The sequence below is a fragment of the Schistocerca gregaria genome, chromosome 5 (assembly GCF_023897955.1).
Source record: "Schistocerca gregaria isolate iqSchGreg1 chromosome 5, iqSchGreg1.2, whole genome shotgun sequence".
Lineage (NCBI taxonomy): Eukaryota > Metazoa > Arthropoda > Insecta > Orthoptera > Acrididae > Schistocerca > Schistocerca gregaria.
In genome coordinates this window covers 498,230,990-498,375,168 of record NC_064924.1, presented here as the reverse complement: position 1 = coordinate 498,375,168, position 144,179 = coordinate 498,230,990, and the positions used below count along the sequence as shown (strand labels likewise).

General features: G+C 42.6%; 1 protein-coding gene across 1 annotated transcript; it reads right to left on the bottom strand.

Annotated features, from left to right (window-relative positions):
• Window positions 1-60,836: 60,836 nt before the first annotated feature.
• Window positions 60,837-125,722, bottom strand: LOC126272340 (uncharacterized). The gene is made up of 2 exons (XM_049975133.1): window positions 125,287-125,722; window positions 60,837-62,170 (listed from the first exon to the last, which is right to left on the bottom strand). Exons 1-2 carry the CDS (start codon window positions 125,701-125,703, stop codon window positions 62,153-62,155), a joined length of 435 nt encoding a protein of 144 aa, XP_049831090.1. The 5' UTR covers window positions 125,704-125,722; the 3' UTR covers window positions 60,837-62,152.
• Window positions 125,723-144,179: the final 18,457 nt, after the last annotated feature.

Sequence of the window (144,179 nt, the reverse complement as noted above, 5' to 3'; positions counted from 1 at the left end):
TGATATTCATCATGCATCGTAGCATTGTAAACGCGATGAACGATTTCTTTGATAAGTAACTACGAAGATTTAGGAGAGCTATGTTTAACAAAAAACTGAAAATGAGAAGTGCATAATTGGTGCATCGTCTAGTGACATTACTACACTATCTAACGTCAAGGCGTTAACTGGATTAAATGGTCACGACGTGCCTGTCCAGAAAACAACACGACAAGTGGAAGAAATTCGGTTGGAATTTCAGGGAATGGAATGTTCTCGAAATGTGACAGACACACTTGCCTGGAATATCCAAGGATTGACACCAGCTACGTACCGTCCGAGGTTCTGCAACCAAGCTTCCACGGAATATTGGAAACGAGTTGCATATGGACCAATTACTCGACGGGTCACGTCCGATGTGTAATAAACAATGCTTTTTGTCACAATGAACTGCATCACAAGGACTATAATGGAAATAGGAAATGGACATGCTTATGTATCAATTACGTTGTTATACTGCGATCAAAAAAAACTTTACCACGACGACACTAACCTGTGAAACATTATTGTGCAGCAGATGAATACAAACTCTAATAAGGACACGATGTGTATAGGTCAACGCAGCTGAAAAAAAAGACATTTTCCTTTTGAAGCATTTTAATGCAATATATTTTCTTTTATTTTATTATTTATTTACTTTACACAGTCTGTCCGTTTGTCTGACTCTTCTCTGTCTGTGTCTCTGCCAGTCTGCCCGTCTGTTCTCTGTCTGTGCTCTGCCAGTCTGTCTGTGTGTCCGTTCCTCTCTATGCCCATGTCTCAGCCAGTCTGTTTGTATGTCTGTCTGTCTGCCTCTCTTCCTGTGTCTCTGCCAATCTGTCTGTCCGTCTGTCTGTCCGTCTCGCTGTCTGTGTCTCTGCCAGTCTGTCTGTCTGCCTGTCTGTGTCTCTGTGTCTCGACCAGTCTGTCTACCTGTCTGTCTGTCTGTCCTTCTGCATGTGTCTCTGCGAGTCTGTCTGTCTGTCTGTCTGAGTCTCTGAGAATCTGTCTGCCAGCCACTCTGTCTGAGTCTATGCATGTCTGTCTGCCCGTTCTATGTTCTTGTCTCTGCCATCCTGTCTGTCTGTCTGTCTTTCTGTTCTCTGTCTGTGTCTCTGCCAGTCTGTCTGTTAGTCCCTCTCTCAGTATGTGTCTCTGCCACTCTGTCTGTCTGTCTGCCTGCCTGTCTGTCTGTGTCTCTGCCAGTCTGTCCATCTGTCTGTCAGTCTGTCTCTCTGTCTGTGTCTCTGCCAGTCTGCTGTTTGTCTGTCTCTATAAGTCTGTCTGTATGCCTGTCTGACTCTCTGTCTGTGTCTCTATCAGTCTGTCTGTCTGTCTCTTTGGCTGTGTCCCTGCCAGTCTGTCTCTCTGCCAGTCTGCCTCTCTGTGTCTCTTTCTGCTTCTTTTCCAGTCTCTCTTTGTCTCTGCCAGACTGTCTGTCTGCCTGCCTTTCTGTCTCTGCCAATCTGTCTGTTTGTCTTGTGTCTCTTCTAGTCTGTCTGTCTGCCTCTCTTTCTCTGCCAGTCTGCCAGTCTGCCAGTCTGCCAGTCTGCCTGTCTGACTCTCTGTCTCTGCCAGTCTGTCTCTTTGTCTGTCTCTCTGTCTGTGTCCCTGCCAGTCTGCCTGTCTGTCTCTCTGTCTCTGACAGTTTGTCTGTCTGCCTGTCTGTCTCTCTGTCTCTACCATTCAGTCAGTCTGTCTGTCTCTGCGAGTCTGTCTGCCTATCTGTCTGTCTCTGCCAGTCATCTGTCGGTCTATCTGTCTCTGCCAGTCTGTCTGTCTGTGTGCCTGTCCATCTGTATCTCTGTCTATGCTAGTCTGCCTGTCTGCCTGTCTGTGTCTCTGTCTCTGCCAATCTACCTGTCTGTCTGTCTGTGTCTCTGTCTCTGCCAGTCTGTCTGTCTGCCTGTCTTTTTCTCTGTCAGTACCATTCAGTCAGTCTCTTTTTCTGTCTCAGCCAGTATATCTGTCTGTCTGTGTGTGTCTCTGTCTCTGCCAGTCTGTCTGTCTGTCTTGTCCCTGTCAGTCTGTCTGTCTGTCTGCCTCTCTGTCTCTTCCAGTCTATCTGTCTGTCTCTCTTTCTCTGCCAATCTGCCTGTCTGTCTCTCTATCTCTGCCAGTCTGGCTGTTTGTCACTCTGTCTCTGCCAGTCTGACTGCCTTTTTGTCTCTGTCTTTCTGTCTCTCTGTCTCTCCACATCTCCTAAACCACCAGACCAATTCAGTCAAAGTTGGTACAAATATTCCTTTCTTTTTTTGTAATGTTTTTATGGTGCAAAACTGCTACAGTCATTAGCGCCCGGTCTGTGACTTAGGAAAAGGTAAAAAAAGCAAAACTGGAAACCAGCAGCAATGGGACCGAGTCTCAAAAAAGTGGGGAAATTATAAACAGAAGAAAAGCTTAAAAACAACTATAGAAGAGGGTTGTTTTTCCCCAATAAGAACTTCAAATTTGTGGCGTCGTCTCACTGACACTAATAAACTCGAGAACGCGATCGGCTGTGCGTGTGTCATCTGCTAAAATCGAAGATAGATCAGGCGACAGCTGTAGATGGGCGCGTAACGGAGTAAAATAGTGACACTCAAGTGAAAGGTGTCTCACAGTCCACAGGATCGCCACTTAAAGATTTCGATGGCTGAAAAGACAATGAATATAAAGGCTCATTTGCATGCCGTGCGTGAATTTCCTCAGAAACGCGAAATCTTAATTAAATAATTAATCTCTGACAAATAAATAAAGCCTATGGCACAGAGCTGCAGCGCTATGTCGTTGAAAAAACAAAATACAATTACGACACTCTTATGTTTCATTAAGAAGAAATAGGTCTTGTACAATAGCTGGTGCGGGAAGCACGTATATTTTATTAACGGGCACACCGCCATATTTGATGTTATATAAGAACACTGTGAGTTGCAATCTCACTGGGCACTCGAGTCTATGAAGACTCTATATTTATGAAAGTAAGTTGAATTATTTAACTGTAGGCTTATTCGTTCAATATATCTGTTTTAACTAACTATGTAAACTTTTTTACGTCTAGTAGAGAGTCACCTCTGTACGACGTATAGAAATGGCTGGCAAATTATTCTAATATTGAGATTTAGAGTCCGCACCTACCGCAGCAGTCTTTGGAAACGATTTAAATACAAAGTCCGATTGCATTTACCAAAAAGCCGTTGTCAAGTGTCTGATTTAATTAAACGTCCACGTTCTAAATAAGCAAATATTAAATACAAGCAATCACTATCATACATATACAATAATTAATATTTTATTTTTTATTTATTTATTTTATAAGTGCCCTATCCGGAGTCTAGTTAAAATTACCTCCTCCCAACGACGAGTTCGGGATCAAGAGGTCCAAGCGCAGGGAAGAACTGTCACGTCCCGCTATTTATTATTGGGAAGTGTAGACCAATGTGCATGCCATAAAAGAATACCACGATGACATAACACACTCTGTAGATCGCCGAAGGGAACCATGCTAACAGCAGGCTGAAGAAGAGAGACTACAGCCTTGGCCGCTATATCGGACGCCTCGTTTCCGCTGATTTCAATATGTCCTGGGATCCAGAGGAACGCCACAAAGACGCTCGCCAAGTGGAGAAGTGAAGGCAGTCCTGAATCCGGTGTACTAGAAGCTGGACAGGGTAGAGAGCTTGGAGACTGAGGGGGAAGCTGAGCGAATCTGAGCAAAAAATATACTGTATCCGCTGATGGCGACGGATGTATTGGACACCCTGGAGAACAGCATAAAGCTCTGCAGTATAACCGAACACTGGTCAGGAAGCCGAAATCGATTAGGGGTGACGCCAACAATATAGGCACTCCCAACACCAAATAATGTTTTGGAGCCATCAGTGTAAATAAATGTGGCATCCTTCATTTGTGGGCATAGAGCAGCAAATGCCCGACGATAAACAAGGCAAGGGGTATCATCCTTGGGAAACTGACAAAGGTCACGGAGCAGCAGGTCCGGGGCTGGAGCCAAGACGGTACTGTACCCCAAGTCGTCAAGAAAGTCTTAGGAAAGTGAAAGGAAAGAGAACGTAGCAGTTGACGGAAGCGGACTCCAGGTGGTAACAGAGATCAAGGGCGGCCTGCAACCCTAAATCCAAGGAGGCGTCGAAAAAAATGTCATGGGCCGGATTAGCAGGCATGGAAGACAGATGGCTAGCATAATGACTCAGAAGGACAGCTCGCCGATTGGACAGCGGAGGTTCAGAAGTCGCTTTCCACAGGGCTGGTGTAAAAAGCTCCAGAAGCTAATCGTAATCCACGTTGGTGGACAGAGTCGAGAAGCCGAAGAATAGACGGCCTAGCAGAGGAGTAAACTATGCTTCCATAGTCCAATTTCGAGCGTACTAAGGCGCAACAGAGGCGGAGAAGGAACACTCGGTCCGCTCCCCAGGAGGTACCATTCAGGACACGGAGGGTATTGAGGGGTCGCAGACAGCGAGCCGAATGATAGGAAATGTGACAATTTTCTGTCAAACATAAGACCCAAGAATTTAGCGACATCCGCGAACGGAAGGTTGACAGGGCCTAGATGTAAGGAAGGCGGGATAAACTCCGTACGACGCCAAAAATTAACACAAACGGTCTTACTGGGAGAAAAACGGAAGCCGGTTGCGATGCTGCAAGAGTGGAGGCGATCGAGGCATCCTTGAAGACGTCGTTCAAGAAGGCTGGTCTGCTGAGAGCTGTAGTAGATCGCAAAATCTTCCACGAAGACGGAGTCCGAGACATCGGGAAGGATACAGTCCATAATTGGATTTACGCAATGACAAGCAGCACACCACTTAACACCGAGCCCTGGGGTACCCCGTTTTCTTGGGACAAAGTAGTGTTCACCCGCACTTTGAATGTGCGCTGTGCCATAAATTCAGGAAGAAAAAGGAGCAGCCGACCTCGAAAGCCCCAAGAGAACAGTGTGTGGAGGATGTCTGTCCTCCAATAGGTATCGCATGCTCTCTCCAGATCAAAAAATATTGCTCTGTTTGGCGTTTCATGAGAAAATTGTTCATGATGTAAGTGGAGAGAGCAACAAGATGGTCAACTGCAGAACGATGCTTTCGGAAACCGCATTGGGCAGGTGTTAAAAGACTTCGGGACTCCAGCCACCAAGCTAAACGGCAATTCACCATACGCCCCAAAACCTTACAGACGTTACTCGTGAGAGAAATGGGGCGATAGCAAGAGGGAAGATGTTTTTCCTTTCCAGGTTTCGGAACAGGAACGACGATAGCTTCCCATCATCTTCTGGGAAAAGTACCGTCGGTCCAAATTCGATTGTAAAGGTGAAGGAGGTAGCGCAGACTATGGTATGATAAATGCAGCAACATTTGGATGTGGATACCATCCGGTCCTCGGCGGAAGAGCGAGAAAAAGAGAGAGCTTGTTGGAATTCCCGTAAGGAGAAAACAGTATTATAGCTTTCTCGATTTTGAGAGGAGAAAGCCGGGAGAAAAGGTGGGGGGTAATTTGAAGAGCTCGAAAACTCAGCAACGTGTTGACCCAATGAGTTAGAAATTGCGACGGGGTCCTTAGTATCATGCGCGACAGTGAGCCCAGAGACCGGGGAGAAACCAGGCGTGCCAGATAACCGTCGAATACGACTCCAAACTTCCGAGGAGGGAGTGAATGTGTTCAATGAGCTATTAAAGAAGTCCCAGTTGCCTAATTGCTATCGCGGATAACGCAACGGCATCGCACACGGAACTGCTTATAGCGGATACACATGGGCAAAGTGGGATGGTGCCGGAAAACGCGAAGAGCACGTAGCCGCTCACGTATTACGTCGCGACATGCCTCGTTCCACCAAGGAACTGGGCGTGGGGGGGGGGGGGGGGGGGGGGCGCCTGGGCAATTCGGAGGTGCGAGGTATTGAACGTTCCACAGCTGTAAGAATAACTTCTGTAATATGAGTGACCTCATTGTCGACGCTAGGAAAGGTACGGTCATCGAATGTTGCTAGAGAAGAAAAAAGAGTCCAATCGGCTTGGTCAAACTTCCGGTGAAAATGAGAGAAATTTGTCGCGGAGACAGACAAAAATGTTGGGTCCCCAGTGTTGAGGCAAACAAGATCCGCTTGGTGGAAGACGTCTATGAAAACCGAGCCTCGTGGACAAGAACGCGGAGATCCCCAAAGCGGGTGGTGGGCATTGAAGTCCCCAATCAGCAAATAGGGTGGGGGGTGGAAGCTGACCAAGAAAATGAAGGAGATCAGCTCTTGTCATTGGTGTGGACGATGGACTGTATACAGTACAAAGAGAGAAGGTTTCCAGAAAGTGAAAGACGAACAGCAACACCTTGGAAGGAACTGTTTAAGGGGATTGGGTGATAATGGACAGTACCATGAAAAAGAATTATGGGTTCTCCATGTGCTGGAGTGCCATCAACAGAGGGGAGATCAAATCGGATTGACTGAAAATGAGGGAAAACAAAGCGATCGTGGGGACGCAGCTTTGTTTCGGTGAAGACAGAAGATGACTGACGAGTAGGATCGTAAGAGGATCGACAATTCATCCCGATTGGTTCGAACGCCGCGGATATTCCAATGGATAATGGACATAGGGTGGACAGAAAATGGAACAATATGACCAAGGTTACTCTCAACTCAACGACTGCTCAGAGACGGCGGTCGACAGCGTGGATTGGCATTCAGCCAAAGGCAGAAGATCCTGAGCCATTGGTTGTTCGGGAGCAGCTCCTTCCACCAGCGATCGGCCGGTTGAGCGGCCATCAGCAGTGCGCCTTGGCGACACATAGGACGGCCGAGGGCAGTTACCGCCAGCTAGTGCTGTATAGGAGACACGCCGTGGCGGTGAAAGAGAGAAACTGGGTTTATTATTAGCCTTCTTGGAAACAGGACGTTGATATGAGGGAGGAATCGATGGTTGTGAAGACGGGGTGCATAAAAAATCTTCGTGAGTAGGCCCTTTTTGGGAAGACCGGGTGTCTGATTTTGGGGCTCGTGATTTAGCAGAACACGATGAAGGGCGAGCCATAGAGTGAGCAGGTGGTAGTCGGGAGGTTGAACGGGTGATCTTTGCGCTGACCGATCTGACGACTGTGGCACTAATGGTGAGATCATAAGTCTTCGTGGCTGCCTCCTTTGTAGGCTGAGGAGAGGCAAGGACAGTGCTGTATTTACCTGCATGAGGCACAGTGGGCTTTCGACTGGCGAATAATTTTCGAGCAGCAAAGGTCGACACCTTTTCTTTCACTCTGATTTCCTGAATGAGCCGTTCGTCTTTGAAAATGGGGAAATCTCTAGAGGAAGCAGCGTGGTCACTCATACAGTTGATGCAATGATGGTATGGAGGTGGACAAGCACCCTCATGGGCATCCTTGCCACATGTAACGCATTTGGGCGGATTGGAACATGACTGGCAGGTATGGTTGAATCGCTGACATCGATAGGAACGCGTAGGGTTTGGGATGTAAGGGCGAACGGGAATTATCTCATAGCCCGCTTTTATGTTCGATGGAAGTTGAACTTTGTCAAATGTCAGGAAGACAGTACAGGTTGGAACGATGCTCTTGTCAACCCTTTTCGTGACTCGATGAACAGCCGTTACACCGTGGTCAGGCAGGTAATTTTGAATTTCCTCATCGGACAATCCGTCGAGGGAGCGTGTATAAACGACCCCACGTGATGAATTTAAAGTGCGGTGCGCTTCCACCTGGCCAGGGAAGGTGTGTAGCAGTGAAGTATGTAGCAATTTTTTTGCCTGGAGGGCACTGACTGTTTCTAACAACAAGGTGCCATTTCGTAATCGGGAACAAGACTTTACAGGACCTGCAATTGGATAGCACCTTTCTGAAACATGAAAGGGTTGACTGTGGAGAAGTCTTGACCTTCGTCCGATAGGGAAACAACAAGGAACTGTGGCACTGATGGAAGAATTGTCCGTGGCTGAGATTCATTTAACTTTCGCTTGTGAGCAGACATAGTAGATGATGAGGAAACCATTGCGGAAGTATCTCTGATGATTACCGGCTTCTCCGATGGCGCGCTCCTTCCTTGTGAGGGCAGTCCTGCCTTACGTGATTGTTCACACCTCAGGTCACACCTCCCCTAGAAACGGACTGAGGGACCAATCGGCACTTTCGGACGGTATCAGCTCGGGTTATCACCTCCTCCCTGGGCCTGGCCGTTACTAGGGGCTACGTGCGTGTCCTACTTGTCTACCCGGGGCAGGGAAACGTGTTACCCCTTCACCTTCTACGTGTGGGAATACGCACAGGGAGGAAAAAGGAGAAAGGGAGGAACAAAGAAAAAGAACAGAAAGAAGAGAGGTCTCAAACGCCGCAGCAGAGAAGAGGGTAAGGACTAGAGGAAAAGAGGACAAAGAAAGGACAGAGACTTGCCAGCAGAGAAAGCGAAGAAGAGAGACTGTTTGACAGTATCAAGCGCCCGTCTCCGGACGTAGGCACGAAACATACCCTCAGATGCGGAGAAAGGGAAGGGATGAGGCGGAGGGGAGGGGGGGGGGGCGGGAAGATGGGGGATGGGGAAGGATGTGGAAAAGGAAGGTATGCAGCCTGGAAAGGAAAGAGGGTTACACTTGCTCGGGGTTCTGTGCCCGCTAAGCACGTATCTACGAAAGAGTTGTGGCCCCCTGGGGGGATATTCCTTACTGTCAGGTAACAACTCGTGTAGTGGTTAAACCACATATCTATTATAGTTCAGGAGATATAATGTCAAACAATGAAATACGTGAAACTGCCGCATCGTCCATGACGTTTAAATTTATAACTGCCTTGCTACTGTTTCTATTCGCAATAGATTTTTCAGACAGTATCCGCATATGCCATTGAATGTACCTACAGAGTTATATCACTGTACGAGACAAATTAGGAAGTATGGCGGCCTAAACACTGAGAAGAGTTAAAAACTGCAACATCGTGCTTGGCATTTAAGTTTATTACTTTCGTGCTACAATCCTATTTACAATAGATTTCTTAGACCTTACCCACATATCCCGTTAAATACACTTACAAAATTTTACCTTGTTACCAGGCATAGTTCAGAAGGTGTGACGTCATAAACACTGAGATGCTTGAAAAAATGGAGCATCACACATGACGTTTTAATACATTTATTCTTTACTGCTAAGAGATACCTAGACTCGATTAACTGCAAGGAAATCATAACACCAGGAAGCGCTTTTGACATCATTCAATTGCAAAGGGCAAACGGTTGTAGGCAGAAGCAGAGCTATGAAGAAGCGTTGCCATAGAGACGTTCACAACATCACCTTGTAGATACAAGAAGCAGCTGCTCCCAAGGTACATAAACTGTACATTTCTAATAGAAAATTAGCAAAATAAATACCTGAGTAACGTTTGGATTATCAGCTGGTAATACATAAAGTAACTGGATGCCCCATCTGCAAGAATGAAAGATTATTTTCATAGAATCTTGTGTGTAGAGTGTGCCTACTGAATCCCAACTACAATTTACGGAACAACATTTTCAGCACAACAGGTGAAACTATAAAACAATGCGCAATGCAAGGGACGATCAAAAAAGTTTCTGTTCGAAAGCCATGCGGTCCAGAAACGGTCCGCCAATCACGAAAAATTGCCACGAGCACTGAGGCAATCATCCCGCCGACGCAGTAGGTTGGACATATCAATATGGTGAAACACTGTACCCTGCTACAAGAAGAAGTCCGTAACTTCCTACAGCTCATCTTCGTCTGACAAGGAATTGTATACCCTTCAAGGTCCTTTTAAAGGGATCGAAAGCGTTGTAATTGCATAGCGAGAGGTCAGGACTGTAAGGCTGGTACTCGAAAGGGTCCCAATTCAGTTGGCGTGACTCCTGCTTTGCGATATTTACGATATGGGGATGTCCGCCATCGTTAAGCAGCACGGATTTTGCCGCACCATTTGACAAAGGGTTTTTTACAGAAATACTGCCCCATGCAAATTCTTCATTCTCCGATTACTATCACCGGCGTTTGTGCTTCGGCAGCCAAGAAAAGAATAATAATACATTGGTCCTATTGGGACACATCTGCTGCCGTAGTTCGCGTTGCAGCATTTATGGCACGCACGTTAGACGCACACGAATGGCACAGTAATCCCTTGTCTACGCGTTGCTGCTTAGATAACCGAACGGGAGTCGCTCTACTTTGCATGTAAGCTGCAGCAACGCCTTCAAACGGAAGTGCCCTACTCCTCACAATTGGCAAGTTATATAGGCCGACTGATGCTTTCACACAATTCGGCGGTGCAAGAAGTTCTGGGACAGCCGGTCTCGCGCTACAAGAAAACCACAGCCAGAGCTCGCCACAACTGTAAATATCGGCGCGCTTAGGAGCAGATGGGGGTTCAAGCCTCTGTGAATGATGAGCATTCGGCTCAATGTGTGGTCGAAATTTCATTGAGCCATGTTATTTGGCAGTGGTACATTACACAAAAGTTACTTTCGACCTTATTTAGTGCACACAAATGTACAAAAATGCAATAAATGAAGCACTCGAACTGAAATACCGAATTCTGAAACATGAAACTGTCAGAAAGTGCAAAATGGCTAAGCAGGAATAGTTAGAGGACAAGCTGCAGAATCAGGCATAGCTCGGATAAAGGTAGATGCCATTTACGGGAAACTGAAAGAGATGTTTTGAGAAAAGGCAAGAAATTTACACTGAAGAGCGAAGGAAACTGGTACACCTGCCTAATATCGTGTAGGACCCCCTCGAGCACGCATAAGTGCAGCAACAGGACGGGGCATGGACTCTACTAGTGTCTGAAGCGGTGCTGGAAGGAACTGACACAGTGAATCCTGCAGAGCTGTCCAAAAACCCGTAACAATACGAGCGGTGGAGATCTCTTCTGAACAGCACGTTGCTATGCATCCCATATATGCTCAATAATGTTCACGTCTGGGGAATGTGATGGCGAGAGGAAGTGTTTAAACTCAGAAGAGTCTTTCTAAAGCCATCCAGCAGAAATTCCGGGAGTGTGGGGTGTCGAATTGTTATGCTGGAATTTCCGAAGCCCGTCGGAATGCACAATGGATGCAGGTGATCAGATAATATCCTTACGTACGTGTCACCTTTCGGAGTCGTATCTAGACGTATCAGGGGTCCCATATCACTTCAACTACACAAACCCTGCACTATTACGGGGGCTCCACTTGCTTGAACAGTCCCCTGCTGATATGCAGGTCCACGGATTCATGAGGCTGTCTCCGTACCTGTACACGTCCATCCGCTCGATACATTTCAAACGAGACACGTCCGTCCAGGCAACATTTTTCCAGTCAACAGTACGATGTCGATCCTGAGGGGCGCAGGTGAGGCTCAAAATGGCTCTGAGGACTTTGGGACTTAACATGTGAGGTCATCAGTCCCCTAGAACTTGGAACTACTTAAACCTAACCAACCTAAGGACATCACACACATCCATGCCCGAGGCAGGGTTCGAACCTGCGTCCGTAGCAGTCGCGCGGAGCCAGACTGAAGCAGGTAACGCGTAAACCTTTGTGTCGTGCAGTCATTAAGGAGATTGCTGCACGACGTTCCGTTGTTAACTTCACGGAGAAGAATTTGTACGACGCGACGCTGTCGGTATTAAGTAAGGGTTTGAATTTTGTACCTACACTTAGAACACCACCATTCATAAGTTTTGTGTGTGGTGTTGAAGCCGTACGACGCCTTCCTCTGGAAACTGCAGATGAAGTAAGGAGGGAAACTTGCCGTGCCCTTCTGAAAGCTCCTCTCCAACACAGTAACATAACCTCCGCAGAAAGGGCTGCACTGCGAAATCTCCGAGAAGATCCGGACGTTGTAGTACTGAAGGCCGATAAAGGCAATTTAACTGTACTGTTACCTCGCAGTTTGTATGTGGATAAGATGTATGGTCTACTAAGTGATTCTGCCCACAGGAAGATTGACACCGATCCTACAGGACGTGTGCAACGGAAGACATCTACACTCCTGAATTCCTCGTTGCCTCCAGAGACGATCAAGCGCTTAAGAGCGCATGGTTGCGTACCTCAGAGACTGTATGGCCTTCCGAAGGTACATAAAGACGCACTGCCCTTACGGCCAATAGTGAGCAATATTGGGGCACCCACTTACGATTTAGCCAAACATCTTGTATCCTTGCTGCGGCCATTTGTGGGCAAATGTCCACATCACACGCGAAACTCGACCGATTGTATCAACAGACTGGGGGCTCTCCGCCTAAGTACTTCTGATCTTTTAGTTAGTTTTAACGTGGTCTCTCTTTTTACAAGGGTACCCCTCGTAATCTCCTTGGCACTGATGGGCAATAAGTTTCAGGTGGGAATCACTGCTTTGTTTCACCACGATCTCTCCTCAACATATTTTATGTTCAACCAAGAATAATTTGAACAGATTGACGGCATCACCATGGGTAGCCCCTTGTCGCCCTTGGTGGCCAATCTTCTTATGGAGGATTTTGAAGAGAGTGCACTTGAATCAGCAGCATTCAAACCAGCTGTTTTTTGGAGGTACGTGGATGACACTTTCGTAGTGTGGCCTCATGGAGAGGAAAAATTTTTAGACCACCTCAGCTCCATTCATGAGAGCATTGGGTTTACCATGGAATTAGAGAAAAGTTGTTGCCTCCCTTTCTCGGATGTACTAGTTAGACGGAAAAGTGATGGCTCTCTGGGGCATTCAGTTTATCCAAAACCCGCACATACTGATTTGTATTTAAATTCGTCCAGCTGCGATTACCCATCTCCAACAATGAGTGTACTTAAAACACCTGTACACAGAGCTCATGTGGTGTCAGATGCAGATAGTTTGCCTGAAGAGCTTCCCCACCTGAAAAGGGTTTTCAAAGAGAATGGATATTCTGCCCGGCAAATTAGCAAGGCACTTGCAATTAAGCCAAAAAACAGGGAGTGGGAAAAGAAGAGAACACGCCTACTAAATCTTTAGCTTTTCTTCCCTTTGTTGCCAACATTTCCTTCAAAATTCCAAGATTGCTCCAAGGTTTCGAAGGGAAAGTGATTTTCCGTCCACCATCAAAGATTTCCGACCATCTGGTATCACTGAAAGACGATCTGGTATTGCGGAAGGCGGGAATTTATAAAATACGAGGGTCGGTCAAAAAGTAATGCCTCCCATTTTTTTCTACTTAAAAAAATTAAGTTAAGTGAAAAATTTGAATTTGGCGCCATTCCTCAAACCTTCTTCTGCAATCCACTGCAGTAGTAACTTTCTGTGTCAACAGGTGGCAGCACAGCAGAAGTTTGTAAGATGCCCGACATCGATGTTCGTTTGAGACAGCGTTGTGTGATTGAATTCTTGAATGCAGAAGGTGAAACGCCCATATGCATTCATGAAAGACTGAAGAAGGTGTATGGTGTTGTGACAGTGGATGTCAGCACTGTTAGACGATGGGTTCGTCGTTGTAAGGAAGCTGAAGGGCAAACACCGTTGACTGACGAAAAGCGGAGCGGCAGGCCGGTGAGTGCAGTGACTCCACAAAACATTCAGCAAGTTGATGACATCATTCGTGGTGACCGTCGGGTGACTGCAGATGAAGTGTGTCGCATTATTTCTCTTAGTAAAGGCAGTGTGATCACGATTATTAAACAATTGTGGTACTGAAAAGTTTGTGCACGGTGGGTTCCAAGAATGTTAACCGATCAGAATAAAGAGGCAAGGAAAACAATAGCCTCCCAAAACTTTCAGCGCTTCCGTTTGGAGGGAGATGAGTTTCTGAAAAAAATTGTGACTGGGGACGAAACTTGGGTGCATTTTTTTGAACCCGAATCAAAGAGGCAGTCAATGGAGTGGCGTCACACAAGCTCGCCGAGGAAGAAAAAATTCAAAACTGTGCGATCGGCAGGGAAAGTTATGGCAACAGTTTTCTGGGATACAGAGGGTGTGATTCTGGTTGATTTTTTGGAGCAGGGATGCACAATAAATTCTGTTCAATACGTCACAACCCTCAAAAATCTTAAAGCACGTCTTCAGCGAGTTCGCCCAACAAAATCAATGGCAGATGTTCTTCTTTTGCATTGACAATGCAAGACCACACACCAGTCGTCACACCTCTGACGAGATTGTCAAAATTGGATGGGAAGTTTTGCCTCATCCCCCATACAGCCCTGACCTGGCACCATCAGACTTCCATCTGTTCGGGCCACTAAAAGAAGCTCATCGTGGGATTCATTTTGAAGTAGAGGAGGCCGTCAAAACATCCGTGCGTCAATGGCTTAGGAAGCAGAGCTGTGATTTTTACCGTGCTGGGATACATGCCCTTGTTCAAAGATGGACCAAAACTGTAGAGATGGGCGGAGATTACATTGAAAAATGACAAAATGATCCTCAATGTTGTGGTTTTCAACCTATGTAATTGCATTTAAATTTCCTGACAATTAAACGTAGAAAAAAACATAGGAGGCATTACTTTTTGACTGACCCTCGTACCTTGTCAGTGTGGCATGTCTTATGTAGGACAAACATTGCAAAGAGTTGAAGAACGTTGCACTGAACATCAACGCTGTACTCGCCTTTTGCAACCTAGCAAGTCTGCAATTGCTGAGCATTGCATTTCCACTGGACACTCAATGGAGTATGACAAGACAACAATTTTGGCCACAGCAACATCCTTTTGGGACTCAGTCAGAAAAGAATCAGTGGAAATTCGCATGATAGACAATCTTATTAACCGTGACAATGGCTACCAGCTAGATAATGCGTGGAACCCAGTCATTTCTAAGATCTGCTCCAGACGAAGACGTCAGAGTACTCCGATGGTCGCGGCGATTGACAACGCCGAAGACACCTGAGTTCTGCGGTTCCACCAGCGAGGGCGCTGCTGAACTTCACAAAATATATTTTGATAACTTTTTCACGAGCTACCGTTTGATGAAAGAGGTCTCATAAATGGGAATAAGGGTAGCTGGAGCTGCCAATATGAACCGAATGAATAACTGTGTACCATAATCTGAGAACAGCATGAAGAGGAAACGAAGAGGAGCGTATGACTATAGATTTGACAAGAACATGGAGATGCAGCAATGTGGAAGGATAAAAATTGTGTAAAACTCTTGTCAAACCATGAAACACTGCATCCAGTAAGCCAAGTAAAGAGATGGAACAAAGCTGAGAACAAGTAAGTGCAGGTTCCGCAGCCAAGAATGATTTCCGAATATAACCACCATATGGGAAGTGTGAAAAAACTGGACTAGAATGTGCAGAAATATCGTGTGAGAATTCGACGTAAGAAATGGTACTTCCAGTTGTTCACCAATGCATGAGATGTAGCGTTGGCCAATGACCACGTCATCTACAGCCTCTGGAATGAAGATATTTCACTGCTTCAGTTCAGGAGAATTGTGGCAAGGGCATAGCTTGTTCAATCATCTCCTGCTCCTGGTCCTGGTCCTGAAAGGGCAGAATGTCCACCATACCCAAAATAATCCCTTTCACGTGTGCCACTGAACTCTGGACTTCTTGAAACAGACATGTGATTGTCTGCACAACACTGGGGAAACAAACAAAATGTGCAATTTGCAAGAAAAATGTGAGGAAACAGTGTTCTGTGTGCAATTTGGGACTCCATATTGATTGTTTTGTTGAAAGAAAATATAAAAAGAGAGTGGCATGTGCCATGACTCCCATTAGGGGATCGATTAAAATAAATCATTTATTTCAAGGTTATTGCATTTTTGTCAATATTTTTTTCCTCGTCTCTATGTCAATCACGGAACACAGAAATAAATGTAGATCGAAGAAAAAAAATTGGTATCTAATTGGTTAACTGTGCAGACGAGAAAGAGTAGAACTAGAAGGAACAATGTAAAAAAATATTATAGGTTTAATACGAAAGAAATTAACTGTAAATGCAAAGAATTTGAATAAGCATGAACTAATCGCAAGATAAGTCGACTCACTATGGACTTTGAGTGTATGTAGAGCTCTTTAATGAAGACAGGGCAAAGTATACTGACGTAAAGTACAAAAGGAAGAACAAACGAATGGTAGGAATACATTGAAAAGTAGTATGAAAATCTGTGGTATGAAGAACTGTCATGAAACGTACCGTAAGGGGAGGATTAAGCTGATGTCGAACTAAGAGTACTTAATATAGGTTCGTAGGACTTCCAACCCAGTGTCAATATGAATAAAACAATTTTGGGTCTTACATCATGTCACTGTAAAACGCTAAAACAACTATACAATCGACTTCCAGTCATACTGAAGAGGACCGTAAACACGGTCAAAATGTCTTTTGTATTGTTATTTTAGTTTTTTTATAATAAAGCGGACTTAAACCCATAATAATTTTCTTCGGTATTTGACAAAGAACTGAATAATAGCACCTGAAGCAGTGATCCAGCATGAAAAATAGTCCTTTGATTACGATGTTGTGTTATAAAGCTATGAAACGCGACATTACTACCACATTTATAAAATACAGTTCACGTTATTTTCTGACCAAGAAATCCTCGTAATAAAACAATTGTACCTAATATAATCTTCTGTTTACTCCCACAACAGACTACAGCTGTCTACTCATCCCTACCGCCGCCCCACACCGAACCCGGGGTTATCTCTTCTCTCTCTCTCTCTCTCTCTCTCTCTCTCTATTCCCTCATTCTGTGTGTGTGTGGAAGGAATTGTTTGGTGTCGGAAAACAGAGCCCGGGAGAAAGGGAAGGTTAATAACCAAAGGCGTTAGTGGAATAATGTTCATTTCTATTCTTAAAGTAGTAGATCACACAGCTTACACTGCCCGGTCAAAAAGTGCCGAGATTGATTTTATTCCTGGCTTATATGCGACGTCATCGCAGGAAATACGATGGCAGTTTGAATTAACAGTTGTAAACAGTAGGTGTGAGTTCGATCAATCAGCTGTAAGCAGACAGTATTGAGTTGTGGACGTGCGGGCAAAGTGTGTCGGCGTTGTTGTGTGACAAATCACATCATCCCTCTAAATCAAATGTTCAAGGTATTTCCCATAACGGTGTCAAGAAAAGAACACTGTGTGTAAAATTTGTGCCGTATACCTTGACGCGCGAACAAAAACAATGTGTAGACGTTATGGCGTAAAAAAATCATTGTTGAATGTCATATTAACCTCCTCTCTGTTACCGCAGATGATGTATCACTTGATCCGATTTGTTCTGAGGCTACAGTACAAGGGAGGTGTCTAGTTGCTTTCACCGCCCTGAATGAAATTCGTAGAGTTGTGTTAAGTTTCCCGAACCAACCGTCTTCTGAAGATGGACCCTGCACATAAAACAGCACTTAGGTCGTAGGCCTGTTGACGTTGAGGCTATAGTGATATCTCAGTGAGGAACTGAAGTTATGTAAATAACTGGTTCGTTCATTATTTAGAGTTACTTGTATTTATTTTAATAGAAAATGAGAAACTGCAAGTTACGAATTTTGTACACTATCTATTCAACAAGTCGTGCGTTTATGAACTCTTCTCGGGCGATCAGCCGAACAGTGGCGTCGTCTTGTCGCACCGTATCGATAGTTTCATACTCATCATCCTCAAGCCAGATGTCAGGATGCTCACTAACTTTCATCTGATATTTTCCCCTTTTTGGGGATGTGTGTTGAGGAGTTTGTAGCCTACTGGTTTTTACTCTACGTCTCTCCGTGTGCGTGTGATTTTATTTTTCTATGATTTTTAAATGCCTGTGTAACGTGATGAATGTTCTGTGTATGTCTGGTACTTACCTGAGGTTGGCGAGGTGATTGATTTTAGGGGGAAGGGAATGGGATTACGAATTGGAGATAGGAATTTTCCTTTTCACTTAGTCGTCTCATATAGTCATAGGGCATTTATGCTTATCGCGGGACATGTCATACCCACCTAGGGAGCGTATGAGGCCATTTACAGATCTGAAAGAGCTCTCATTGAAGGCCCTTCAGAAGGGGAATTTCAGCAGCGGTGTGCAGATCATCTGTGGGGAATCCCTGAGATAATGCCCTCCTCAAGTTGCGGTTCTGCGGTCTCTGAAGTTTTCCAGATGCTGATTCGCATCATATCCCCAGACAGGACATGCGTACTCCATTACGCGACGTATAAGTGCCTGGTAGACATTTATTCCTACAGAGCAGGGAAGGGAATGGAACTGGTTGTGTTAAGGATTGGGTATAGGACGGACAATCTGGCACAGACCTTCCTGTAGACCTCGTCTATGTGGGGCTTGCATGTTAGGCGAGAGTATAAGGTTACGTCGAGATACTTTGCGTTTCCGTGTCAGGGGTACTGGGTTCTATTTAGGTGAATGTGGAGCGGGGGCGTTGAGCAGGTCCGCGCCTTCCGAGCCTCCCGGTGATCGGCACAGCCTGCGTTTTCTCAGAGTTGATGGTGATGCTCCAGCGACGGGCTCAAGTTTCAATGCCATGTAAAAACCTTTGTAGCCTACGGAAGACCAGGACCATGTACGCATTTCGTGTGTAGAAGGCTGTGTTGTCTGTATATTGTGCGGTGTGCACTGGGACGGCCCGTTGGTGTGTCTGCAGTGTACAAACTGTGCAATACGGGTCCCAATCCGAACACGGATACACCTTTTGGCGGAGGTGGCAGCTTCTACTTTAAAAGAGAAAGTTCTATCCGTGAGATAGCTTTTAATTTGGTTAACTATGCTCCCAGAGAACCCTTGTAAGGTGTAACTTATAGTGTAACCCTCTTTGCTACACTGAGTCAAAGGCTTTGGCTAGTAGCACATTCCGCAGTAGCCTCTGTGGTTGAAGACCTCTGCGGCTAATTCAACCTCTCTCATGATCTATTGCGCGGCAGAGTGGTCCTGCCGGAATCCGGATTGGAAGTCTGGCTCAAGTAACTCTCTGGTAATATCTTCCTGTATGGTTATTAGCATTAGGCACTCGTAGATCTTGCTGAGTGTTGGCAACATGCTAATCACCCTGTAGTACTGCGGAATAGTGTGTTTATCCCTGGTTTGTGTGTCGCGACCACTTCAGTGTGTTTCCAGCAAGCTAGGAACTCACGGGAACGAGTGATCTCGTTGACGTTCGAAAGGTGTGTGATCGCCGAGGGTGGGAGAATTTTAACTTACTGGTTGGCGATGCTGTCACACCCTGGCGCCTTTTTTCAAAAATGGCTCGGAGCACTATGGGACTTACTTCTGAGGTAATCAGTCCCAGATAACGTAGAACGACTTAAACCTAAGTAACCTAAGGACATCACATACATCCATGCCCGAGGCAGGATTGGAACCTGCGAACGTAGCGATCCCGCGGTTCCAGACTGTAGCTCCTAGAACCGCTCGGCCACCCCGGCCGCGCCTTTTTTTGTCGGTAGGGACCTAATTAGTTTTGCCACGTCTTCAGGTGCGAAAAGTGGGACTTCGTCTTCTGGGTCTACGTCAGCATTGAGGAAGACATCCAGCTGACGATGAACAACATCTTCATGCTCATCATCTTCGGGTTCTGCCGCCTGGAATTTCTTCTCGAAAGCATCAGCGAGGGCGTTGGCCTGGCATGGCTATAGACAATCCCCGATCGCCGTGCAGGGGTAGCATCCAAGAGCGTCTTTTGGTGAATTGTCTGGTACGTTGCCAGAGTGTGTAATCGTCTATTTTAGGGCTGAGAGGTGGTTTTGCCATTTCTGGTTTCTATGCTCATTGAGAGCTGCCTTGAGCTGTCTCTGTAGACGATTGAGCAGTCTCCTGATCTCTGGTGATCTTCCACTCCTTTGCTACTGTACGTTTGTGAAGCATTTGAGGTAACAAGTTTTTCTGGAGTTGTATATCTGGAGAGAGACGTGGGGGGGGGGGGGGGGGGGTGGCCTCTTCCACTACCTGCAAGATCGTCCCTGTTAGGTCTTGTAGCGTAGCGATATCCGAGGTCATAGTTTCTCGGTATAGCTCCCAGTCTGTGCGTTTGTAGGACGCCTGGTACCGCGGTAGAGCTACCCATTCTCCCACGTCGACCTCAGAGATGACAGGATTGTGGTCGGAATCCATTCTATTAACCGTCCTCAGAGCCACGAACCCTGTGATCCACCTAATGAGAGCTATATCTAATACGTGGAGCCTATCAAAAGGCTAAAAACCCCTCAACACACTTCCCCAAAGAGGGTAAAATATCAGATATGAGAGAGACAGACAGACAGAGAGAGAGAGAGAGAGAGAGAGAGAGAGAGAGAGAGAGAGAGAGAGAGAGAGACCCTCCCGACACCTCGCTTGAGGATGATGGGTACGAAACTCATCGAAACTTTTTGACGACACCAGCATTCGGCTTTTCACCCGAGAAGGTTTCATCAATGGGCAACGGCGAGAGAACCAGCAATCGCAATTATCTCACCTCTACAGGGAGGATACCCAGCGCAGCTACAAGATGTTGCAGAAACTGCGAATCGAGAAAAGGAAGTTGCTCAGCATGTTGTCCCTCTTGCTAAGGCGTCGGGATAAGGAGGTGATGCCGCAGTTTCCTATCTTACAGCATCCCATCAACACAGCCAAGACAAGACGCACATTACGACGGGCCAGTTCAGTATTGGTACGTGAGCACACCCGCATTACTAGCATGTGACTCGGCAAGAACGCGAGGAATTTGCTCTCTCACTACTCATATCTGGCTTCCTTTCTGCCAGCGCATACCTAGGAGTGGCTAGATGTGAACTTACGCAATCCGGGAGCTCCACAAGACGAAAACCAACAAGAAACAATGCGTCACGTTTCTCCGACTTCAAGGAGCTCGGCAATTGGAAGACAAATCCAACAGTGCTATGATCGTCATCAACCTGACTGAGAGATAACTAGGTGAACCAACAATCTCCGCGCTGTCGAAAGAACTGAAGTTTGCTCCAGTTCCTAGAACGTTACCAAAACGTGACATCATCAGCAACGTCGAGCAAGCCATTTGTGGCCCCCGCTGAAGAAGTGAGGAGGGAGACTTGAAGAATACTCGACAAAGAACAACATTTCGGCAACAGAGTGCAAGGCGCTGCTGGCCCTCCGTGACAACAAAGATAAAGTGGTCTTAGCAGTAGATAAAGGCAATGCACCTGTACTATTGACGACAGCAGATCACTGGCAAAAGGTCGAGACTTTGATGCAAGGCCCTGCATACAAACGAATGAGGAAAGACGCTGCTACTGCAGTCACACGTAACACCGTGGATCTTCTCAGCAGCTCGGGACTAGACAGGAACACCATCAGAAGGCTTTACCCGAAGACACCGGAGTCTCCACGACCATATGGCCTCCCGAAGATCCATAAGGAGAATGTTCCACTACATTCGATACTAAACACCATAAATTCACCAACGTACGGGATAGCCAGACACTTAGCACAACTAATAAAACCACTTGTAGGTCACTGCCCACACCACATCAAGAACTCGACAGAATTAGTTAAGGTTCTCCAAGAGCTGTGCCCAGAGAAGAAGGACGTAGTAGTCAGCTTTGATGCTACGTCCCTTTTCAGTCGCGTGCCGCTGGACGATTCCTTAGCGATTCGCGAGGGACATTTCGATGTGGACGCAATCAGACTTTTCCGTCATGTGCTAACAACCACCTATTTCAAATGTGGGAAATTCAATGATAAAATAGAAGGGGTTGCCACGGGCTCCCCCATAGTCCCGGGTATTGCCAACCTTTTAAATCTTTTAGTGGGGCACTTTCAACATGTAGCACTGGATATCCCCCGCCGAAAACCAAACGCGTTCTGTGGATACGTTGACGACACTGTGGCCACATGGCGAGGAAAACCTACAGGAGTTTCTACGTCATCTCAGTGGCATACATGGAAATATAAAGTTCACCATGGAAGTAGAAGATGGTTCAAATGATTCAAATGACTCTGAGCACTATGTGACTTAAATTCTGAGGTCATCAGTCGCCTAGAACTTAGAAATAATTAAACCTAACTAACGTAAGGACATCACATACATCCATGCCCGAGGCAGGATTGGAACCTGCGACTGTTGCGGTCGCCCGGCTCCAGACTGTACCGCCTAGAACCGCACGGCCACTCCGGCCGGCGAAGTAGAAGAGAACGGATGCCTACCCTACATTTTAATCAAGAGGAATGCGGACGGTACGTTGGGACACTGGGTCTACAGGAAAAAAGACACACACGAGCCTTTATCTTAATGCTCGGAGCTATCGCCATCCAGCACAAAGCAATTCGACACTAAACACGTTGGTACATAGAGCCAGGTCCATCTGCGACAGAGGAACTTTGCTAGAGGTGTTGCAGCATCTGCAGGGAACGTTCCGAAAACACAGCTACAGCGATACGCAGATAAGACGTGCGTTACCCAGACATAAGAAGCGGGAGGACAAGCCAGAAGAGACGAAACAAGTAGTACTGTGTTCCTGCTCTGTGTTGACCTGCAAACAGCCAAAGTCGCAAGAATACTGAAAAAACACTGTATATGAGCCCTCCTCCACGCAACGCGGAACTAAATGACATACCTAGCTCGACCAAAGAACCTTTAGCATTACAGAAGCTGGGCATCTACGTTATCGATTGCGAATGTGGAAGGTGGCTCATCGGACAAACACAACGGTGTACATCACAACGCTGTACGGAGCACATCAGAAACGTGCGCTTAGGACAAAAAAGCAAGTCCTCGGTATCAGACATAGTGTTAACGAGGGGCACATTTTCAACTTTGAATACGCGAAGAATATATGGAGTGCCAACAGATTATGGGACTCGGTCTTTCAGGAGCCAGTGGAAATACGTCTCCACAACAATCTGGACAACTGGTTCAAATAGTTCAGATGGCTCTGAGCACTATGGGACTTAACAGCTGAGGTCATCAGTCCACTAGAACTTAGAACTACTTAAACCTAACTAAGCTAAGGACATCACACACATCCATGCCCGAGGCCAAACTCGAACCTGCGACTGATATTTAACGAAGATTTGTAGTCTTTCGTTACTGCAGTGGTTGATATTACCAAAGTAATTCAGAGTACAGGCAACAACAAATCATATACCATTGCACACAACCACATTACTTAAATGCAGGCACCCTACAATGTAGGATATAAAATATAATATTTCATGTGATCGAGCACCCTCGTGGGATCCAACAATTCCGCCCAGAAGCGGACGGCCGCCCACTCAGCTGTTTCCAACACAAGCTCGGCGTGGACCCCCAAACGAGAGCAGCAACGGTCACGAATAGGCGCGAAAAATCCCAGAACTAGTGGGTATCTACAACAGACTGACATCTGCCTTAAATAACTAGAAATACAATAATTCATTACTGCACATCATCTGTAGAATTAATCAACCTGTTAATGAAGATCAGCTAAGCAGTACAAATGTATCATCTTACGGGCGTAAGGCCAATTATACATTAAGCCGCGAGCGAACTAAATACACTGTCAGCCTGCACGCGTCGGCAAAGGGGGCGGAAAATACACAACAGCACAAGCAGGACGCAACCCAGGACCCCGCACCGCTACCAAAAGAAACATCAGAAGTCCCGATAAACGAAATCAAATGCAAATAACTAGAGTGCAGGCTAACGGTGTATCATTCTGCCAGATATATGCCAAAACTGGTGTGAGATCAAGGTTGTTCTGGCAGTCCCTGTCACAACGGAGCCGTTCCACCACAAGAACAAGGTGGTGTAATGCTTCAGGTGTCAGGGACTGGATCACATAGCTGCCCCTTGCCAGATGCCCGAGCGCTGCAGAAAATGCGCCGAATCCCATGACAGCAATGAAACACACGGACCCACAGATAAGGTGCGCGCTGTGTGGGGAAAACCACATGGCAGGATACCTAGGCTGTGAAGTCCACATCAAACAGACACGGAAGGTAAAGGTGCGAAGGCCTCCCTCCATACGAAAACAAAACACCACCACGCCATCAAACTACACAGAAAGACAAAACAGAACAACACACACAGACAAAACTTGGCTAAACTCAAGGCAACATACGCAGAAGTGGTTTCTCCGCCAAAACGCCACGGTAACGTCGAGAAATCGACGCAAGCCCAGTCACCACAACACCAGACACACATGCAAGAACGACACCGGGAGAAACACGACCAGGTCCACCAAGACTGAGGACGTTCTAGGGAACCCCACACAGAATCCACCCCCTCGGATCAGTTGCTAGGTATTATGGTCCAGAAAATGAACTTCTTCATGGAAATGATGAAGGAAGTTAGGGATCCACAGAGGCAGAACACTCAGATCCTCGTTGCCCTTCAGGCAGCAGTCCAGCAGTCGCTCCCCTCTGGGACTTCCTCAGTAGTTTTAAAGCCCCAACATGGATAGACGACCAAATAACCATGGCCTGACAGTGTGCGTCCTTAACGCAGATGGCATTGTTAATCAAGTGGTCGAGTTCAGAGAACTCATCAAGGAGTTCTCCATCGAAAGATGTATGATGGAGGAAACCCATCTAAAACCGGGAATAAAAGCTAAAGTTCCCAACCACATTACCTACCGAAAAGACGGACCAACCCTAGGCAAAGGAGTGGCCGTATACATAAAATAAGGGATCCCTCACCACTAGCTACCAATAAAATCGAAGCACTGGCGGTGGAAGTAACCATTGCCACCAGAGCCCTAACAATTGTTTGCAATCTACCGACCCCCGTAAGACGAGATAAACGAAGAGAGAGACATAGCTGCTTTAGGGCAAATCGAATGCGAACTCCTAATAGAAGGCGACTTCGATGCTAAACACCCCGACTGGAACCCTAGAGTAACCTCCAGAGCAGACGCCAAACTGCAACAAATAGCGCGTGACCACCACTTCGAAACATGGTGTCTTGTCGAGTCCACACATTTCCCAAAAAATGCAGACAGGCGTGACGCGTTAGAAATAGCCCTCAGTAGAAGGATCACGACGTTTGTGGCCTCAAGGACAATCAACAGAATGTCCTCTGAACACAAACCAATAATTTTAGAGGTCGATGGGGGAGAATGGGTACCACTCCCACAGTACCAGACGTCTTACAAACGTACGGACTGGGAGAGATATCGAGAAACTGTCGCCTCTGATATCGCTCGCGCTCCGCCACCTACTGCCGAAACAGTAAAACAAGCGCTACAAGACTCAACAGGTATTATCTTACAGGCGGCGGAAGATGCCACTCTCCCACAAATGAAAAGCCCGCCCCGCAAATACAACTCTCGGAACATTTACTAGCCAAATCTGACACAAGAACGGAGTGGCACAAGAGTGGAAGTTCACTAGAAATCAGGCCACCAGGAGGCTGCTCAATCGTCTACAGAGAGAGTTGATGGTAGCGCTCAATAAGCACGGAAACAAGCAATGGCAAAACCACCTCACAGTTCTTAAAGTAGACGATCACACACTTTGGCAAGCAACCAAGCAATATTCCAAAAGACACGCCCGGATGCCGCCACTGCACGGTGAGCGGGGTCTGGCCTACAGCCATTCTGAAAAGGCCAACGCCGTCGTCGACTCCTTCAAGAAGCTGTTTCAAGTGGCAGAAACCCAGGATGATGAACATGAAGAGGTAGTCCGTCGTCAGTTGGCTGTCTTCCTTAATGCTGCATATGACCCAGAGGACGAACCCCCTTTTTTCGCCCCCAAAGACGTGACAAAAGTAATTAGGACCGTCTCTACAAAAAAGGAATCAGGACACAACAGTGTCACCAACCAGCTAGTTAAAAACTTTCCAACCTCGGCTATCGAACACCTCGCGAACGTCTTCAATGAGAATACTCGCACCCGCGAGTTCCCACCTTACAGGAAACATACGTAAATGGTCGCGCTGCACAAACCAGGAAAAGACCCTTTATTCCCCCAGCACTACAGGCCAATTAGCCTGTTGCCAACTATCAGCAATATCTATGAGGGCCTCCTGCTAATACGAGATCACATCACCAACGAGCGACTTGTGCCGGACATCCAATTCGGATTCTGACAGAAGCACTCTTCCCCACAACAGATCATGAGACTGGTGGAAGCAGGGCTTCAACCACAGAGGCTACTATGGGATAGTGCTACTTGATGTAGCTAAAACCTTCGACTCAGTATGGCATAAAGGGTTACTATACACCTTATACACACAGAGTCAAGATAATCCGAAGCTATCTCACGAACAGAACATTCTCTGTCAAAGTAGACCAGCCACCTCCACCAAAAGATTTATTCCTGCTGGGGTGCCACAGGGCTCTGTTCTGGACACCCCCACAGCCCTCCTGGTGCCCACTGCACAGTATGCTGACGACACAGCCTTTTACACTCGTAATGCGAATAAGGACCTGGTCATACGTAGGCTACAAAGGGTTTTAGATGACACAGAAGCATGGGCCCGTCGCTGACGCATCACCATCAGCCCTGAAATGACACAGGCTCTGCTAATCACCCAGAGGCTCTGGAGATGCGGACCCCCTTAGCGCCCCCCCCCCCCCTCTTTCACTTACATGAATTGAGACTCCCCTGGCGCACATCCACCAAGTATCTCAGCTCAACCTTGAGACAAACGTGGAAGCCCCACATAGACGAAGTCCATGGGAAGGTCTGTGCCGGAATGTCTATTCTATACCCAATCCTCAACACAACCAGTTCCCTGTCCTGCTCGATAGGGATGAATGTCCAATTGGACTCATACGTCCAATAATGGCATATGCGTGTCGTGCATGTGGGTACGCGTGAAGCAGCACCTGGACAAGCTCTGGAGGCTGCCGAACCGCGCCCTCAGGAGGACTCTGCATTTGCCGCATGGGTTTCCAGCAGACGGCTGGCACGCCGCAGCTGAAATACCATCCTCAAAGAAAGATTCCTAGATCTGCCAAGGGCTTTCTATGAGAGCACTTCCAGATGTGGAAATAGTCTCGTCCAGTCCCTTGGTCAGTATGACATGTCTCGCGATAGGCACAAACGCCGTAGGACGATCTTCGACGTCTAAGTTGTAGACAAAAATCCAAAAATCTCTGAGTCCTAATACCAATCCTTCGTCATTAAAATACCAACATATCACCAACCTCAGGTAAGCCACAACCAGAACACCATGACAGTACACAGACAGCCAAAACTATCCAAGACAATCACACACACTCACACACACACACACACACACACACACACACACACACACACACTAACAAGCATACAATGTGGAGTAAAAGCCAACAGGCTACGAAATCCTCCATACATTTCCCCAAGGAGGGGAAAGTAAACGGTGAGAGAGAGGGCATTCCAACACCTCGCTTGAGGACGATGGGCACGAAACTCATCGAAACGTTGCGACAACACGAGGCCACCACTTGGCTGATCACCCGAGAACAGTTCTTCAATAAAATGTGCCATGAAAGCCTGCAAACGCAAATTGTATTTTGCTAATAAAACCGTAAACTTTCTGTCTTAACATAAGTAACTGATTACTCTTTACTCATTAAACTGATCTATACGTAACGTGTCTGTGGAAAACTGAAATATGATCGACCACAGCAGCCAACGGTTCTATGCCCCACGGTTGCTGTTCCAATTTGATTAGGCAGCACGAACCACTTCCATCAGGTGCGCAGTTTAAGCGGCTCCAAAAATAACCGAAGAGCTTCTTCTGCTTTTTCACTTAGCTTTTGTTTTTGGTTTTATTTGTTGTTACGAAATTCGAAGTATATGGGGGATAGCTTGTTGTGTAGAGATACCTATAGTTGAATGTCAAGGAAATTTCATGCATAGTTAATAAAATATTAGTGACAGAAAGTTATCGTTTTGGCAAGTAGCGTTCTAACGCAGCAACGAATCACAGTGAAAGACTACAATATAGGCTGTCTTTCCCACAGGAAGAGTACCACCTTGTACTGCTGCCTCATACCACTTTTTTCTCGTCTGACAGGTATATTGCTGATATTCTCGCTGTTCTGAGGAAAGAATCTTGAAGGTTTAGCTGAGGCAAGAAGCACCAGACATTCCCTTCATTCTGAGATTTTCGAAAATTATAATACCGTCCAAGACAACGCTCAGTTTGGAAATAGATGACCTTCATCAATTTCGATTAGAGTTAAAAGTAAGTATTTCCCAATAGCTGTGATATTTCATGAATCTAATATCTGTGTATTAAATTTTTAAATATAAATTTGTTTATATTTGTTCGTTTCAATATTACAAGAAAATTTTCAATAGTGCTTTGTTATCACGTATGAGTAATTGTTATATTAATGATTTTGTAATAAGGAAAACCTACATGTTACTCTCAATAAGAATCTATAACCTTACACCCTGAATTACTAAAAGTTGCATAAATCTCTCAATAGTAATCACACCTCAGTATTCGAATATCATAAATCGGTTAATATAAGTTGCGCTGTTTGAATTATTCTGTTGTCATAAGTTGTTTGCTGTCTTCCGTTAACCTACTATTTCATTTACTTATTTGTAGTTTCTCGTAGAAACGTGCTTCAGCAATTCATTAGATGTTATGGAAACCTATTAGACAAGACGTTTAAAAAGAATTATACTCCAATCGGCGCTCTACCGTTCTTTGAGCTTATATATATATATATATATATATATATATATATATATATATATATATATATATTAAAAAAAAGAGAAACACTTGCTTTATTCACATATCTTTACATACATACCCCAACTTTCATTTCATATTTAATTTTCTGCGTCATATGGACGTTCGCTTTATAGAGTAAATATATACAAAAACGAAACTAATATCTTTATACACATTTCAGATGGAGATGAAGACGAAGTACCACCTTGCACTCACTCAGATACGGGAAACAGACACAGATAACTTATTACAGTAACACATAGGCGTGATTCTGTTGACTGATGTGTGATCTTGGTTCAATAGCTGTCAATCCATGCTCCCGTCTCCAACGTCAGCATACATGACCGGTACAAAGCTACACATGTCACAAAGCCTGACGCTACTTGACTGAAATTCTTTTCTGGAAAGTGTCACCGCGGTTGACGATAACAGATGTTCTTAGTAGGAATCTACCATCAAACAACAGACTGTAGAAATTCACTTAAGGAGTCAGCGTTTTGACGACATAACCGACACTGAAGCCAATGTGAGGAGCGAGTTCAACAACATTCGAAAGACGGACATTTTCACACGGTTGCGTGAACGTTCTATGTCTTGTAATCAATTGGATGTGATGAGGGGTGGGGGGTGGAGGGGGTGGGGGGGAGGAGGGGCCTGAAGAACAATTGAAACATTAAAACCACCCTTGTGATTTTTCTCCATTTTTATTAATCCACTTCCGAAGTATTTTTGACTGTCTGGGTATGTCACATGCAGCAGTAGATTTACCATTATTTAGATTCCTGAAATCCCTCCGTTTCGTTTGCTGTGTTATTCAGTGGTTAGATATTTAACTAATTTGTAAATGGAAATGATAATCTTATTTCATTACATTGAGTAATTACTAAATAATTTTTCTCCCGGCTAAAGATTTCATCAAGTTGCTAAAGAACTCCAAGTTAACGTCGTGTTAAAATGTTGTCTGTAACTTGTGTAAGTGTCACTAAATCACAGTTCATACAACAGATTCCTTACAACTATTGCTTAAGATGGAAGCAGTTATCTTCAGCAAAATGATCATTAAAACCACCGAATATCAGCCGCGCACAACACTGACGTATGTTACCTGAAACAATATTCTTCGCAACTCGCGCGTAATTAATTTCGGCACCATACATCAGCTAGAAAAATTTCTTATAAGGATCGTTCTATGAGCACTGTTTTTAAAGAACCAATCTGATTCGAATAATTTTTATTAAAATGAGTTCGGGACCACCGGTGCATATTTATTTTCACACATTTGTATTACCTTCGGCATTTATTCTGCAGAGTTGCGTAATTTAAATTTGAATTTGCCGCTGAGATAATTTTTAAGATGGCGGCAGACAATTGATAGAGACTTTCTATTGTTAGAGCAAAGAAGTATATATTTAAAATGCTTATTAAAATCTATAAAATCTACTTTCGTATTGTGCACTATTTAGACTTCATCAAGCAAACATTTGGTTTGCTTATAAGGTAAACACAATCAAAAACGCGATACAAATCGCTATCATCAATGGCTGCGCTGCTTGCAGCGGAAAGAAATAGTTAACACAGATAATGCTTACTGAGAGAGGAATTAAAGTTACAAATAATTATTCACTCATATTTATAATAATAATGAACTGTATTTTCAAGTAATAATTAACAAATAATTACAGTTTCTTAACAGACCTCAGTTCGATATGCGTCCGCAACCTACAAAAGCCAACCAACAAAAGGTAAAATAAACGAAGATAAACGCAGATCATAAAAGGTATTTACAATTATCATTATCTTTGTATGGTACACATGGATATGTCCACTTACATCATAGAATATTATATAAATAATTAATATCTATCATAGTTTTTATTCGTTTTCACTGTTTTTTCATACGTCGAATGGATAATATTTATAACTGTTAGAGGTATCATCCTCTCTCGTCGCACTGTAGCTAAAATATATCTCATGGATGTTACACCTCCCAGGCACCTTACTGCAGGAATACGCGGTAGACGGCATATCCGATTGTGTGAAACTCAGCTAGCGCTGCCGCATTTCCCATTTATTGGCGCTGCGTTGCAGCCGTATCTGCGATTGAGAGTAATTTGCTGTCTGCTTTCCGGCACTGCGGTCAGAGGGATGCCGGCCGCAGCGACAGAGCGGGATGTCAGAGCCACAGAGGGACGCTGCCGGCCGGCGTCTGTTTGAAACAACAGCGATTGCAGGGCGGTGGCGAGGCTTGCTGGGGGCAGGTAATTAGCTGCGACGCGCGGTCTCGCGGAAGCGGCGGCTGACCGCTGCCGCCGGCGCCTACCTACCTACCTACCTGACCTACCCACAGGGCTGCGCGCCTGGCTGGTTAGATACAGCGCAACACCAACAAACAGGAGCAGCCGAACTCAGCCCAAGGCGAGCCGCGCCACGCAACACTGGCTCCTTGCTCGCCTACGGTTGTCGCTCAGCGAAACGAGTACACCCCAGCGGAGGCACTATTGTTCTACTGTCGTAGCTTGGGAGCCAAGGACAGTAGCGTTCGTGGATAATGAAAGACCGAGAAGGACGCAGGCGACAGTAAAAACATTTATTGAAACTTCCTGGCAGATTAAAACTGTGTGCCGGACCGAGACTCGAACTCGAGACCTTTGCCTTTCGCGGGCAAGTGCTCTACCCACTGAGCTACCCAAGCACGACTCACGCCTCGTCCTCACGGATTTACTTCTGCCAGTACCTCGTCTCCTACCTCCCAAACTTAACAGAAGCTCTCCTGCGAAACTTGCAGAACTAGCACTCCTGAAAGTGGGTAGAGCACTTGCCCACGAAAGACAAAGGTCCCGAGTTCGAGTCTCGGTTCGACACACAGTTTTAATCTGCCAGGAAGTTTCATATCAGCGCACACTCCGCTGCAGAGTGAAAATCTCATTCTGGAAACACATTTATGACTTTCATTACTTCGGCAAATAATTTGGATTACACACCCGAACTCTGTCTGTCACTTTGAGGACTAGTATTGTGAAGCCCCTCTCGCTCTTAAAGAGAAAGAGAAATTATGCCAGGAGGTGCTTGCAGTAAGTAATATAATTTTTTTCCTCCCTTGAACAAGCGCGAATTTTGTTGCGGGATGTCATGGGATATTCCCTCTCAGCCCCTACGCACTTTTTCATGAAATTTCGTTTGGTAGTTGCGCTATATGTACCCTTCAAAGCGTCGTCTGCAACGGAGGTGCATTCCAGCAGAGAGCTGTTATTCAGTTTCTTTCGGCGGATAACCAGAGCATCATAGATATACAGAGACGCTTATGATTGAAATGCCGAACACGGACATTTGTCCTATACTTTCTACAAGTAATGTTACCCGTATGAATCATGATGAATGTAATAAGAATTTATATAGGAGGGACTATGTACTGTGATCAACACAGGTCCGATCTGATCCGATGACGATTAGCGTAGAGGATCAACCTAATTAATGTCCATCTTTACGTGATCCTTGTAAATATGTTTTGACATAAGCTACAAAATGTAATCAAATAACAAGGTCGCTAAGTATGTTATAACAAAACGAAACTGATGTAACTGTTGATTTAAGTGTAAAACCACCGACAGTGAATTTGACAGTGAAATATTTTTAAGTAAAAACTGGCTAAAGAAGGTGAGATAGACACGTGATAAACTGTGGATTTTCGTAAATAAACAATACCATAGCTTTCCAAATGGTTTTATGGGCGCTCATAAAGTGAAATGGTAGTTGCGACGGTAAAAGACGTTGATTTCAGTTCACAACTTAAAACCGAATAAAATGCCAGACCTGAAAGTTCATAAAACCACAGTGACTTGTTGGGGGCGAGGCGTCTGATGTCCTCGCAACAACGTCGGGTCTCCCGCACGCCGGCCCGTTCTACGTTGGAAGGTGCGGACACTCTCATCCGAGGTGATCGACGGATCACAATCTAACACCTGGCTGATTAACTGGACGTCTCTATTGGTAGTTGTGACACACTCGTACGCCAGGTAGAGCACTCCAAGGCGTTCGCCCTCGGGACTACTTGCAGCTAACAGGAGAACATAAAGAACAATGAGGGCCCACTTGTGCGGAATTACTTACGCGTTACGAAGCTGAGCGTGATAATTTTTGTTGAAGATCGTCACAGGTGATGAGCCATGGGTTCATGATTTCCAACGGGATACGAAATGACGATCTAAGGAGTGACGCCAAACTACCTATGCTCCGAAGAAAAAGTTCGAAGATGCACTCTCCCCTGTAAAATCGTGGCGATGCTGCTGTGGAGCTCTGAAAGTGTTATTCCTTTTGATATACTGACTAATGCTGCAGCGATCAACTCGGCAGTTTGTTGTGCAACAGTAAATTGAAGAAACGACTTCAGCGTTTTCATCGCCACAAAAGTGCAAACTAACATCTCATTCTCCATGACAACGCAAGACTTTACACAAGTCCGCCCACCCGAGAGAGAGGAGCTAGCAAAACTTCATCGGACAGTTCTTTCTCATTCACCCGACAGACTGGATCTCTCCCCATTCAGATTCCATCTCTTTGGCCCAATGAATGAAGCACTCCGCGGGAAGCAGTACGTGGATAATGCTTATTGCTACAACAAAGGTGTTGGCTTAGACGTCGACCAGTAGAGTGGTATCATGGTATCATGCGGGCATACAGGCCCTCCGGCATGTTGGGGTAAGCTGTCGCATTGAACGGAGATGAACTTGAGAAATAGGATTTTGTAGTTGAAAGAGTGAGGAAAAATATATTGTATTAGAATCCAGAGTACAACCAACCAGCTCTCAGAAAAAAATTGATGTCTTACTTATTGAATGCCCCTCGTTTTAGTTACTTATCTAGATGCGTCTCCCAATCAGTCACGCTAATTAAATCGCGCTGATTAAATCGTGCGCCAACGGAGTTACTAAACGCTAATTTTCCTCCCATCAGCGGATTACTGAGCGTGGGGATTCACACAGTTTCCTCAACTATGCACAGGCATGACGAGCTGTGAAATGAAATTTGAGGATACGATAAAATCTTGAGCGTAGTAGCACAAGTTAATTTCGTTAAAAACATAGCCAGATAATTCAGTAAAGGTTACTTCAGATGCAAAGACAAAAATGGTGAACACTAAACAGGATAAAATTAAGTTGACCAGTGGTTGGAAAAGTTCAGGAAGGGAAGTGCATAGTGGTAGCTTCAGATTTATAACATAATAAATTATTAACTGTATTTTTAATTGACTTAAATCCCCTACTCGACAACAGTGATTGCATGCATGCTTGGAATATAAGTAAAGATGCTGTGCTATTGCGCCAGCCCCAGTGACTGTTATTACATTCATCTCATCGTATACCACTCATGATGCTCGTAAATCTCACCATCGTTGGAGTGTGAATGCGCTGGCTGCGAAAGAAGCCAATGGCTCGCTAAGCACCTTTACGTGGATTCTTTTTACAGTGGCTAATATATATTTGAATTATTCGGCAATTTAAACACGCCGCGTAAAGCTTTTATGAAATGGTGGCAGATAAATGAACATTAGTGTATCACAGAATCGATCTCTTCCTATTACATGAAAATAACTGACTGAATTCGATTTGAAAGAAACATTATTCATCATTAAATAATTGTCCTCATCATTTTCGGTCTGAAATAAACTATAACTCTTGCCAATAAAATCATATATATATATATATATATATATATATATATATATATATATATATATATATATATATATATATATTACCGTTAATAGCGGCGTTGCAGTTCGTCCATAGCGAAGCAAAGATGGAATACAGAGGATCGCGATACGTAATATTCTTACAGAAAATTTGAGATAAAGTTGAATAACATTATTCTTTAGTTGTTGTCACCAATAATACAATAGGTAGTTTACATAATAGGAATAATACTAGAACTTGTCATAGACGGAAGATTAAAGTACATCTCGCTAGCATCATGGCTACTCGAACAAGAAGAAAGAATGCAGCAAAAATAATCAGTGATAATAATAACTGTTCTTACAATTAAAAGATATCATTGTTTTCAGCCTATTTTCTGTGGCTTGTGAAGATACTGGTGCACCATCTCTGGACTAGAAAAACCAAACTGTTTCTCTGACATTACACTTCTCTCTCACGATATAAACATTAAAAATAATAATGAAAAAATCTTTTTATCGACTATAAAATAGGAGGGTGGATGCTTATTGCCCCCTGGCCTGTTAAAAAAAAAATTTGTGTCAACATTTATTTTAACAGTCCACAACAGCCACGACATGTACTGGTTTTAGTCATGATTAGCATTTTTCAGGTGTCTGATAGTCTCATTATAAGTAGACTCATAATACTGTCGATGATGTTATTAACATACATTGTATCTATAAGTATAACAATGAATATTTTTGTAATAGTCAGGTTTACTTCGGTAGTTAAACATGCCTCGGAAATAGCGGTGGAGACCTCCCAGATTACTTCCCCCCCCCCCTTCCCCCCCTTCCCATTCGGGTTCCCTGGAAACGGAGAATTGGGAATAAAACCGTCCAATGGGTTTCAAGACACCCATAACTACTTATTTTCTGAGTCTAGCATAGAATTTTGTGATATTAACAAACATTTCTTGACAATAAGTTAATATTACGATTATACGGGTATTTATTTTAAAAATTGCTGTCACTAGTTTATAGGAACTTATTTCTATAACAATATTTTAAAAGTTTTTCATTGACATAAGTCATTAAAATCGTCGGTCGTCTTGCCGATGATGAGAAGGTCTTCCACCGTATTGAGTCTCGAAAACGTCGGCAGGTGGGGCTGCATCGAAGTGTGGAGCAGCTGCTGGACGAGATGCTGCACTGGAACAGATCAGGATTGCCGCCTCCTACTTCCCGCTCGTTCAGGAAGGGTTCACGCAAGTCGAAAACTAATGTTAAATTACATGTCATATATCGGTAGTGCTCTCCAAAAGAACGGTTAGATTTGGGTTAGCTTTCACATGCAAAGATTCACTCGATATACATCTTAATATATGTCCTGGAATCATAACACTGTCCTCTCATTTCAGTGTAGTGATCCGCTATTTATTTATAATATTTTCTAAACAACACAGCACCGGTTAGTCTTTGTGGCGTCCGTCGTGATAATTTGTTTTAATTAGCACTGTTTATAAACATTCCCGTTTGCCGCTACTGATCCAGCGAGGTAGCACACAGTTTTGGTGCGCCACAGCAGGTATTGTCAGATTCAGAAATGTCTTACTCACATAGCATAGATGCGGCTGCCCTACAAAAGGTCTGGCATTTTATTCGGTTTTAAGTTGTGAACTGAAATCAACGTCTTTTACCGTCGCAACAACCATTTCACTTTATGAGCGCCCATAAAACCATTTGGAAAGCTATGGTATTGTTTATTTACGAAAATCCATAGTTTATCACGTGTCTATTTCACCTACTTTAGCCAGTTTTTACTTAAAAATATTTCACTGTCAAATTCACTGTCGGTGGTTTTACACTTAAATCAACAGTTACATCAGTTTCGTTTTGTTATAACATACTTAGCGACCTTGTTATTTGATTACATTTTGTAGCTTATGTCAAAACATATTTACAAGGATCACGTAAAGATGGACATTAATTAGGTTGATCCTCTACGCTAATCGTCATCGGATCAGATCGGACCTGTGTTGATCACAGTACATAGTCCCTTCTATATAAATTCTTATTACATTCATCATGATTCATACAGGTAACATTACTTGTAGAAAGTATAGGACAGATGTCCGTGTTCGGCATTTCAATCATAACTGAGTTCGGTATACTTTAGTAAGAAACTCTCTTAAGTGAACCTGTACCCAAATGGTACACAAAATCTTACTCGAGCTGAGCCAAAGTCAATAATTTAGAAAATATGCGGACTCACGCCCAACTTATGCTCAACACGTGTATGCGTTCAAAAGTTATCTATTCATTGAATTATTCATTTAAAGACGCAGGATAATACGTGAATATTTATATTACGTACAAAGAGTAGAAAACAAACAAGGTGCAATTTTTTCCTAATCTAGTATAAATAATAAAATTCAGTATATAAAATATTGAAATTGTATAGACATCCACTAATCTTAGGATGCGATTCACATATATCTGGCCTGACTGTCACTAGTTTCTGTAAATTAATTTTCTGCATTTTCTGGTCGTGAAGTGACCTAATTTACAATTTTAAAAATAACAATAAACAAATAAATTTATGAAATGCAATAAGTATATCACTTATAACTACTATATACAATACTTATACAAGTGTACCAAGACTCGCAGTCAAATGTTATTTACATCACTTCTTTAATTATTACCATTTAGTGAATATATTTCTAAGTTTCTGTGGCAATACAATCCATTTATTTTGTCAGTGTTAACTTCTACTAGTAAGTAACATCCCTCATGTGGGGTAGAATGAATTTTGTAGGGACCTGTATACAGCAGTTGCCAGATAATCTTCTCCTAGTAAGACCGATAACGAAAGATTCTCTACTAAAAGGAATGTGCACGCTATGGCTCCAATTTCCGTTTGAATCTCGACTTGAGTGTGCAACTTGATTTTGTGGGCATTCTGTCCGAGTGTACCAACAACTTTGCAGTTTGAAACGGGAAAAACCGGTAATTTTCTAATCCGCGAGCCCCGTTTATAGAACTGCATATTCATAACTGACACACTCGCCCCGGTATCAAGAAGTATAGTGGTGGTCACACCGCTTATAATTGCAGTTATCCGTGCTTGAATTATTTCTTTCTTCTGTTTGTCCCAAATCGTGGACTCTTCATACAATTCTTCACAAATTTTCCTACCATTCTGATATCTAATCATATGCATATTGTTCGATCTATTGCCTTCATTTCCATCCTCAGTCACCTGTCGAAGGCATACAGGAACCGATTTTAGTTTGACGGTTTGAGATTATTCGGTTTCTGCTCAGGTGGCATTTCTACTACCCCTGCATTTTGCTAGTAGTTAGTGAGAGATGTGTTACTGATTGATTCCACCGTTGTGGATAATGATTATCCTGCATGGGTATAGATTGAGAAAGGTTTATGCTCTGACAGCAGCAAATAATGGTAGAAGTTAAACTAGTTACTTATAGCATAGATTTTGTTATTAACCAAGTTACCTTTACGTGAATACTTTTTGCAATGGCAAATATGTATGTCTGAATTATTCGTCAATTCAAGCTCGCCGCGTAAAGCTTTCATGAAATGGCGGCAGATAAATGCACTTCGGTGTATCACAGAGTCGATCTGTTCCCATTAGATGAATATAACTGAATTCGATTTGAAAAACATCTTTAATCAGCATTAAATAATTGTTCTCAGCATTTTCAGTCTGAAATAAAACTATAACTGCTGCCAATAAAATCATATAAACATGTTACTGCTAATGGCGACGGTGCAGTTCGTCCGCAGCGAAGCAAAGATGCAATGCAGAAGATCAAGAATAGTAATATTCTTACATAAAATATGAGATAAACTCCAATAACGTTATTATCTATTTTTCTCCAATAATTTACTATAGGTAGTTTACATAATAGTAATAATACCAGACCTTACCATAGGCGGCAGATTAAACTGCGTCTTGCTAGCTTCGTGGCTGGTTCAAATGGTTCAAATGGCTCTGACACTATAGGACCTAACATCTTAGGTCATCAGTCCCCTAGAACTTAGAACTACTTAAACCTAGTTAACCTAAGGACATCACACACTTCCATGCCCGAGGCAGGATTCAAACCTGCGACCGTAGCAGTCCCGCGGTTCCGGACTGCAGCGTCTAGAATTGCACGGCCACTGCAGCTGGCCTAGCTTCGTGGCTACTCAAACAAGAAGAAAGCATGCAGCAAAAATCAGTGATAATAATTCTTCTTATAATTAAAAGATATCATCGTATTCAGTCTATTTTCTCTGACTTGTGAAGATATTGTTACACCGTCTCTTCACTATCTAAACCTAACAGTTCCTCTGATAACACACTTGTCTCTGACAATATCACATATTTAAAAAAAATAATAAAAATGTTTTTATCGATTATAAAATACGAGCTTGAATGCTATAATGCCCGGTGTGCACTGCTGTTCCATCACCCTCGGACGAGTTCTAACCCATAAATGTACTGGCGAAGTCTCCACCTGGAACGTTGTGTCCCTGCTTCTTGCGGAGCACAAAGTGGCTACCGAGTGTAAGATACAAAGTGACTCTGCTGCAAACAGAGGCCGAAGTGTCCCCTCTGCAAGCAGAGCTTGAAGTTGCTATAATCCAGATATCTTATATTTCGCGACTTTTGCATTCTGTGTTCAAGAGTGGGAACACAAAAAGAGGAAAAAGGTAAAGAAAGGGAAAGAAGTGTTGACATAGATGATGAACAGTCAGCGTGTGACCGTCATTGCAAGGGACTTCCTGTGTCTTTTAGAAAGCTTTCGAGGTCGGTGTATCCCCTATAAAGTTTGTCTTGACAATGGCTCAAAAACTGGCCATGTTATTTACTAAATCCTCTTTGTGGGATCCTGCCCATCTAGTTTCGTGTAGGGTGCCTAGGAAGTTGTTTTCTCGGATAGGTAGACAACATACAAGCAAATAATATTACTGGATTTTATTACAGTAATTTAAATGGGAATACTTAACTTGGGTATGTACAAGGTGGTGTCGCAAGCAATTGGCGATATTGAAATAATTAGTGACCTTCGAAATATACATTTTCCATGGAATGTAGCCACCAAAGTTCGTATGTCACTGCTATCGTTAAAATTACTACTCGTTTTCTAGTGCGCTTCTTCTAATGCGCCCACGGCTATGGGGGGCGTAGCTTTTATTCTCTTCGTGTAAATGCCTCTCCTTTCTTGCTGTGTCCTAGGCAGAGTTCTATTGGCTGACGTCGTCTCACAGGTTTCTCTGCTGTGTCGTTGAGGCCAATGTGCTGGCGCTTTATGTTACGCCAGAACACTCTTCACACCAGGAAACGTTTCGAAGCTGTTCTGAGCAGGAGGATGTCGCAAGGTGGCTTGGCTCACAAAGTCTGTCCAGGAAGCCGACAGAGCACAATGGACGACTATCTGTTGTTACTTTGTGGCTGACAAAACCCGCAGAATTCGTCTTAGCTCATACGTAGTACATGCAACAAAATGTCTACAAGTGTCTAAATGGAAGAAAAAGAAAGAAATCAACTACGCAGTCACTACTGTTGTAATGCAGTTGAAACCAAACATGTCCTTCTGCAGTCTGCCCGATTTCGACGGAATTCAACTTGAGATGCTCTTGCTTTGCTTATGAAATTGACTCTAATTTGCATTCAAAAATGTGGCTCATTTGATTAATTACTCATCGCTGGAATCAAAAGAGGCAAGGTAATCTGCTTTGACACTTTACAATATTATTTACAATTTTTCAGCATTGTAAGAAAATTCTTTAGTTTGTCTATGTATTGATTACCTGTAGTTATGAGGCGTCGGATGGTTAAGCTGTTTGTAGCAATAAAAGTAATCTTTAACTTCTAACAACGGGCAGTGACTAGTTGTCGCTATTTGTGTCCCTTGCGTGTCGGGGATGATATTTGAATCTGTGCCAGTTGTTCGGCAACATTCTCGAGATGCAGACGTGATGTGGCGTGTGTTTTGATGCAACCCATCACTAGCGCTGCTTTTGCACTAGAAGAGAAATTCAATGTCAAAAAATTAGTTATGTGTCATGTTGTATCAGATTTTTCCTAACAGAAATGTAGCATTACTGGTTATTGAGGAAGGAACATTTCCAAAAATAAATAACAAAATTTTGCAAGCTGTCATTAATTGATGTCAATTAAACTCTTTTTTGACTCTTTCGTAATAAGTTATCGAAGGAACACATATAATTGGGCGACTGGAGAAACATAGGTGGAGGAGGGTAAAGGACAACTGTGACTAAAATATGTTACACGACAGAGATTATGCATGAAATCTTCAGAGAGGTGCTCCGATCACCGACATCGTGAATGATTGTGTGGATTAATGTTTGTGATGGCACAGCACGCTGTTATGCATTACATTATCGTATCGACTGAGAAAGGGAGAAGTGGGAGATCAACTTACATGAACTATAAACACTTTTATTATTTTTTCAGCTTTGTGTCTATTTGTGTGTGAAATAGTAGTCTCAAATATGGCTGACAGGTATGTTAACAGTGACGTAATTGCTAAATGGTGATTACAGTGAAGCAAGTGGAACAGGTATATGTACTCGGACACCTACTAAAAGACATTAAGATGTAGTGTGACCACACTTCTCCTTTATGGCGCCTGGGACGCTTTCCATAAGGTGTCTGAGTGGAAAAATCGCAGCCCCTTCTTCTTCAAGAGCCGAAACAGGAGGTGGTGATAATGGACGCTGTGGTATCGGACGAAATCGATGTTTCAGCTCGTGCTAAAGATGTTCCAAATAGCACAGATCGAGGCTTTGAGCCAGCTAGACCATTTTAGGAATTTTATGGTCTACAACCATGTTGATTTATGACAGGGTACATCATCACGCTCATTAAAAAAAAAAAAAAATGTTCTCCGAGCTGTCCCTCTACTGAATGCAGTACATGATATTGCAGAATATATTCATATACATTCACATTTAGCTTTTTCTGATGCCCAATAAGGGGACTACATCCCAAGTGCCAAAACACATACAGAACCACCCCCCCCCCCTCTGTATTTCACCGTTGGTACTACACACCCCTTCCTGCCCTATGTTCGAGTCCTCCCTCGGGCATGGGTGCACACACACACACACACACACACACACACACACACACACAGACACACACACACACACACACACACACACACACACATACACGCACTACCATGGTGGCAGGTAATGTTCTCCAGGTTTTCACCAAAGTCAAACTCTTCTGTAGTATTGCCACAAAGTGAAGTGTTATTCATCAACCAAAACCACTCGATTCCGGCATTCCAACGTCCAGTGAAGTCGATCTTCAATCGTAATCAAGTGTTGTTTACAACAGACTACAGAAATATGTGACTTATGAGAATATGCTGGACCACTGTGCCCCATTCCTTTTAATTCCCTAAGCATAGTCATTATGCTAGCTGGACCGCTGGCGGCAGTTTGGAATTCATGATGATTCCTTCGGCTTATTCCATGCAGTGTTATTTTTTTGCAGAAACCCTCCTCAATGATCTTGAGCACTGCCTGATCTTCTTTTAGCTGTGGCTGCCCGTTACCGTTTTCACCTTACAGTCACGTCACAAACAGCCGAAGTAGACACCTTTTGAAGCTACCCATGAAATGTCGCTGATGTATTCGTTACTCAGGTAACAACCGATAACTAGCTCACAATGGAGATCTCTGCAGACTCCCGACTGACCCATTTGCTGTTACTGCTCCTGTGCAGACAACACAATACTCCCCGCCTCCTTTTATACTAGCAGGTCCACCTGTCGTGATATCTAGTGGTCAATTCCACATTATATAGTGATGTCTGGATACTTTGGTCAAGCAGAAAATATTAATGGTAACCAGCAGCTTTTTGCTGATACCTACAACCAATTACTGGCCGAAAAATGCTACACTAATTATGTCATCTGTTCATGAAATTTAAAAGTGTTTCTAAGCTTGACCGCTCGCTTAAGAAATGATTATGGACGGCAAGGGCACGGTGACGGAAGTGTCAAGAGCTAATTACCTACAAAAGAAATATTTTTGTGAAATTGTAACATATTCTGTAAGTGTCCTTTTGTTTTTCTCTCTTTTTTCCTTAAAAGAGAATTTGGTACTATGGTAACCCTTGTATAAAATCAACTTTTCATTAACAATGTTTAAATCAGCATACCTATGTGCTGAGCGGAGTTATTAATACATTTGTCTTAATTTCATATAAAAGTTTTCAGCTAAAACAAAAGACAAAATTAAGACAATCTAGCATGTTCTAAAGTAAATTGGCTTTAGTGGTTCTTTCAATATCAACATAAATTTAGGTAATTTTAACTGATCAGATAAGACTTCGAGAGCATTATTTCCAGATGACTTTCAAAAGTTTCGGTAGCTTGTATTATACCTATCGGGAAGTACAACTGTTACACAGTGAAAATTTTACCATACGAAACACATGAACCAAATTGGTGGATCAACAGGTTTCCATACAAAGGAGCAAAATGGCGCCGCGCTGCTTGGCTCCTTACACGTTCGTCCAGCTGTTAATGGAAGCCAGCTTAAATACAGACAAGGAATCAAGCAACACTCCGCTTACGTAGACATAGAAGAAACCAAGTTACTAGAATGGCGATCATAGCTCACAGTAAATGCTGCGGAAGTGCCGAAGCGAAACAAACAACAAAAAGTTTTACCAGTGTTATGTAAAACTGAGACTACAACGGACTGATGCAGACCACTAATTCAGAAAATGCCTACTGGAGGTACTGCCATAAAACAGTGAAGAAAAGCTAACAACTAGCTGCTTGCCAGCCATCAAATGTATACACTTTTTCACTGGGTAGGCGGACTAGCATGGAAGAAATAAATCTTAGAATATGGCCAGCTGCATTAAAAGAACAATTGGGTCTGAAAACCGCTACAAGAATTTTCCAGAGACAGATGCTCATCAGTTTCAGTTATGGTGGCACACTCTTTGGAGCCACCATGTCTGAGCACTCACGTAACGTACAGCACACTTAGGAGCGACTTGGACCGAGAACTTTCATTTAATCGTCCAAGCAACAGTTCGTCGCACATCAAGGACATGGCGCTGTTAACCACACGTTGCTGTACGGCCATGCTTCCATCTATCAACTGGCAACGTGGTATCCTAAACGGGGAGCACGTGCACAAGAAAACACTTTAGCAGACTGAAGCGCCCCCTCTCCAAGGTGCAACAGTATTGTGGTCGACTAATACTAGTGCAAAGCATGTTCTGGCACCTGGGAGTGAAGGCGCTTTAGTTAGCTAGTGTGTTTACTTGTGTACGCGAGGTCTAGGGGAACATGCTCTGCCAAGTATTAGTCGACCACAATATTCTTGTACCTGGGAGTGAGGGCGCTTTAGTCGGCTAGTGTGTTTACTTGTGCACGTGAAGTCTAGCAGAACATGCTCTGCTTATTTTGTGATATTAGGCATTGATACCACCCCACGGGTTTCACAGTTGGCAACAGAATTGCAAGTTTCCCTCGGACGCTTATGGGTCGCGCAGTAATCTAACGGACCTAATGGTGTGCACCTGCTGAGCCACATCCCCACATTAAAGGACGGCCAGATGCAGCCACAGGTCCACTCACATTTGGAGCGAGTTCGCTACGTGAGGCTATGTAGACGCCACTTAATCGTTCATGCTTAGTGCAGAGCTCATAATCCTAATTTACAGATAGCTGGACTCTGTTTCTGGCTGCTTTATTTATACTGAGTCTTCTTAGGCTCGGAGATATACAAGTTAAATAATTTTTCTGCTTTCTATGTTAACTTGTTTGCTAACTATTTATGTTCCTGTCCAGCTTTCCTATGACAATAGTTCCCACACAGAAGTTCTAAATACCCGAAAAAATGCCCATGAAGCTAATTGTACCTCCACAATGATTCCGAGAGACGAGAAAATTGACATTGTTTTTGTTAACAGTACTGTCAGCGTGTGATTCCGATAACGGAGGAGGGCGTCAAAGGACAATAATAACACGGTTGGATCGTACACTTTTACTGCCACACCCTCCGCTGCCCACATGGAGACCAGGGAAACATACATCTAGCAATGTTATCAAGTATCTCTTATTGGCGCCAGAATCGAGTAACAGCACAGCTCACTGTAGATGTTCAGAAATAAAAAACTGTGCATGTCACACAAGCTAGAAAAAAAGACGTGGTAACCTATGACTATAAAATGGTTGAGTCACAACCGGTATCAGTGAACAAATTCAAATAGGAGGCTGTAAAGTTTGTATGGATATGAATCGGAACGCTCATGTCGGCTCAATAGTGTGTGTGCGACTTCGATTCATTCGTATTATAGTGAGAAAAAGTATCAGTCTTAAAAGAAGATTGCTTAAAAAACACTTTCGCGACCGATACTAGAATAATACTCAAGTTTGTGGAACCATAACTAAATGCTACTATCAGAGAATACTGAACGAATAAAAGAAGGGGACGCTGTCTGGTCACATACTTGTTTTACCTATGGAAGAGCGTTACGAAGATACTGAGAAACCTAAAGTGGCAGAAGCGTAATAACAGACGCCAACTGTTCAGAGAAAGCGAACTTAGAAATTTCAGAGAACCAGGATTGAGTGATGAATCTAGGTATATACTTTACTACAGTTCACTTTGTACCGCTGCCAGATGGACCGTGAAAAGAAGATTAGTTTCTTTACAGCACCCGTAGGGGAATTCAATCAACGGATGGATGCCAAAACAAACGGTACGGCGTAAAGTATCATTTGCCATTCACTTCGCTTTCGTTTTCAGACAGTAGACGCAGGTATATAACGAGTGTTCAAGTAGAAAGGTTCGACACATCGTAACAACCAAACCGATTGAAATTTGCATATGTCGCTCTGGGGTAACATAGTGAGATATCTAGGAAATCGAATGTAGTGTCGTCACCTCCCCCTAAAAGATTCAAAAAACTGTGCCGTAAGCATGCTCACCGTCTTTTTCGATGTCCGAGTTTCGATACTCATCGCATTGCTCGAGAAAACCATTAACAGTGACGTGAACTGTGACACACTCTGTAGATAACGTAAGTCCATATAGAACAAACTGCGTTTGCTGACACAAAGGTAGTGATTGAGCTCCACGACAAAGCGCGGCCACATTGTTGGGCCCTTTAAAACAACATCTCAAAGCGAAGCGCTTCAGTTCGGACGCGAACTGAAGATACAGTGGAGGACTGATTCCCATCACAGCCACAGGAATTCTGAGAATAGGGAATAGTTCTCTTCGAGTGAAATACACTCCTGGAAATGGGAAAAAGAACACATTGACACCGGTGTGTCACACCCACCATAGTTGCTCCAGACACTGCGAGGGGGCTGTACAAGCAATGATCACACGCATGGCACAACGGACACACCAGCAACCGCGGTGTTGGCCGTCGAATGGCGCTAGCTGCGCAGCATTTGTGCACCGCCGCCGTCAGTGTCAGCCAGTTTGCCGTGGCATACGGAGCTCCATCGCAGTCTTTAACACTGGTAGCATGCCGCCACAGCGTGGACGTGAACCGTATGTGCAGTTGACGGACTTTGAGCGAGGGCGTATAGTGGGCATGCGGGAGGCCGGGTGGACGTACCGCCGAATTGCTCAACACGTGGGGCGTGAGGTCTCCACAGTACATCGATGTTGTCGCCAGTGGTCGCCGGAAGGTGCACGTGCCCGTCGACCTGGGACCGGACCGCAGCAATGAGAGTCGCTTCTGCCTTGGTGCCAATGATGGTCGTATGCGTGTTTGGCGCCGTGCAGGTGAGCGCCACAATCAGGACTGCATACGACCGAGGCACACAGGGCCAACACCCGGCATCATGGTGTGGGGAGCGATCTCCTACACTGGCCGTACACCTCTGGTGATCGTCGAGGGGACACTGAATAGTGCACGGTACATCCAAACCGTCATCGAACCCACGTGGTCTGCACGTCCAGTACGAACGCTGGTCCAACTGAGGCACCAGGTGGAAATGGCATGGCAAGCCGTTCCACAGGACTACATCCAGCATCTCTACGATCGTCTCCATGGGAGAATAGCAGCCTGCATTGCTGCGAAAGGTGGATATACACTGTACTAGTGCCGACATTGTGCATGCTCTGTTGCCTGTGTCTATGTGCCTGTGGTTCTGTCAGTGTGATCATGTGATGTATCTGACCCCAGGAATGTGTCAATAAAGTTTCCCCTTCCTGGGACAATGAATCCACGATGTTCTTATTTCGATTTCCAGGAGTGTAGTTATGCTCAGGCTGCCGGTGATTACCTTTTAATACAGACTCTAGTTGATACCAGAGTGTTGTTTCGTATCTTTTATTTTGAACGCCATTATAAAGTAGTTCTCCCAAACTGGGTGTCACTAAATTGATTAAAATATCCCTTTGTTTCGACTCCATTATTGTGAAATTTTCAAACGATAGTTTCGACTTTCCATAACGTACGCTCTGGTGGTCTGAACATAGTAGCGCCAAAAAACGCCTATTTGTGATCTGACTGGTTTTATGTGAACCATTACGATTTTCTCTCTTGTACCGACGTTTTCATCTCAGAGTAGCACGTGTACTCAATGTGCTCGGTTAGTTGTACGATGCGTTCTACGCTCTGCCTTCAAAAAAAAAAAAGGGTTCAAATGGCTCTGAGCATTATGGGACTCATCTGCTGAGGTCATAAGTGCCCTAGAACGGCCTCAGGCATGGATGTGTGTGATGTCCTTACTTTAGTTAGGTTTAAGTAGTTCTAAGCCTAGGGCACTGATGACCTCAGATGTTAAGTTCCACAAAGCTTAGATCCATTTGAACCAAATCATATGACTGTGCCTCTGTTATATAGAGCAGAGCAGAGCTGCCTCTCTAGTGCCTTTACCTTTCCTAAAGCCAAACCAAACGTCATGTAACATACAATCAATTTTCTCTTCCATCTTCTGGGTGTTACTTTTGTTACTGCCTCTCTAGTGCCTTTACCTTTCCTAAAGACAAACCAAACGTCATGTAACATACTATCAATTTTCTCTTCCATCTTCTGGGTGTTACTTTTGTCATGTGTTACGTCGAATTTAGTGTTGTAGTTATTGAATTTATCATGCTTTTTGATTAGGGTAACTCATCAAAAAGGACGTAGTTGCAATAGAGCAGAGCAGAGCTGCCTCTCTAGTGCCTTTACCTTTCTTAAAGCCAAACCAAACGTCATCTAACATACTGTCAATTTTCTCTTCCATCTTCTGGGTGTTACTTTTGTCATGTGTTACGTCGAATTTAGTGTGGTAGTTATCGAATTTATCATGCTTTTTGATTAGGGTAACTCGTCAAAAAGGACGTAGTTGCAATAGACTTCATACAAAGATGGAATCACACAAAGGTGAAGACGTAAGAGGATGGTTTGCCTTCATTCACAGTCCAGTAATTCGTTACGCACGTTACTGGTACGCCCTGCCACTGTTACACTAGGCACATTGGTATACTTGTCATGTTTGTCTGTCAAAATCCAACGTTGCTACTACCGTATAATTTGAGGAATCCTTCGACTGTGACAATAGTACCTCAATTATTATGGATTACGGTGCATAAGGACTTGGAAACCATTTTACAGCCAAAACAGCGTAGTGATGGAAACAAAGTGAAGGAATATTTTCATCCATTCAATAGCAACCATTGTGACAGAATGTTACATTCAGGCAATGTTTGGTGCCAGTCGAATCTGTTGCAAATAATGTCAAAAATGAATCTTCCTGGCAGATTAAAACTATGTGCCCGACCGAGACTCGAACTCGGGACCTTTGCCTTTCGCGGGCAAGTGCTCTACCATCTGAGCTACCGAAGCACGACTCACGACCGGTACTCAGAGATTTACTTCTGCCAGTATCCGTCTCCTACCTTCCAAACTTTACAGAAGCTCTCCTGCGAACCTTGCAGAACTAGCACTCCTGAAAGAAAGGATACTGCGGAGACATGGCTTAGCCACAGCCTGGGGGATGTTTCCAGAATGAGAATTTCACTCTGCAGCGGAGTGTGCGCTGATATGAAACTTCCTGGCAGATTAAAACTGTGTGCCCGACCGAGACTCGAACTCGGGACCTTTGCCTTTCGCGGGCAAGTGCTCTACCAACTGAGCTACCGAAGCACGACTCACGTCCGGTACTCACAGCTTTACTTCTGCCAGTATCCGTCTCCTACCTTCCAAACTTTACAGAAGCTCTTCTGCGAAACTTGCAGAACTAGCACTCCTGAAAGAAAGGATACTGCGGAGACATGGCTTAGCCACAGCCTGGGGGATGTTTCCAGAATGAGAATTTCACTCTGCAGCGGAGTGTGCGCTGGCAGATTAAAACTGTGTGCCCGACCGAGACTCGAACTCGGGACCTTTGCCTTTCGCGGGCAAGGCAAAGGTCCCGAGTTCGAGTCTCGGTCGGGCACACAGTTTTAATCTGCCAGGAAGTTTCATATCAGCGCACATTCCGCTGCAGAGTGAAAATCTCATTCTGGAATGTCAAAAATGACGAAAGGATCGTATAGTTAGCGGTATCCGAATGTTAGATTCGATTCAATATCTGGTTGCCGATACCAATACCTGAAACTGTATCGATAGAGATTGTTTTTCTTTGTTCGAAAGAAAAAACTGTTTCGTTTTACAATGTCAATTTCCATTTTCCACCTCTTCCATTCCACGGTGTTCTATTTTGTATAAAGTTTTGAGGCAGTTAGTGTTCTGTCCTGCTCCCGTCGCTATAGGGGCCTCCTTTCTTCACCGCCTTTCTTATGTTATGTCTCCGAGAAGTTATGAAGAGATACAATGAAAAATTGATAAGAGTAACCACTGAAATTAGTAAGAGTATGAGAATACGGAAAAAGATCGAAGACACGATATTTCATCAGTTGAGATGGCATCGAAACTGGTAATATAAACCGTACCTCGTTCGCCATTTGTGTGGAATCTTTCTTTTAAAACAAAAACAGGTTTATGAACAGTAGTATGAGAACGGTGTGAGGGATAACGTTTGAATATATGTTCCCAACATGGTGCGCATATTGGAAGCCGCCATCCTGGATGAATCTCTTTTTTTGCAATAAAAAAGGTGCCATATGAATACGCGAGAAAAGTAATGGTTCCTTTCATTTGGGGATAAAGTGAATATTTTAATTAATTGCCCATGTTAGTCAAGTTGGGAAATTAAGCTTCTTTCTCTCCAATCCAGTGAGTAGCTCTCCATTAAGCAAACAACTAATCTTCTACATTTCAAAACCTTCTATTCTCTGCTTTTCTATACTGTTTAACGCCTACGTTTTACTGCGCTATAAGGCTACACCCTAGGCTATACCCCAGAAACAATTTTATCTTGATATTCGATGTAAAAAAATGTATTTTTGTGGGGACTCATATTTGCTATAGCCAATAAGTGTTGTATAAACACTTTTCTTCTGCCATCTTCAGTTATTTTACTTTCCAAAAAGCACACCTCTTATAGCTCATCTGCTTGTGTTATACTACCTCAAATGGGACTGGGATTATTACATTTCTAACTGAAGTCTGAGATTAATTGCCCATGTTAGTCAAGTTGGGAAATTAAGCTTCTTTCTCTCCAGTCCAGTGAGTAGCTCTCCATTAAGCAAATAACTAATCTTCTACATTTCAAAACCTTCTATTCTCTGCTTTTCTATACTGTTTAACACCTAAATTTTACTGCGCTATAAGGCTACACCCTAGGCTATACCCCAGAAACAATTTTATCTTGATATTCGATGTAAAAAAATGTATTTTTGTGGGGACTCATATTTGCTATAGCCAATAAGTGTTGTATAAACACTTTTCTTCTGCCATCTTCAGTTATTTTACTTTCCAAAAAGCACACCTCTTATAGCTCATCTGCTTGTGTTATACTACCTCAATTGGGACTTGGATTATTACATTTCTAACTGAAGTCTGAGATTATTTCGCCTTTCTCATGTATATTGCATACCAAATGTAGTACGTTTATGATATCTGATTCTCTCAAAGATCTTAACAATTCCTAGGGAATGTCGTTTAGGTAGCTTGTTACAACTGAGGTCTGTCACTGTTTCATCAAATTCTTCGTGTAGTGTAGTAGCCTCGTCGTAATTGTTCATTTCCTCTTCGCTTTCAATAACATTCTTGATGTTACTACCACATACTCGTACTTGCAGCACTTTTCTTCTATGTTTATTACTGTCTTGAATCTGTATGGTTAAATTCGTACAGCTGCTTATTATGTCTTCAAAAATTTCTTTAATTTCCCTATTTATTGCGAATAGTCATTCACTTGTCCTTCAACAGTACTTCCTCAGCAGTTTTTAAGTGTTTGTAAATATTTTCAAACGTTTATATTCCCTTTTATCTACTTTCTTTGATACATTGTTACCTGCTGTCAATTAAATTTAGTATATGGTGTGTTAGCCATTGATTTATAACGTTCCATCACTTACTGGCAAGTTTTTCCCTTGCTAGCTTCACTATTTCACCTCTCCAATTATTTTTTCCTCTTCTATGATATTCCTTTCCCTTATTTCAGTCAATGGTTGGCTAATGCTCCTTTTGAAACACTCAAAAACCTGTGACTTATTTAACTTCTCCAAGTCACATGTCCCTGATTTCTTACCTTTCCATTATTTCTTCAGTACTCATATGCAGCTCACAACATTTAAATTATAGTCAGAGTCCAGATTTATTCCTGGAATGTTTGCAATTTAAAATCTGGTTTAGTGCTCTTTGTCTTATCGCTAGGACTAATCCAGACATCCTAAGATCTTCATTATTCTTAAACAAAGTGTTAGCAGTGACTGAAATTAGTACAGTGCAATATGCTACCAAACGGTTTATCTTTACATCTATTCCTGCCCAACTTCCCCAGCATATATACTCCCATTATTATTCTTTCTCTTCCTTTCTGTAATACCCCAAAGTTCAATCTGCCTGTCACAATTAATCTTTCGTCTCTTTCAATGAATTTAATAATTTCTTTTATCTCATCACATATTTGTTTAAATTTTTTTTATCGTCTGCAGAGCTGGTAGTCGTATATACTTGTAGTTCTGTAGTGGGTTTTGGATTCAATAATCCGTTCAGTATGCTATTAGTAGTAGTATGGCCACATTCTTGTTTTCTAAGTTGTCATTTATCCTACTCCACCTCTACCCCCATATCAGTTTGTGCTGGTAAACCGCCACTGACCGAACAAGAAATCCTTCAATATTAAGACAGATATCTACTAAGTAACACTACGTCTAAATACAACTTAATAATTTCTCTTCTCAAATTCTATAATCTAAATACCCGATTAAATTGTTGCTAAGTTCAAATGGTTCAAATGGGTCTGAGCACTATGGGACTTAACATCTTTGGTCATCAGTCCCCTAGAACTTAGAACCACTTAAACCTAACTAACCTGAGGACATCACACAACACCCAGCCATCACAAGGCAGAGAAAATCCCTGACCCCGCGGGGAATCGAACCCGGGAACCTGGGAGTGGGAAGCGAGAACGCTACCGCAAGACCACGAGATGCGGGCTATTGCTAAGTCCCACTACATCTAAATACAACTTAATAATTTCTCTTCTCAAATTCTGTAACCTATATACCAGATTACATTGTCTAAAATTCCATGGAGGATGCCAGAATATCCTTCTAAGTAGCCTGAATATTATATATTACAACAACACTTAACACTGTCAGCTAGGTCATGTAACCCAATGTCTCAATATACATTTGTTCATTGATATTTTACGAAATTCATGGTTTGCACACAGTAGTATTGTCATTATAATAAACAGTAAGTTTCTACAGGAAAGTGACCATACTCCAGTGTCTACATACCTAAAAAGAGAAGAAAACTGTAGTCACAGTAAATAATTACAAAAACAGTCATAATATGCTAATCTTACCATAAACCAACATATTAAATCCAAATATAATACGAGAGTACATACCGCAAATACTAGCGCACAGCAGTATTGAAATATGTGATCTTCATTCACGAAAACGTTATCAGAGATGGAAGCACTGTATCCAGAGATACTGCAGGACAAATGAATACTCTCAGGAACCAACTTGATATTTAATAACTTTCCTATCATTGACGCAGTCACCAAATTAGGTGAAAGAATAACGACATTTTGTGACATGAAGAAGACTGAAAATAGCAATGTCATACCAAAAATAAATTGGATCCAGCTCATGGCCATATTTAAATTATATCATTATCAAAAATAAAATGTGCAGGAGACTGAACATGCCGTCATCTCAAACCAAACAAACTTTTGTAAAGAGCTTATAAACAGGTTACTTTCTCTTTTTATAAAATATGAGGTGCCTAATGGTGTGAGAAGAAAAGTCTATTCATGGGTGTGCTTTACTACAAAAATTGCAATCTCATTTAAACTCATTATGAATATACTGAATAGTTATTTTATTTAAATGTTAAGTAATTGTTAGCACACAAAGTTTGTGTTCTCATGGCACCTCCAGTCATCAAGGAACCTAAAAATCTCAGGAGAAAAAGATATTAATGAAAGAAAGAAAATGCGTTCCTTGGATATTTACTTATTCCTTACCATGTAGCCTCCCAGAATAGAGGCAAATCTTCAATATGAAAACAATAGTTCTTCACTTGCATTGTTAGGCAGCCGATTAATCTCGGTGCATGAGACTCTGGGTTGATGAGAAATAACTAATGAAGAATTTTCTTTACCTTGTGTTTTATTTTGACAACGTGAATTATTGGACTTCCAGATAAGGACTCATACACAGTATTAAATAGCTTTCACTTTGGAAGCTTTTATGGGAATATTATTAGGATAATAATGGTTCCTATAGTGGCAGCTAATTACATGTGGTGGAACTCGACAGCAAAGCGTGTAGTTCAATGAGCTGATGAACGCTAACTCATCTCTCTGGTACTGTCTTGGTTTCCATCGAGAGAAAGACAATTGAACATGCAAAGAGTACAAAATATATCCTTGTCTTGTTACACATTGCAGAGGACAACATCTTAAAATTATATGAACTAACTATGCTGGGGGTGTAAAAACGAATCTAAGATACTACAACAGCTAGTCTGCAGGTTGATAAGACTATTACAAAAACTACAACTTCTCTTCCATTAAATACATTTACTGTTACATATACTGCAACCTTCTTATATCTACAACAAATATTTTGCATGTGTATTTTACTTAAATGTAAAGTAATTGTTGTCATAGAAAGGACAGTAATGCAACACTGTCTTACAGAAATAGGAAAACTGAAAGAAGATACTGCAGTTTTTAAAAATTGCCTAATACATTGGCAGATGTAGCTCATGACAATTCAAAGTTGACATCACATAGACTAATATGGAATAGATTTTGTCTAGTCTCAGGTCATTAAGATTTCACCAAAGTTATCTAGGTACTTTTTGTTGAGTCTTCCTGCTCATTCAGATTACCATTGGGGCTGCAATTCAGTATATGAATGGACCTCATTCTCTTGTAAACTATCTGCATACGTACTGTCTTTTAACCACTATCTGTAAAGTTTTCGTACAGTACTCCACAGTGCCAGCATTACACAGGAGTCATTTCAAATATCTTCCGAATGCTGACTGGTTATTTTGACTTGCACACTAATTTTAACCATCTTCCCAAGACATATTACGTCAACCACACGTTAACTGATGTATCCGTGATTTCCAATAAGTGATAATCTTGTCAACGGTGTCTACAAGCGTACTCCGAGTTTAATTGTTTGTCGGCAAAATACTCTAAATAATACTCTTCTCGAAATTTGTCTTATTTTCTCTGAAGGTTTCTCGTTATAAGACAAACAACCCTTCCCTTACTATGACAGCAAATGTTTTACACTTAAATAAGAGGGATAGGAAGTAAGTACATAGTAAGTATACAAGAGGTTGAAATTTTTGTAAAGATGTATCTAGCATTTTCTGAGCCAGAAGTTGTAATTTTTGTAGTAGACTTATCAACCTGCAGACATACATCAAACTGTAGTCTGTGACAAAAGATTACTATAAATTTCTTGGTTTTTCAAAATCCGGTCAATAAAATGCTTCTAGGTATGTGACTGCATTTTCAGTGGATAAAAGTCTCCGACATTTCGGTCACATTTAAAAATGACCTTCCTTACGCTGTTTTTGCTAACGTTATAGTCAGTTAGTAAAAGCACTCTGAGGAAGGTCATTTGCAACAGTGCCGAAATGTCGGAAAACTTTACCCTTTGGCAGTGCGGTCACGTACCCGTGAGAATTTTATTGACTGTGACAATTGCGGTGTAACTCTAAGCTTACATTTACAATATATTAATCATCCAGCTGTCCACAAATGCCTCATATTTTCGTTTCCTTTTTCTAATTTAGAAACTATGACCCATGTTGCTAACATTTAGTAACAGCCAGAGGTACTTTTATTTGTACTGAGATACTAAAATGTTTCATTGCGGACAGCGTTCCCAGGTTAATTTGAGGTACGAGTACTTTGCACTACTTGATTTTACACACTTTTGAAATATACATCTTGAAGTAATTGAGCTATCTCAGTGGAAGCAGGAGATCGAAATTCCGACTTCGATGTACCACACAAGCCAAAGTTTAAGTAATATAAAGTAATGACAACATACGGAATGAATTTTTCTCCTAGCACTGGAGTGTGCGCCGTGTAGAACTTCCTGGCAGATTAAAACTGTGTGCCGGATTAGGACCCGAAAGTCAAAGGTCCCCGTTCGACACAGAGGTTTGGTCTGCCAGGAAGTTTCGTTGCAAATGTACGAAATTCGTTCAGGAAACAATCCCCCAGGCTGTGGGTAAACCATATCTCAGTAAAATCCTTTCTTCTGTGAGTGTTATTGCTGCAAAGTTTCGCAGGAGAACTGTGATGTTTGTAAGTACCTGCAGTATGTGAAGTATAGCAGCAGCAAGACCGTTAATATCTTCACTGCGCATTAACAGTGGTAACGTTAACGGTTGTAGTGCCACTAAAACGATGTTAGTAAACACGTTCTTCCGAAATTCCTGGGCCAAAAAAGACGAAGCAAACATTCCAGAATGCGAATCTAGAACTGTTGCCAACAAGAGTAAGTCAGTAAATATCCCAGATGTAGCGAAGCAGCTCAGATCACCTAATAAGGGCAATTTTCCTGGTCATGACCTGTACCAGTTACGTTCCTTTCAGAGTACGCTACCACGGTTACTCCATACTTAGAAGTCACATGCAACATATCGCTCGATGAAAGATTGGTACCTAGAGACTGCAAAGTTCCACAGGAGAAACTAGTATTCAAGAACGAAAATGAACATAATCCGCTGAATTATAGACCCATATCGTCAGTTTTCAGTATGATCATAGAATATCTGCTGTGTTGGGGCATTATTAATTACCTTGCGGAAAATGATTTATTGACAGACAGTCAACACGATTCAGAAAATATCGTTCTTGTGAAACACATGTAGCTCTTGATTCAAAGCAGTGATTACTATCGACTGGGGATCTCAATTTTGTACCATATTTCTACATTTCCAAAATGTTTCTGACGCCTTTACCCAAAAGCGACTTCTAATTAAACAGAGTGGCTGTGGAGTAGCGTCTCAAATATGCGACTGGACCCATGATTTCATGTCATAAACGTCGGAACTTTTAGTAACCGAGGGAAAATCATCGCGTAAACAGAAGTGATATCTCGCATTCATCATGGAAGTGTTATACGCTCTCTGTTATTCCTCATCTATAAAGATAAAGAATAATTTTAGTTAAAAATCACATAGACAATATTGTGGGGAGAGCGAACCAAAGACTGCCATTTATTGGCAGAACTCTTAAAAGATGCAACAGGCCTACTTAAGAGACTGCCTACACCTCGCTTGTTCGTCCTCTCCTGGGGTATTGGTGGGCGGCGGGCGATCCGCCATCAGATAGGCTTATGAAGAACATTGAAAAAGTTCAAAGAAGGGCAGCTTGTTTTGTATTAACGGGAAATAGGGGAGAGACTGTCACAGATAAGATACGAGAGTTGAGGTGACAAATAAAGGGGTCTCTTGTGGGGTCCACCTACAAAGACAGAAATGGTATTGTAATAAAATGAGAGAAAACAGAGTTCTCACGGAAAGATTTAGATTTTCGTTTTTCCCACGTGCTGTTGGAGAGTGGAATGGTATAAGAAATAGCGTGAAGGTGGTTTCATGAACGCTCTGCCAGACAATTGTAGACGTAGATGTGGAAAGGAGGATATGTGGTAATAGCGTAAGCAGAGATGCTAGGACACCTCGTGAGTCATGTATGGGTAGCCCGTGAACGGTAAAGGTTCCAGGTTCGAGACCCAGTTTCACACAAAATTTCAATCTGACAGGAAGTGATAATAAAACGTCGACAGAAATAAACTTTTGAGATTTCGTTCACGTTGCGTAGATAAAATCTGATCACAATTTCACACTCATTATATAAAATGCTATCGTCTGACATTCAGATTTAGTATTAGTAATATTGTGGTAAATTTTGTACTGTGTGTTGTGTTTCTAGAATTACCATCTTCATATCAATCTTAATGAATCAAAACTGTATAAACAAGATTTCCAAGAACTGGAATCGATGCTCTCTGAGGGACTCTCCTCACTTAACAGATCATTGAGTTACACAGGCACTCATTTCAATTTAGTGGTATACAAAATGATTAGAGAATCATTACGTGAGGTACGTGCAGCTTGATTGACGATTGAACAATGATGCCACTAGCCCCAGGTTCATAGAAGCAGACGGTTTTGAAGGAGAACAGTGTGTGCAAGGTGGATAGAGAGAAACATTGTGTACAATCCCTTTTTTGTGTAGATTTCGGTGTGTTCACTTCATGGTTTCTCCGTTGTAAGTTCTCATTTCTATAAAAAAGAATTTTCGTCAATTGTCAGACTTAGCATTTATCTTCTTCACGAGTGATAAATAAGAGGATCTCATAAACTAATTAGTAATTTTATTCTGTGGCAACAACACAAAGAAACAAACCGCAAAACATGTAGCGAAGCCATGTACAAACGTTTCTCGAATTTAAATAAACAGAATCAGGGAAAGAGGACATCGTATCCACAAAATTACCTATTTATTTACATTTATTGATAGGGGCTCAGAGGACTTATTAATAAATAATAAACGTTAGGCGGACCACTGGCAGTGTATAGAAGGTCTCGGTTTCAGCATTAGTTTAAAATGTTTCCCTTTTAGTTGATAACCATAGAAAATGACGTACAACACATGAGAAAAATTGCTTAGATTGAAATACGTTCACTTAATTACAACCAAACTTATTTTCGCTAGAATACTATTCTCCCATTATAGCATTCTTAGTATCATTTCCATGTGATAGAGCTTGTCTCCTTGAAATTAATACTTCTTTCAAAAGTTAATTCTGGTAGTGTTGGTTTCCTACGACCCCTCATACGTTACATGCAACTTCACAACACGAGTACAAATATGCTTCATGTGTATAGTATCAGTACTACCTACATTGAGTATAGATATAGGTGTTCGGGCATGTACATATGATAATGACATTGTGAACCCTTCGGATTGTCACGGGGCGAAGGTGAACTTACGATTTCTTCTTTACATATCTGGACACACAATTCACGTCCTTCAAGCTTATCAGGTCGTTTCTACCATAGACAGTGCACACTGACCTTGGGGCGTTAACTAACATAATCACACGGAACAAAAAGTTAGTTAACCCTAGGAAATATTATGCCAATACCATGTAACACGTCCCGAGACAGCAGATTATATGTTTGACCATTTAAGATATACGAACGGCGTTCAGTAGTAATGTAACACCTTCTTTTCCATGACCAATTTCGGTTGAAAGACAGCAGAATATGATGCGGGACGTGGTGGAGTATTTTCCCTTCAGCCCCAATAGATTCATGGGATTCCGATAGGTATTTCCGCTATACTTGGCCTTCAAATGGCGCCTGTAACTGAGGTGCGTTCTTGGCAGAGAGCTGTCATCGAGTCTCCTTTGGGGAAAACCAAGAGCATCGCAGATATTCATAGATGCTTGTAGAATGTCCATGGCGATCTGGCGGTGAGGGCCGAGGCGTCTGTCATCAACACAACAAGGGCGCGCGAGCCGGTTCGATCTCCCACGTGCCAGTCCGCTGCACGCAGTTCCGACTCCTACCCGTAGGAAATTGAAGAACTGCTTCGTGTCCGTCGGCACAAAAATGCAAACGGTCTTCTCCTTCTGCATGACAACGCAAGGCCTCACACAAGCCTGCGAACCCGAGAGAAGCTTACAAAACTTCACTGGACACTTCTTCCTCCTCCACCCTATAGTCCGCACCTCGGATCTTCTGGATTGCATCTGTTCGGGGTAATAAAGGATGGACTCTGCTGGAAGGAGCGCGTGGATAATCGAGAGGTTAGTGGTTGCAGCAAGAAGTTGCCTCCGGCGTCGTCCAGTAGAGTGATTCCAGCCGGCATAACGACTCTCCCAGTGAGGTGGTATAAGGCCGCCGCCTTTAAGGAAGATTGTGTTCAAAAATAGGGTTTTACAACCCGAATAGTGGGGAGTAATTTAGTGTTTTAGAATGCTGAATAAAGCCAGCCTGCATTCAGGAAAAATTCTCTTACTCTACTTATTGAACGTCGTTCTACAACATAGTGTCGATTTGAGAAATATCGTTTTGTAACAAACCTGACAATTCCCCTCGCAATGTGCGCACGGAAACTGGGTGAAATGAAGCTGAATTCACTGACAGCAGGAATTACTGTCGAGTTTGAAAGAAATTTTCGTTGACCGGGTGTGACACTCGTCTGCGATCGCTGTTGGTTAGCATCTTTTTGCGACCACTGTTCTTACGCTGCGATCGTTCTTTGTAGACGTTTTGAAAATGCTACATTGGTACACAAACTAACTGGACAACTTGATTCACGATGTGGTCATGGGCACGTCCAACCACGGCAGCTCTTTCTCTTAATGTGTCATGTCCCTATGCCAACATATCTTAGTGCGCTGATTCCATACAACCGATTCACACACGAATACCACTTCACGATTATGATTCACGACAGTGACGTCCTGGCACCAGTTCTCTGTATAGAAAGCGCTTCAAAGCGACCAGTGTGCTCATTTAAGTCATTGACTAAAATGTTGTACGGTGAATTCGTCATCTATAACATTTTTGTCTATTTAGTTGGGGTTTTCGCTTTGACACATACTACATATACTTATCTCATACTTGAGTTTCCTTCTCTTTGAAACATGACGTTGAAGAGGGTTTCTTCAGCAAAGGGTGTGTTGATACACTAATACACTAATGTGCACGCTTGATTACAGTTACTATATTATGGAGCTCTGTAAACACAACACTAATGAATAGAGAGGGAAAGGTCATGCTATTTTAAACATTGTAAAAAGGTCGTCAGTGATAAATACAAGGATGGATAAAAATATGGAAACACTAACAACAAAACTTATAACCACGCCAAATATGGTGTAGAACAGGTTATTCAGAGCACCTTCCAATCAGATGGGAATGAATAATTACTGTTTGGTTTTCAGAGAATTCGTATACATTCTTCCTGCAAAATAGTGGAAATTTGGAAATTTGTGGTAAGATGCTATGGGACCAAACTGCTTAGGTCATCGGTCCATAACCTTACAAACTACTTAATCTAACTTTAACTAACTTACTAAGGAGAACACTGACACCCATGCCCGAGAGAGGACTCGAGCCCCCGACAGGGGGAGCCGCGCGGACCGTGACAAAACGCCTCAGACGCCACAGTTTTCGAGATATTCAAGAAAACCTTTAAATGTCTCTCCACCGCTCGCTCACATCGGATCCAAGAAGGGGAACCGGTTCGCACTGGCGTGCGTAGCCGCATGTATGCTTTTCTGGTGGTTACTAACAACGGGGAACGTTACTGCCTCATTGACAATAAAATGTTGGAGGGATGTTTTCGGAACCTTTGCTCTGCGTAAGACTATCGTATCTGGTAAGGCGACTGCATTTACCTCTGTGACATCAGAGCATTTTGTTTCGAGTTGGGAATAGCCCACACGACTACCAAAGCGCTACTGCTACTTCCACTACTCCATCTTACCCAAACCCAACATTTGCTGAGAGAGTTAACATAAATTTGAGAGCAACGCCTATCTTCATCCATCATACTGATCACTCTAAGTGGGGCACATCGTTGTACTGGCGAAGTTTTGTCTTTAACACCGAAGTCCGCGATGAGTATAAGAAACGGCAGCCAGTCTCGTGTTCTTTGAAAGTGTGGTGTCCGTTCTTTCGGACAGTCTCGAAAAAAACAGACACCACGCTTTCATATAATTTGGGCAATCAGTCCCTCAGTTCCAGTGTGGAAGCACAATTACGTCTGACTTCATGCGGAATGCGAAAGTAGTGAGATGGAGGACATGGAGGGGTCTGCCCGAATAGGCGGCGATATGTGTGAATATGGGTCGCCTGAGACGCGTGTCAAGATAGTCAGCACAACTGAAATAAAAAAAGTAAATAAACAAAATCGAACTCTCCTTCTTTCCACTCTCAGTCAACATTTTCTGCTGAAAATGATATGCATACTACTAATATTTAGTGATGCTGTTGGACAATACACCCGAGAAAGTGAATAACTTTTATCACACTGAGAAAAGGTCTGAACGGGACATGTAATGTTTTTTTAAATATTTTATTATGAGCAATCTAACTGAATGTCAAATGTACAAGAAAATACACTTTCTTTCACAAATTGGTATGTATATATGAAACACACTCGCTTACATTTTCGTTACAGTATTTACATAAGTTCACATCCATTGTACATATTCCCCTCGACATAGTTCCGATTTACGTTTATTGACTAAAAATGCAATTAAAAGACGTATTTTTCTTTCCCAATGTTTGGGTAGTGGTGAAACAGGGTAGGTTACGGAAGTTGGGAAATCAGGATTAATATAGGATGGTCACAAATTGGTATATATATATATGAAACACACTCGCTTACATTTTTAGCACAGTATTTACAAACGTTCACATCCATTGTACATATTCCCCTCGGCATAGTTCCGATTTACGCTTATTCACTAAGAATGCAATTAAAAGACGTATTTTTCTTTGCCAGTGTTTGGGCAGGGGTGAAACAGCATAGATTTCGGAAGTTGGGAAATCAGCAGTAATACAGGATGGTCAGAAACAGTGTGAAAAATTTGTAAGGGCGTTGCCGGGTCAATTGTACCGAGAAATAATTAACAAAAATTCGATAAGTTGCACCGTTTTCGACCTAATTAGTTTTGAAGTTATCGAATCAGGCAACTGCGCGTATATACATTGAAGCTTCTGCCAGATACTATTCGTGTCACTTCTCGTAGCGTAAGGGGATAGCATACGAGACTGCTCAGCCTTTGGCTTGGATTCGATCCCTACTACCATCCCATGGCCAATTCTATTCTTCGGTTTTAGGGAACGAATCGGAGCCCATGTTGGACCCCACCGATGTCGCTTCAGTTTGTGCTCGCACAGGCATGATTGGTTAATTTCAATGGTAATTAACTCGGCGTAACGTATCGAATTTTTTACTGTTTAATTATTACTCAGTACCATCTATCCTCAAAGCATTTCAGAGTCTACACTACAACACCCTTACAAAGATTTAAAACAGTTTTTGAGCATTCTGTATCCGAAATCACTAACGATACAAGTTGAGTGGGAGAGGAGGACTTTGGCTGAAGTGCTGATATGGTGGGGTAGAGCTGAGGAAGAGCCGGAGGTGAAGTGCCGGAACGAGGACGCCTGGAGACACGGCGTCCCGTCGTTCCGCGGCAGTGGCCGGCCCGGCTCGCCCCGCCAAATGGAGTTACCGGCCATGCCGCGCAGTGCTGCGTTGCGCTGAGCGGCGGGTCGATAGGCGGCGCCCCTGACGAGTCGGCAGCCCGCGGCACGAGTCCTTAGGGCGGCGGCGGCTGAGCTGTGGCCGAGGTGAGGTGCCGGCCGCTCAGGACGCCAGCTTCGTCTGCAACACCCACCACGCAGCCTCAGCAGGGGCACACTAGGGTACCAGCCAAGCACGGCTACACCCACAACCCGTTGTTCGGGGGTATTTTAATAGTATTTTGGGATAAGAGACTTTTTCTCTCTATTGGCTTGTTAGAGATTAATTACCTTTGGTTTCATTTACTATCCTACCATTCACCAAGGTCATCTCCACCAGAAATTCTAAAGCTGTGCTCCATCACTCCTCCTCTCTCCCTCTTAGAACAGTACTTCCGCGATTTTTCTTCGCTTATCTTGCAAATAAGAAGAATATAATAATTCCAATCCCAAAGAAAGCAGGTGTTGACAGATGTGAAAATTATCGAACTAGCAGTTTAATAAGTCACAGCTGCAAAATACTAGCGCAAATTCTTTAGAGACGAATGGAAAAACTGATAGAATCTGACCTCGGGGAAGAACAGATTGGATTCCGTAGAAATGTTGGAACACAAGAGGTAATCTTGACCCTACGACTTATTTTAGAAAGATTAAGGAAAGGCAAATCTACGTTTCTAGCATTTGAGACTTAGAGAAAGCTTTTGACAATGTTGATTGGAATACTCTCCTTCAAATTCTGAAGGTGGCAGGGGTAAAATATAGGAGGCGAAAGACTATTTACAATTTGTACAGATGGCAGTTACAAGAGCCGAGGGACATGAAAGGGAAGCAGTGGTTGGGAAGGGAGTGAGACAGGGTTGTAGCCTATCTCCGATGTTATTCAATCTGTATATTGAGCAAGCAATAAAGGATACAAAAGAAAAGTTCGGAGTAGGTATTAAAATCCACGGAGAAGAAAAAAAAAACTTTGAGGTTCGCCGATGACATTGTAATTCTGTCAGAGACAGCAAAGGACTTGCAAGAGCAACTGAACGGAATGGATAGTGCCTTGAAAGGAGGATATAAGATGAACATCAACAAAAGCAAAACGGGGATCATGGAATGTAGTCGAATTAAGCCGGGTGATGCTGAGGGAATTAGATTAGTAAATGAGACACTTAAATTAGTAAAGGAGTTTTGCTGTTTGGGGAGCAAGAGAACTGATGATGGTCGAAGCAGAGATATAAAATTTATGGCAACGGCAAGGAAAGCGTTTCTGAAGAAGAAAAATTTGTTAACATCGAGTATAGACTTAAATGTCAGGAAGTCATATCTGAAAGTATTGGTATGGAGTGTAGCCATGTATGGGAGTGGAACGTGGACGAAAATAGTTTAGACAAGAAGAGAATAGAAGCTTTCGAAATGTGGTGCTGCAGGACAATGCTGAAGATTAGATGGGTAGATCACATAACTAATGAGGAGGTATTGAGTATAATTGGGGAGAAGATGAGCTTGTGGCTTGACTAGAAGAAGGGATCGGTTGGTAGGACATGTTCTGAGACATCGAGGGATCACGAATTTAGTACAGGAGGGCAGCGTGGAGGGTAAAAATCGTAGAGGGAGACCAAGAGATGAATACACTAAGCAGATTCAGAAGGATGTAGGCTGCAGTAGGTACTGGGAGTTGAAGAAGCTTGCACAGGATAGAGTAGCATGGAGAGCTGCATCAAACCAGTCTCAGGACTGAATACCACAACAACAACAACAACATCTTGCAAATTTTATAATTTTGGGACTTGATTATTAAAACGTAGCATTATTCAAAAAGAATTACTTAAAGCAAAAATATGTATGGAAAATATTGCATCAAAATTAATTCTATCACTGTAGTAAATAAATAAAATTTTGGTAAACTTCTTAAAGAAAACTAAATTAAAATCTCTGTCTTAAGGGCACGCAGCCAGGTGACGGCGTCGACAGCTCCTGATATTTCGACAGGAACACACTCTGCCACTTTCAAAGCCAAATTGTAACAAGTAGGCAATTAAACCTCGGGTTTCAGAGAAGCTCCGGAAAGATAACACTCAAGCACCCTATAAAAACTAGCAGTGTCCCTCCGTTTTTGGGCAAAGCAGAGAACAGTATTCCATGCTGAATTTAAAAAGAAATAGAAACTTATCTATATATAGCGTTACTTTCTAATTTCATTTCAAAAGCTTCCTGTATAACACAATCCGTATAGCTGGAAGTGCATTATAGAATGTTTGTGGTTTTATATTCGGTAGGATAACCGGTGCCAAGACAGTGCTGTGCAATATCGGTTTTGCTCGGCTGTTGTAAGCGTGTGTATCGCTTATGCTCAGTATACCGGTTCTCAACAGTCCTATTACTCTGACCAATATATGACACTCCACAACTGCAAGTACGGTAGACACTCTCATTACGCAAACCAGAATTGTCCTTTACGGTACCTAAACCGATCCTGATCTTAGATGGTGGTCGAATGACACAGCAATGTACGAAGTACCCCTTCACAATGGCCCATGTCATCTCGGGCCCTGAGTGTTTGCTAGCTGAGTTAGCCCCTCTCGAAATCACCTTTCGTCAGAATGATTACAGTGAAAGACGGATGAGACGTGCATTGTGCTGTCTACCGACTGTGCATCGGGTGAGTAATGATTATACCGAGGTGGCACTAAAGTCTACGACCTTTTTCCCTTATGCGGGGTGCATTTCGATCAGGATTGGTCGTATTTTGCAATTACTATCAATGGTCAGGCACCTTTAGGTTCAGTAAATGATAATCTTGGCTTGCCTAAGGTGGATGTATACTCTATTCGTCGCAGCTACGGCATATCATATATTTATCAGACTACCAGGAGTGTGGGGGACCGGTGTGCTAAGCATAGGCGGCACACACGCTTACAACAGCCTAGCAAATCCGCCTTTGCAGAACACTGTCTTACCAACGGGCATACTGTTGAATATAAGAACACCGAGATTCTGGCATTCACTTCCAGCTACATGGATAGTGTCGAAGAGAAAGCTGTTGAAATTAAATTACCAAGTAACACTATAAATGGAGGTGGCAGTGTTTTGTATTCTGCGTGGAATTCTGCTCTCTTCCGTGTCAAAAACAGATGGACAGATTGTAAGCAACTTCACCACTTGATTATTAACTCCACTACGGTCATCTTCATAAGTACCATGACGAACAGAAACTTTTTTACTATATGGGCAATTATGGTATGATATACAAAATCTTTAAAAAATTAAAAATGTAGTTTTTCTTTTAAAGGCTCATATGTTAAAACTGTCATGAAGGATTAATCCTTTCGGATTGTTGTTTCGTTTTAAATACGAATGAATTAAGTTGCCTCTCTTTTTTTTAATTTAAGATTACAGAGACGACTTAAAAAACCTTCGTTGCTCAAAGGGCCTTATAAGATGTTTCGGCGTGCGATCTGTAATTCATTTGTGTTGTCACATTGTGGCTATGTGATTTTCAGTTTCACCCTTTGTATGTTTGATAGTACCTAATCTAAGCTGAATCGCGGGAGCGGTGTGTCGGGGAAGCTCAAGTTGGTCACGTTACGTCATCGCCTGCTTAGTAACCAGACCCATAATGAGCCAAAACATTATGATCACCTGCTTAATTTTTTTTGTCCTTCTTTGGAACGAATGGAGCAAATCACATCACTGTTTCTGTATATCAGGAATCCGATAGTTCATTAGTAGGTTTGTGGAGGTATGTGGCAACAGATGTCTATGCACGGGTGTTGTAATTCGCGCAAATAACGGGCCGCTAGCTACTCATAACGGTTCCTTACGATTTATATCAGGCGTATAGGGTTGCCGAGATATCAGTGGGCCGGCCCGTGTGGCCGTGCGGTTCTAGGCACTTCAGTCTGGAACCGCGTGAGCGCTACAGTCAAATGTTCGAATCCTGCCTCAGGCATGGATGTGTGATGTCCTCAGGTTAGTTATGTTTAAGTAGTTCTAAGTTCTAGGGGACTGATGACCTCAGATTTTAAGTCCCATAGTGCTCAGAGTCATTTTCAGATATCAGTGCGAGTTCACTGTAATGCTCCTCAAATCACTGTAGTAAAGTTCTGTCTCCGAGGCTCGGAAGATTACGATGAGACATAACGTCGCCATCAGGGAAGACATCAAGGATAAAGGGATGCAGGTGGTTCGATTACTAACACAGGTCACATGCAAGCGCAGGAGAATATCTCCCATAGCATAACACTGCTCCCACCAGCCTACGTTCGCCTCGATGAAGGCATTTATGGAGACGACAATCGACCTAGTTAGTGTAGCAAAAATGTGATTCATCCGGAAAGCTGATATGTTTACACTGTAGAAATAATTCAAAAGCCAAGATCGCTTAAACACTGTTTACTAGATGACCGATTTCAACACACTAAAGGCGCCATCATCGGATCTGAATATAGCTTAACATGTATAAATCATGTGTATATAATGATACATGAGGCCAAATGATTTATACATGTTAAGCTACATTCAGATCCGATGATGGCACCTTTAGCGTGTTGAAAGCGGTAATCTAGTAAAGAGTGTTTAAGCGATGTTGGCCTTTGAATTATTTCTACAACAGAGTGATCGCCCCACAACACACTATGTGTTCACTGTAAATTGTTTCTATTGATCGACGGTACAATCCAGATGGTACCCACAGAAATAGTAGTTGAAAACGTCATTGGGTCAATATTGGAACACGTAGGGGTGCTCTGCTGCGGAGCGCCATGTTCAATAATGTACGATGAACGGTTTGATCCGAAACATCTGTGCGTTTACCAGCATTGTGCTCTTTCGGCAAGGATATCACAGAACACCAATTATCCTACTTTACAGATCAGAAAATCCCTTCAAGACCACGTTCTGTGAACAGTCGTGGACATCAAGCCATTTAGCACCTAGTGGTGGTTTTGCTGTCCTATCATATTCAATAGTTGTTCACGACAGTAGCAAGTTTTCGAGATACTCGTTCACAGGCTCTGCTTAATAATAACCAGCGCTTTGTCAAAGTGTCTTATTTGAATGTACTTCCCCAGTTGCAGCGCATATCTCCGCTAATGTGTTCCCCGTCAGTGTATGCACCTCTTACATACTTTTGTTACCGTGTCACGTGCCCGCAACTCCTCCAGGCGGCATCCAACGTATCGGTGGGAAGTGGTCATAATGTTTTCGCTTATCAGTGTATGTTTGTTTTCTGCTCCTTGAATTGTGGTATAAAGCTCTTAATACATTTATTGCTTGTGTATGAACTGTGTTTTTTTATCAACTCATCTACTGAATAACGGAAATAGTACTGAGAATTGTAAATTCTGTTAATGTTGATTCTCTAACCTTTTGTGGAACTTAAAATTTATACGTGCAAACTTTAAAATTTTTTATTTCAATGTTTAAAGGATTATTGTCATTCTGATTGTGCGATTCATTAGCAATTTTATGGTGGCTCTCATAATGCCTGTTTTGGAGGAAGGCATAAATTCTGTGTTAATTGAAATGTTATCTTTCCCTAGAATTCAGTAGTTCATTAATAGTGTTGTTGGAATGCCGATGAGACGAATAAATTCTTTACTATTTTTGGGTGTATTGAGCTCAGCACCTTACAACTCCCAGCTTCATGCTGCATGCCACTTGCAAATGTAATTGGAATAATAAACGAACGGATCAGTTAAATTATTATTCTGCAACGAACCGCCGGACATCATACATCCCTTCGACCAAAATACTTAGAAAATACACATGAAGTATACCAGAAATCTTTTTGCTCGGTTCTGGGATCACTCTGTACAGTTTGCAGGCGTCCTTACACTTTGTATTGACATAATTCTCTGTGGCACTGTCTCTTCCCCCTTTCATTTTCTGATCGCGGTTGGCCACTTGACGACCTCCAGGGTCTTTGATTATTGCTATGCTGTTTACGGGAGAAATGTGCCGGACGAAGCAATGTGTTTGCTGACTCTCCTGGGGATGGATTCTCTCGGAATTTTAACAGAAGCCACTCCGTGGCCCTCAACTTATCTCTTCTTTGTCACTAGAGTTGGAAGAGCCTATCCGTGACGTTTTCCCGTTTACTAAACGAAACATGACGAAATGCATTGCTTTCCTTTTGATGTCTTCTGTTCTACCTATCCATCTGGTCGGGCAAGGGACACAAATTTCAAAACCCACGAACCCGCCGAACGAGTATTTTGTAAGCCAATTCTTTGTAAGATGAATCTGGTTTTCCTACATTCAGTTCGATGCGAACGTTCTACTTACTTTCACTACGGATCGTTAGTTATAAGCGTGCTTCGGTTGTTACTTTTCCTAGTGACTTATCAGTTACAGTGCAATCGAAAACCAGTGGCCTTTCCACCTCTTTATGTACATTAACATAGTCACGCCCACAACCAAGGACCGACCCTCTGCAGGTTTTCATGCATTTCGCTACAATTTTCTCGCACTGCAACTTCTCTTTATACAACAGTTTCACGGACTTCCAGAGTTTATCAGCTTGGTCATTCACACTTTCTGTAATGGTATACTCCCTTAACACTGCTCTAGGGTTGGCTAAGGGATAAATTTATATCTGCAAATATAGTATATCGGTCAAAACATAAAACTGTTCAAGCTTCCAACATAGTTCGTACAACTCGAATAATTTGGTGCTACGACACCACCCACACAAATAAAAGGCCATATTTTGGGAATCCCGTCATTACCTCCCTCTGAGACGCTAAAGTTTGGAATTTTACTGAAAGATGGCTACAACCTCCCCTTGTAAAGATGCAAAAGCGTGGAGTCCTGCGAGTTCACTCTCGGTTCGACGACGCTTCGAACACCCAGATGTCAACACATGCGAGGAATGACCAGCGCTCAGAAGTTCATGTGAAGTGTAAGGTATCACACTAGCACCAAATTCCACCATAATTTGGTCCAACACCCTCGCGGACGTGTCACACGACGAGAAGTTGACACACCTCCTGATACCAACATTTCACTCATTCCCTTGACGCCCTATAATGGAGGTCAGAACTTCGACGCTCAGCAATGTATTCAAGCGGGTTTCTTGTGGGTGGCCAAGAAAAACACTGCAGACACACCAACACTCAGAATCTACTAGAAAAGGTTTCCGGGGGTGGATTAAAGGGCGTCAAATGAAAGCACAGCTTGCCTGGGGCGTTGATTCCCACAAATTCGCTGTTGAGAACGACAGTCCACAACAAGACGACATTCTTGTCAACCTTTGACGCTACTGGCATCCCGATCTGCCCCGTGATCCGAATCAGCAGAGGGTGTTCACGCTTCGTCAGCCCTCCTTCTCTAAGATTCTCGAGCTTGGCAAAACCCGTGGTCGTCCACAGATTCTTCACTGGGCACTTTCAAGATTTTCCTGTAACGATCAGACCATTCGCTGCATTCACTGATTCTTAGATACCTGAGTCGCAGGCAAAAATTTCGATACACTTCAGCTGAACTAGCGCCTGTTGACCACATGTGTTCGTTGTTGAACAAAAACCGATGCTTCTTGCCGACAATGAGCGTGACATTTAGGGCGTCACGAGCATTAATATTTGGGATGATTCCAGCTAAACGTTGCAGAAAGCGAATTACATATATCTATCAAAAGTTCATCTTCATCTACATCTACATTTATACTCCGCAAGCCACCCAACGGTGTGTGGCGGAGGGCACTTTACGTGCCACTGTCATTACCACTCTTTCCTGTTCCAGTCTCGTACGGTTCGCGGGAAGAACGACTGTCTGAAAGCCTCCGTGCGCGCTCTAATCCCTCTAATTTTACATTCGTGATCTCCTCGGAAGGTATAAGTAGGGGGAAGCAATATATTCGATACTTCATCCAGAAACGCACCCTCTCGAAACCTGGAAAGCAAGCTACACCGCGATGCAGAGCGCCTCTCTTGCAGAGTTTGCCACTTGTGTTTGTTAAACATCTCCGTAACGCTATCACGGTTACCAAATAACCCTGTGTCGGAACGTGCCGCTCTTCTTTGGATCTTCTCTATCTCCTCCGTCAACCCGATCTGGTACTGATCCCACACTGATGAGCAATACTCAAGTATAGGTAGAACGAGTGTTTTGTAAGCCACCTCCTTTGTTGATGGACTACATTTTCTAAGGACTCTCCCAATGAATCTCAACCTGGTACCCAACTTACCAGCAATTAATTTTAAATGATCATTCCACTTCAAATAGTTCCGCACGCATACTCCCAGATATTTTACAGAAGTAACTGCTACCAGTGTTTGTTCCGCTATCATATAATCATACAATAAAGGATCCTTCTTTCTATGTATTCGCAATACACTACATTTGTCTATGTTAAGGGTCAGTTGCCACTCCCTGCGCCAAGTACCTATCCGCTGCAGATCTTCCTGCATTTCGCTACAATTTTCTAGTGCTGCAACTTCACAGTATACTTCAGCATCATCCGCGAAAAGCCGCATGGAACTTCCGACACTATCTACTAGGTCATTTATATATATTGTGAAAAGCAATGGTCCCATAACACTCCCCTGTGGCACACCAGAGGTTACTTTAACTTCTGTAGACGTCTCTCCATTGATAACAACATGCTGTGTTCTGTTTGCTAAAAACTCTTCAATCCAACCACACAGCTGGTCTGATATTCCGTGGTCTCTTACTTTGTTTATAGGGCGACAGTGCGGACCGGTATCAGGCGACAGTGCGGAACTGTATCGAACGCCTTCCGGAAGTCAAGAAAAATAGCATCTACCTGGGAGCCTGTATGTAATATTTTCTGGGTGTCATGAACAAAAAAAGCGAGTTGGGTCTCACACGATCGCTGTTTCCGGAATCCATGTCGATTCCTACAGAGCAGATTCTGGGTTTCCAAAAACGACATGATACTCGAGCAAAAAACATGTTCTAAAATTCTACAACAGATCGACGTCAGAGATATAGGTCTATAGTTTTGCGCATTTGCTCGACGACACTTCTTGAAGACTGGGACTACCTGAGCTCTTTTCCAATCATTTGGAACCTTCCGTTCCTCTAGAGACTTGCGGTACACGGCTATTAGAAGGGGGGCAAGTTCTTTCGTGTACTCTATGTAGAATCGAATTGGTATCCCGTCAGGTCCAGTGGACTTTCCCCTGATGAGTGATTCCAGTTGCTTTTCTATTCCTTGGACACTTATTTCGATGTCAGCCATTTTTTCGTTTGTGCGAGGATTTAGAGAAGGAATTGCAGTGCGGTCTTCCTCTGTGAAACAGCTTTGGAAAAAGGAGTTTAGTATTTCAGCTTTACGCGTGTCAGCCTCTGTTTCAATGCCATCATCATCCCGGAGTGACTGGATATGCTGTTTCGAACCACTTACTGATTTAACGTAAGACCAGAACTTCCTAGGATTTGCTGTCAAGTCGGTACATAGAATTTTACTTTCGAATTCACTGAACGTTTCACGCATAGCCATCCTTACGCTAACTTTGACATCCTTTAGCTTCTGTTCGTCTGATAGGTTTTGGCTGCGTTTAAATTTGCACTGAAGCTCTCTTTGCTTTCGCAGTAGTTTCCTAACTTTGGTTTTGAACTACGGTGGGTTTTTCCCGTCCCTCACAGTTTTACTCGGCACGTACATGTCTAAATCGCATTTTACGATTGCCTTGAACTTTTTTAATAAACATTCAACATTGTCAGTGTCGGAACAGAAATTTTCGTTTTGATCTGTTAGGTAGTCTGAAATCTACCTTCTATTACTCTTGCTAAACAGATAAACCTTCCTCCCTTTTTTTATATTCCTATTTACTTCCATTTTCAGGGATGTTACAACGGCCTTATTGTCACTGATTTCCTGTTCTGCACTTATAGAGTCGAAAGGTTCTGGTCTGTTTGTTTTCAGTAGGTCCAAGATATTATCTCCACGAGTCGGTTCTCTGTTTAATTGTTCGAGGTAATTTCGGATAGTGCACTCAGTATAATGTCACTCGATGCTCTGTCCCTACCACCCGTCCTAAACATCTGAGTGTCCCAGTCTATATCTGGTAAATTGAAATCTCCACCTAAGACTATAACATGCTGAGAAAATTTATGTGAAATGTATTCCAAATTTTCTCTCAGTTGTTCTGCCACTTATGCAGTTGAGTCGGGAGGTCGGTAAAAGGAGCCAATTATTAACCTAGCTCGGTTTTTGAATGTAACCTCCACCCATAATAATTCACAGGAACTATCCACTTCTACTTCATTACAGGATAAACTACTACTAATAGCCACGAATACTCCATCACTGGTTGCATGCAATCTATCCTTTCTAAACACCATCTGTACCTTTGTAAAAATTTCGGCAGAATTTATCTCTGGTTTCAGCCAGCTCTCTGTACCTATAACGATTTCAGCTTCGGTGCTTTCTATCAGCGCTTGAAGTTCCGGTACTTTACCAACGCAGCTTCGATAGTTTACAATTACAATACCGATTGCTGCTTGGTCCCCGCATGTCCTGACTTTGCCCCGCACCCGTTGAGGCTGTTGCCCTTTCTGTACTTGTCCGAGGCCATCTAACCTAAAAAACCGCCCAGCCCACGCCACACGACCCCTGCTACCCGTGTAGCCACTTGCTGCATGTGGTGGACTCCTGATCTATCCAGCTGAACCCGAAACCCCACCACCCTATGGCGCAAGTCGAGGAATCTGCAGCCCACACGGTCGCAGAACCGTCTCAGCCTCTTATTCAGACCCTCCACTCGGCTCTGTAGCAAAGGTCCGCAGTCAGTCCTGTCGACGCTGCTGCAGATAGTGAGCTCTGATTTCATCCCGTTAGCGAGACTGGCAGTCTTCACCAAATCAGATAGCCGCCGGAAGCCAGAGAGGATTTCCTCCGATCCATAGCGACACACATCATTGGTGCCGACATGAGCGACCACCTGCAGATGGATGCACCCTGTACCCTTCATGGCATTCAGAAGGACCCTTTCCACATCTGGAATGACTCCCTCCGGTATGCACACGGAGTGCACATTGGTTTTCTTCCCCTCTCTTGCTGCCATATCCCTAAGGGGCCCCATTACGCGCCTGACGTTGGAGCTCCCAACTACCAGTAAGTCCACCCTCTGCGACCACCCGGATCTTGCAGACTGAGGGGCAACCTCTGGAACAGGACAAGCAGCCATGTCAGGCCGAAGATCAGTATCAGCCTGAGACAGAGCCTGAAACCGGTTCGTCAGACAAACTGGAAAGTTCAGAGAAGATACACACGGCGACTCCTAGGAGGGACACCTGGTATACGCAAACCGAAAAACAAAGTATGTGAAGGTCCCATATGATGTACCAGCGACAAATACGCTCAGAAAATGCTGTAGTCCAGAGATAATTCGTCAGGTAAAAACTGACTTCATCTTGTCATTACCTGTGTAATGACGACTCAGACTCAAAAGGACCGTACTTCATATTCATGTTGCAGAAAGAACACTGATGCTGAAGGAGTAATATTGTCTGCAGTCTTGCTAAATACATCGTGAAATCGTGTGAATTACTAATACTAATTCTCAACAAAATGAACAAAACCAAACAACGTGGAGACGATATACATCCAACAAATTAAAATACAATGCCTGACAAGAAAGTTGCCAGAAGACGAGGTCGAATGCCAAAATAACTTTATGCACGTAGAAACCATCGGTGGGCACGTAAATGGCCATTAAGGCGTTAGATGTTGAATGACCACTAGGAAGTACACGGAGATGCCGCATACTTGTGTGAGACAACAACTGGCAGTGTTCGAAAGGGTTCCACTTGTGTCTCGATTTTAGACCGGCTGGACGAATCGTGTGATGTCCAGATAAGGTAGGTCATTCTGATGTGACAGTGGCGCTATGTTAAATTGCAAGGGAAACTGACGGCAAGGATACTCGTCTTCAAGGTTCCTGTCGACCACGCCTGACCACCAGAAAACGAACCGCCTTGCTCTGCGCCGAGCACATCCAAGCCACGTCACATCTGTGACTGACATCCAAGAAGAACAGCATTCTCTGTCATCCTGTACCTTTGCTAGGAGACCAGCAGAGGATAGAATAGGGAACAGCCGTCCTACGCATCAGCTGCCATTAACACCAAGGCACAAATGGCTGCGTTTGGTGAGATGCCGTGCGAGACGCATCGGATACTGACGAATAGCACTGCATTGTATTCAGTGATGAATCATTGGCTGATGACAATTGTCGGTGAATTAGGCGCCAGCCTGGAGAGAGAGCCCATTCGTCCAGTGTTTGGAGGGGGCACAACGTTGTTGCCCCTTGCGCCATGCCATGAGAAGCCATCAGGTATGACTCTAGGACACGGCTGGTAGTAACTGAGGGAACTCTTATGTCATAATGGTACATCATAGTCATCCTGAGTCCTGTTATGTCAACTCACGTGCGAGAATATTGTTGCACCATTTTTCAACAGGACAATGTTCGGTCCACACAAGACACGTGCCTCTATGAACTGCCTGCTTGATGTTGACGTACTCCCTTGGCCTGTAATATCTCCACATCTGTCCCCGTTAGAATATGTGTAGGAAACAATTCGGACGTCAACCCCATCAATCTGTCAGTACCCAGGATATGTCAGTATCCGGGATATACCAGAAGCAAAGATATCGAGATCGTTACTTCAGTTGTGGACCACCTTGACTCAGAAAAGCATGCAACGGCTGTTTGACACCCGACCAAGTTAGTAGAGGCACCCGGCCAGAGGGGTGCCAATTTACAATCACACTGTGCTTATACTGTAAGTTCTTTGTATATTTGACTTCATTTCGTAATCACTGAAGCAAAATCACAAACTTCCAAACCCATGACGTTACTTTTCGTTTATTTTCCTTCTAAGTCATGTACTTTTTCCCTGCAGGTAGTGCATGTCTTATGGAAGATGACAAGTACTTTAACAAGTTTCTTTAAGGAGTAGGATTACAAAAGTCTGTACGTTTTCACAACGAAAAGTATATGACAACATTACATTATTCAGAAATTTCCACACAGAAAGTTATTTGAAGTTCTGGGCCCTCTTTAGTGTTAAGTTGTACTCCTCACAGACCTGCATCAAAACATGCACGTAAGTCGGAAACCGGTAGCGCATATTTGTTTTAACAATTCGTCAGCCTGTTGCTTTAACAGGGCATTCGATATAAAGAGTGTAGATGATACATATGATGTTAGCCGTTATGGAGTTCTAATTAGAGTGAACATTTTTGCAAAGTAATGTCACACCATTTGCATATCAAGCATCTCAGTTGTCAAATCCGATTCTATTTTCTGCTGTGTTAGGCGTTTCCTTTTAATTAGGTAAACGACAGTTAGATGCTTGAGACCAATGTCTTCAAATGAGCTTTTATGACAAATTACTCTCTACAGACAACAGCACTCTCTAGACATGGATGAATTACATTGCAACATCACGTTATAATTACCTCATGCACAACGATCATATCTCATATAGTATGGGTTATATCCTTTATACCTTACATACACATGTTTTCGTCGCTTTTCTGCATTAGACTATCTCATCAAATACACTCCTGGAAACTGAAATAAGAACACCGTGAATTCATTGTCCCAGGAAGGGGAAACTTTATTGAAACATTCCTGGGGTGAGATACATCACATGATCACACTGTCAGAACCACAGGCATATAGACACAGGCAACAGAGCATGCACAATGTCGGCACTAGTACAGTGTATATCCATCTCTCGCAGCAATGCAGGCTGCTATTCTCCCATGGAGACGATCGTAGAGATGCTGCATGTAGTCCTGTGGAACGGCTTGCCATGCCATTTCCACCTGGCGCCTCAGTTGGACCACCGTTCGTGCTGGACGTGCAGAAGACGTGAGACGACGCTTCATCCAGTCCCAAACATGCTCAATGGGGGACAGATCCGGAGATCTTGCTGGCCAGGGTAGTTGACTTACACCTTCTAGAGCACGTTGGGTGGCACGGGATACATGCGGACGTGCATTGTCCTGTTGGAACAGCAAGTTCGCTTGCCGGTCTAGGAATGGTAGAACGATGGGTTCGATGACGGTTTGGATGTACCGTGCACTATTCAGTGTCCCCTCGACGATCACCAGAGGTGTACGGCCAGTGTAGGAGATCGCTCCCCACACCATGATGCCGGGTGTTGGCCCTGTGTGCCTTGGTCGTTTGCAGTTCTGATTGTGGCGCTCACCTGCACGGCGCCAAACACGCATACGACCATCATTGGCACCAAGGCAGAAGCGACTCTCATCGCTGAAGACGACACGTCTCCATTCGTCCCTCCATTCACGCCTGTCGCGACACCACTGGAGGCGGGCTGCACGATGTTGGGGCGTGAGCGGAAGACGGCCCAACGGTGTGCGGGACCGTAGCCCAGCTTCATGGAGACGGTTGCGAATGGTCCTCGCCGATACCCCAGGAGCAACAGTGTCCCTAATTTGCTGGGAAGTGGCGGTGCGGTCCCCTACGGCACTGCGTAGGATCCTACGGTCTTGGCGTGCATCCGTGCGTCGCTGCGGTCCGGTCCCAGGTCGACGGGCACGTGCACCCTCCGCCAACCACTGGCGACAACATCGATGTACTGTGGAGACCTCACGCCCCAGGTGTTGAGCAATTCGGCGGTACGTCCACCCGGCCTCCCGCATGCCCACTATACGCCCTCGCTCAAAGTCCGTCAACTGCACATACGGTTCACGTCCACGCTGTCGCGGCATGCTACCAGTGGTAAAGACTGCGCTGGAGCTCCGTATGCCACGGCAAACTGGCTGACACTGACGGCCGCGGTGCACAAATGCTGCGCAGCTAGCGCCATTCGACGGCCAACACCGTGGTTCCTGGTGTGTCCGCTGTGCCGTGCGTGTGATCATTGCTTGTACAGCCCTCTCGCAGTGTCCGGAGCAAGTATGGTGGGTCTGACACACCGGTGTCAATGTGTTCTTTTTTCCATTTCCAGGAGTGTATTATACGTAACACCCATTTAATAACGATATTGTAGCAACTAATTTAATATGGTGCGTTATCAAAAACATAAATCAAACATTGCGAATAGGGAATTAAACATACGAAAACTGCCTCCATTATGTGACCTACAGATTAATTTCGTTAGTTCTCCTATATTTGTAGAACTCGCGGAAATTTGAGCGTTCTTGAATGTGTATTATTCTGTCAGAAAACACATAAAAACAGAAATCAAAAACTTATTGAAAGAAAAGACAGAATAAAAATGCAATTATACGGCTGCGATGGTCTTGTGGTAGCATTTATGACTGTAAATGCAGAAGTCGCTGGTGTGAATGCAAATCTGAGGCTGTGGGTTTCGACATGTGCTTTTCCTGTATATTATCGTGTGCCCCAGAGAAATGAGCAAACTTGCAAAGAAGATGTGAATATTATCGAACCATCAGTTTAATATGTCATGGTGCACACCAATACACTTTTTAAATTCTGAAAATAGGAGGGATAAAATACAGGAGCGAAAGGATATCTACAGCTTGTGCAGAAACGAGTAAAAGTCCAAATATATGAAATGGAAGAAGAAGTAGTTGCGAAGGGAGTCTGTCAAGACCCTAAAATTTCCTCAGTGTTATCCAATCAATAGATAAAATAAGCAGTGAGGGAAATCGCGAAGAAGGTTGAACTTAAGTACAAGAAGAATAAAAATTAAAAGTTTGATATTTGCTAATAACACTGTAATTTTATGACAAATGGCATATGACTCTGACAAACATTTGAACAGATTACAAAATGGAGTCAATAAAGTAAAGGAACATTACTGGAACACACATCGGAAAAAATTCGGATTAGGTGGCCACCAATCGACAACAAAACAGTAAGCAAACGACTACTAAGAGGCCATCAGAAACGTAAATTGCAAAGTGAAATTTGTGTTTAAGCCACAGCAACACAAAAGGACCTAGACTATTCACCAATGAGAAAGAGAACAGATAAGTAAACGAAGTGAAATTACGCATCATAATCTTCAAAGAAAACCTACACGAAATATATCTGTATACAGAAATCTCACAACCATTTACCAATGTCTACGGGCCATGTTAATTATAAAAACTACAACCAAAAGTCTTTGGCAGGCAAGTAATAAACAGTTACAGCAGTGATAAGCCTTAATAAGATGGTATATGCCTCTATTTTGCCGTGATATATAACGCTCACTGGTTGCATTATAAAGGAAGAGTCAGTTGAGACGTTGGTCTAACATGATTAAGTTGCAGATGAAAGGGTGTATTAATTTAGAAGCTGTGAAAAAAGATAAGGTGTTACTACAGCACTGTGACTATTACAAAGTGAATCATGGAGAGATAAGTGCCATTTTTATTCATGTCTTGTCATTTCAGAACAGTCCTCTTGTGAAATTCTGGAGGTACTTCTGGAAAACCCTGTACAGTTCTGTACTAACAAGGGAGAATCAATAATAATTGGGAGTCCTCCATCCCCTTTTTATAAAGATGTATGTTCAGTAAATGTGCGTCTTGTGACTGAACATTGACTATACCATAAGGGCAGCCAGAATGGGGTGGTATCTGTTGCTGTTGTTGAGGTCTTCAGTCCAGAGACTCGTTTGATGCAGCTCTCCATGCTGTTTTAGCCTGTGCAAGCCTCTTCATCTCCGAATAACTACTGCGACCTATATCTTTCTGAATCAGCTTATTGTATTCTTATCTTGGTCTCCCTCTACGATTTTTACCCTCTGCGCTTCCCTCCAGTACTAAGCTGGTGATCTCTTGATGCCCAGAACATGTCCTACCGCCCGTTCCTTTGTTCGAGTCAAGTAGTACTACACATCCGTCGTCTCCCCAATTCTATTCAGTACCTCTTCATTAGTTACCCGATCTACCTATCTAATCTTCAGTATCTTTCTGTAGCAACACATTTCGAAAGTTACTATTCTTGTGTTGATTATTTATCTTCCAAGTTTCATTTCTACATATGGCTACGCTCCATAGAAACACTGTCAGAAAAGATTTTCTGACACTTAACTCTGTAATCGATTTTAGCAAATTTCTCGTCTTCAAAAACGCTTTCATTGCCATTGCCGGTCTACATTTTATGTCCTTCCTACTTCGACCATCATCAGTTATTTTGCTCCCAAAATACCAAAACTCGTCTACTACTTTAAGTGTCTCATTTTCTAATCTAAATCCCTCAGCATCACCTGATTTAATTCAACTACATTCCATTATCCACATTTTAATTTTGTTGATGTTCATCTTATATCCTCCTTTCAAGGCAGTGTCCATTCCGTTCAAATGCTCTTCCAGGTCCTTTGCTGTCTTTGACAGAATTATAGTGTCGTTGGCAAATCTCAAAGTTTTTATTTCTTCTCCATGGATTTTAATTCCTACTCCAAATTTTTCTTTCGTTTCCTTTACTGCTTGATCAATATACAGATTGAATGACATCGGGGATAGGCTAAAACCCTGTCTCACTCTCTTCTCAACCACTGTTTCACTTTCATGTCTCTCGACTCCTTTAATTGCCACCTGGTTTCTTACAAATTGTAAATAGCCTTTCGCTCCTCGTATTTTACCACTGCCATCTTCAGAATTTGAGATTATTCAAGACAACATCGTCAAAAGCTTTCTCTACGTCTACAAATTCTATAAACGTAGATTTGCTTTCTTTAAAATATCTTCTAAGATAAGCCGTAGGGTCAGTATTGAATCGCGTGCTTCAACAATCCTACGCAATCCAAATTGATCTTCCCCGAGGTCGGCTTCTATCAGTTTTTCCATTCTTTGTAATTAATTCATGTTAGTATTTTGCAACCGAGACTTATTAAACTTATAGTTCGGTTATTTACATACCTGTCAACACCTGTTTTGTCAGGGATTGGAATTATTATAATCTTCTTGAAGTCTGGGGGTATGTCGCCTGTTTTATACATATTACTCACCAGGTGGTTTCGTTTTGTCATGGCTGGCTCTCCCGACGCTCTCAATAGTTGTAGTGGAATGTTGTCTACTCCCGGCGCCTTGTTTCGACTTAGGTCTTTCAGTGATCTTTCATATTCTTCCCGCAGTAACATATCTCCCATCTCATCTTCATCTACATCCTCTGCAATTCCCATAATATTGCCGTCACGTACATCGCCCTCGTATAGATGTCTATATACCCCTTCCACGTTTCTGCTTTCCCTTCATTGTTTTGGACTGGTTTTCGATCTGACATCTTGATATTCGTACAGGTGGTTCTCTTATCTCCAAAGGTCTCTTTAATTTTCCTGTAGGCAATATTTATCTTACCCCTAGTGATATATGCTTCTACATCCTTACATTTTTCCTCTAGCCATCCCTGCTTAACCATTTTTCACTTTCTGTCGATGTAATTTTTGAGACTTTTGTATTCCTTTCCGCCTGCTTCATTTGCTGCAGTTTTGTATTTTCTCCTTTCATCACTTAAATATCCCTTCTCTTACCCAAGGATTTTTATAAGCCGCTGCCTTTATACCTACTTGATTCTCTGCTACCTTCACTATTTCATCTCACAAATCTAACAATTCTTCTTCAATTGTGTTTCTTTTCCCCGTTTTTGTCAATCGTTCCCTAATGCTCTCCCTGAAACTCTCACAACTTCTGGCTCTTTCAGTTTATCCAGGTACTATCTCCTCAAAAACCTTCCCTTTTGCAGTTTCTTCTGTTTTAATCTACAGTTCCTAACCAATAAATTTTGATCAGAGTTCACATCGACCCCAGGAAATGTCTTACAATTCAAAACCTGGTTCCTAAAAGTCAGTCTTACAATTATATAATCTATCTGAAACCTTCCAGTGTCTCCTGGCCCCTTCCACGTATACAACCTTTTTTCACGATTCTTAAACCAAGTTAGCTATGATTAAGTTGTGCCCCGTGCAAAATTGTATCAGGCGGCTTCCACTTTCATTTCTTACCTCCAGTTGATATTTACGTACTACTTTTTCTCGTCTTCTTTTTCCTACTGTTGAATTCCAGCACCCCCCCTTCCCCCATGACTATTAAATTTGCGTCTCCATTAATTTATTTTATTGCATCATACATTTTTTCAATCTCTCCATCTGCGGAACTAGTTCTCATATAAACTTCTAGTACTTTGGTAAGCGTGGGCTGCGTGTCTGTCTTGGCTACAATAATGCGTTCAGTATGCTGTTCGTAGTAGCTTACCCGCTCTCCTATTTTTTTGTACTCATTGTTAAACCTACTCGTTCTTCTCCACTTTTTTATTTTGTATTTATAACCCTGTATTCACCTGACCAAAAGTCTTGTTCCTCCTGCCACCGAACTTCACTATTTCCGACTATACCTAACTTTAATCTATCAATTTCCTTTTTTAAATTTTCTGACCCACCTTCTCCACTAATGGATCTGACATTTCACGTTCCGATCCGCAGAACGCGAGTTTTGATTCTCAAAAAATGATTGAAATGGCTCTGAGAACTATGGGACTTAACATCTGAGGTCATCAGTCCCCTAGAACTTAGAACTACTTCAGCGTAACTAACGTAAGGACATCACACACATCCATGCCCGAGGCAGGATTCGAACCTGCGACCGTAGCAGTCACCCGGTTTTGGACTGAAGTGCCTAGAACCGCTCGGCCACAGCGGACGGCTATTGTTTCTCCTGATAACGACGTACTCCTGAGTAGTACAGTAAAACAGCGAGCCCTCGGGAAAAATTACAACTATAGTTTTTCCTTGATTTAAACCGTTTCCAGTACCAGCACAGAAAGGCTGTTTTGGTTAATGTTGTAAGGCCAGATCAGTCACTCATCCAGAGTGTTGCCCCTGCAACTACTGGAAATGTTGCTGGCCATCTTCAGGAACCACACGTTTTTCTGGCTGTGAATTGTGAAATGTGCTGTTGTTGAACGTTATCGTCTGGCCACAAAAAATGCATACAGGGGTGAGAAGGCGTGATTACTGGTGAACCGCAAGATATATTTCCAAAGGTTGTAAAAACTGGTACATGCCGACCTAGGAAAAGACCAGTTTGATTTCAGGTGGTGGAATGCACGGACATAGGAGGCAAGGTTCACCCTGTGAATTTTCTTATAAGACAGGCAAACCTATGCTTACAGGAACTATAAATTTAGACGAAGCTTTAGAAAATGCTCACTGCAACTATCTTGGTGCAACTATATAAATTATTTACAATCGATAAGTGATGTGTAGGAAATTGAAACTAAACAAAAGTTCCTGTGGAATTTATTGTCATAATTGTAGTATCTTGAACTGACTTTAGAAAAATATTAATTGCCTGATCGTTATACCATATGCAGGCTCTTTTACTGAATGACTGTGGGTTTCCAAATGAACCTTGGAATCTGTTCATTGTTTCTCATTTGACGGTTGAATGACAATTGATAGTTTTGTACTCAGGGCAGCAATTTCTTTTTTCGATGAATGACGTATTCAGTTAACCCATTTCATAAGTTTATTGTAAAAACCATGACGAGGATTTAAGATCGCTAGGGATGTCTTCTTCAGAAGGGATGTCAACTATAAGGATTTAAACATGTTATGAAATAAACGTCTAAAATACACTCTTGGAAATTGAAATAAGAACACCGTGAATTCATTGTCCCAGGAAGGGGAAACTTTATTGACACATTCCTGGGGTCAGATACATCACATGATCACACTGACATAACCACAGGCACATAGACACAGGCAACAGAGCATGCACAATGTCGGCACTAGTACAGTGTATATCCATCTCTCGCAGCAATGCAGGCTGCTATTCTCCCATGGAGACGATCGTAGAGATGCTGCATGTAGTCCTGTGGAACGGCTTGCCATGCCATTTCCACCTGGCGCCTCAGTTGGACCAGCGTTCGTGCTGGACGTGCAGAAGACGTGAGACGACGCTTCATCCAGTCCCAAACATGCTCAATGGGGGACAGATCCGGAGATCTTGCTGGCCAGGGTAGTTGACTTACACCTTCTAGAGCACGTTGGGTGGCACGGGATACATGCGGACGTGCATTGTCCTGTTGAAACAGCAAGTTCCCTTGCCGGTCTAGGAATGGTAGAACGATGGGTTCGATGACGGTTTGGATGTACCGTGCACTATTCAGTGTCCCCTCGACGATCACCAGAGGTGTACGGCCAGTGTAGGAGATCGCTCCCCACACCATGATGCCGGTGTTGGCCCTGTGTGCCTCGGTCGTAAGCAGTCCTGATTGTGGCGCTCACCTGCACGGCGCCAAACACGCATACGACCATCATTGGCACCAAGGCAGAAGCGACTCTCATCGCTGAAGACGACACGTCTCCATTCGTCCCTTCATTCACGCCTGTCGCGACACCACTGGAGGCGGGCTGCACGATGTTGGGGAGTGAGCGGAAGACGGCGTAATGGTGTGCGGGACCGTAGCCCAGCTTCATGGAGACGGTTGCGAATGGTCCTCGCCGATACCCCAGGAGCAACAGTGTCCCTAATTTGCTGGGAAGTGGCGGTGCGGTCCCCTACGGCACTGCGTAGGATCCTACGGTCTTGGCGTGCATCCGTGCGTCGCTGCGGTCCGGTCCCAGGTCGACGGGCACGTGCACCCTCCGCCGACCACTGGCGACAACATCGATGTACTGTGGAGACCTCACGCCCCAGGTGTTGAGCAATTCGGCGGTACGTCCACCCGGCCTCCCGCATGCCCACTATACGCCCTCGCTCAAAGTCCGTCAACTGCACATACGGTTCACGTCCACGCTGTCGCGGCATGCTACCAGTGTTAAAGACTGCGCTGGAGCTCCGTATGCCACGGCAAACTGGCTGACACTGACGGCGGCGGTGCACAAATGCTGCGCAGCTAGCGCCATTCGACGGCCAACACTGCGGTTCCTGGTGTGTCCGCTGTGCCGTGCGTGTGATCATTGCTTGTACAGCCCTCTCGCAGTGTCCGGAGCAAGTATGGTGGGTCTGACACACCGGTGTCAATTTGTACTTTTTTCCATTTCCAGGAGTGTAGTTAATATTTAAAACACTAGAATGGAGTACAGATGTTAAAATTTGTGATTACAGAAATGATATGAAGTTAAATTGGTAAAGACAGTTGATTAACTGAGAAACTCAATTCAAACAGCAGAAAATCTGGAATAAAATCTACTGTAGAAACAATAAAAATTGTTAAAGAAGCAGACACTGGGCAGGACGTGTGTCAAACCAACTGCAGATGCCAGGGCAGGGTGATGCAGAGAGCACCAGTTACTGGGCACTAGTAGTGTAGCCGTGGTCTAGGGGTAACGTCCTTGGTTCATAATCAAAAACGTCTTCGGTCCCGGGTTCGATTCCAGCCACTGCCCAAATTTAGATAAATAATCAGCATTGGCGGCCGAAGACTTCCGGCATAAGAAGTCAGCCTCATCTGCCAACGGCCTTGTCAAAGAGGGCGGAGGAGCGGATAGAGTTTCAGGGCACTCTCTTGCCCCTAAAGGCGGAAGAATCAGCAATGATGAACGACATGAGGATGCAGAAGGCAATGGAAACCACTGCATTAAGGAGACGTAACGTGTATCCACAGGACACGTGGCCTGCAGTTGAAGAAGTGTCATGATGATCTCTCTATTGGCAAAAGATTCCGGAATAGTCCCCCATTCGGGTCTGCAGGAGGGGACTGCCAAGGGGGAGGTTACCATGAGAAAAAGATTGAATAATCAACGAAAGGATAATGTTCTACGAGTCATGGCGTGGAGTGTCAGAAGCTTGAACGTGGTAGGGAAACTAGAAAATCTGAAAATGGAAATGCAAAGGCTCAATCTAGATATAGTAGGGGTCAGTGAAGTGAAGTGGAAGGAAGACAAGAATTTCTTGTCAGATGAGTATCGGGTAATATCAACAGCAGCAGAAATGGTATAACAGGTGTAGCATTCGTTATGAATAGGAAGATAGAGCAGAGGGTGTGTTACTGTGAACAGTTCAGTGACCGGGTTGTTCTAATCAGAATCGACAGCAGACCAACACCGACAACGATAGTTCAGGTATACATGCCGACGTCGCAAGCTGACGATAAACAGATAGAGAAAGTGTATGAGGATATTGAAAGGGTAATGCAGTATGTAAAGGGGGACGAAAATCGGTCATGGGCGACTGGAATGCAGTTGTAGGGGAAGGAGTAGAAGATATGGTTACAGGAGAATATGGGCTTGGGGCAAGGAAAGAAAGAGGAGAAAGACTAATTGAGTTCTGTAACAAGTTTCAGCTAGTAGTAGCGAATACGCTGTTCAAGAGTCACAAAAGGAGGAGGTATACTTGGAAAAGGCCGGGAGATACGGGAAGATTTCAATTAGATTATATCATGGTCAGACAGAGATTCCGAAATCAGATACTGGATTGTAAGGCGTACCCAGGAGCAGATATAGACTCAGATCACTGTATAGTAGTGATGAAGAGTAGGCTAAAGTTCAAGACATTAGTCAGGAAGAATCAATACGCCAAGAAGTGGGATTTGGAAGTTCTAAGGAATGGCGAGATGCGTTTGAAGTTCTCTAACGCTATAGATACAGCAATAAGGAATAGCGCAGTAAGCAAAAGAGTTGAAGAGGAATGGACGTCTTTAAAAAGGGCCATCACAGAAGTTGGGAAGGAAAACATAGGTACAAAGAAGGTAGCTGCGAAGAAACAATGGGTAACAGAAGAAATACTTCAGTTGATTGATGAAAGGAGAAAGTACAAACATGTTCCGGGAAAATCAGGAATACAGAAATACAAGTCGCTGAGGAATGAAATAAATAGGACGTGCAGGGAAGGTAAGACGAATTGGCTGCAGGAAAAATGTGAAGACATCGAAAAAGATATGATTGTCGGAAGGACAGACTCAGCATATAGGAAAGTCAAAACAACCTTTGGTGACATTAAAAGGAACGGTAGCAACCTTAAGTGTGCAACGGAAATTCCACTGTCAAATACAGAGGAGAGAGCAGATAGGTGAAAGCCTCTATGAGGGTGAAGATTTGTCTGATGTGATAGAAGAAGAAACAGGAGTCGATTTAGAAGAGATAGTGGATCCAGTATTAGAATCGGAATTTAAAAGAGCTTTGGAGGACTTACGGTCAAATAAGGTAGAAGGGATGGATAACATTCCATCAGAATTTCTAAAATCAGTAGGGGAAGTGGCAACAAAACGACTGTTCACGTTGGTATGTAGAATATATGAGTTTGGCGACATACCATCTGACTTTCGTAAAAGCATCATCCACACAATTCCGAAGACGGCAAGAGCTGACAAGTGCGAGAACTATCGCACAATCAGCTTAACAGCTCATGCATCGAAGCTGCTTACAAGAATAATATACAGAAGAATGGAAAAGTAAATTGAGAATGCGCTAGGTGACGATCAGTTCGGCTTTAGGAAAAGTAAAGGCACGAGAGAGGCAATTCCGACGTTACGGCTAATAGTGGAAGCAAGGCTAAAGAAAAATCAAGACACGTTCATAGTATTTGTCGACCTGGAAAAAGTGTTCGACAATATAAAGTGGTGCAAGCTGTTCAAGAGTGTGAAAAAAGTAGGGGTAAGCTATAGGGAGAGACGGGTCATATACAATATGTACAACAACCAAGAGGGAATAATAAGAGTGGACGATCAAGAACGAAGTGCTCGTATTAAGAAGGGAGTAAGACAAGGCTGTAGCCTTTCGCCCCTACTCTTCAATCTGTACATCGAGGAAGCAATGATGGAAATAAAAGAAAGGTTCAGGAGTGGAATTAAAATACAAGGTGAAAGGATATCAATGATACGATTCGCTGATGTGCATTGCTATCCTGAGTGAAAGTGAAGAAGAATTAAATGATCTGCTGAACGGAATGAACAGTCTAATGAGTACACAGTATGGTTTGAGAGTACATCGGAGAAAGACGAAGGTAATGAGAAGTAGTAGAAATGAGAACAGCGAGAAACTTAACATCAGGATTGGTGGTCACGAAGTCAATGAAGTTAAGGAATTCTGCTACCTAGGGAGTAAAATAACCAATGGCGGACGGAGCAAAGAAGACTTCAAAAGCAGACTCGCTATGGCGAAAAAGGCATTTCTGGCCAGAAGAAGTCTACTAATATCAAATACCAGCCTTAATTTGAGGAAGAAATTTCTGAGAATGTACGTCTGGAGTACAGAATTGTATGGTAGTGAAACATGGACTGTGGGAAAACCGGAACAGAAGAGAATCGAAGCATTTGAGATGTGGTGCTATAGACGAATGTTGAAAATTAGGTGGACTGATAAGGTAAAGAATGAGGAGGTTCTACGCAGAATCGGAGAGGAAAGGAATATGTGAAAACACTAATAAGGAGAAGGAACAGGATGATAGGACATCTGCTAAGACATGAGGGAATGACTTCCATGGTACTAGAGGGAGCTGTAGAGGGCAAAAACTGTAGAGGAAGACAGAGATTGGAATACGTCAAGCAAATAATTGAGGACGTAGGTTGCAAGTGCTACTCTGAGATGAAGAGTTTAGCACAGGAAAGGAATTCGTGGCGGGCCGCATCAAACCAGTCAGTAGACTGACGACCAAAAAAAAAAGTAGTGCAATACACGCTCACCCGTATGAAATACGCAACTGTTACAGTTAACACATCATTATGATACAAATTTAGATGTTATGAACTCACTAAATTGTATGTAACATAAAAGAAAGGCTGTGTAAACGACACGAAAAGAATAAAATATTTTTTAGGAAAATGAGAGCAATACGTGGCATAAAAAAGCTAATAACAGATTCGTGCTGTGAATAAAGATCCAACTGTTGAAGGATTTTATCAAGATATTACAAGATGCAAAAAGTTGAAGGAGGGGGAGTATGTTTTACATATCTGCAGAACTGCCGGCCGTGTTGGCCGATCGGTTGTAGGCGCTACAGACTGCAGAACAGGATGGGCCTGGTGTGCTGTCAGGAAAGAGAGAAATAACGTTTCCGAAATACACTCGAAGGGAAACAGGACCAAAAATATAATGCAGTTGCTAGCATTTGCTTTAGGGCGTCAAAGAATCTTTATTTCTCAACTGTGGTTGTTCGTTTTAAATGAGGCCACCTTTACAAACCATATGTGTAAATATGACAAGTTCTTCCAATACATCGTGTTTCCACCCTTCTCCTCTCTATGTAGAACCATCATTTCATCTGCTCTTATTGAACTGTGTTCCGATATTAATAAATGTTCCGCGAAAGTGGAATTATGAACGTTGGTACGTTTCTTCCCTAGTGAGTGTCCCTCTTTTCTTATGTTAAAATCGCTATAGTCTTGTCCGATATAAAACATCGGGCACATATCGGAAGTAATCTTGTAAACACTTAAGCTAATCAGACGTTAATTTGAAGTTTTTCAATTATAGTTTAGATTTGTTTATAAACTGTTATTCGTGAAGAAAAAAGTTAATATCCACATTTCTTAAGTAACAGACACTGAATCGTGTATGTCTCGTTACTTAAGTAAGTAAATGAAATGCACTGACTTTTATCATTATCCCCATTCAGATACTCATGTACAGTAGCGACGCTTTCATTAGTTTGCGCTTTGAAATTTTTTCCGCTAATGACGGTGACGGTTCGTAGCCGCTGTTAAAGGCTACTGTTTTAATTAAATTAATTTCTTTGTTTTGTCACTGATGATAAAACAGTGACTAGGCAATGATGCTGCTGTTCGACGCATGCTTCTTAGCTCATAATGTATGTCTACAATTTTAAACGTCAACTAGTTTGTGTGAATACCAGTTTTATACCATGTGCTTGATTTTAGTTTTGTAAAGTATTAAGTATTTTAGACGTTTATTTTATGTTTTAAACATTATATGTGACTTTCCCTTTGAATAAAATACCCATCGTGGTACTGAAACCTGGTCAAGGTTTTTACGATAAACTCATGCAACATTATTCATTGATAATTTATTTACGATTGACGCTGACAGTCATGTTAAAATTGTGAGGAAAGCTATTATTGTCGCAACTATTATCTTCGTTCATAAATCGTCGAGGAGCTAAGGTTCCCACTTCTTCCCAGTGTGCTTTTAAAGTTATACCAACGTCCTCCCGCATGTGACGCTTGCGAAAGCTTTTGCTTGTAAAATTGCACAACCGTGACCACTAGGCATCCTACCCAGCCCCGCATGCTGTGGATAGCGCGGGTTGTCCATTTCTGGAACAAACACAGCTGGCGGTTACGATGAAATATTAACATCTAAAACCTGTTAAAGATTTAGTGCCTCCAGCCACATCGTGCGAGGGCTGGACTCCGAAGCAGCTGCCTGCTCACACCGATACGCGTTCGTTACTTCTCTACTGTTGTCTGACTGCTGTTTTACCTGTCCACAAGTAGCACTGCAACATCTGACGTTCTTCGAAAGGAGCACCTCTACAGTTAGGTTTCGTAATGTCTCGTATCTCTCTGTTAAGTACTAAATATTACTCAAAAATGGCTCTAAGCACTATGGGACTTAACATCTCAGGTCATCAGTCCCCTAGACGTAGAACGACTTAAAACTAACTAACCTAAGGACGTCACACGCATCCATCCCCCAGGCAGGATTCGAACCTGCGACCGTAGCAGCAGCGCGGTTCCGGACTGAAGCGACTAGAACCACTCGGCCACATCACCCGGCAAATATTACTCATAAATGATAATTAGGCATGTAGAAAACTTAAATGAAAATCGTGTACCTTAACATAATTAGAGTCCATCCCCCGTAGCTGCGTGGTCAGCGCGACAGAATGTCAATCCTAAGGGTCCGAGTTCGATTCCCGGCTGGGTTGGAGATTGCTCCGCTCAGGGACTGGGTGCTGTGTAGTCCTAATCATCACCATTTCATCCCACCGATGCGCAAGTCGAAGAAGTGGCGTCAAATTGAAAGACTTGAACCCGGCGAACGGCCTACCCGACGGGGGACCCTCGTCACAGGCCACTTCAATATATAAACTACTATATGAAAAAGTATTTTACGTTCTTACCAAATATCTCGAAAAGTTCTGAACACATTTATTTCAGATTTTCATACGATACAGCGATAAACTTTCGGATAGTCATAGGATGGGAACATACGTATAAAGGGGAAGAAATTTAAGCAAAAATCTTGGAAATTTCTTGAGAGATTGACTTTAGATTTTTACACCACACTCTAACAATGGTTCAGACCGAAATGCAAATTACGTATTTATAGTACATACGGTACGCAAATAACTATACAAAAATCTATACCTCTAAAGCAAAACAAGTTGTAGTGTAACGTCGTTACCAAAAATCTCGAAAATTTCTTGGCCGAATTTTACAAGATACACTGGTAAACGTTCAGATGGACATGGACCTTGTCGTCGGTGGGGAGGCTTGCGTGCCTCAGCGATACAGATAGCCGTACCGTAGATGCAACCACAGTGGTGGGGTATCTGTTGAGAGGCCAGACAAACGTGTGGTTCCTGAAGAGGAGCAGCAGCCTTTTCAATAGTTGCACGGGCAACAGTCTGGATGACTGACTGATCCGGCCTTGTAACACTAACCAGAACAGTCTTGCTGTGCTGGTCTGCGAACGGCTGAAAGCAAGGGGAAACTACGGCCGTAATTTTTCCCGAGGGCATGCAGCTTTACTGTATGGTTAAATGATGATGGCGTCCTCTTGGGTAAAATGTTCCGGAGGTAAAATAGTCCCCCATTCGGATCTCCGGGCGGGGACTACTCAGGAGGACGTCGTTATCAGGAGAAAGAAAACTAGCGTTCTACGGATCGGAGCGTGGAATGACAGATCCCTTAATCGGGAAGGTAGGTTAGAAAATTTACAAAGGGAAAGGGATAGGTTAAAGTTAGCTATAGTGGGAATTTGAGAAGTTCGGTGGCATGAGGAACAAGACTTTTGGTCAGGTGAATGCAGGGTTATAAATACAAAATCAAATAGGGGTAACGCAGGAGTAGGTTCAATAATGAATAAAAAAAGGAGTGCGGGTAAGCTACTACAAACAGCATAGTGAACGCATTATTGTGGCCAAGATAGACACGGAGACCACGCCTACCACAGTAGTACAAGCAATTTGCCAACTAGCTCTGCAGACGACGAAGAAATTGAAGAAATGTATGATGAAATAAAAGAAATTATTCAGATAGTGAAGGGAGATGAAAATTTAATAGTCATGGGTGATTGGAATTAGGTAGTAGGAAACGGGAGAGAAGGGAACGTAGTAGGTGAATATGGATTGGGGGGAAGAAATGAAGGAGAAACCCGCCTGGTAGAATTTTGCACAGAGCACAACTTAATCATAGCTAACACTTGGTTCAAGAATCATAAAAGAATGTTGTATACATGGAAGAAGCCTGGGGATACTGATAGGTTTCAGACAGATTATATTATGCTAAGACAGAGATTTAGGAACAAGGTTTTAAATTAGTGATTAAAAATCTTCTGGGTAATATGCCGCGTCATTTCTAAAAAAAAGGTTTTAAATTGTATGACATTTCAGGAGCAGATGTGGACTCTCACCACAATCTATTGGTTATGAACTATAGATTAAAACTGAAGAAACTGCAAAAAGGTGGGAATTTAACGAGATGGGACCTGGGTAAACTGAAAGAACCAGAGGTTGTACAGAGTTTCAAGGAGAGCATAAGGGAACAATGGGGGAAGGAAATACAGTAGAAGAAGAATGGGTAGCTTTGAGGGATGAAGTAGTGAAGGCAGCAGACGATCAAGTAGGTAAAACTACGAGAGCTGCTAGAAATCCTTGGGTAACATAAGAGATAATGAATTTAATTGATGAAATGGAAAAATATAAAAATGCAGTAAATGAAGCAGGCAAAAAAGAATACAAACGTCTCAAAAATGTGATCGACAGGAAGTGCAATATGGCTAAGCAGGGATGGCTAGAGAGCAAATGTAAGGATGTAGAAGCTTATCACAGGAGGGGTAAGATAGATAGTGCCTACAGGAAAATTAAATAGACCTATGGAGAAAAGAGAACCACTTGTATGAATATCAAGAGCTCAGATGGAAACCCAGTTCTAAGCAAAGAAGGGAAAGCAGAAAGGTGGAAGGAGTAAATAGAGGGTCTATACACGAGCGATGTACTTGAGGACAATATTATGGAAATGGAAGAGGATGTAGATGAAGGTGAAGTGGGAGGTATGATACTGCGTGAAGAGTTTGACACAGCACTGAAAGCCTTGAGCCAAAACAAGGCGCCCGGAGTAGACAACATTCCATTAGAACTACTGACGGCCTTGGGAGAGCCAGTCCTGACAAAACTCTAACATCTGGTGAGCAAGATGTTTGAAACAGGCGAAATACCCTCAGAATTCAAGAAGAATATAATAATTCCAATCCCTAAAAAGCAGGTGTTGACAGATGTGAAAATTACGGAACTATCTGTTTAATAAGTCACGGCTGCAAAATACTAACGCGAATTCTTTACAGACTAATGGAAAAACTAGTAGAAGCTGACCTCGGGGAAGATCAATTTGGATTCCGTAGAAATATTGGAACACGCGAGGCAATACTGACCCTACGACGTATCTTAGAAGCTAGATTAAGGGAAGGGAAACCTACGTTTCTAGCATTTGTAGACTTACAGAAAGCTTTTGACAATGTTGACTGGAATACTCTCTTTCAAATTCTGGAGGTGGCAGGGGTAAAATACAGGGAGCGAAAGGCTATTTACAATTTGTACAGAAACCAGATGGCAGTTATATGAGTCGAGGGACATGAAAGCGAAGCAGTGGTTGGGAAGGGAGTGAGACAGGGTTGTAGCCTCTCCCCGATGTTATTCAATATGTATATTGAGCAAGCAGTGAAGGAAACAAAAGAAAAATTCGGAGTAAGTATTAAAATCCATGGAGAAGAAATAAAAACTTTGAGGTTCGCCGATGACATTGTAATTCTGTCAGAGACAGCAAAGGACTTGGAAGAGCAGCTGAACGGAATGGATAGTGTCTTGAAAGGAGGATATAAGATGAACATCAACAAAAGCAAAACGAGGATCATGGAATGTAGTCGAATTAAGTCGGGTGGTGCTGAGGCAATTACATTAGGAAATGAGACATTTAAAGTAGCAAAGGAGTTTTGCTATTTGGGGAGCAAAGTAACTGATGATGGCCGAAGTAGATGTAAAATGTAGACTGGCAATGGCAAGGAAAGCTATTCTGAAGAAGAGAAATTTGTTAACATCGAGTATAGATTTAAGTGTCAGGAAGTCGTTTCTGAAAGTATTTGTATGGAGTGTAGCCATGTATGGAAGTGAACGTAGACGATAAATAGCTTAGACAAGAAGAGAATAGAAGCTTTTGAAATGTGGTGCTACAGAAAAATTCTGATGATTAGATGGGTAGATCACATAACTAATGAGGAAGTATTGAATAGGACTGGGGAGAAGAGTAATTTGTGGCACAACGTAACTAGAAGACGAGATCGGTTGGTAGGACATTTGCGGAGGTATCGAGGGATCACCAATTTAGTATTGGAGGGCAGCGTGGAGGATAAAAATCGTAGAGGGAAACCAAGAGATGAATACACCAAGTAGATCCAGAAGGATGTAGGTTGCAGTAGTTAGTGGGAGATGAAGAAGCTTGCACAGGATAGAGTAGCATCTAGAGCTGCATCAAACTAGTCTCTGGACTGAAGACCACAACATAACACATATATATACTATGGGTCCATATAATTAATTTCCATATGCAGCAGGATTTTGAAACATATATTGTGTTGGAACTTTATGAATTACCTTAAGGGAAACGATATATTGACACACAGTCAACATGGCTTTAGAAAACCTCGTTCTTGTGAAACAAACCTAGCTCTTCACACATGCAAAGCGTTGAGTGCTATTGACAGACTGATTCCGTATTTTTGGATACCGAGAAGGCATTTGACTCTGTGCTGCACAAGCGACCTGTAGTGAAATTGCGTGCTCGTGAAATATCATCTCAGTTAAGTGACCTGATTCGTAATTTCCTATCAGAGAGGTCACAGTTCGTAGTACTTGACGAAAAGTCACCAAGTAAAACTGTAGTGATTTCTGGTGTTCCCCAAGGTAGTGTTATAGACCCTCTACTGTTCCATATCAATATAAATGATTTAGGAGACAATGTGAGCAGCCGCATTAGATTGTTTGCAGTTGACGCTGTCGTTTATCGACTATTGTAGTCATCAGAAGATCAAAACAAATTGCAAAACGATTTAGAAAAGATATCTGTATGGTGCAGAAATTGGCAATTGACCGTAAATACTGACGTGTTATGTCATCGAGATGTCTGCTTAAAGGAATCCGTTACATTTCGGTTGCACGATAAATCAGTCAAATCTAAAGGCCGTATATTCAAGTAAATACCTACGAATTACAATCACAACCAACATGCATTGGAAACGACACATAAAAAATTTTGCGGGAAGGCAAACGAAAGACTGCGTTTTACTTACAGCACACTTAGAAAATGTAACAGAGCTACTAAAGAGGCTGCCTACACTATGCTTGTCCAACCTTTTTTAGAATACTGCTGCGCGTTGTGGGATACTTACCAGATAGGATTGACAGAGTGCATCAAAAAAGTTCAATCAAGGGCAGCATGTTTTTTACTATCGCGAAATAGAGGAGAAAGTGTCACTGAAATGATACTGGATTTGTGGACGTCATTAACGCACTGGTGTTTTTCGTTCCGGTGGAATTTTCTTAAGAAACTCCAACCACCAACTTCCTCCTCAGAATACGAAAATATTTTGTTAACACCGTCCTGTGTAGGGAGAAACGATCACCATGATAATATAAGGGCAATCATAGCTAATACGGAAAGACATAGGTGTTCGACCTTTCCGCGCGCTATGCGAGACTGGAATAACAGAGAATTGTAAAGGTGGTTCAATAAACCCTCTGCCAGGCACTTACATGTGATTTGCGGAGTATCGATGTAGATGTAGATGCAGACGAAGGGGAAACGCAGGTAGCAAAAAACTCGAAGTGTTAATGACCGAATTACTACAAATATTTAAGCATTATGTAATAAACATTCAGAAGGACGTAAATTAAGATAAATATCCATATACTATAGAAAGCGGATCAGGTCTTGGCAAAAATCTTGAAGCGTTTTTAAATGATGCTCTAACAAACATTTATACACACATAGGCTACATCGTTTTTAACTTATGTAATATGTATATATCATAGAACGGAGAGATGTTCTTAGCAAAAATCTCGGTAAGTTCTTGACCGATTTACTTCCAATTTTTACTCGAATCTCTAATAAAACTTCGGAGGGACACAGACGACACTTTTATAAAATTTATGTGGTTTAGAAATATATCTATGACATAGAAAGAGGAACCATAGATAGAAAATTTTTGTCGCTGAAGCTACTATCCTGATTGATCCACCTGAAGTGGTCTCGTTCATACCCCGTATATCAATGACCCAAGCCTATTAACCCATTAATTTTAAGAAACTTCAGGTCCCAATCAAGGTTTCCTGTCGAACCCCAATAAACAAGGCTCATCATCCAAGAAAAGAGATAGAGAAAGGAGAGGGAGTGAACATGGGGAAGGAGGAGACGGGCACAGAGAGGGGGAGAAGTGGGGAAGAGGAGAATGACAGATGGAGAAGAACGTGTTGGGCAGAGGGAAGGGAGGAGACGGAGGAGATGCACAATGAAAGAGGCGCGGAGGAAATGGACAGATAGGGGGGAGACGGAGATCAGGACGTACATCCAATTCTCATACATATTTAGCATTGCCAGTTTCGCTAGTTAATGAATAAATAAAAAGAAATCGAGAGATATGAGCAGTGAGATTGGAAATAATATGCGCACACATCGTTCCCTGTTAAGAAACGTTGCACAACAGGAGTGGCCCAGTGTCAGAAGAGAGTATAATTTCCAGGTTTCCTGCAGGTACGCTTCTGCTGGGGTGCGGGTGACTGCTGCATCACATTGTGCGAATAAAATGGCGCAGCTGCTGGTAAGGTACTGCAAAGTTGGAGTAGGTGGGAAAGTACAGGCATTAAGATTTTCGTGAGCAAAACGTGTAAATTACACACTGTCTCATCGTGAAATACGTGCGATATATGGACCAACTGCACTGTCACATTCAGCAGCAGCGAAATGGTGCAAAATGTATGACCAAGTACGCACAGCCGTGGATGATGCTGATCGGGAATTCAAGTTCTTCAGCCTCGAGATTTCCAATTTTTTTGGCAAGGATATGTGGGGGGAAATAGATTTTCCAACAATGAGGATATTCACACAGCGGACCTCGAATGGCTGCATGACCAAGGAGCGGATATCAATCGTGGACGGATTCAGTGACAGGTAAAATATTCTGTTGGTTGTTTACAGAGGCTTGGTGAGTATATTGGAAAATAGTGTCATAAAGCTGTGTCACTTTGATATGTCATGCAACATTCAGTAAGAGTTCCTTGGTCTGCCATAACAATGTGTGACTTACCTTTTGAATTCGCCTTATAGTAGCAGTATTAGTAGTAGTAGCAGCAGTGGTAGTACTAATACAGATAATTTTCTATTGTAGATTTTGTTTATTTAAGGAAAAATAATTCCCTCCATGAAAATCAAGAGCATTAAGAATAACTCCGTACATTTTATATTACTAAGTAAAAGAAAATTATAGTTATACGGACTGAAGGAGGTGGAACGCACAATTTATGAATGTCATTACTCATCTTCGTTGGTTTACAGTGTCATGTGACTGGCTCATGCTTTGCAAAGTATGTTATGAACCTGCTTGACGTAGCTTCCTCCCACATCAACATCCACATTCATACTCTGCAGGCCACTGTGATGTACTTGGTAGAGGATACTTCCCATTCTAACACTCATCAGGGATTCTTTCCGTTCGATTCGTTTTTGGAGCACTGGAACAGTGACTGGTCCAATGCCTGTCCACGCACTGTAGTTAGTCTAATCAGTCTTCGTCTTCTACACAGCAGCGATACATAGTAGGCAGAAACCTACTAAGATTCCTTGAAATTTTGTAAGCACGCTTTTTCGGAATAAGTGATTTGTATTTTCTGCCTTCTAGCAGTCTTCTTATACTTTTTTTCCAGGATAAATGTGGATCTCTCCCATGTGTATAACAAGTATGTGAACACTCCTTGTATCGGTTCAATGCCCCAGGGTTGTCCTCTTCGGTATGAGTCCGACACACTTGAATAATACTCTAGAATGGAATGATACAAGTAAGTACATCTAAGCAGTCTCGTACGTAGACTGAATGCATTTTTCTAGTATCCTGACCGAGCGATGTGACACGCGACTCGTATTCGGGAGGACGACGGTTCAATCCCGCGTTCGGCCATTCTGAATAAGGTTTTCCGTGATCTCCCTAAGTCGCTTCAGGCAAATGCCGGGATGGTTCCTTTGAAATGGCACGGCCGACTTCCTTCCCCGTCCTTCCCTAGTCCGATGAGACCGATGGCATCGCAATTTGGTCTCCTCCTCCAAATCAACCTATCCTCTAGTATCCTGTCAATGAAACGGAGTCTGCCACCTGTCACTCCTACGACTGAGTGTATGTACGCATTCCATTTCATATCCCAACATTGCTACCCTCAGTTATTTGCGTGAGTTGACTGTTACCAGTTGTGACTCATCGATACTACAGCCATTGGAACTGTTTTGGGGTTCTTTGAAGTAAAGATTTTTTTTGTTTTGAACATTTACAGCAAGTTGTGAATCTGGGCACCATTTTCAAATATTATAGGCGTCAACGTGAAGATATGTGTGGCATTTTTCAGCTAATATTTCATTATACACACTTTAGTTATCTGCAAGAAATCAAATGCTATTATCGCTTTTGTGTGCCGGATCATTAATAGACAACACGAACTGCAATAGTCCGAACACACATCCCTACGACCCACCTGAAGTTACATCTACATCTGAAGATAAGTTTCCATCCAAGATAACATGCTTTATCCTCTCTACCAAGAAATCCGTTCTATGATACTCCATATCATTGCACTTTCGTTAGAAGGTGTTGTGGTGTTTCTGAGCCAAATGGTATTCGGTAGTGAAGAAATACTGCATGTCTTCATTCACGACTCTCACGATTCATGTTAGAAAAGGCGAGTTGGGTTTCGTTTGAGCAATGTGTTTCTGAAATACATGCTGATTTCCATTGAGGAATTCCAAACAATTTTTTGTTACATCTTTGTCTCATTGTTGCTGGGTCAGTCAATAAATTTGGAACAAATAATTTTCTTTATCTCCCTAACCCTATCGACTAACAGCCCATCGAAAGGACGTCTCTGGAAATAGCGTAGTACCTCACATGAACACATCTGTGGGAGGAATCGGGAACAGACGGCACAACGGGGACATGGAGTCCTCCCAAAACTTGTGCGAGAGTATTAAATACTCTGGGCAAATATCGTCAGTTGATTCTACATATGTAAGAAACGCCAAACGAAAATCCGTTCATGCGTCACTCTGACTGCATTACATGAAGATAAGTCAGAAAAATTGTCTGTCTGTTGAGTTGCAGAATGAAACGATTCAGAACTAACGGGTTGTCCGAATAGTTACGACTGGTGCCTTTATAGGAAGATTTTATGCGGCTTTTGTACGAAATTAGTAAAAAATAAAATAAAAACGAATGTGAGAACTGAACAACCAATTAAAATACATGGGGTTTTAATGATTTTCATATACGAAAATTACGATTCATACCTTTGAATTATCACTGACTTCCAGACTAGAGCACATAAAATTACATCTCTGCCACAATTTGCTTCACTAATAATGCTACCACACTCGGAAAATGATATAACTGCCTCCCATATTTCATTGACACCTACACATACATTTCAAACGATAACCCACTAGTCTCCAATTTTACTCTGATCATTACACAAATTAAGAAGAATTAGTAGGAACTTAAGCCTTTTCTGAATCTTGTGACCAGTGCAAACATTCGACTATTAATCTGTGTCAGTCACAGCAGATTAGTCTTGTCATTACAAGTCTGCAGTAAGAAATCATTTTGGATCTCGTTAGACTATTTATTTCTGCCTGTTTCTATACGCGTTGCGCCAACTATCTTTATCCTTGACTTATCGATCAAATTTCCTACGTTTTACTTCTAGTTTCAACCAGCCACAGTGGTGGATGTAATAAGCGAGTAACTCTTGAGGAGAGGTGTATTAAGGAACTTACTGCGAATGCTTCAAGGGTTAACATCTGGTATAGATGTAGGTTTCTCTTTTGATTTAGAATGGCCATTTTTTAGTTATAGAGCTCACATGACCTTTCCTTGGTAGACTAAAGGTCTGTGTCAATGAGAATAGGTCAAGCAATCCATGGCGAGACTTGTCATCAAAGCCATGAAGCATCTGGTGCTGACCTTTCACTTGTCTGTAGACCACGCAATATCTATCAACCGTTGGAATGGTGCTTGTAAATCGACAAGACAGTGACACTCACTTTGCTAGTCCTGGAAAGAAGCGAGAACATTCCCTGATCATAGATGACAAATGTGACTTGTGTAGCACGCACAAAATTACGTGACATATTTGCGGAAACGCATCGTCGTTCTCAGGACCCAGAGATCATATACGATAATCCCGAAGGTGTAGTCTTTCAGCTGACCTGCACCCTTCTAGCGCTCGGGTTGCTATCTCTCTATTACATAGCAAGGCACCACAGTCTTCACGCACTATAGGTACAGGGAAAATTATGCATAATCAGGCAAGTGTGATTATACGCAAAGCTATCAGGTTTTTGGTGGAAGATGCAAATACGGAAGCAAAAGTCTAATTAAAATTGTGTTTTAGGTGGCTGCAATCATCACTATGGAAAGTCTCCCCAACGCTTCACTAGTTGGGGAAGACATGGAAGAAGAAAACTTGACATTTATTTAACAATGCCGAACAATTTGTCAGGCGACTGACACATTCTGTTCTTGATTTTACAACTGGTAAATACTGCCAGTCCTGATTCTGAGGTATGTAGAACCTTCGACAGAATCGACTGCGGACTTTCAGTACAAAGGCGAGTGGAGTGTCTGAATCAGAGGCTCAGACGGTTCTACGACCGTGTAGGCTGCACATTTCCTGACTTGCACCAATGGGTGGTGTCGTTTTGGGTTCCACTTAACAAGTCAGGGGTCCACTATACGCAGGAGGTGGCTACGTCTTAACAACATATAATCCTGAGAAAATAATAAGTATCCTTATAGATACAGGTGCGATTTGTAATGGACTGACTATTTCTTTTTAGGTTAGAGGATCTCGGGAAGTACAGTAAGGGCTACAGTCTCAAATGTGCAGGACTGACACAGCACGAGGATAGGTACAGCAACAATCAATACAGTAGTTGTTAATTGTTGTTGGTCTGTTAGGATCGAACCAGAATCCTAAGCACTAATATAAATCACATAAGCTGAAATCGTTATAGGTGCCGAAAGCCGGATAAATCCGGAGATACGCTCAGCTGAAACGTTTACAAAGGACCTAGTGGTGTTCAGAGAGGATAGGTTAAATACCGTTGGAGCGTCTGTTGGTTATAGAAGAAGTTTATCTTATTGTGAAACTGAAGTAGATAGTTCCTGCGTGTTGACCTGAGTAGAGCTTATACTTGACAAGCGGAATAAATCAATAATTGACCTAAAATTGATGTCTTATTTCAAATAGTACACCCCTCATATAGTCATACCCTCGATATGTTGCTACAAATACAAGTTAAAAGTCCATGGTAGGCATAAAACATCGCCGAAATCGTACTGAATTCTTTCTCAAAAAAGTTTTTTCAGAAGTCCACTCGATGATTGCGAAAACATACTTAACCTCTTAACATATAATCTTGAGCAAATAGGAAATAACCTTACTGATACAGGAATTAGTGACCACAAAGTCGTTGTAGTGAAACAGAATACCTCAACATCCAAATTCAACTTAGTAAATCCAACTTATATATCTGTTTATAAAAACAGATAAAAATTTCCATGTTGTCTTCCTAAGACACAGTCAGCTCTTCTTTCGGCATGTCTATCCTTTATCAATGAAATTAAAGCTGATGATAGTGCTTAAAATTGCAGTAGTCTACCCTCCTTCCAAACTAAATGTAAAAGTGTAGCCCAGATGTGGCTTAAATTCAAAGAAATATGGGCGGGAGATGTGAGATTCACACCAAATAAATTAATAAAATATTGTACTGATACCCCACGACTCAAGAAAGGTCTTGCGTAAGCGACAAAAATGCACGCCGAAACTCGAAAGAACGCAAAATCTCTAAGCTTAGCGACGTTTTACTGAAACTCGAAACTTAGCTCGACTTCAACGCGAGATGCTTTAGGTAGCTTCCTCAGGGAACTTGGTACCGAAATCTGGCAGAAAATCCGAAGCAATAGAATGTACATCAAAGAAAGACACAACCTATACCTTCACTGCGCGGTACTAATGGTAAATTTAGACTACCGATGACAGTGGCACTAAAACGGAGATACTAAGCGCAGTTTTCAGAAATCCACTCACCAAAGTAAAAGAAGTAATTTTTCCAGAATACAGATCAAGAACAGCTAGCAAGAAGAGTAACTTAATAGGTATTCTCGACAAGAGCGAGGCAGCTTGAATTAATTAATAACTGCGAGGCTTCCTCTCCAGATAGCATACCACTTAGACTCCTTTCTGGAGATGCTGATACAAAAGCCCGTCACTTATCGATCATACATAATCACTTGGTCGACCAAAAATCCGTACCAAAAGACTGGAAACCTGCACAGGCAATACCAATACTCAAATAAAAGAAAAAGAACTAAACCGATCAATTACAGGTGCAGATCACTGACGTCGAGTTGCAGTGGTATTTTGAAACAAGTACTGCGTTCCAACATTATGGATTACTTAGAAGAAAACTGTCTATTGACACATAGTTTGCGCGGATTCAGAAAATATCGTCCTTGCCAAACACAATTAACTCTTTATTCAAGGTAAAGGTAACAGTTCGAAGAAATCGACGGAAAGTCATCGAGTGAAACAGAAATTGTATCTGGCATGCCCCAAGAAAGTGTTATAGCCTTTCTGCTGTTAATCTGTATAAAGACCTAGTTGACGATACGACCAGCCCTCATAGTTTGTTTGCAGATCATGCTTTGATGTACCACTTATTGAAGTCGCTAGTAGATAAAAATCAATTGCAGAATCACTTAGACACAATGTATATATGATGTGAAAAGTAGACAGTATCCCCCCCCCCTCCCAAAAAAAAAGAAAACCGGAGAAGTATGAGATCATCCACATAATTACTACAAGGAATCCGTACAATTTTACACGATCAATCAGACAATTCTAAAAGGGTGTCAATTCCGCTAAATAGCCAGGAGTTACGATTACAAACAACTTATATTGGAACGCCGGGGTAAATAGCGCTGTGGGGAAAGCAAACCAAAGACTGCGTTTTATTGGCAGAACAGTTATAAGATGCAACATTTCTACTAGTGAGACTGCCTAACTAGGATTGTCCGTCCTTTGCTAGAGTAATGCACTGCTGCGTGGGATACTTAACAGACAGGATTAACGAGAGGTGTCGGAAACGTCCACATAGGGGCAGCTCGTTTAGTAATACTGAGAAAGAGGGATGAGTGTGTCACGGGTGTGATAAGCGAGACGCAAAACTCAAACAAGGGTGCTTTTTTTTGTTGCGGCGAGATATTTTCAAGGCATTTCAGACTCCAACTTCCTCCTCTGAGAATGAAAATATTTTAATGATGTAAACGTGCATAGAAGAAATGATCATCACAATAAAGTAAGAGAAATCAGAGCTCGTACTGAAAGATTTAGATATTCATTTTTCCCAAATGATTTTCGAGGGTGGAGCGGTAGAAAAGTAGGGTGGGTTATATAGTAGTCGTGTAAATCTAGATGTACATGGTGAGCAAAAAGTCCGTTAACATGGGCATATGATACTGTAACACATCGATTAGGAGTAAGTTTATTTTAAGTAAATGTGTATCTACAGTTTATGAAGTGTGTATTCTGTGTTGTCTGAACTCCTTGATGTATGGCAAGAAAATTAGAGTTTTGTAAGGTGTATACGAAAAAAGTAAAAGAATGTGTTGAAATTTTAAATTATTGTAATATGAATATGTTTATGAAAGAAGTATGATTGTTAAAAGCTGATTCATGCTTAGGGCACTTGTATTTGTAACATGTAATCGCTGTAGGGAAGTCCCTCCGCAACGAAAGTGGCATCGTGCGTTGTAAAAGGTGGGTTTGGCGGTCGAACTGAGCGGCTCCTTAGTGTGAACGGCACGCAGTATGTGGCTAGCTTTAGCACGGTACACTTCGACGGTGCTAACAGAGGCAACTGGAAGCTGCATTAGAAGGGATATGACTCGGATGTGGATCTGGCTATTATTTGATATTCATGGAATAATGGAATGGCTCCAACATGTTGAAAATCCGACGCCAAGAAGAGATTTTATAGAGCACTCGCCATCAAGATTCGTGAGTAGAGTTAGCCGCCATTTCGCCTGCCACTAGTCTTCGCCACTGCTTCACTGACTTCATACATTCAGTTACGTACTGTATATTGGCATGGACCAGTTAATTTGTGTGTTGTTTCAATAGTAAGAACATAAAACGTCACTTCGTGCTCGGAACCAAAACTTCAATCCTGATCGTGAACCTACGTAGGGTCCTCACGTAAGTGCTACTAAAACTGAGTATCCTGATTTAAATGAACAATTATGAAATTCATGTGTTTAAAAGTGATTTTTTCTAAAGTAAAAGGAGCAGCAAAAGTTAAAGTAAGAGAAAAATTTGGATGCTTTGTTTATGGACTACTCCAAGTGAAATTGTTAAGGTAGGAAGTTTAAGTACAAAATTTTAAATATCAATCAACGGGAATGTGAAAACCTTAATTATTTAAAAGCTAAAACCATATAAGTGAAGTTGGGTAGACTTTTGCTAAAATTTCCATAGTTAATTATGGATTATAGTTTTGTAGGATTACAGTGCAAGATTGCGTAAATATTATTGTTAAGAATGCCTGCTTCACAGGTGGTGAAAAGTACAAGTACATATAAATCCTTAATGAACCGATTTGCGGTAGTACTCTTAGAAGTAAAGTTATGGACATTTTCAAACGTAGTGTAGTTTTGGTACGCATCAAGAATGGTTCCTTTTGAAGTTAATTAAGCCCTGTGTTGCAATGTATTACCTTGCAAAGTAAATGCTTAGCTTTTAGAGATAGTTTTTACTTTTGCAATAAAGAATCTTGGCTAGTGAAACTATACCGAATTTATGGGTTCCCATCATATTGTCCTCCTACTAACAAAAAAATGAACTATAACTGTTACCAAGGAAAACTGCTGTATGAAAGGAGCATAAACAGTGTGTTTATGATATTATTCATCTTTAATTGTGTTATTCATGTCAGTGAAGATAGAAGCCCCTCATGTTCAAAATCAGTTCTGCACTTCATGCAGTAATGTTTCAGTATTTTGATTAAGTAATGCTATTGATTGTGGCCGATATTAGTATGAGCTCAATGCAATTTTGATCCTCATAATTTACTGGTGTGTGTGTTACTGGTAACTGCTGCTACACACAGTACAAAGTGTACTGTGTCAGTTTGTATCCTGTTTGCTATTCGAAGGGAAATCTCAACAAAAGTAACTTCAATAACTAATACTCAGTTTTCTCAAATATATATTTCGAAATTAATGTGCCTAATTAGGCTGGCGACCGTTTTTTTTCTTCATTCACTTATAATTTTACCATTTCTGTTAACTCCCAAGGTTAAGGTCCGTTTGGTTTTACTATTAACTTCACAAAATTCGAAATTATAGTCGTATACTCTTTTCCATTACACACACGCACTGTCTGACTTTGAAATCTTCTCAGAGGGTAACATTAGCGTGTTTCACGACACGTTAGTATTAAAATACTTCAGGGAATATTGTTGGTAGAGAAGTAAAATTAGACACACATTCTTGAAATGATATGAGGTTTTACTGAAACCAAAAACTCCACAAAATGATCAAGAAAAGCCATAATTAGCAGAACAATTGATTTTTAGCAAAGGTTGTGTTCTTTATAACAAATGCTTAACATGTCGGCCGTCATTCATCAACAGTGACTGCTTTCGAGGGAGAATGTTGCGTCAGTGTACAACAAGTCAGTAGGTATGCTGAGAAATTGCCATCGGATGTCATCCTTCAGCATCCCTAATAAAAATCGGACGATCACAGTAGACTTCTGACTTCAGGTAACCCCCAACCAACAATCGTACGGACTGAGGTCTGGGGACTTTGGAGTCTAAGCATGACGGACGTGGCGACACAGCACGCGATGCTCATAAAACGATGTGCGTAAGAGCTCTTTTAGGCGTGTAGCAATATGGGGTGGAGCGCCATTCTACATAAAAGTCGTACCTTACAGCAGGTGTTTATCAGCCAGGTCCTAACTACAGCTGATTCTGTGCACAATTCACATGTGGCATCACTGCAGAGTTGCTGTCCAGCGCTAGCCGGTGAAAAATTTCTGCACTCCTTTTCGCTTTCAACAAAACCCAATGTCATTTCAGGAATGTGTATCGGTTGATTTCACTTTACTTACATTAATTCGTGCAGCAGAACATTTTCAAATATTAACGGACTTTTGGGTCACCTTGTAGATTGTCCACTGCACTACATTATTACCCCCTTTGTTGTTTTATGAGACTTACTTCTGGAACGTCGTGGTCGACCTTATTTTGCTTTGGATTATCTTTTGTTTGTACAGCTACTTCTTTTTCTGTACTCTTGTGAGAAATTATTGACTCTGTACGTTGACCTCACAAAATTCGAAATTATAGTTCGATACCCTTTCCCATTAGGCTCACGCACGGTCGAGTTTTGAAATCCTCCCAGAGGGTAACATCAACGTCTTTCACGGCACATTAGTGTTATAATACCTCATTGAATATAATGAAAATTATATAATTTATTTATTTATACTTAAATCAAGACGCTAAGCTGGCGAGAGGCGTTAATATACATCAACGGGGACAGTTGAAAATGTGTGCTCCTAACCGGACTCGAGCTGGCGAGCTCCTGCTTACATGGCAGATGCTCTATCCATCTGAACCACCGAGAACAGTCCGACTGCAGGGATTTATCACTTCCACGCTCCCCGTGATGCCCACATTCCCAGCTTAATGTCCACACACTACATTCATAGTTCTCCTGCCCACTACACTCATTATTCGTGGCAGACAATCTAACCGAGTCCCGCAAGAGTTCGGGTAATGCGTGTACATCCAGCCAAGAAGCACGAGGTCAATGGACGGCTAGCCTTAATTGCATGAAGATGGTATCTGTTCTTTCAGACACGATACCAACTTCATATAGTTAAGGGTTACCGGTCATTGACTTCATTGACCTTCTTCTTCTGTGAAGAATGCACACGCATTGCCCGAACTCTTACGGGACTCGATTCGACTGTCTGCAGCCAGTAATGAGTGTAAGTTGGGAATGTGGGTCTTACAGGGAGCGTCAAATTTGTACATTCCTGCAGTCGCCCTGTCCTCTGTGTCTTCGGTGGCTGCCGGCCGCTGTGGTCTAGCGGTTCTAGGCGCTCAGTCCGGAACCGCGCGACTGCCACGGTCGCAGGTTAGAATCCTGCCTCGGGCATGGATGTGTGTAATGTCCTTAGGTTAGTTAGGTTTAAGTAGCTCTAAGTGCTAGGGGACTGATGACCACAGATGATAAGTCCCATAGTGCTCAGAGCCATTTGAACCATTTGAATCTTCGGTGGCTCAGATGGGTCACCGGCACGGTGGCTCAGCGTGTTCGGTCAGCGATCTAGTTGGCCTCTGTAATAAAAAGGTGAGTTGAAAGATCAACAAACGAAGTTGAACGGATGTCATGTGACGTCCGCAACGACCAAACACAACGATCAATAACGAACAAAATGAAAAAAAAGATGGATATAGCGTCTGCTTTGTAAGCAGGATATCCCACCTGTCGACAGCTTAGGGTCTTGATTTAATTAATATTTCATTCTAAGAGAGCTGCATGGTCACTGATAGTATCTTCAAATATTCACTGAATATTGTTGGCAAAGAAGTAAAAATAGACACACATGCTTGAAATCACATGAGGTCTTACAGAAACCAAAAACTGTACAAAACGATCAACAGATGAAGCTTTTTACGGTACAAAAGCAATAATGACCACAACAATTGATTTTTAGCAAAGATCGTGTTCTTTACAACAAATGATTAACATGTTGGCTGTCATTCATTAACAATACCTGCCTTCGAGGGAGAGTGTTGTGAATATCAGTGTACAGCATGTCAGTAGGTATGCTGAGAAATTGCCATCGGATGTTATCCTTTAGCATCCCTTATAAAAAACGGACGATCGCAGTATTCTCCGACTTCAGGTAACCCAACAACCAACAGTCGCTCGGACTGAGGTCTAACTTTAATCTATTCATTCCCTTTTTTAAATTTTCTAACCTTCTGCCCCGATTAAGGAATCTGACATTCCACGATCCGACCAATGGAACGCCAGTTTTCTTTCTCCTGATAACAACGTCGTCCTGAGTAGTCCCCGCCCGGAGATCCGAATGGGGGACTATTTCACCTCCGGAATATCTCACCCAAGAGGACGCCATCATCATTTAACCATGCAGCGAAGCTGCATGCCCTCGGGAGAAATTACGGCTGTAGTTTCCCCTTGCTTTCAGCCGTTCGCAGTACCAGCACAGCAAGGCCATTTTTGATAGTGTTACAAGGCCAGATCAGTCAAACATCCAGACTGTTGCCCCTGCATCTACTGAAAAGGCTTTTGCCCCTCTTCAGGATCCACACGTTTGTCTGGCTTCTCAACAGATACCCCTCCGACGTCGTTGCATCTACGGTACGGCTATTTGTATCGTTGAGGCACGCAAGCCTCCTCATCAACGGCAAGGTTCATGGTTCACTGAGTGTGTGTGTGTGTGTGTGTGTGGGGGGGGGGGGGGGGTTGGACGCTGGCTATGAAAGTGAAAGCCTACATCCTGTGATGGGTACGGAAGGTCATGTGGCTCTACACCACTGACGTAAGTAATGGCACTGAAGTGCTGCGGCATTCTGTGCGGTGTATGGAATCAGTAAAGTGAAGCTTGTCGACATGGAGACGTGTTTGGATGACAGGAAAAACCTACCGTGTTTGAACGTGCCCATGGCCGCACCATGACTGAAGCTGGCCCATTCGTTCCGGCAACTGCGTGGACCGACCAGCTTGTCCACAGGTGTTCCACACTCACAGCTGTATAACATGGCTTAATTTCTTATGTGTTTTCTGTAGCTTAATCACTGTACTTAGTTTGTTAGTTACGATTGATAGTTTTATTAATGTTTTCAATTTCTGTTCTTTGTTCTAATGGGTAATTGTCCTATTAAAATTTTAAAATTTTCTGACTTCAGATATTTTCAAGGTTTAAAAATTCATGATGGTGTTGACCCTGTATATCCCATGGTGGAAGCTTGTTATGCTCGGCTTTAATAATATGTTTGCTGAATGTTATATTATGGCTAGTTACTGTGTGAACTTAATGAGAGAGTCAAGTGGACTGTACATCCACTGCTAGCGACTGAGGCCGGTCCTTAGTTGTACGGTCTCGGTTCAGCCTGTTGTAAAAAATACTTGGTGTCTGTTTGACATACAGTTTATCTTGTTGTTTTTCAATGTAAGTATTTTTGCAGCTAATCAGTGCATTTTACGCTGTCAGTGCAATACTGGCCTGAGGAAATAAAGTGATTTTATATTGGACAGTTATTTTCTTGGCCTGGCAATTCCCACTGGTAATACCTCATATTAATGGACTGAGATCCGCCTCGATTGCGAGAAATTTTAGCCCGGTGAACATCTCACGTTTTATCCCTATATCCTTATCTCCACGACGTCTTTAGACTACGTCCCCTCAACCCCCCCCCCCCCCTCCCTCATTTGACTAACTACTGACTTTTCATACAGCTTCTAAAAATAAAAAATAAAAATAAAAAAGTAAAAAAAAATAAATAAATAAAAAAATTGTCATAATCAACAATCATGTATGTTACTCTTCCGAGATACAGTAACCCTGTGTGCTGATCTTTAGGTTTTATCTTGTATTTAGCTCGTCTCGGGTTATGTCCATTTTAATTTTGGTATACGTTGATCCACGTTTGGGAATATACGGGCTTTCTCGTATTTTTATGCGCATGCGCATTAAGTAACTTCCTATTTCTTGCGCATGTGCATAGATAGCGTGTCTAGCTGGTAAGCGAGCTACCGTTTGGTTGCCGCAGTTTGCGACGGGACACGGCCCATCGAACACATGCTGATGTGAGGTGGAGTGAACACCATTAAGTTAAGTTATTCTTTTGACTTTGTTCACATGTACTTTTATGTGTCATCTTTTTCTTTTATAAATATATAGCTATGCTGAGCTTTTAATTATTGACAAAGGTCTTTATAGACACTTTTGAGTTTATTGTTCTGAAGAAGGTGTAGTTATCTACACCGAAACCTAGGTAAACACTAGGTGTTTTCTCGCAATCGAGGCGGATCTCAGTCCATTAATATATTAACAAACGATTGCTGACGCGCTGCAATGTTGAAGGTAATACCTCACTCTCCACCTTTCAGTGGTAGCAGAGTGTACTTATCTGGTTGCAGGCTAAAAACGTATATAAAAACGATTGTTCATAAGATCAGCTGTTGTAGCTTAGGAACTGAGATTTGTTGCAAGGAGCAACTACATTTTCAGGTTTGTCTTAAGTGCACAGTTATCAGGCAAGCAAGAAAGTCACACTGAGAATTTAGTATTTTGAAAAGCAGGAACTCCAGTATGTTGAGTGAACATACCGCCAGCTTGGAGAACGCAGCATCACTAAGGTGTGCGTGCAGCTATGTAGGGACTTTGGTTATCTCCTAAAAGTTACTGTGGCCAGTATTGGTGAGATTTGTTCTGCCAAACTCATGGTATAAATTTGCAATGTGCAGTTTGAAGTTAATCATTTGTGTGACAGTCCAGGGCTTAAAGTCGATGAAAGTGAATAAGGAATAGATCCCTGTAATTGAAAAATTACACAATAGTTTCATGCAGTTGCTAATTAGACGCCATGTATTAGAATGGAAGGGCATATTGTTTGTTAATAAGGAGATATCCTCCTCTATGAACGAAGTAGAAAATCAAAGTATGGTAGACAGGGTTTTGAGGGATAGTGGTGCAATATCTCTACAATTCAATGTTACCTAACCCCATTCTGCCTATGCTTTAGAGCATTTGTAGTTTGTCTATTAAGGATTGTCAAGAAACTTTTTAAGTTCTTGTGGTTCTACGTTCAGTTAGAACATCTTGCGAAAATTTTTAAGATTCCTGTTCAGTAGTTATTCAGATGATATATCTGAGATCGCTTGAGTATTGCGATTGCCGTAGTTCTACGTAATTGGGATACGCTGAACAATTTGCAGAAAGTTGTTGTGCTAGAAAATTTACTAATTCCATTCAGGAACGACCTAGCTAAGTAATCTTACTTTTCAGATGCAGGGTATTGATATAATTCTTGTGCAGTACATCGAGAAGATTCGAACTGACTTATCGGCGTTAAGCTTAAAGCTTATGGAAGCAAAAGCTCCGAATCCTTTTTGTAGGGATTGCTACCTAAAGATTATTAACTGGTATTGTTTATAGAGGAAACCTGTACTCTTGCTGACTTCAGTAAAGTCGCCACAAGTTTAGAGGACATTTGCTTTGATAATGAAAAACTTGACGCTAGGAATCAGGTTATCGAGTCTTTATTTCAGGCTCGTGGTTTCACAAACAATAAGAGGGAATGACCGTACCCAATGAAAGTCGCTATCACTGCGTGAAGACTGGGCGCTTTGATCTAGATTGTCCACTCGACGAGAGAGATTTCGGAGCAGCTGATGTCAAAGAGATTGAAGCCAGCGCAGGGGCGGGTTCCTGCTCAACAGGTATTAATTTCATATTCGAGCAGCAGTGCTTTAATCCTCGATTGTAATTGGTATCTCGAATACGACAACATCTGTACGTTTTCTGTAATGTAACCGGTCACTAAACAGTGCCGCGCCATCAACATACTGGTACCGTCGTTAGTCGGCCTTGTGTGGAATAGGGTCAGAATTCAGTGGTTGTCAGGGCCTGTAATGGTGATTCCCAGAGGCTTGTCTACTGATCTTTTGTAAAGTTGTGACTTTATTGAGAAGACGATTTCGGTTCTTGTACATTCCAAGAGGCAGCCTCTTCTAAATTTGAGCCAGGTAAGACTTACCGATTATATGTTTGCCGCGCGGGGTAGCCGAGCGGTCTTGGGCGTCTCTCCGCGGTCCGAGAGGCTCCCCCCGTCGGAGGCTCGAGTCCTCCCTCGGGCATGGGTGTGTATGATGTCCTTGGCGTAAGTTACTTTACGTTAGGTTAAGTGGCGTGTAGGCTTAGGGACCGATGACCTCAGCAGTTTGGTCCCTCAAGAATTCACACGCATTTGAACATTTCTTTGATTATGTGATCAGTTGTACCCAAGGAGTTAATAACACCTCTACTAATTCTCTTGAGTTTGATGTTGCTGGTTTGGAGGAGAGTGAGGACAAACAACCTTTCACTATGCTTAAGCAGTATCCATGTACTGGCAGACATGCTGGGGGTTACAACAAGCGGCCGATGTGGCCTAGCGGTTCTACGCGCGACCGCTACGGTTGCAGGTTCGAATCCTGCCTCGGGCATGGATGTGTGTGATGTCCTTAGGTTAGTTGGGTTTAAGTAGTTCTAAGTTCTAGGGGACTGATGAGCTCAGACGTTAAGTCCCATAGTGCCTAGAGTTACTTCAACCATTTTCGAGCCTCTATTGGAATGACTCTAAGGAAATGACGCAGGTTATAGGCTGGTTACGGATTATCGTGCCCTTAGTGCCAAATCTGATTTTGCAATTAATTTCGCGGCCTCATTTATGTAATTGTTTCACGTGGTTTACTGGTGCCTGTTGTTTTATAGTGCCAGACCTTAACCAAGTCAACCATCAGATACCCTAAGCAAAACAGACTCAACACTTTACAGTTTTTATACCGAATGTAAGTTGTTTGAAATCAATCATGAATAATTCGTGCTATCTACTGATTCAGCAGTTCTTTCACGTTAATTGTACTCGGTTTTTGGCGATATTAAGTTTAAATGCATTTATAGCTATTTGGATTTTGTAGTGATATATATGCATATCAAGGCATTTTAGGAACATTTGGAACATTTTAGGTAAGTTTCAGTTGATTTACGTGAACCGGATTTGTTGGTTAATCCATCTAAAGCCAATCCCACCCGTCAGCAAATTTCCTTTTTAGGACCGTTTTTTCTGCTTTCATTGTGATGACCGATCGGGGGGGGGGATACTAAAGCTATTCAGATTTACCCTGCATTTGGGTGTAAGAAATGCATAGCTCGATTTATCGTTGTGATAAGTTTCGTTAGAAAATTCACGCCCGAATTCCCCCAATTAGCGGCCCCCTTAAAGCAAATGTGCCATAAGGTGCACGTCTTTCAATGGACAGTCAGTCACCAGGCGGCGTTTCTTGCTCTCAAACTTGCCTTAAGTAGTGACCCTGTCTTGGCGATCCCAAATTTTCGACGGTCCTTTATAGTTTAACCGATGCCTCCAATTTTGGAACTGCAGCTATTATTCTTCATGAGCAGTGCAGTCTATAAATTAGATTCGTTAGCTGTCCGTGTTGCCTTGGACAAATTCAAACTTCATTTAAAACATCAGTAATTTTTCCGGGAAACTGACAACCATACCATAAGCAGAGTGCTTCCCAGACCACACAAAACTGATAAGGGTAGTGCATTGGGCTGTCAGCTTTCCTTCCTTTCGCTTTTCAGTGTAACATGTAGAGGGATCGGACAATTAGGTTTCTGACACATTTAGCCAAATGTTTGGCAGTCAGACTAATCTGCATGTCATTAAGGATAGCTAGTGTAGGGCCTGGTTATCGGTAACATTGGCCGAGATACCTTTACTACGGAGTTCTGTGATAAACATTAGCTAACACGCTGTTCAAGAATCACAAGAGGAGGAGGAATACGTAGAGAAGTGCTGGAGATGCAGAAAGATTTCAGCTGGACATCAGCTGGTCAGAAATTTCGAAATCAGGTATTGGATTGTAAGACGTAAGCAGGAGGACATATAGACTCAAATACCAATTTAGTATTGGTAAAGCGTAAACTGAAGACAATCGTTAGGAAGAATCAGAGTGGAAGTAAGTGCGATACTGAAATACTCAGCAAGTATACGATGCATTTCATGTGCATACTGCGATAATGAATGCTCAGTAGGTAGTTCACTTAAAGAGCAATTGACATCTCTAAAAAGAGCTTTCACAGATGTTGAAAAGGAAAACTTGAGTATTACGAAGGTAAATGCGAAGAAACCTTGGCTTACAGAATAAATTAAAAAAAAATGTTTCAAATGGCTCTGAGCACTATGGTCATCAGTCCCCTAGAACTTCGAACTACTTAAACCTAACTAACCTAAGGACATCACACAACACCCAGCCATCACGAGGCAGAGAGAATCCTTGACCCCGACGGGAATCGAATCCGGGAACCTTGGCGCGGGAAGTGAGAACACTACCGCACGACCACGAGATGCGTGCTATAGAAGAAATACTTCAGTTGGTTGACGAAAGAGGTAAGTACAAAAATGTTCAGGGTAAGATAAGAATACAGCAATAAAATCACTTAGGAACGAAATAGATGGGATATTAAGGTAAGCGAAGGCGAATTGGCTGCAGGAAAAATGTGAAGAAATAGGAAAAGAAATGATAGTGAGAGGAATTAAATCGACAAAGAATCTTCAGTAAAATTAAAAGCACCATTAAAACAACAGTGGGAATTTTAATGTTAAATGCAGACGAGAGAGCGGATAGTAGTAAGAGTACACTGAAAGCCTCTATGATGGGAAGAAATTGTCTGATGAGGTAACAGAAGAAGAAATTTGAGTCCGTGTGGAAGGTAAAGGAGATTCAGTATAAGAGTCAGAATTAAAAAGAGCTTTGGAAGCCTTAAAATCATTCATGCTGGAGGGGAAGATAACATTCCATCGGAATTTCTAAAACTGTTGGTGGAAGTAGCAACCAAACCTCTAGTCCAGTCGGATTGTAGAGTCTACAAACGTGGCGCTACACCATCAGCCTTTCGGAAAAATATTATCCACTCAATGCCGAAGACATCCCGATCTGTTAAGTGTGAGAACCACCGCACAATCAGCTTATCACATCGTGAACCCACGTTGTTGACCAGAATAATATGCAGAAGAATAGAAAGTAAAATTGAAGGTCTATTGGTTGACGATCAGTTTGGCCTTAGGAAATGTAAAACCACATGACGAGCATACCAGACATCCTTATCGATAATGGAAGGAAGACACAGTCACAGAACATGTCGAACTGGAAAAAAACGGCTCGACAATATAAAATGGAGCAACATGTTTGAAATTCTGACTAAAGTAGGAGTCAAATATAGGGAAAGATCCCGTAATATAAAAAATGTACTGTACAAGAACAGAGAGGAAACAATAAGCTAGCCCATGACGAATGAAACAAGGAAAACATGAAAAGCACAGTAGCACAGGTAATAAAAATGTCGTGTGACTAGGGCCTCCCGTCGGGTAGACCGTTCGCCGGGTGCAAGTCTTTCGATTTGAAGCCACTTCGGTGACTTGCACAACGATGGGGATGAAATGATGATGATTAGGACAACACAACACCCAGTCCCTGAGCGGAGATTTAATCACCGACCCTGCCGGTAACCGAACCCGGGCCCTTGGGTTTGACATTCTGTCGTGCTGACCACTCAGCTACCGGGGGCGGACACTAGCACAGGAAAAAGAGCAGTTCCCTCCAAGTGAAGTATACTTGTATAAGGGGCGTAAGGCCGCCCATCCATTGCCATAGCTACACATTCACTACGCTGATGACGTATCCAACCACTTTATTTCCTGAAGTATACCAATAACAACGCCTTCATAGCTGTCTACCTGAACCTCCGGAAATCCCGACGGTCCCGTGACAACAACATAAACTAGTCCTTGTCCAGCCTCTATATAAACCAGTCTAAAGCACTGGAAACAAACATACTTCTTACAACCAGCAGATTTTCTTTCAATTACCTTTTTCTTAACAGTAAACATCCTGTTGGGTGGTCTAGCGGCCCATCGTCTCCCAGCGCTGCGCTACCCGGCTCGCGACCGTACCAGAGTGGATCGGCTCCGTAGTAGCGACGTGCGAGCGTGCTGCCCTCGTGGACAGTGTTACTGCTCTGTTGAGCGTGGTGCTAAAACACTAGTACAGGCAGAGTATCCCCACTTCCATTGTGTGATCCTTTAGAAAATTAGCAAAATCACCCTGTATACGTTTCTTACAGTGTACTTGCCTGCAGCGCAACCATGAAGCATTCAGCCTGGCGGTGGACAGTGGTCACATAATTTGGGATTCTGAAATACAATCGTTTTGCAAGGTACTGCAGTACCTGGCAGTGGATGCACAGGTTCCCGTCAGATCACCGAAGTTAAGCGCTGTCGGGCGTGACCAGTACGTGGATAGGTGACCATTCGGGCCGCCATGTGCTGATGCCATATTTCGGGGTGCACTCAGCCTCGTGATACCAATTGAGGAGCTACTCGACCGAACAGTAGCGGCTCCGGTCAACGAAAATCATCATAACGGCCGGGAGAGCGGTGTGCTGACCAAACGCCCCTCCTATCCGCATACTCAGCTGACAATGACAGGCGGCCGTATAGTAGCGATGGATCACTTGTGGTCCGTACACGGCCTGAGTTAAGTTTAAGTATATGGGAAATGTGTAAGCTTCAAATTGGAAATTACAATGGGATGGTTAAGGTTGATGGAAGTCGAGTTAGCTAGATGTATATACAGAGGTATCCCTGGTGAGTGAGAAGAGAGTACCCTGTATGCAATTATTTGTAAACGCTGTTAGAACTTGAGTGGCGCGGATGTCGAGGCTACGAAGTCGTAGTATAGGATGGAAGCTATGAAGGCTTTCCAGACGTGAAGCATGGTGGAGGAATGCAGTGATAGGCCTGTTAATAATTTAGTAATTTGGTCTATGGTTCAAATGGCTCCTAGCACTATGGGACTTAACATCTGTGGTCATCAGTCCCCTAGAACTACTTAAACCTAACTAAGCTAAGGACATATCCGTCCCCGGTAGCTGAGTGGTCAGCGCGACAGACTGTCAATCCAAAGGGCCCGGTATCGATTCCCGGCTGGGTCGGAGATTTTTCTCCGCTCAGGGACTGGGTGTTGTGTTGTCCTAATCATCATAACTTCATCCCCATCGACGCGCAAGTCGCCGAAGTGGCGTCAAATCGAAAGACTTGCACCAGGCGAACGGTCTAACCGATGGGAGGCTCTCGTCACACGACATTTCATTTCATTTTACCTAAGGACATCACACACATCCATGCCCGAGGCACGATTCGAACCTGCGACCGTAGCGGTAACGCGCTTCCAGACTGAAGCGCCTAGAACCGCACGGCCACACCGGCCGGCAATTTGGTCTATTGTCGGACAATTATTCGTTGGGGTTTGCATGGTAATTACAGTCGGGTGTTAGTGTAAGGTATTAAAGTGTCTTATTTAATTGCATAAGACTGTCAAAACAGTTAAGAAAATGTAATCGAAAGAAAATCTGCGGGTTGTACGAAGTATATTTGTTCCGGTGCTTTAGAGTGGTATATATGGAGACTGCACAAGGACTAGTTTATGTTGTGGTCTCGGGATCGTCGGGATTTCCAGAGGGTAGGTTTGATAGCTATGAAGGCGTTGTTATTGGTATACTTCAGGAAATAAAAAGGTGGTTGCTTGGACATGTCAGCAGTATAATGAATGTGTAGCTATGGATATATGTATGGTTAGAAGTAATGCGTTTGGGTAACTTCTGCAGTATGGTGAAGATATATACACGGAAGAATTAAAGAAATTGGTAATCCTGTCTATATCGTGAAGGGCCCCCGCCAGCACGCAGAAGTGTCTGCCGCAACACGACGCGGTATGAAATGGATTTATGTCCGAAGTAGTGCTGTAGGGAACTGACACCATAAATCCATAAGAGTGCGAGGGGGTGGAGATCTCTTCTGAACGTCACGTAGCAAACGCGTCCCAAATATACTCAATAATAATCATGTCTGGGGTGTTTGGTGGCCAGCAGTTTAGAATCAGAAGTGTGTTCCTGGAGCCATTCTGTTGACATTCTGCAATTCTGGACGTGTGGGGTGAAACATTGTCCTTCTGGATTAAGCCAAGTCCGTCGGAATGCACGATGAACATGAATGGATACAGGTGATCACACAGGCTGCTTACGTACGTGTCACCCTTTAGAGTCGTATCTAGACGTAACAGGGGTCCCACATCACTCCAAATTAACACGCCCCACACCATTACAGAGCCTCTACCAGCTTGAACAGTCCCCTGCTGACAGGCAAGGTCCATGGATTCATGGATTCATACCCGTACACGTCCATCCGCTAGATAAAATTTGAAATAACTCTTCCGACAAGGCAACCTGTTTCCAGTCATGAACAGTCCAACGTCGGTGTTAACGGGCCCAGGCGATGCGTGAAGCTTTGTGTCGTGCAGTCGTCAACGATACACGAGTGGGCCTTCGCCTGCGAAAGTTCATGTCGATGAAGTTTCGTTGAATAGTTCGCACGCTGACACTTGTTGATGGTCCAGCATTGAAATCTGCATCAATTTGCGGAAGGGTTGCACTTCTGTCACGTTGAACGATTCTCTTCAGTCGTTGTTGGTCCCGCTCTTGCGGGGTCTTTTTCCGGCCGCAGCGATGATGGAGATATGATGTTTTACCGGATTCCTGACATTCACGGCACACTCGTGAAATGATCGTACGGGAAAATCCCACTTCGTCGCTATCTCGGAGATGCTGTGTCCCATCGCTCTAGCGTCGACCATAATATCACGTCCAAACTGAGTTGAATCTTGATAATCTGCCATCTGAGCAGCAGTAACCGATCTAACAACTGCGCCAAACGGTTTTTTTTTTTTTTATATAGGCGATGCCGACCGCAGCGCCGTATTCTGCTTGTTTAGATATCTCTATATCTGAATACGCACGCCTGTTTCAGTTTCCCTGGTGCTTCAGCGTAAATATTTTGTTGTTTACGGTGATTATATGTGAACGCTATGATAGAATGTCTGCAATAAGGAACGCTTTAGCACTGGAACTTGAATAGGAGGCTAGCACATCACATATGGTTGTAGGTTTTCTCTGGAGTAAGTGGTAGGAGGTGTGTTGATCTTAGCCTACTGAGCTGATGAGAGGGGTGATGGAGGTAGGTTCTCGTTTAGGTGCATGTGAGTACTTCGGAAGAGGAACACCTTCGTAACTAATGAGATGAGGACGATTGATCGGTAGGTGATGGTCTCATTGGCGAGTTTTGTGGGATGTTTCACAAAGCTCTCGATAGTAAACAGGATGATAGTATAGAAGTTGACAAATATTTATGGGCAGGAATGAGAACATTCTCTCAGGTGTTTATGATACACTTCTGACTGGAAACTGTGTAACGCTTTTTATGAAATAAAGCTTATGGCTTCGTCCTTTTCTGGAACTGAATTAACGGAGGCCATTAGAGAGCTTCGAAGAAGGGCAACTCCTTTTGTATTATCGCAAAATAGGAGACAGATGTGATACATGAGTAGCTATCATGAAAACAAAGCGGTTTTTCGTTGCGGCGAGACCTTTTCGCTAAATTCCAAGCACCTACTTTCTCCTCTGAATGCGAAAATATTTTGTTCACGGCACCGTTCGTAGGAAGAAATTATCAGCTCAATAAAGTAAGAGAAATTATAGCTCGCACGGAAAGGTTAATGGCTTCGTTCTTCCCGCGCACGTTTCGAGACTGGAACGGCACAGGAATAGTCTGAAAGTCGTTCAATGAACGCTCCGCTAGGGACTTAAGTGTGACATGTAGATGCCGATGTAAGTGTTGTGTAGGAGTGGGGGCAGGTAGAAGGCGGCAGCGAGGTGGTCGAAAACTTTTCGTTACCTTGGTCAGTTTATGGGTAGTATGGTATTGAGGCTGATATGATTGGCGCTGCTTCCGGGTTTCTTTGCATGTTGTACATTTCTGATGTGTCGCGATATTTGGCGAGTTTTCAGAAAGGAGTGGTACAAGGCGACAGGATTCACAGAGAATGAAGTCCTCGAGAGGGATTGTTGAGCGGGTTGGATGGATTTATTTGGTTGGAGCCTGTTTGGATGAGGGGTCCGCATTGTCACATACAGACAATAAAGGCCAAGGGGGATACCACTGGAATATTGGAAGATTAAGGATTGACTTCAGACCTGGATGCTGGCAGATTCCTAGTACGCGTTCCTGCTGTAGAAGTTTTGGAGTAACTAGGGGATGCTGTACGTAGCTATAGGGCCATTGTTGTGAATGGAATAGTGAGCAGGAGTATCAGGTGATCAATTGCACCTGGTACAACAGGTCTCTTCGCACCCAAGGAAATTAGGAACACCTAAAATAACATGTGGGCGGTAATTACTGTCAGAACAGGTATCTTTTTTTGTGGGACTACCGGATCTCGTAGGGACTCAGTAAAAAGGCGCCATATTTGATGTTTAGCAGGTGGATTGATTACGGATGTTTAGGTCAGCAGTAATAATGTTGGCGGGGATGTACGGGTGAGCAAATATATATATATATATATATATATATATATATATATATATATATATATATATATATATATATATATATATATATGTTCGCGCACTCGCGCTTTGCAGCGAAACTCCCCACATGCTACCGATAAAAAAATGACTCTCACAAAATTTACAATATTGCGCCCGGCGAGTACATCCGGCAGGAAATGGACGTTCCATAGTGACCATCTGGCAACGCAGTAACCTCATGCGTGGTAACTACCTCAGTCAGTAGAAGGTGGATGTGCTGTAAAGTTGGTGCAGTGGATAGAGTTTTGCATTAGCATGCAGGAGGTCGATGGTTAGATCCTGGGTTGAGGTATATGTTTTTTATTTGGTAAATATAGTCTAGGTGATGGGGTATCTTGCATTTTAATAGTCAATAGCGATTGTAACGTGCCTTCTACAAAACATTTGCACTTGCATACTACAATCGTAGAAATGGAGGATTGGTGAGCTTTGACAGAAGCTCTCTCCACTTCACAGGCGTGAATTTATTCGCAACATTTCATCTGCCCTATGCAGAACCTGTTTTCTTTGTATACTCCCATGGTCCCATGGATTAGTACCAACTGTAATTCTTGCCTCGTTCAGGTCCATTACATTTCGTTAGGGCCTTACGTTACCAGTAGGACTAACAAAGTGCTTTGCGAATAATATCCAAAGTTGGTTACTATTTATATGTGTTATCATCATGCTCACACTAATTATGCCTTTCAACACTGAATCTGATAACCGCATGCTGTTTAGTACGTATCTCGATCCATTATTATTATTCTATCGATGGGATTGTGGAAACATCACGTCCATTTCCATTAGGGAAACGTGTAATTCGCAACCGAACATTTCACAATTAGCGGCGTTGGGATGAATCATGCAGAGCAATATCTGTCACAGCGGTAATGTGCCTTAGGTGAAACAGTGCGCAGGGCTGAAGGCGTGTTTTTAGTGTATGCGCTGTCCACCATACAGTGACTAGTTGCGAGTGGAGTAACGCGTCCGTGAGACTACAACGTACACACGTACATGTATCGAATTTTCTCATTGTAAACCTCCAAACCAGTATGGCAGACGTATGGCATACACAAAGGATGGATATGTGGATATGCTTCTGGTCCTTGGTGCGTCTGATAACCGGGCTGATTTTGCCTCTCATGAATATGCTGCTAGATATCCTCGTCGACGCCCTCCAGATAAAAATGTTTTTCGTCGTCTGGGACTGCGCGTTCGGGAGTCTGGTTCTCTCCTTCCACCATCGTGTGACACTGGTTGTCCACGAACTCTCCGTACTCCAGCTACTATTTGAAGCTTTTCTGGAGGTCATACCCCAAGAACCTCAGCGAAGTAGACGCAGATGCTTGTCTGGCAAGGCATTTTCATTAACGTGCTCCACGAGAATGGGCTGCACCCCGCCATTATGCTTTCACGCAACAGCTGCATCCTGCAGATCGCCATCAGCGAATGCAATTCTGTGAATGGTTCCAACAATAACAGGTGGCCAACAATGACTTTGTGAAGCCTTAATATGGTCAGATGAAGCAGCATTCACTCGTGAGGGTGTCTTCAATATGCACAATGCCCATCTTTGGTGTGAGGTTAAGGCGCACATCACCCGTGACTGTGGATATCAAGTTCGCTTTGGTATCAACGTCTGGTTCAAAATGGCTCTGAGCACTATTAGACTTAACTTCTAAGGTCATCAGTCCCCTAGAACTTAGAACGAATTAAACCTAACTAACCTAAGGACATCACACACATCCATGCCCGAGGCAGGATTCGAACCAGCGACGTAGCGGTAACGCGGTTCCAGACTGTAGCGTCTATAACCGCTAGGTCACCGCTGCCGGCTCAACGTTTGAGCCGGAATACTGGGCGACAGGGGTTTGGGCCCCGCATGTTGCCTGACTGGTTGACTGCAGGAAGGTTTCACGCATTCCTCACAAACTAGCTGCCTGATGTGCTGGAAGATGTTCCACTATATCACTATATGTTCGGCAGAGGATGTGGATCCACACTCTGGATTTAATGTGCGACAGTATTTGGACAAAACATTTCCAGGGAAATGGCTTGGATGGGGAGGTCCAGTTGTATGGCCACCGCATTCACCGGAAGTAAATCCCTGGATTTCTTCCTGTGGGGACGCCTGAAGCAGCACTTGTACTCTATTCCGCCGACGAATGTGAAGGAAATGGTAGCACCTGTTCACGCTACTCTTGTTACTGTATGATCCGGGGGGGGGGGGGGGGGGCGCAATGTTTCGATGTACAGGGAGGTCGCTTGGAGCATTTGTTGTTTTGATTACAAGGTATTCTGTTGTGAAGGTCATGCGGTCATTAATATGGACATTTTCACTGGTTGCTACTGTGCGACATCTTAGTGCTCGTATTACATGTATTATAAATGACAAGTATTGTGCTATCATCTTTAGCATCACGAAATTGATATTGTTTTCGTAGTTATTCTGTCCTGTCCTGTGACTGTCTACTTCTCATTTGTTTAATCACGTATTTGTTATGTTCAGCATTACAAAATGTTGAAAATTTTGGATACATTTGACCTAAGAAACGGTGTATATTACAGTATGGAATGTCAAAACGAAATTAGTAAAAAAAATGCGCCGCAAGGCAGGATCGAACCACTGACCTCCTGGATGCTAACCAAAAACCCTATCCACTACACCAACTGTACAGCAAAACCGAAAGGTGCAAATAGAGATAGTTACCATAGATGTGGTTACAGTGTTGCAGGATTGCCACTCTTTAACGTCCTTCACAAAGCGAAAAAGTGGTCCAACTACAACATTCATATTTCTTTACGTACTACACGAATATGTAATAAAAAATGAAGGTTCCTATTTAAAAAGACGCAGTAGATATACGTTTGACGTATGGCAGCGCCATCTAGAGGGCCAACCATAGCGCCATCTGGTTTCCCACTTCAAGTTAGACGAGTCTCGTTCTTTGTAGTTTTTTCGTTTGACGCTTATTTCGTGAGATATTTGACACGGTCACGATCAAGGGACCATCCTATATATATGATTTATTCGAAGTGCTTCACAGACTCTGATGAGATCATACGGTCAAAAACCTTGATCACAGCAATGAGTCTGAGAGGATGGTGGGAAGACTGAAGTTACTTGGTTCAAAGGGTGGCGTTAAGATGAGCTAGGGATGTGAGCAGACCTGTGCCTTGGTATGTAAGCTACTCCGTTGGTTAAACGTTCGTCCAGATACTTGGTTGGTGCGATGGGATATGGTGCGAAGTTGCTACTCAGTCGTAGCGGCGTTGGTCAGCACATCGGCGGACGGCGGTGCGAGCTATGTTCACGTTGCGCTGTTTACTTCTGCGTGCTCGGCTTACGGAATTCCCTAGTCGGTTGTAAATATTTCCACTGACTGGGAATATCTTTTTTAAAGGTACTTCTGGCTTGGTGGGCTTATTTCGTATTTAAATAGGACCATACGTATCTCTGATGGACTCCAACATGGGTCGAACAAAGCCTGTACAGGAATACACCCACTCACCCACGAAACCACCCACCCACCCGCCCACACACACACACACACACACACACACACACACACACACAATTTTCTGCGTATGAGTACAATGACAAAAAATATTCATAGCAGAAATCATCCTTTTTTCTTGATATTCCATGTTTTGTTATTTCAGCCTGAAATAAGCTGAAAACTTAACAAATAATCGGCAAATGGTTTTGGCAAACAGTCATAATATAATTTCATTAAACTATAGGTTGAATCATGTTTACACAAGGTACTTACCGTTGCGTGTGACCTTTGAAGACTCAGTTTCTCAATATTTCTTTAATATCTAGAAGATTGTGCGGCTTTGCTGTTAGTTAATGAAGCTGTACTACTTGTATGGAAATATTTAATCATCACTACACATGTACAGGGAATAATACCTCATAAAGTACCACAGTAAGGAAATTTGAAAATCTCCTTGAAATAGTTTTAAGACAAGTAAAATAAATTATAAACCAATCTTGGGCTCTGAAAATATAGAGGCCAACAGATTTCAGGATTCTCGTTTACAACTAATATTCAACATTGATACAAGAAACAAATTTCCTGAATGAGCCCGCAGCTACATATTATGTTTTTATTTTAACGTCGTTCCAACTTCTTCCAACAACAGATGGAAACTTGGAATTTGTAAAGCAAGTTGGAGTCAGTATCAATATGACAGATTTAATGAGTACTGATACTAAAACTAGTTTTTCAAGCTCTAATTTTTCATCTGGTAATGTCAGCAGCCGAAACGATTATATATATATATATATATATATATATATATATATATATATATATATATATATATATATATATATATTAGACAGTTGCATCCAGAAAATAAGATTGCATATTGAAAGTCACGATAAATTTTTGTTTGAAATACAGCCACATCTATCACAAAAAACAGGATTTAGATTCATATGTGTGTCTATATTTAAGTGACTTAGATGCAGATAAATGACATATATATTTCCCGGAAATGGGTTCATGGAGTGTCTGACCACAGACTAGTCTGAAAGAGGTGACACTAATGATTCGACTTGAAGAAAGCAGCGTAAGAAAGATACTAACTAAATGTGTAAAATACTTATACCTTAAACTGCAGTATGTAGATGTGTATGCAAAAAATGAAATATAAAGTAAATAAATATTTAATCACATAATTACTACCGGAAATCGACCATTCAGCTACTCGAAGGATGTGTCCCTCTTTTATAAGGCTCTGAGCATTATGGGACTAAACTTCTTAGGTCATCAGTTCCCTAGAATCTAGAACTACTTAAACCTAACGAACCTAAGGACATCACACACATCCATGACCGAGGCAGGATTCGAACCTGCAACCGCGGCGGTCGCGCGGTTCCAGACTGTAGCGCCTAGTACCTCTCGGCCACTCAGGCCGGCTCTCTTTTCTCAGCCAGAGATTGATATCTACACAGTGCATTATTCACTGTGTTTATTAATGTTAAGTCATAACACAATACAGAGATGAAAATTAACACTGTGCATGTGCACCGCGTATGTGTGAATTTTTATGTGATACATGAGGCACAATACTTTAAGACAGTTAAATGCGACAGCGGGAAAGACAGAAAAAAATACACGAAAACATCACATCTAATACTGATATAACCTTCAAAGAACACGTTAGTAAAACGTGGTTTACTAGGTACGAAAAAATGTGTAGCATGTAGAATTTTAATATCTGATTAATTGCTCACAAAGTTGCCGGCTATCGAAAAAAAAAATCGTTTATGATGCATGGTGTCATTGGTTGCAGTACATTCTATAAATAAAATGACACAAAAAGGAGCCAAACAAGTCTTTGGTAGGCAATGAAAACCATGTAACTCCATCTGACTGTGGAAACCGTGTGACTACGGTAACCAGCAACTTCATCATCGAAATTTTGAAAGTGTGTGAATTAATCTCTCTCGGTAACTAGGCTTCCACTACATAGATACACGTGTAGCAACATTTTCTGTACCACTTTATACCTTACTTAAGAAACTGTTTTCGCCAGTCTAAAATTTAACGGCCAGAAGTTACGAGGCTTTGATTGGGAGGCGCGCTACTTACGACGTCGCCGCAGTGGCCCTCGGCCACGGCCTGGATACGCGCCACGACCTCGTCGCTGTTGTAGCAGAGGGCGCAGTAGAGCGCCGACACGACCAGCACGAGCAGCGTGGCCAGCGGCAGCAGCAGCGCAGCGACGCCCGCCCCCGCACGGCCGCCGACCAGCTGCGCGGTGCCGGCCAGCCGCGCCACGTCGCCCGCGCCCACCGACGCCTCGGCGGCGCGCACGATGTGCTCCAGGCGCTGCGCCGCGCCCTCCACCAACTGCTGCCGTGCGCCGCCTCCGGCGCCGCCGCCGCCGCCGCCTCCGCACTCCATGGCGACCCTCGCGGCTCTGCAGGCGCTGCCGGCGCCCTGGGCGGCGGGCGAGGCGGCCGCGACGCGAGCGGCATCTGTCGTGGCGGTCTGCCACCCGCGCATGCGCACCACGCCGACAACCGAATGCGGGTTGGGGACTACGGCACGAATTTGCTGCGTACCGCCAGGTGCCGAACGGTGGGCGTCAAGTCTAGCCAACTTCCCCTCCGCTTGCGTAAAAGGATCATTCCACCGACGAATCTTTAGAATCCAGCCTGCATGGCCCTCCAGCCGTACCCATGCCACACAAGCCTATGACACCAGGGTAAATAGCCATGTCATTCGACAAGGAATAACAACAAAAGTAGTAGTGATGACATTAATGATGTTAATAATGATTAATTAAAAGTAAAAAGAAAACTTTATATGTATATGTACTGACCATTAAAATTGCTACAACAAGAATAAATGCAGATGATAAACGGGTATTCATTGGACAAATATATTATACTAGAACTAACGTGATTACATTTTCACGAAATTTGGGTGCATGGATCCTGAGAATTCAGTAACCAGAACAACCACTTCTGGCCGTAACAACGGCCTTGATACGCATGGGTATTGAGTCAAACAGAGCTTGGATGGCGTGTACAGGTACAGTGGTCCATGCAGATTCAACACGATACCACAGTTCATCAAGAGTAGTGACTGGCGTATTGTGACGGGCCAGTTGCTCGGCCACCATTGACCAGAAGTTTTCTGGAGAATGTGCTAGCCAGGGCAGCAGTCGAACGTTTTCTGTATCCAGAAAGGCCTGTACAGGACTTGCAACATGCGGTCGTGCACTATCCTGCTGAAATGTAGGGTTTCGCAGGGATCGAATGAAGAGTAGAGCCACGGGTCGAAACGTATCTGAAATGTAACGTACTCTGTTCAAAGTAGCGTCAGTGCGAACAAGAGGTGACGGAGACGTGTAACCAATGGCAACCCATACCATCACGCCGGGTGATACGCCAGTATGGCGATGACGAATACACGCTTTGTAATGGTACTTGAATTATGTAACCATTTGTTACTTCACCTGAACCTCTCGATACCAGTAATATTCTGCTTAACATATTTCTGAGACAACATTCAGATTTCATTTCACTTTTGACACATCGATATGTTTATACTTATGTGTATTCTTTCTTTCGTCACTATGATCTTTGATGTACTTGTAACTCTGATATTTTGGCGCGTAAGCGATAGTTAGTTAGTTGTTGCGTTGTTAGAGAGTCGGACCTTGAGAAAGTCAAGTCTTGTACGTCATGTGGGAAAGACGCGTATTGTAGTCCGCTTTTTTTTTTTTTTTTTTTTTTGTCATCAGTCTGCTGACTGGTTTGATGCGGCCCGCCACGAATTCCTTTCCTGTGCTAACCTCTTCATCTCAGAGTAGCACTTGCAACCTACGTCCTCAATTATTTGCTTGACGTATTCCAATCTCTGTCTTCCCTTACAGTTTTTACCCTCTATAGCTCCCTCTAGTACCATGGAAGTCATTCCCTCATGTCTTAGCAGATGTCCTATCATCCTGTCCCTTCTCCTTATCAGTGTTTTCCACATATTCCTTTGCTCTCCGATTCTGCGTAGAACCTCCTCATTCCTTACCTTATCAGTCCACCTAATTTTCAACATTCGTCTATAGCACCACATCTCAAATGCTTCGATTCTCTTCTGTTCCGGTTTTCCCACAGTCCATGTTTCACTACCATACAATGCTGTACTCAAGACGTACATCCTCAGAAATTTCTTCCTCAAATTAAGGCCGGTATTTGATATTAGTAGTTTTTTCTTGGCCAGAAATGCCTTTTTTGCCATAGCGAGTCTGCTTTTGATGTCCTCCTTTCTCCGTCCCTCATTGGTTATTTTACTGCCTAGGTAGCAGAATTCCTTAACTTCATTGACTTGAACAGCTTGCACCATTTTATATTGTCGAACGCTTTTTCCAGGTCGACAAATCCTATGAACGTGTCTTGATTTTTCTTTAGCCTTGCTTCCATTATTAGCCGTAACGTCAGAATTGCCTCTCTCGTGCCTTTACTTTTCCTAAAGCCGATCTGATCGTCACCTAGCGCATTCTCAATTTTCTTTTCCATTCTTCTGTATATTATTCTTGTAAGCAGCTTCGATGCATGAGCTGTTAAGCTGATTGTGCAATAATTCTCGCACTTGTCAGGTCATTCCGTCATCGGAATTGTGTGGATGATGCTTTTCCGAAAGTCAGATGGTATGTCGCCAAACTCATATATTTGACACACTAACGTGAATAGTCGTTTTGTTGCCCCTTCCCCTAATGATTTTAGAAATTCTGATGGAATGTTATCCATCCCTTCTGCCTTATTTGACCGTAAGTCCTCCAAAGCTCTTTTAAATTCCGATTCTAATACTGGATCCCCTATCCCTTCTTAATCGACTCGTGTTTCTTCTTCTATGACATCAGACAAATCTTCACCATCATAGAGGCTTTCAATGTATTCTTTCCACCTATCTGCTCTCTCCTCTGGCTACACCTACAACGTGTTGACATGAGGAAAGCTTCCAACCGATTTCTCATACAAAAACAGCAGTTGACCGGCGTTGCCTGGTGAAACGTTGTTGTATTGCCTCGTGTAAAGAAGAGAAATGCGTACCATCACGTTTCCGAGTTTGATAAAGGTCGGATTGAAGCCTAACGCGATTGCGGTTTATCGAATCTCGACATTGCTGCTCACGTTGGTCGAGATCCAATGTCTGTTATCAGAATATGGAATCGGTGGCTTCAGGAGGGTAATACGGAACGCCGTGCTGGATCTCAAAGGCCTCGTATCACTACCAGTCGAGATGACAGACATCTTATCCGCATGGCTGTAACGGATCGTGGAGCCACGTCTCGATCCCTGTGTCAACAGTTGGGGACATTTGCAAGACAACAACCATCTGCATGAACAGTTCGATGACGTTTGCAGCATGATGGACAATCAGCTCGGAGGCGATGGCTGTGGTTACCCTTGACGCTGCATCACAGACAGGAGCGCCTGCGATGGTGTACAATAGCTGCACTAGCTAGCATTTTGTTAATCACATTCACACTTATATCGTGACACTGTGTAGGATGGGAGGGATTTTGTGGTTGATGTATCCTGGAAAATGTATCTTATTCATGCTAGTAAACAGTGCTAGCAATATTGTCAATTACAGTCTTCATTTGTAAAGTCTTAAAAGTTTGTATAGCTGCTGGGTAGTGTCTGTTGGTTTCTCAACTTCATTACAGATGTCAGAGTTAAAACAGTGTGCTTGAAAGAAGTTGTTGGGCTCTTCAGCCAGTCCCAGTTAAGGAGCTGGCCTTAGTTGTTACGCTTCGGCTAGCGATTTTTTGAATTTTTGTCAAATAGCCTTGGCGTAACCAGTAACTGGGTACACGGTAGATTACCGTAACATCTATTATGTGGATTTAGGGGATCAGTAGTACTGGTTGTCGTAGTGCCGCTGTATGCACGTAACAGGATTTGAGTCTTTCATGCACAATGAAGTCTGTGCAGCTAAGCACTTGCCGAAATCGCGCCGTGAGAGGTCCTCATCGCATACAGCACATCTTGTAGCTGTCTGTGGGGATGCAGTCAATTTTGTGCATGCTGTTTTGGGTTTGATTGTCTAAATGTGTTGTATGAAGTTACGCTTTTCTTCCACTTGGACTCCAAGGTAACATGTGACTATTTCCTTGGTGATAGAGATGTTTTCTGATTCAAGTGTAGGATTTTTACTTGATGAAAGTTGACATTTGAGGACTGTGTAAGTGGTTGTTGTGCAGCTATAGTTAATTTGTTGTCTACATACAATCGCCACATCTGGGAGAGTACCCCATTCACTAGTTCCTTTAATTCTGCTCTAGAGTCCCCGACACCAAATTCAAGATGTCATCAGCATTCCATCGTCTTCTTCTAGTTAGTACAGGAGATATTCGAAAAGCCAATCCCAAAATATTGGCCCACAAATCGACCCCTATGGGCACCCTTTCATAGTTCTTTTCTTTCCTTTTCGTGTGCCCCTTGACCATTCCACAACTGATCACATACAGTAATCGATGGAGCTATAGTACAGACCGTAGGGTACTTGGAGTTAATGGGTCTCGGGAAAAACGTGGATCACCATAAAGTATTATATACTGCAGCGATGTCATTTAATATTGCAAATGAGTATTTTTTATATATATGTCTGTTGTTTCAGCCGCCTTATTAAGCGAATCTTCAGTACATTTTCCTTTCCTAAAGCGAAACCTCACCACCTCTGCGTGACCGAGGGAGCAAGCCCATACTACCTGCGAACTTGGGTCCAGAAGAGATGTCTAGAATGAAATTTTCACTCTACAGCGGAGTGTGCGCTGATATGAAACTTCCTGGAAGATTAAAACTGTGTCCCGGACCGAGACTCGAACTCAGGAGATTGGCTTTCGCAGGAGAGGTTCTGTGAAGTTTGGAAGGTAGAAGAGGAGGCACTGGCGGAATTAAAGCTGTGAGGACGGGGTGTGAGTTGTGCTTGGGTAGCTCAGTCGGTGGAGCACTTGCCCGCGAAAGGCTAAGGTGCCGACTTCGAGTCTCGGTCCGGCACACAGTTTTAATCTGCCAGGAAGTTTCCAGCAGAGATGGATGGATCATTGCTGCTCCCATGGTCTTCAGTCCTGAGACTGGTTTGATGCAGCTTTCCATGATACTCTATCTTGTGCGAGCCTCATCATCTCTGAATAACTACAGAAAGTTCATCTCGTAGTCTCCCTCTACAATTTTTACACCTCCACTGCCCTCCAGTATTAAACAGGTCATTCCCCGGTGTCTCGGAATGTATGCTGTCAATCGATCCCTTCTTTTTGTCAAGTTGTGTCTTAAATATCTTGTCTCCTAAATTCTATTCACTATTTCCTCGTCATACGAGATCGATCAATCTGATCTTCAGTATTCTTCTGTAGAACCACATTTCTAAAGCTTCTATCATCCTTTTATCTAAACTATTCATCGTCCATGTTTCACTTCCATATATGGCTACACTCCAGACAAATACCTTCAGAAAAGACTTCCTAACACTCAAATCTAAATTCGATATTAACAGATTTCTCTTCTTCAGAAATGATTTTCTTGGCATTGCCATTCTACATATTACAACCTTCGTCCGCCATCAGTTATTTTGCTACCCAAACAATTCGACTGCATTCCATTATCCTTGTTTTGCTTTTGTTGATGTTCATCTTATATCCTCTTTTCAAAATACTGTCCATTCTGTTCAATTGCTTTTCCAAGTCTTTTGTTATGTCTGACATAATGTCATCGGCAAACCTCAAAGTTTTTGTATCTTCACCCTTACCTTTAATTCCTAGTCCAAAATTTTCTTTGATATCCTTTACGGCCTGTTCAGTGTGCAGATTAACTAACATCGGGGAACGGCTACAACCCTGTTTCACTCCCTTCTCAACCATTGCTTCTCTTTCATACCCCTCCACTCTTATTACTGCCGTCTAGTTTCTGGTTTATGTACAAGTTCTAAACAGCCTTTCCCTTCCTGTATTTTACCCCTTCTACCGTCAGAAGGTTTCTATAAGTCTGAAAATGCTATAAATGTAGGTTTCCCTTTACTTAACCTATCTCCTAAACTAAGTCTAACGGTCAGTGTTGCCTCGCGTGTTTGTTCATTTCTCCAGAATACAAACTGGTCTTCCCCGAGGTCTGTTTCTACCGGTTTTCCCATTCCTTTGGAAGCAATAAATGTTACTGTGTTGCAGCCACAACTTACTACCAGTTCAGTAATTTTCACACCCGATAGGAAGTGCTTTCTTTGGAATTTGAATTACAACATTCTTCTTGACATCCGAGAGTATTTCGCCTTTCTCATGGATCTTTCATACCAGATGGAAGAGTTTCTCATGGCCGGCTCCCCCAAGGCTATCATCAGTAACGACGTAATGTCGTTTTCCCAGGTCCTTGTTTCGATTAAGATCTTTCAGGGCTTTGTCAAATTCTTCTCTCAGTATCACGTCTCCAATCTCATCTTCATTCACATCCACTTCACTTTCAGTAATATTGCTTTCAAATTCGTCTCCCTTGTATACATCATCCATTTACTCCTTCCACGTTTAACCTTTCCCTTCTTTGCTTAGGACTGCTTTATCACCTGAGCTTTTGATATCCATACATCCGATTCTCTTATCCCCATAGGCTTGTAGGCGGTATCTATCTTTCCCCTAGTGAAATATGCTTCTAAATTCTTATATTTGTCCTGTAACATTTCATGTTTAGCCATTTTGCACTTCCTGTCAATCTCATTTTTAGACGTTTGTATTCCCTTTCGCCTACTTCAGTTTTCATCGTAGCGGCCTTGTTATCTGTATACCTGTATTTTCAAGTTTCTCTACAGGATCGACGGAGAAGGAACATGTGGATGATTCAAATGGCTCTGAGCACTATGGGATTAACGTCTGAGGTCATCAGTCCCCTAGAACGTAGAACAACTTAAACCTAACCAACCTAAGGACATCACACACATCCATGCCGGAGGCAGGATTCGAACCTGCGACCGTAGCGGTAGCGCACTTTCAGACTGTAGCGCCTAGAACCGCTCTGCTACTCCGACCGGCGAATATGTGGAATTTAACTTATAGAAGAAGATACATGATAACAGGTCATGTGTTAAGACATCGCCGTTGAATTACCATGGTCCTGGAGGGGACCGTGGAGGCAGAGACTTGAGTGGGGGGCTTTGACGGTACATGTTGCTCTCAGATGAAGCCATTGACACATGAAGGATTTGGTGGCCAGCCACATCAGACGATTGATGACCCAAAATAAACACATAAATTTTCTCTTGTTATTTTGTGTAGTTTCCTTATGACTGACACTGTTGTAATGTGTGAGTCAAAACCAGGAAATAAGTGAGACAAAATCATTGTTAGCACTGATGGTCCTTTGTTTACTGAAAATGGAACGAGGGAATTAAGACTTGTTTGTCAAGGATAGAAAATAAGCCCAGGGCGTTTCATCGATGATAAGCAGCGATATACGAAAGTGAACAGGTATATGGTTTTGTGCTACATGTAATGGAACATGTGCTAGTTGTAGGTTAAGGTATGCACGCAAATAAGGAGAAAGCGTGACAGTTGTACATTATGGAAAGAGACTCCAAGAGCGACATATACGTTTTGATACAGGGAAGCGCAATAGATAAAGATGACAGATACACACAAGGCATAGTACCAAAGGCCAGACCAAAGGTCTTTTATAACAACAAATAGCGGCTAATGTACAAGAATGAAAAAATCGTGCGTAGTCCTGAATGACTACAATGGGCGAAAGGGATCAGAAAATTTGTGACAAACACGCGCATATATTTCTCAATCAATTCCTTTTAAACATGTCAGGTCACAATTCAGTTCTCGTTTTAAGGTATTTTATATGATACGATTACGAGCCATATACTGTGTATTACATTGCACACAATTTTTTTTATTATATGTTAACATTAGAAGGATGTGTGTGGTATTAGTTTAATTACATCTTTCTATTCGTATTTTAAAAATTTCCTCTCCGATTAGTGAATGGAAAATATGGAAGTAATAGCACTAAAAATAGTGGTTCAAATGGCTCTGAGCACTATGGGACTCAACTGCTGTGGTCATTAGTCCCCTAGAACTTAGAACTACTTAAACCTAACTAACCTAAGGACAACACACACATCCATGCCCGAGGCAGGATTCGAACCTGCGACCGTAGAAAAATAGCAGTTTCTCCTGTGATACACGCAGTTCTTCCATTATTAAAGCCAGCGGTTTGGAGCGCTAGGCTGCAGCTGTCAGAAGGGTGCACTTTTTCTGCTGAATAGTTTCGCGACTGTTTGTCGTAGACTGTAGTCAAACTGTAGGTGACAACAGTTTGTCCTCAGCACACTAAAACAGAGGAGGAGTGTCCACAGCTGACATTCATGTCACAAAAATACTGCCTTCTTTCTTTCCCAGTATTTTCTTTTAAATCCGGCGTGGCCTTGCACAATGAGTATTCAAAATATATGTGCACTCGACAGCTCAATGTGGTAAGCGCCAATTTAATCGTGAATCGTGTAGTCCAGTTCATTGTAAACAGACCAATGTCCAAAGCTAGTGAATGCAAATATTTAGCGCTTGTTTTCGAAGAAATCGCATCATTTGGTAATGGTGCCACAGAGTATCTACAGAGTTTTATCCACTTCATTCGGGCTACTTAATCGTGTTGGCGACATGTAGGATTACAGTGACACCGGTTTAGTCTCGGCGCGGTATATTGACTAATTGTGTGCAATTTACGGCACGGGCAAAAGTGCGGCGCAATCAGACGTGAATGTACAGCCTCCCAAATGTTCAAACACGAACAATAGTCGACCCGCTGTCCGCGTTGCAAGTGCAGAGAGAATGCGAAATGCGCACTGTGAGGAATACATTTTATCTAGCGGCCAGTGTTAACTGTAATCCAATCAAGTGTGCTCAGCGTAAATCCTGTGCACTCGGACCCGCTGAATAAATTACGGTAGCAATCCCAGCACCTGCGTCCCATACGCGGTTTTAACCGAAACCAGTATTCATTTTCATGCGGCGAAAGGAAAACTCATTTAAAATACAGATTACATGAGGTTGAGGCCAAAAAACTTCAGTGTGAGACGACATTTACGACATGGGAGCTTCTGTGTATTTTCAATTTATTATTCGAGTTGTTGTTGTAACGGTCTTCAGTGCACGGACTCGTTCGATGCAGCTCTCCATGCTACTCTATCCTGTACAAGCTGTTTCATCTCTGAGTAATTACTGCAACACACATCCTTCTGAATATGCTTAGTGAATTCACCTCTCGGTCTCCCTCTACGATTTTTACCCTCTACGCTTCCCTTCAACACTAAAGTGGCGATGTCTTGCTGCCTCAGAACCGATCCCATCTTCTAGTCAAGTTGTGCCACAATTCCTCTTCTCACCAATTCTGTTCATTACCTCCTCATTAGTTACGTGATCTATTCATCTTATCTTCAGCATTCTTCTGTAGCACCACATTTCGAAAGCCTCTACTCTCTTCTTCTCTGAACTATTTATCGTCCATGTTTCTCTTGCATACATGGCTACACTGCATACAATTACTTTCAGAAAGGACATCCTGATATTTAAATCTATACTCGATGTTAACAAATTTCTCTTCATCAGAAACGCTTTGCTTCCATTGATAGTCTACATTTTATATCCTCTCTATTTCGACCATCTTCAATTATCTTGCTCCCCAAATAGCAAAACTCATCTACTACTTTAAGTGTTTCATTTCCTAAAATGATTCCCTCAGCAACACCTGATTTAATTCTACTACATTCCATTACTCTCGTTTTTCTTTTGTTGATGTTCATCTTATATCCTCCTTTCAACCGCTCTTCTAGGTCCTTTGCTGTCTCTGACAGAATTTAAAGTCATCGGCAAACCTCAAAGTTCTAATTTCTTCTCCATGGATTTTAATTCCTACTCCAAATTTTTCTTTTATTTCCTTTACTGATTGTTCAATATACAGATTGAACAACATCGGGAATAGGCTACAGCCCTGTCTCAACCCCTTCCCAGCCACTGCTTTCCTTCCATGCCCCTCGACTCTTATGACCGCCATCTGGTTTCTGTGCAAATTGTAAATAGCCTTTCTTTCCCTGTATTTACCCCTGCCAACTTCAGAATTTGAAATAGAGTATTCCAGTTAATATTGTCAAAAGCTTTCTCTAATTCTACAAATGCTAGAAACGTAGGTTTGCCTTTTGTTAATCTATCTTCTAAGATAAGTCGTAAGGTCGGTATTGCCTGACGTGTTCCAACGTTTCTTCCCCAAGGTCGGCGCCTACCAGTTTTTCCATTCGTCTGTAAAGAATTTCGCAGCTATGGCTTATTAAACTGATAGTTCGGTAATTTCACACCTGTAAACACCTGCTTTGTTTAGGATTGGAATTATTATTATTATTGTTTTGAAGTCTGAGATTATTTCGCCTGTCTCATTTCTCTTGATCACCAGGTGGTAGAGTTCTGTCATGGCTGGCACTGCCTAGGCTATCAATAGTTCTAATGGAATGTTGTCTACTCCCGGGGCCTTGTTTCGACTTAGGTCTTTCAGTGCTCTATCTAATTCATCTGTAAAGAATTCGCGTTAGTATGTTGCAGCTGTGACTTACGTCGTTTTCCATTTCCATAATATTGCCGTCACTTACATCGCCCTCGTGGAGATCCTCTATTTACCGCTTCTACCTCTCTACTTTCCCTTCTTTCTTTAGAACTGGTTTTCCATCGGACCTCTTGATATTAATACTGGTGCTTCTCTTTTCTCTAAAGGCCTCTCTGATTTTACTGTAGGCAGTATCTCCTGTTACCCCACGCCCCAGCCCCCACCCCCCGCTGATATATGCGTCTACATCCTTAAATTTGTCCTCCAGCCATCCCTGCTTAGCCATTTTTCACTTTCTGTCGATTTATATTTTTAGACGTTTACTGTGTCATTTACTGAACTTTTATATTTTCTCCTTTGATGAATTAAATTCAATATATCTTGTGTTAACCAAGGATTTCTACTAGTCCTTGTATTTTTACCTACTTGATCCTCTGTTGTCTTCACTATTTCATCCATCAAAGCTATCCATTCTTCTTGTACTGTATTTGTTTCCCCCGTTCTTGTCTGTAATTTCCTAATGACCTATCTGAATCCCTCTACAACCTCTGCTTCTTTCAGTTTGTCCACGATCCATCTCCTTAAATTCCCACCTTTTTGAGGTTTCTTCAGTTTTAATTTACAATTCATAACCAATAAATTGTGGTCAGAGTCCTCATCTTCCCCTGGAAATGTCTTACAATTTAAAATCTGGTTCCTAAATCTCTGTCTTACCATTATCTAATCTATCTGAAACCTTCCAGTGTCTCCAGGCCTGTTCCACGTATACATCCTTCTTTCATGATTCTTAAACCGGCGGAATATTAGACTATGCTGCGTTTACTATGAAAAGTCGCTTCCCTATTGGCGTGAATTCAAATTTTCCTGTGTGTGCGTCTCCTCTTTCTTCTGAGATGCTAAGGAATCGCACATTCAATTCACTCAAAATGAACGCCTCAGTCCAGAAAGGGATTGGTTTCCTGCTTGAGGAGGTTGAAGAAATAAACGACCCTGACTAATAGGTGTTCGTTATGTGATTTAGGGTTGGGTCGGACACCATCACGTTTATGCCATACATCTAAACTAGCCAAACTAAAATAAATTTCGAAAGTGACACAAAATTCGAAATTGTAAGTGCGGCAAACTTTCGAGTTAAACTTAAGTAAAACTGCTGGCTACGAGGTCGTCAGTAGCCTCGTGCATTTATGAAACTGCGAGTTAATATCTGTAGGTGCAATTAGATTGGGAGGAACTCTGCAGCAACACTTGCTCGCGTCTGGACGGACACCTACATTACCGTCGAGACGAAGTTCATCCTCGTTCGTGCTCTGATCCTCCCTATCGAGTACCTTCCTTTTCTTTCTTTCTGAGACATCTGTCTTCTGACTTGCCTGATGCGGCGCCACGAATTCTTCTCTTGTGCCAACCTCTTCATGTCAGCGTAGCTCTTGCAACAGATATCCTCAATTATTTGCTTAATGTATACCATATCTCCCTTGCTCCATAGTTTTTGCTCTGTACAGCTCCCTCTGGTACCGTGGAAGTTATTCTCTGATGTCTTAAAAGATTCGATGTATTCCTTTCCTCACTGGCTCGCACAGAATCTCATCATTCCTTATCTTATCAGTCCACCTAATTTTCAACATTCTTCTATAACAACAAATCTCTAATGTTTCGATTATCTTTTTTTTTCCTGTTTTCTCGCAGTCCATGTTTCATTGCCGTACAATGCTGTGTTCCAAATTTACAAGCTCAGAAATTTCTTCCTCGGATTGGGGCCAATTTTTGATACTAACAGACTTCTCATGCAAAGATACGCCCTGTTTTCCAGTTCTAACTTATTTTTATGTCTTACTTGCTCCTTCCGCCATGGGTTATTTTGCTGCCTAGATAACAGAATTCGTTAACTTCATCTACTTCCTTATCATCAAGTTAAGTTTCTCGCTGTTCTTATTTCTGCTACTTCTCATTATTTCATCTTTAGATTCAGTCTCAATTCACATTCTATACTCATTAAACTGTTTATTGCATTTAGTATAGCCTCTAATTCTTTTTCACTTTCTCTAAGACTATAAATGTCGTCAACGGACCTTTACATTGATATAATTTCACCCTAAATTTTAATCCCACTCTCGAACCTTTCTTTTATTGCCTTCATTGACTCTTCGACGAATAGATTGAACAGTAAGGTGAACGACTACATCCCAGTCTTATACCCTTCTTAATCCGAACACTTCGTTCTTGGACCCACACTCTTACTGTTCCGTCTTGACTCTTGTACATATGGCGTATTACCTGTCTTTCCCTATAGCTTACTTCTATTTTTCTCAATATTACGAACATCTTGCAGCATTTGACGTTCTAGAACCCTTTTTCCAGGTCTACAAATCCTACGAACGTATCTCGATTTTTCTTTAATCTTTCTTCGAAATTATCAACCGGAAAATCAGAACTGCGTCTCTGGTGCCTTTACTCTTCCTAAAGTTAAACTGATTGTCATCTAATATATTCTCAGTTTTCTTTTCCATCCTTCTGTATAGTACTCTTGTCAGCAACTTAGATGCATGAGCTGTTAAGCTGATTGTGCGGTAATTCTCGCAGTTGTCGGCTCTTGCAGTCTTCGGAACCATGTGGGCAATCTTTTTCCGAAAGTCAGGTGGTATATCACAAGAATTTTACGTTCTGATCGCAAACGAGAATTGTCTTTTTTATCATTTCCCCGAATGACTTCAGAAATTGTGATGGACCTGTGCACCAGAAACTTGCACGATGAAGAGACGGATTGTCGCAGGACTTATTGTCCACCCTTGTCATACAAATTGAGTTGAAATATATTGTTCACATTCCCAGACGACAGAGGCAATAGAAACAACAATCATACAGGTTAAAGTCAATGGCCGACGACATAGAGGACTCGCACCATTGCGGTGAATAGACCAGATTAAGAGACGGTATGGGGCTGTAGCAAGCAAGTAACGAGGCGCAAGACAGTGAATCGTGGGGGCATGTCGTCAAGGTGTTTACAATGCGATGCTGGTACACACACAAAAGTACAAGATAATGGTGGCCTTACAAAAAGCATGAAGATACGGGGTCAAAGAAACGACAATTTTTTTGTGCTGTAAAATTTTCTCATATGCGGTGCAAGTGCTTGCAGGTTCCTTCAAGCAACATGCATTGGAAATGTTGATAATATTAAGTCCCACAGTGCATTAACTATTCATAAACCAAGAGCTAACACACACGTTTAAAAATCAGTAGTACGTTAAACAAACAGTATTATGTATTAACACAGTCTTTCAGGCTAACGAGTCTAACAATAAAATCACCAAATGCAGCTGAAACATTCTAAATGCCGAAGTGCTCACATCGTGACAATCGTAAAAGTTGGAGATCCAACCTGCAGCCACATTTTAAGTTCCAACCCTGTTCCAACAAAAGTTAAAAATCGACCGGCCACTTACCGCACTGTTTCAGTCAGTTGACTATCGCTAATCAAATCGAACACATACACAATCACAAATTACCGTCTCAGAGAAGAGTAATACTCTCATCAAATAAATAAATTGCTTCATCATTAAAATTATAATTAATTTTACGTAATAAGTGCTTGTTACGAATGCCTTTCTTTGCTGGTCCTTTGTGCGCTAATAGCATAACCTGAACGTAATGGTTAGTTCTTAAACAATATGACTATACACTCTGTGCGCATTTATCACAAAGAAAGCATATTGTGAATACTTTTGAATTAATGGAGAAGATTCACTGAAAAGCAGGAACGTGAGCTGTCGATAGGCACATACAAACAAAGAAAACTTGCTAGCCTTCAGAGTTATCTTTATCTTCGGGTCAATACACATTTTCAAATCATCCTCACATAGTCAAAAATGCTATATCCAAAGGTGTCAAAACTATGTAAAAAATGTGCAATGAACAGTAACAACGCATACACATAGAAATGGACCTTGCTCCGAAGCTAATCATCGGCGGGAAAAAGTAGTAAAATGTGCAACTTTTAACTGGTTTCTCGTTGTATTAAGTTTTCTTTTCCTCTGTTCCGTCACCCTCTCAATTCAAATCCCGCATTGCCAACAGTGTGTGCCACATTCCACAGGCCACTACAATAATGCCAGCTCATCTACCTGCCACCCCTCTCTCTTTCTTCTAACTGGCAAACTACCCACACACATCCAGTCCTCCCTGCCTTCCACTTCCCTCTCACACTCCCTGACAAACACTACCCCATCCGCAAACGGTCCACTGCCAAAAATTAGCATTGCCACTGTTAGTACAGCCAGCACCACGTAGTGGCATATGCGTGTGTGTGTGTGTGTGTGTGTGTGTGTGTGTGTGTGTGTGGAATGTGTATTTTGCTCTAGCTTGCCAAACGGCAACTCCTAAAGCAAACAAGTTTTGTTCTTGTGTTTGTGCCTATGGTCAACTCAACACTTCTGCTTTTTTGTGGGTGGTCTCACTCAGTCAAAAAGTATTTATGGCCTACAAGAACTTTCCTACAATGAAGTAAGGATATTGAATTGGACAAATACAGATTAACATAGCTTATTCATAAAGAGCGCCTTTCGGCAATCTTTTAAAAATGATTTCAGATTTTCAAAACTCATCTTTCTTTACTAATGGAAACATAATATCTAATTAATTAACTAATAAATCAAGCTAAGAACTGTACATATGACATTTTGGAAAGTAGAACAAGGCTACCGGTACAGCCTGCTAGTTCAATATGAATGTGTGAAGGAATTGCCATTCTGACACATATTCAGAACTAACAGTAATTCTTATATTGAGGCACTGTCATTAGCGATGCCTGACTAATGGAAACATAATATCTAATTAATTCACTAATAAATCAGGCTAAGAACTGTACATATGACATTTTGGAAAGTAGAACAATTTTATCGGAACAGCCTGCTAGTTCAATATGAATGTGTGAAGGAATTGCCATTCTGACACATATTCAGAACTAGCAGTAATTCTTATATTGAGGCACTGTCATTAGCGATGCCTGACTAATGGAAACATAATATCTAATTAATTAACTAATAAATCAAGCTAATAACTGTACATATGACATTTTGGAAAGTAGAACAAGGTTATCGGAACAGCCTGCTAGTTCAATATGAATGTGTGAAGGAATTGCCATTCTGACACATATTCAGAACTAGCAGTAATTCTTATATTGAGGCACTGTCATTAGCGATGCCTGACTAATGGAAACATAATATCTAATTAATTCACTAATAAATCAAGCTAAGAACTGTACATATGGCATTTTGGAAAGTAGAATAAGGTTATCGGTACAGCCTGCTAGTTCAATATGAATGTGTGAAGGAATTGCCATTCTGACACATATTCAGAACTAATAGTAATTCTTATATTGAGGTACTGTAATTAGCGATGCCTGACAGTCAGTGACTGTTGGTGGCTCTGCTATATATGAACTGAGACTCTGACTGTAATTATTGCTCAGTATATATTTTACGATTATTAATTTTTAAAGCTTTATCTAACGCTATTCATATAAAATTTCCAACACTACTTCCTTAAATTTTGTAGTACGAGCCTCACTGTCATGGTCACTCTGGTATATCTGAATTTCTGGTAAGACATTCTTATGATTCATTACTTGATTTCTCAATTAACGGCATTAACGATTTATCCTACAGATCCGCCATCTTTGCTGGGCTCATCCCTTTGCCGTACTCCTACCATATAACTACATGTGTGCTTGCAACCCAGTGACAGCACTGCCCCCTGGCAGATCCTTTCACATGCTTGAGGTACACACTCTCTGACAATCCAGCAATGTGAGTCATCTTACACGCACTAGGAAGTGTCGAGAAATACATTTACGATGATATTCTTCCAATAAAACTCCGTTTGTTTCATTTTGGAGCAGTATGAAATAGCGCTGACTGCATCATCATCACGCTACTTGCATTGGGTATTCACTTCAAATAGGCAAAAAATCAGTTCTCATTGACAGCCATAGCGCCCTGACGCACGAATGTCGTACTTTCCTATTAAGTGTTTCAGGTGAGTTGGCGCAGTATTTAAGACACTGAGCTCACTTTCTGGAGGCTAGAGGTTCAAACCTGTTTCTAGTATGTCAATTTATGTGGTCTCTGTTTTCTGTACGTCACTTGAGGCCGTTACTGGGGTGTTACTTTTGAGAGGGCACAGTTGATTCCCTTCCTCATTTTCCCCATACGAACTCTTTCTTGTCCTGTCTCTAATATCCTCGCTGTCGATGAAGCTCTAAACCGTAATCTTCTGTAATGACGTTGTTCGTAGCAGGCGCAAATGACGAGCAAGTGCATTGTCACATAGAATAGACAACAGGCCTTATCTTTCGAAAGAATTCTGTTTTGCTATTAATTACTTCGCTAAGGTACTCGGCAGCAGGCCTCTCGGAGTGAAAGACAGTGTGCTCGCATGTCCCAGGGACTGTGTGCATCACTTTCGTGTGGCGGATATTGACTTGCCCATTTCAGCACCACAGTAATTCCATGTTGGAGGGTAGTACATCCTCAGAGCCCACGTCATCTTGAATTACTAAACCCAGCTAGATACATCCACTATAAAGGATCTCCAGCCTTAAAGTTAAACGTCAGAATGCGGCCCACACACAAACTCGCTCCCACTTATTGCCAACCTATTTCCTGTAGCAAACTCGCTCCACTGCTTCTGCAGAAACCACACACTCAACAAAAGAATGAACCTAGTACCCCATTAGCATCAGAATTTCTCTATGAAAGTTAAATGACTGGCTAAGGTTCCACTACCACTGCAAACGGAAGTTCCAACAAAACATTCTTGTGACCTATTACCTAAGAAGCTGTTTACGCTCACCCGTGAGCCTCTTCCATAAACAAAATACCAAACTAGACATGCCATATAACCACAAACGTTCCTAATGGCAAGGCTGAAGACACATATAAGATTCACATACATATTGCGTAGGATTTGGAAAGCATGAAGACAATAAATAGAAACTCTCGGTGTGTGAGGGTAGGAATTAACTTGTTCAAACGTAAGCCCGAGATGGTTAGCCGTGAAGGACAATAAAACTGGGTGCTAAATATCTTCGTTGTACGGCTGTGTTGCAAGGGTGCCGCGGATGATTTATGCAAAGAAATGGATCTCCAGACCATCACTCATATATGTCGGGCCGTATGGCGGCAGAAATTCAGGGTGCGTCTCCAGACAGGTCTTTTCTGTCATTGGCGCTCGTTTCGAAGCGAGACTAACCAGTGAAGATAATTCTATCCCAGTCAATGAGATTCCAGGCCGACGACGTGGTTGGAGACGCCGTCGACGGCGGTGGAATACCAGCCTGAATGTCGGCGGTATCTCGGCCAGCAAGGTCGCCGGATCTCTCCCCGGTTGAATGCGTGTGGAGTATTACGGGCAGCACGCTCCAACCTGCTCGGGATTATGATGGTGAAACACGCCTGCGTAACAGAACTTGTCATGACATCCAACAAGTCTGTTAATTAATGCCAAGCCGAATGACTTTTTGCATAAAGACCAGTGGTGGACCAACGCGTTATTGACTTTCTCAGTTTGTGAAGTTCTTACACTCATATAAATCACCCAGATTTAATGAAATTGTAATCATTTGTTTGTCTGTACTTGTACATCAGATCTACCTATTTCCGTTCCATTCGTATATTTCCTTCGTGTTTTATCGTTTTTCAATTGTCTTCGAGTGTATTTGCAGATGGGTTACTATCAATCTTTAACAGCTGCTGTCGCAAGAAAACAGAGTGTAGCACGAACAACACATCAGAAAATCGTTAGATTACAAAAGGAATCACTTGCTTTAAATAGCTCAGAAGACTGGTGTGGGCAGTTTAACGGGTAAATCAGTATAATTAGAAGAAGCTATGTGAAGGTCATATGCATAAGTCACAGTTCTTACACGCCCCACAAAAGAAAATGAGAATATAACTAACTCAGTCAGAAGCAAACCAACCATGGAGTTGATTATATCTCGATTAAATAATTAAAATCCTTTTCATCATATACACAGCATACATTCATTCAAATAACAGCCCAGACACGGTGAAATACAATATTAGCAGACTCCATTGAGTATTGGGAATAGCACAGCTAACAACATACCATTATGACTGCTTACCTGGACGAAAGCAGGGAAACAATTTATGCACGCAAGATCAAAAGCACACTTAACTCAATAAAAGAGACTTGCTCAGTCTCAGAATTTGGATTTCTACAGTGTTTTTTCCACAGTACACCCCTCATTGTATGTTCATGAATGAGAATTTTAAACGTGTATTCCCAGCTGGTGTGATATATGGCTTATCAAAAGTATTTGTGTAGCTCCCAGCACTCTTCCGGAGAAGCTCAAATATTATGGTATCAGAAACTTTT

Coding starts and splice junctions, on each gene's coding strand:
- LOC126272340 (XM_049975133.1), bottom strand. CDS start 125,703: ATGCGCGGGTGGCAGACCGCCACGACAGATGCCGCTCGCGTCGCGGCC.